General features: G+C 35.0%; 8 protein-coding genes, 1 non-coding gene and 1 pseudogene across 12 annotated transcripts; 2 read left to right on the plus strand and 8 right to left on the minus strand.

The window, feature by feature from the left end:
* Nucleotides 1–10,681: 10,681 nt before the first annotated feature.
* Nucleotides 10,682–12,909, minus strand: LOC112715118 (uncharacterized). Its single transcript, XM_025766873.3, has 2 exons — nucleotides 11,992–12,909; nucleotides 10,682–11,153 (listed from the first exon to the last, which is right to left on the minus strand). Exons 1-2 carry the CDS (start codon nucleotides 12,764–12,766, stop codon nucleotides 11,071–11,073), a joined length of 858 nt encoding a protein of 285 aa, XP_025622658.1. The 5' UTR covers nucleotides 12,767–12,909; the 3' UTR covers nucleotides 10,682–11,070.
* Nucleotides 12,910–36,240: 23,331 nt separating this feature from the next.
* LOC112715120 (uncharacterized) lies at nucleotides 36,241–40,495 on the minus strand. 3 transcript variants are annotated; one of them, XR_003159472.3, is made up of 4 exons: nucleotides 39,400–40,494; nucleotides 38,399–38,563; nucleotides 36,775–36,833; nucleotides 36,241–36,582 (listed from the first exon to the last, which is right to left on the minus strand). XR_003159472.3 is itself a non-coding variant. In XM_025766876.3 (4 exons), exons 1-2 carry the CDS (start codon nucleotides 40,172–40,174, stop codon nucleotides 38,400–38,402), a joined length of 939 nt encoding a protein of 312 aa, XP_025622661.1. In that variant the 5' UTR covers nucleotides 40,175–40,494; the 3' UTR covers nucleotides 36,470–36,582; nucleotides 36,808–36,833; nucleotide 38,399. The 3 variants fall into 3 exon arrangements, 2 of the variants coding, with proteins under 2 accessions (XP_025622659.1, XP_025622661.1); XM_025766876.3 differs by having other exon boundaries at nucleotides 36,470–36,582; nucleotides 36,808–36,833; XM_025766874.3 differs by lacking the exon at nucleotides 36,775–36,833 and having other exon boundaries at nucleotides 39,400–40,495.
* A 2,161-nt stretch (nucleotides 40,496–42,656) lies between these two features.
* Nucleotides 42,657–45,356, plus strand: LOC140175573 (uncharacterized). Its single transcript, XM_072204087.1, has 5 exons — nucleotides 42,657–42,755; nucleotides 43,250–43,764; nucleotides 43,898–44,300; nucleotides 44,553–45,140; nucleotides 45,237–45,356. Exons 1-5 carry the CDS (start codon nucleotides 42,657–42,659, stop codon nucleotides 45,354–45,356), a joined length of 1,725 nt encoding a protein of 574 aa, XP_072060188.1.
* A 10,511-nt stretch (nucleotides 45,357–55,867) lies between these two features.
* On the minus strand, nucleotides 55,868–62,371 carry LOC112715121 (uncharacterized). Of its 2 annotated transcripts, none has more exons than XM_025766877.3 (5): nucleotides 61,946–62,371; nucleotides 59,897–60,012; nucleotides 56,927–59,785; nucleotides 56,566–56,683; nucleotides 55,868–56,145 (listed from the first exon to the last, which is right to left on the minus strand). In XM_025766877.3, the coding sequence occupies exons 2-3, from the start codon at nucleotides 59,919–59,921 to the stop codon at nucleotides 57,108–57,110; spliced, it is 2,703 nt and encodes a 900-aa protein (XP_025622662.1). In that variant the 5' UTR covers nucleotides 59,922–60,012; nucleotides 61,946–62,371; the 3' UTR covers nucleotides 55,868–56,145; nucleotides 56,566–56,683; nucleotides 56,927–57,107. The 2 variants fall into 2 exon arrangements, with proteins under 2 accessions (XP_025622662.1, XP_072060693.1); XM_072204592.1 differs by having other exon boundaries at nucleotides 59,897–60,757; nucleotides 61,946–62,337.
* A 1,650-nt stretch (nucleotides 62,372–64,021) lies between these two features.
* LOC112717299 (mediator of RNA polymerase II transcription subunit 4-like) lies at nucleotides 64,022–65,124 on the plus strand (annotated as a pseudogene).
* Nucleotides 65,125–75,790: 10,666 nt separating this feature from the next.
* Nucleotides 75,791–78,830, minus strand: LOC112715122 (prohibitin-1, mitochondrial). The gene is made up of 6 exons (XM_025766878.2): nucleotides 78,737–78,830; nucleotides 78,222–78,458; nucleotides 77,803–77,919; nucleotides 77,174–77,344; nucleotides 76,537–76,749; nucleotides 75,791–76,202 (listed from the first exon to the last, which is right to left on the minus strand). The coding sequence occupies exons 2-6, from the start codon at nucleotides 78,405–78,407 to the stop codon at nucleotides 76,011–76,013; spliced, it is 879 nt and encodes a 292-aa protein (XP_025622663.1). The 5' UTR covers nucleotides 78,408–78,458; nucleotides 78,737–78,830; the 3' UTR covers nucleotides 75,791–76,010.
* An 18,065-nt stretch (nucleotides 78,831–96,895) lies between these two features.
* Nucleotides 96,896–96,976, minus strand: TRNAL-CAA (transfer RNA leucine (anticodon CAA)). The gene has a single exon. It is a non-coding gene; the product is annotated as a tRNA-Leu (tRNA).
* Nucleotides 96,977–103,524: 6,548 nt separating this feature from the next.
* On the minus strand, nucleotides 103,525–108,151 carry LOC112715123 (glycosyl hydrolase 5 family protein). Its single transcript, XM_025766879.3, has 4 exons — nucleotides 107,632–108,151; nucleotides 106,802–107,049; nucleotides 104,749–105,269; nucleotides 103,525–104,147 (listed from the first exon to the last, which is right to left on the minus strand). The coding sequence occupies exons 1-4, from the start codon at nucleotides 108,049–108,051 to the stop codon at nucleotides 103,651–103,653; spliced, it is 1,686 nt and encodes a 561-aa protein (XP_025622664.1). The 5' UTR covers nucleotides 108,052–108,151; the 3' UTR covers nucleotides 103,525–103,650.
* Nucleotides 108,152–118,811: 10,660 nt separating this feature from the next.
* On the minus strand, nucleotides 118,812–119,711 carry LOC140175574 (uncharacterized). Its single transcript, XM_072204088.1, has 2 exons — nucleotides 119,200–119,711; nucleotides 118,812–119,115 (listed from the first exon to the last, which is right to left on the minus strand). Exons 1-2 carry the CDS (start codon nucleotides 119,709–119,711, stop codon nucleotides 118,812–118,814), a joined length of 816 nt encoding a protein of 271 aa, XP_072060189.1.
* A 600-nt stretch (nucleotides 119,712–120,311) lies between these two features.
* LOC140175575 (uncharacterized) lies at nucleotides 120,312–127,668 on the minus strand. The gene is made up of 10 exons (XM_072204089.1): nucleotides 127,598–127,668; nucleotides 126,309–126,384; nucleotides 125,681–125,767; nucleotides 125,374–125,483; nucleotides 124,608–125,114; nucleotides 124,114–124,267; nucleotides 121,990–122,653; nucleotides 121,101–121,877; nucleotides 120,721–120,861; nucleotides 120,312–120,490 (listed from the first exon to the last, which is right to left on the minus strand). The coding sequence occupies exons 1-10, from the start codon at nucleotides 127,666–127,668 to the stop codon at nucleotides 120,312–120,314; spliced, it is 2,766 nt and encodes a 921-aa protein (XP_072060190.1).
* Between the last annotated feature and the right edge of the window lie 16,511 nt (nucleotides 127,669–144,179).

The raw sequence follows: 144,179 nt of genomic DNA on the forward strand, positions 1-144,179 counted from the left end.
AGCGTATCACTAAAAGTGTTGCTTAAAGAGAAAGTGTTACCCTTAATCGTTAACTTGGCTCTGATACCAAATTTTTAATTTGGATTTTTCTTTTAATTTCTTTTTCGAAATTTCTATTTGTATAGGTGCTTTATAAAAAGTATTGACCATAATTTTTCAATCTTGTTTTAGTTTATAATATTCTTTTTTGCATGGATTATTGTATATAAAATCTTTTATCTGTTTGTCTTTTTCTTTAATATAATTTCTCAAATCCTCAATAACTTCTTTTATTTCTTTACTTTCTCCTGTTTCTAAGTATCTGTTTAATTTTTCAATTTCCTTCTCCATTTTTTCTTTTAACAGCTTTAATTCTTTTAAATCATAATATGGTGTTCCAGACATTTATAAATTTTTTAAATTTAGCTCCAGCTTGTTTATATTTGTTCTTATTTCTATCCTTTTTATTATAAGGTCATTAATTTCGAATTGAAGATTATTTAATTCTCTTTTATATTCCTTTATTTTACTTTTAAATTTTTTCGCCCTTTTTCTTTTTATTTTATTTTCTGGTCTTTCAATCTTTGTATACTTCATTAGTTATCTTAGAATTTCTGCAGATTCTATCATCGATTCATCATTATTTTCTAGAGATTCTATTAATTTTTCTAACACTTCAACTTCTCCTTTCAATTTGTCATAGATTATTTTTAGAGTTTCAAATGCTCTTTGATTTATTTCAGAAAACTGTAAATAATTCAACCGATTTTTTCTTTCAAAGAGCTCTTGTTTCTTGTATTGATAGGTTACATATATTTTCTCTTTATTTATTGTCATAACTTAGTGTTTAGGATTTCATTTAATTTTTCGACCTTTTTTGTTAATTCTTTTATTTCAGAATTTTCTTCTTTAATCTTTAACTTAGATAAACTTAAAGGGCTATTAATTTTGAATTCTCTTATTTGAAAATTCGATGAAACTAATTTTCCTGATGGTTCTTTTAGTAAAAGAACTGGGTTTTCAATAGCTTTATATTTTGGTATTTCTGTTTTTACAATTTTCTGAAATAATTCATCGACATAAATTCTTTCTCTGTTTTTAAATATTATACTATGATGGCTATTTGTTAAAGCATAATTTATTGCATATGTAATTGAAAATGGTTCATCGTCTTGTTTCATTAGATTCTTTCTGTGAAATTTATAAGCCAAACTTATAGATCTTCCAAGATTTTCAGTTGATAAAGGTATAGCATATCCAAGATGGGCATTGAATTTAACATTTACGTTTGCCAAGTTTCCATGAACAATTCCAATTATTTGATCTATTGGGTCATCAGTAATTCTTTTGTCACAGATTGCTAAGCTTATTGGTGAATTAATTCCTTTCATGTATGTAGATTTGATTAAGACTTGTATAGTACTAATATGAATCCATCCAATTTTAGATCTTTTTTGTTGATCCTTAATTTTCTCAATCTGTTTACTCAATTCTTCATCATTTATCAGAGCTATTTCAAGTTCTCCATTAGCAGATTTTATCTTTATAGGGGCTTCAAGTTGAATTTTTCCATAGTATATTATATTTTTTCTATTAAAAACTTCTTTTAAAAGATTTTGTTTATTAAAATTTTCATTTGATTTGAGATTTAATTCTGTTTTTAGAACAGCTTGTTTTTCATTATCTAATAAGGCAGATAGTCTATAATAATCAGATTCTTCCGTTAATTCTAGACTTTCTAAATAATTCATAACTATGAGATTAAGATAAAGGCGTACCTTTCTGGAAAAAAACTTCCTTTATTTAGAATATTTTACATAAGATGTTTTTATCTCCAGAGGGGAGATTGTAGATACTAACTCCAGAGGGGAGTTTAGAATTGGTTTTTCCTAAGGGAATTCTTCTTCAAACTATAGAATCGCCTCGGCCGCTTCCTCCTTGCTCTCCTAGCATATGAGTACTCTTAGCCTTCTGCTTTCTATTGTTTGATGCCTTCTACAATTGCCTAAGCAACCTATTTATAATGGTTGGGTCTGATGGACAATTCCCATCCTTACCCTTCTTATGACGTCATTGCTTACGTCATTGTTTATTATCTTGCACCAGCTACATTGTTGGTGCTCTATGACCTAAGCGCTTACGTCACTATGCAATAATGTTGAGAGATGCTTCAGATGTGCTGTCCTCCTCTTTCATCATGTGACCTTCAGATGCGTTGTCTTCTTCCTTTATCATGTGGGTTGATTCCGTTTTATTATTGCTTTCTTCAGATAACTCTGAGACACATATCTGGCACTTGTGGTCTTCTCTGTCTTTTATCAAATAGCAGAGATTCCTCTTTATCCCTTCGGGGAGCTTTTCTAAGAGTCCAGATAAGTTGTAGAATGCTGATTCAAATTCCACTAAGAGTCTCATCTCTCTTTCTTCAATTTCATTCCTTTTACTGGACACAAGCAAAGTATTTCTGCTTTTATAATTGATTCTTGTGTGAGATTCCCTTGTTATCTTTTGAGTTCTTTCGAAGACCCTTGCTAGTGTGTTGGCTAGTTTTCCTTCATGACTATAGATTGTTAAATCTTGAACTTGATCAATTGGTTGAAAATTTCCTGGGAAGACGGACATGAAGATCACTTGATGTGCTGGAACCAAGCATTCTTCTTCTTCATTAAAAATAGGTTGACTATTCGTAAATTTTAGGGATATATCCCTTGGATTTACGTTGTCAATCATATTTTTAAATCTTTTTACTGCATCAATAAATCCTGCAGGAAACTCACTAATAATTTTCAAATCATTAAAAATTAAGATTGTATCAATTAATCCATACTGGAAAAACTGATAGGTGTCAGATGGGGAAGCTTCTGGAAATATAACCAGCTTTGTTAGCTGTTCTTTGGCAATAGGATAATATCCCAAGATCCCCCTCTTTTCTGCAGTCCAATTCAAGACTATGTTAAGGGTTTCTCTGAGATTTGATCTACAAACCCTTTTCTTTTCCTTGATTTCAGCCCTTGTAGGAATGTTTCTTATTATCCCTGTTCTCTGGGTTTGAATTGGAACTTTATCTGCTCTTTTTAGGGTTTGCTCTGGATGAAGAGCTTCATATTCTCTAAAAGATTCCTTTGCCTCTTCCAGTGTTAAAAACCCTCCTTTATGAATTATCCTTAATTGCTGTGTAAATGGTGCTGCTTTTTCCCAGGCATCATATACTCCTTTCATGGGGCCATTATAAATTACATAATATTTTTTATCTTGGGTGGATTTTTTGATAATTTCAGCAATTGTTTTATTTTCTGGAATTTTTTTCTCACCTGATTTGTCCACCACGCTTAGCTGGCTGAACTCTGATGGTTTTGGTTGTTGTGTTAATTTCATTGCTTCGATGGCCTTCTTGAGAGATTGGATCTGTGTCCTTATTTGCTGACAATGCTTGCATTTTTCGAGTTCTTGTTCGTATTTTTGAATTTTTTGATTTAATGCGTTGTAGACGAACTCCATTCTCTTGTTAATGTATCTGCAATAACATTTTTGTCACCTTTAATATATTCAATTTTTATTGGATATTGTAACAAAAATAATTGCCATCTTACCAATCGTCCATGATTATAATCAACTTTCAAATTATATCGTATGAAACCTGTTAAATAACTTGAATCTGTCCTTAATGTAAATTCTTTGGGTAGTAAATCAATTTTTCATTTCTTAAGAGATTTAATTGCTGCTAGAGTTTCCCTTTCATGAGTAGTATATCTCTGTTCTGTTGGAGTAAAAGTCCCTGAAATATACCTGCAAAGTAATTCCTTTGGGGGATATTTAGAATCTAGTGATTCTTTTTCTTGTTCCAAACTTTTTATAGCTTTCTTAGCTTTTAGACATCCTGACCAGGTTATGTCTGAAGCATCTGTTTCTACTATTAAGTAGTCATTTTCTTCTGGAATATAAAGTTCTGGAAGTTTTTCACATAATTCTTTAATTCTTTGAATTTGTATGCTATCTTTTTCATCCAATTTCCATACTTTTTTAGTACTTATTTTTGAAAATAAGCTTTTAGTGTATTCTGTTATATTCTTTAAAAATCCCTTATCAGAAATATAATTTATACACCCTAAAAATCTTTGTAATTGTTTTCTATCTTCTATTTTATTAGGAAATAAATTTACCTTTTCTAGAACATTTGGTTGAAGTTTTAGCTTTTCTTGAGTAGATAGAATTAATCCAAGGAACTCTATTTCTTGTTTTGCTATTCTTGCTTTCTTTTTACTAAGAACTAATCCTTTTTCCTTGCATCTTTCTAAAACTATTAATAATTTTTGAAGATGATCTTCTTTATCCTGTTTTGTAAAAATTAGTATATCATCAATGTATACTAAAACAAATTCATTTAACTCTTTTAGATTTTCTTCCATAAATCTTTGATAAATACCTGGGGCTTGCTTTAATCCGAATGGTAATACATTCCATTCATAAAGCAACACACTTGTTGATTCCTTTGTTGGGCAAGTAAAAGCAGTTAATTTCTTTGTTTCTTCGTCTAAACGAAGTTGCCAATATCCTGATTTTACATCAAGAGATGAAAACCAAGTTGCTCCTTTGATTTTTTCTAAAATAGAATCTTTTCTTGGAAGTTTATGAGCATTACCAATAGTTGCTTCATTCATTTTCTTATAGTTTATTACCATTCTTCGTTTTCCCCTTTTAATTTCATTATTGTTTTCAACGTAAAAAGATGGAGCCGCATGAGGACTTTTACTTAATCTTATAATTCCTTTTTCCAAAAGGTCTTTACACTCTAATGAGAACTCTTCTCTATCTCTTGCGAAATAAGGAATTTTATTTGGAACATTTATCTCTTTTGTGGGATCTTTTAATTTAATGCTTACTAATTCGTTATTTGTATTTTTAATATCTAAAGGATTTTCAGCACAAATTTCATCCAAGAGTTCTTCTATCTTTATTTCAAGATTATTTTTTGGAATATTTATCTGAAAGTATAGATTTAAATAACATGTTTCTAATATAGAAAATATTTTAAACTTTAAGATCTTATCTATAGTAGTAGTTGGTATTTTTATACGTTTTAATTTTTGATTTATTAAAGAATCGTGTGGAGCTTTTAAAACTATATATGTTAATTCTTGAATGAATGGATGATATAGCTTTAAAAAGTTATTTCCTATGATAAAATCCATTCCAGAATCTAACATATATATAGATGGAACAATGAACCTATAATTTTGAATAAAAATTTCAACCATCTCTGCTTTTTGGTCAATTTTATGTATTGATTTGTCAGCTATTCTAACTTTTAATGGTTTCTTTAATTTTTTCCAATCAAGTTTTATACTTGAACTAGCAAAGCATTGTGTTGCCCCAGAATCTATGAAAGCATTTATAAACTTTTCTGTTATTTTTATAGTAATAAATGTAGCATTATTACTCAGTCTCTGAGTCTGTTTCCGAGACATATTCAAAAATATAGTCTAAGTTATCATCAGATTCTTCTAATGGTTCCATAAAACAAGACTTAGCAATTTCGATTTGTTTAGTAAGATCCTTTTTATCCTTCTTTTTCGGGCATTCATTTGCGTAGTGTCCTTCTTCTTGGCAATACCAACATTTACAATTTTCTTTTTTATTCGGGCAATAGTTATTTCTTTGTCTTTTGTTTTTATTGTTATTTTCTTTTCTAAAATATCTCTTTTTTCTTCAGTTTGGGTAGTATTTTCTTCTTCTAAATTGATATTTTCTTTTTCTTTGTAGATTTTTATTAAGACCATATTTTTTAGGTATCTCCTCATTATCCTGACAGCAAATTCTGATTATATTTGCAAATCTTTTTTGAGTTGCTTCTTGCATATAACGTTCTTTTATTTCCTCTCTTATAGCAGAGGTTGCTCCACCAAAATTATTTTCAATTGTTCCTCTATTTATTTCTCTTATAAATCTTCCCATTATAAATTCATTAGCAGGATATGGAAGTTTTGTTATGTACATACTAAGATAATGATTTTTGTCTTCTTCTTTTAATTTGTAATAATGTATTCTATATTCACATATATAGGACTCCACATTACATAAATCATATATCTGAATATTAGCTAAATGGTTTTTTGCTTCTTGATATTCTTTATTATAGACTTCTTGTCTATGATCTATAATATTTTTTCCAAAAAATTCTTTATATAGAATCATCGTTATATATAATATCTTATCATAAGCTGTTGTTTTTGTTTCTAATTCTTCTATTATTTGGTTTTCTATTGATATCATATAATCTCTTATAGTTCCTTTAGTATGAAACCCTATGTAATTCCAAATGTCCCTTCCAGACAATTCACCAAGTTTTGGATTAGTAAAGGCTTCTAATAAGAAGGAATTCAACCAGTTTTCGAAAATTTCTTTTTCGTTCTTTTTGCAGTCTAAATCGAGCATTCTTTCTCCTTCCATTTCCTGGATTTTAGGAACGTATTTTGATGGTATTTTTGCATATTTTGAATCTTTATTTATAAACCCTTTTTTAAAAGCATAATTATCAAAACCTGTTTCCCATTTAAATTGAGATTGATTATCCTTAGATGTTCCAGCTTCATTCTTTACTTGTATTGGAATAGCTGGTTCTTCGTCACTTGAATAATCTAGAATGTGTTCTTCATTTTCTATATTTTCAGAATTTACTAATTCTTCCTCTATTTGAAAACCATGTTCCATAATATTATTTTCTTGAGCCATTTTTAATTGTTTAAAAAGCATTGTAACTTCTTCTAATTTTTCTTCAATATTCATAATTTTAGTGGTGGTTTTACTTTTAAATCTGTTATGTTAATTATGTTTTGAAATTTTTCTTCCTTGGGATTCTCTTTTTCCTTATTTCTTTGAAATTTTATGGATGTTAATATTTCTTCAAGCATATCTACTATAGAATTTAATTGTGGGTTAAAAGTATGATATAGATGTGGGGAATCATTTCCATGGTAACATTTTTTAGAAATTCCGTGTGAAAAATAAGTTTTTTCAGGATTTTGAAGTCCTTCAATAAAACTTATAGTAAAATAAAGATTTTGAGAAAAATCATTTTGTATTGATTTTAAGAATTCGGTGTCATTACAGTTGACATTAGTTAAAATCATTAATTTTTGATCTATTAATTTTGATAACTTAATTATTTCTTCTCTTAAATCTTCTAATTTACTTTTTTCCAATAGGTGACACTTTTCTTTGTGAAAGGTTACACTTTTAAATTAAAAGTGTAACCTTAGCCACCACTAGTTACCATAGACATAGCCACCAGAGACTTGGCTTAATAATAAACCACATGGCTGCGTAGGTGTTATAACTTATATAAAAAATATTATTTATATACTAAAATCAACTATTAAAATCAGTTATTAATATATTTATGTATAAATATATATATATAGTTTAATTTATTTTTATTTTATATTTATATTCTAACATGTATTTTATATTAGTAATTAATTTTATTAGTAGCTGATTCTCATGTAAACCCAGTATAGTCCAACTTATATATTGCTTGTATAGATGTCTTTGATTGACTTAGAACCTTTGTCATACCATATTTTTCATGTTTCTTCAATATAAAATATTTATACTATGCGTGTGTATATATGATATTAGATAGGTGCCTTCTGCTGTGCTCCCAAATCAAGGGGGCAGGATCCCATAATAACGAGTGAAATAGGTAAATATTATTAGGTATCCTAAATGCACATGTTAACTTCGGTGACAATTGTTAATTGGTCAACAACAACTTACTTGAATTTTGTTTAAGTGTTGGATATTTTAATTTTATTCGTAAATTTTTCAATGAAATTTTAATTTGTGAAAAATTAGTTATTAACTTGTTAAATTGAAAATTAAATGTGTCACCAAAATTTATTCTGTTATTAGCACTAAATTCCAATAAATTCACTTTCGTTTTTCTTTTTTATTTTTTTGTTTTTGGTCTTACACTCTCTCACACACTCATTAGTCATTACTATGGGTTCTTATATTTTACTGTCATGGTTAGGCCCATGTTCCAAACCCGGTTAATTAGTTCAATGGATTTTCGCTAGGGAGCTGGGCTTCTATATAAATTTCAGCCCAAATCATTCAACCTAACAAAATTAAGCACGAATTTTTATGCAAATGAGGCTTAATTGAAATGACACATTAGCATGCTTTTTAATATGCTATTGGATTTAAACTTTGGCAATGCCAAATGGTAGATAAAAACCCTTAAAAATGTTGGATGTGTGAGTGGATAGTTTGTGTGTGAGAGTTTTATGCTTAAGTCGTAAAATAAAGATAATGTGGTATTACGACCTCTAAAATAAAAATTTATACAGATAGTAATTGAAAGGATATAATATATATAAGGAGCCTTGAAAAATACGTAAAACAAAATCACGAAATTAAAAAGTGCAACGTTCAGGAAATAACGTAACTTGCGTACCAAGAAAGTTATAGTTCACTAACATATATACACAGAAGACAAGAGTGGAGGGTCAAGAGTACAAAATAATAAGCTCCTAACTCAACCTGTGAAACTAAGGTTGGCTGGAAAATATTTTCATACATATATACATAATTCGAAGTCCAAAATACATATATAAAATCCTAGTTCTCCTTAAACTTCTAAGAGGTACAAAATAAAACAAGTTATTTCAAGAGTTATACATATGACCATATATATGCTATATATCAAAATAAAGTCCCAAAATACACTTTACTGCAGAACTCCAGACGCCTAGCGAGATGCCTCTCGACCTACATCTGAAAAACAACAATATTGTATGAAATGAGAATTGGGGTTCTCAGCATGGTAAAGATGTCACGTACATAAGATATAAGGTTCTGAAAATACCAGAGGCAATCCTAAAATGTCAACATTCAGATTATAAAACTTAAAGGACTAAAACAAAAACCATAAACGGGTGGTCTTCTAAGATTCTAACTTAACCAAACCTTAAATTTGACTAAACTCCCTAACTTTCCCGCCTTTCCTTTCCTCCGATCCTCCAACACCAGTGATACTGCACAAACAAACAAGCAAGCAAAGGCAAACACAGCTGGTATACAAGTACTACAATTAGCGAATATAACAATTAACATAGTAGATTCACTTAGACATTCTCAATTAATGCACAAACAAACAAAGCAAATAATATGCACATGATGTATGCCTATCTTATGGCTGATGAGTCTCATCTGTTGGTTATCAAGCCAATCCGACAAGTCCGGCTGCTAAACCCTAAACTGTCCCCCGTCGTGCAACCCCATGAGTCTATGCATAGTTTTTTCTCTCTCATTCATAAATCATATATATATATATATATATATATATATATATATATATATATATATATATATATAAAACTTTACTCAATGGGGGTTAACCTTCCCGGGAATTTATAAGTACCCGGTCACCCTTACGACGTAGGGTCAACAAAATATCGAGTCTCAACCTGGAACACGTGGTGGCAAGTCACGGTACTTTACCCAGAGAAACTCATATCTCAGATAATTGAGTGCATAAGCCAGAAAAACATTCATAGTCATTTGTAATCATTACATAATCATATCATTAAAGTCATAACACCATATGCACTCCAAGTATTCACATTTCCATATATAATTCATCAACTTTCCAACTTTGTTTCACCCCCAAGTTACCACCATTTCCTAACTCCATTTTGTTACTAGGCTTACTAATAATATTTAGGGTTAAAAGAATGAAAATAGAGGTTTAGAAGTTCAAAATTTAGCTTTAAAACACAAAACTTAGGTTTGTTGAAACAGGGACCACGCGTACGCGTGGGCGTGCGTTTTGCCATGCTCGCGTACGCAAAATTCCCAACCCAGAAAGGTTAGTCGCGTTGCGTGTAGGTGGTCGCGTACGTACTCCTTCATAAATCACAGCTCGCGTACGCAAGATGCCAAACTCAAAAGAGTTTGGTCGCGTCGCGTACGCAAGTTATGCAGAACAGCTAAAATATTGAATGATACAAAATTTTTAGTTTTGTCCTCCAAAATTCTGACGCGCATAATTTTTTCGTTTTAAAAAATTTTTCACCCATTTTTCAAACGGTGTAAACTTTACGAATCCAATTTTCATATGAAATAAATTTGAAACAATTTGGAGGTCCAGGAGTCGAGTTATGGCTTGCTGAAATTCGGTCAAAATTTAATTTTTCACAAAATTCTAAAACCTCAATTTTCATTAAAACTCAACCTCAAATCCAACCTCCTATACACATATTCAGCTCAACAACATATCATAAGATACCAACACAGCACTAAAATTCCCACATCACACCACATTAAATCAAGGCCTAGGGTTGGAATCCTTCTCTTCTCTCCCCTTAGCTTGTTTCAGCGTTCCTTTGCTTAATGGGAAAGAGGAGGACTCTCTTTATTAAGTTATTGAGCCAATGGGTTGCGCTTTGGACCCATTTTGGATCCGGTTCAATCGGTTTGGTCTGTTCAGCCCAATCTTGGGTCAAATTCTTTGAAATTAGCGTCAAAATTTTTGTTTTAATTAGCTCTGTCTTATTTTATTATAAAATTCACATTTCTAATTTCCTTTATTAAAATTTAATTTATTAGTTAATTATTCGCTAATTTTACGGAATTTACGGTGTGAGTTTGTGATATAATGCTGAGGATTAGAAACGTTTCAATCCATCTCAACAAACAAACAAAAAAAAGCACAAATTTGTATATATATCACTGTCTAAAATTCAGAAAATGAAAGAGAAATAACATACAAAACATTACCATATCAACCAACACTATATACATTATACAATGAGTGCTAATGTTTTCAAGACTAAGAACTAACAGAAACTTCCATGTATTATACTAAAGAGAGCAATCTGCACATTATTGTTTTCAATCCATGAAAGGATAAGTTAGAAGTTTAGAACCATATTTGACTTGAATGTGTATAGGAACAATTATACCTTACAAGGGAGTCTAACAATGCAGGACCTATGTACCTGAGTTAACCAAAACTACCACTCCTATTGCTAGAACAAGATTGTGAAAATGGGAGGTTTCTTTTGCGTGATTCGGTAGCTTTTTCTTGCATTACTCGTGAATAGGGATATCATCATCGTCATGGTCGCTGTCACTGATCTCAATAATATTTTGAAATTTGGATCCTCCCTCAGCTGCATCAAAGACATGGAAATTGAAGAATGCTAGATTGGATAACTCGAATGAAATATATATCCATAATTATTGCAACATTTTTTTAGGTAAAGTCAATCTCAAGCATTTCATGTAATTGAAAGTCTATTGTATAAGAATAATGCATTCATCAAGTTTGAATAACATAACAATAGGAAACTCTGTGATCTTGCTTGGATAAATTGATCAATTTACTTATCTACTCAACAAAGATAAAGAAAATTTCAACAATGATATTTTAGAATTTTCTTATACCCACAAGCCTCATGTAACTAAGCTTTTCCAATCAAGCCAAGAAGTAAACTTCAAACAGAGTAAATTGGAACAATATTCTATTTACATTGCACAAATAATCACATAATTTTATTTGGTAAACTTGGCAGTTATGAACTTAATACTTGTGGAAGCACCAACCTGATGAACTTCACAAAGCACTATGACATTTTGATTTCAAAGTAAATTGAATTCTGTATTGAATTTATGTTGTCAATTTGTGTCATTTAGTAAAATCACTAGAAGAAATTTCCCCTCACATTCTTTCAAAGTTATTTAAGATATATATAAAAGGGAACATTTTCTGTTAATGCAGGCATGCAGCTTCCAAAATACTAGTTCAATGAGTTAATGAGATTAATATATTGCTCTTAGACTCAATCAAACATAATCATGACCCGCACACCTAAAAACCTGACAAAATTATATAATAAATCCAAAGATCACTACAACGTTTAATATTTTCAAAGAGTACTACCAATAAAAAAAATGGACATTACTAATTGATTTAGTAATAAGAGAATAATTTGAGTAGAATTTCAATACCAGCTGCAGCACCATGAGATTGATGAAAATCTTTATTTCTTTGCAAAGGTAGAGAACCATCATTGATTTCATCATTGAACTCCTTCACTTCTTCTTTGACTTTAGAAGGAAAACCAGGATCATCAGCTTTATTAATATCATGCTTTCCATCAAAAGAAGCATCACTCATCCAAACCTTTATAGTTTCCTCACATGTCACAACCCTGTCAAGCAATTCCAAAAACTTAGCCTTCAATTTCTCATCCACCAACTTCCCATTCTTATCATTCAACTCAGTAATAGTATCCAAATTATTCTTCTTTTCAGCCTCTAACTCAGCCACTTTCTTCCTTAATTCATCAACAGCATTGCCATCAACCTCATATTTCTTTTTCAACTCCAACAACTTAAGATTCTCGCACTCTAACTTTTTGTTCTTCTTCCTCAAACTCTCAATGGTTTCCTTGTCCAACCCACTTTCCTTCACTCCCTTAAACAACGTCTCATAAAGCCTCTGTACCTTCTCACACTCTTGCTCTTTCTTCTTCAATTTATCCTCAGCATCAATCCTTGCTAGACTCTGAAGCTGAAACTGCTCTTCAAGTTCACCAGCCTTGGTTTTAAGTTTTTTCTCTCTTTCTACGAAAACCTCTTCAACTCTGTCATAATCCTCTTTTTCCCACTTAACTCGAAGAATTTGAATGAGCTCAGGAACGCTCATCGTCTCCAAGCTTTTGTTACTGGTTGATGAGAGAATGGGGGGTGACCCAGGTTCAGTTTTTGGTTGAATTGACATGACAAGGGCAAAAGATTCGAACTTTGAAGAAAAAGGGATGTGGGGTTCGAAAAGTTATTGCCTTTTCTTTGTCTAAGCTGAAAAAATCGGAGCAATGTCACTGTGAACGAAGAGCAGAGGAAGATGAAGAGTGCTTTTCTTCTTTTGTAACAGTGAATAGCGAAGTTGTTACTGGTTCTGCACTTTGAAACTTGAAAGGGCAGTGTATGAAAATTGATGGTTGATTGTTCGGGAACTCAGAAGACATTTTAGTAATTAAATGCAAGGAGGGTAGAGTTGGAACTACAATGCAAAATGAAATATAGTATAAGAAAATTAAGAAAATTTTTTGTTTCTGTTAATTTATTATCATAAAATGATAGAAATTTATGGATTTGGATCCTCTAAAGTTTGAATTTCACTTTAGAGAATAAAATGTGATCTTCTACTCTTGAATAACTTTTCTTAATCTCTTTTATATTTATTCTTGGCCCCACCTATAAAATTAATGGTAAGAGATCACACTTTATTCTCTAAAGTAAAATTCAAACTTTAGAGGATCTAAATCCAAAATTTATAGTATGCTACTTATAAATAGACCAAATTATTCCGCTCTTATATGTGCATGCACGGAGAGTGTATATATAGTATAGGAAAATTATCAGGTATTCCAAGTACTTTCGGAATATGGCTGTTCCAAGAAGCAAAAGGTTTTCATGTTAATTTTGTCGTTTAGTAACCTTTTGAAAGACCCAAACAGAAAAGCTCTGCATACAAGTGCTAACCACTTGTATGCTTTACAAGTTACTTAACACCCTAAAACCTAAAACGCGCTCCAATGGCTACGTCATATACACGCGCTATATACAACTACCAAATTTAAAAGATTTGTTTCCTTCTTCGTTTTCCTTATTTGCAGATTTGCTCGTTCTTCGTCTCGCGAAGCTTCCCCTAGTTTCTTCGATCGTTCTTTTCCCCTCCTTTCTCACTCGTTTCTTCTTCGTCATTTACGTTAGTTCCTCTCTCTGTAACTCCAGCTTCGTTTTCTATTTGATTTTTTGTTTTCTGAAATCAAAGTTTGAACTCGTTTTGAAGATAATGGATGATTCAACCTCAGATTGTCAGCTGAATCTAGGCGAAGTGGACTATGAATTTGAATCTAACGAAGTTCCTGCGGTTTGATTTACATAGGATTACTATGAATTTTGTTGTAGTAATTTGTATAGCATTGTGTAGGTGAATAATTTGTGAACATTGATTGTCAAAATAATGCATGAAGATAAATCTGTGTATTGAATGTAATGTATTAGTTTTGATTAATTATCTGGAATTTATAGCAGACGCTCGGGTGCAGATCAGATCTTTTTTGGGTGTATTTTTGCTAGAAGTGTGGGTGTATTTACAGTTTACTGCTTTTTCTGTTATTTTAACTGAGTTGTTGTTGTTCGGGTGTATTATATCAGACATGATTGGATGTGTTTTTAGTTTTTGACATGGTGTATTCTGTAGCCTGTGTATTTACAGTTTATGGCTTTTATTGTCATTTTAGTTGAGTTGTTGCGGTTCGGGTGTATCATATCAGACATGATTGGGTGTATTTATAGTTTTTGACATGGTGTATTCTGCAGCCTCTCTCGGTTGTTGATGACCAGTTTGTTCCGAAGGTTGGAATGACCTTTACCACCCTTGAAGATGCTGAAAAATTTTACAGGAACTACGCCAAGGCTGCAGGTTTTTCTACAAGAGTTCGGAGCACAAATAGGAAGGGAAACGAGATTAAGAATCAATTGATTACATGTAGCAGAGAGAAAAAATGGAAATCTAAAATATCTCCGACCGAGAAGACTAATCCAACAGCCGGTATAAACTGTCCTGCAAGAATTTATATACACACATTGAAGGATATCGGTGCTTGGATCATTTCAAAGGTTGTGCTGGATCATTCACACCCCTGCTGTCCAAGTAAAGCAGATATGCTCAAACAGCACAGGGAACTAAGCATGTCTATTCGTCGTACAATCGAGAATAACGAGGAGGCCGGTATCAGACCAAGCAAAATCTACCAATCATTTGTTGCGGCTGCCGGGGGTCACCGCGAGTTAAATTTTATCGAAAAGGACGTGAGGAATTACATTACCAGGGAAGTGCGGAATGTTTCCGAACAAGAAGATGCAAAGGAATTTGGGAAATATTTGTTAAGAATGAAAGAGAAGAATCATAATTTCTTTTTTGAGCTTGAACTCGAGGAGGATCAATCGATTAAGCTGGCTTTTTGGGCCGATGCAAGAAGTAGAGCTGCCTTTGAGTATTTCGGAGATGTCATTTCATTTGACACCACCTACAATACAAACAGGTAATAAACTGCCCCTGTTTATGATGCTAAATTAATGTATTTTTATGAATGCGCAACAGAGGTGTATATTGGCTGTTTTTTTAGTGTATACGAAGCATTTGTTGGGGTGTACCTAATGATTTTGCATTCTGCACTATGGTAATTTGTTTCAGGTATAATTTGGTCTGTGGTTCTTTTGTCAGGGTGAATCACCACGGTCAGTCAACACTTCTCGGATGCTCTTTGATGAAAAACGAAGAAATTGAATCATTCAAATGGTTATTTCAATGTTGGCTTCGTTGCATGGGAGGAAACGCTCCGAAAGGGTTTCTCACCGATCAATGCGCATCAATGAAAAGGGCTTTAGAGGCCTGTATGCCAACAACAATTCACTGTTGGTGTATTTGGCACATCATGAAGAAGATTCCAAGCAAATCAAACGGGTACAAGGGACATGCAGATATTGAACAAGAAATGAGCCAAGTTGTTTGGAACTCTCATAGCAAAGACTCATTCGATAGGAATTGGAATGATTTTCTGCTGAATTTTGGTCTTGTGGACAACAAGTGGCTTTCAGGTAATGTTTGTTTAAAATTTGCAGCAGAGGTGTATTTATAGTCTGTGTTTGGGTGTATTTATTGTCTGTGTTTGGGTGTATTCTGCAGATCTGTATGAAAACCGTCATATATGGGTTCCTATCTATCTAGATCACCACTTCTGGGCAGGGATGAGAAGCACACAAAGGAGCGAGAGCATTCATTCATTTTTTAACAAGTTTATCACCCGGAACAGCTCACTTATTCAGTTCATCAAACAATATGATAATTGCCTCGGAAGCAGGGAGCAAGCAGAGAGAGAATCAGATGCTGCAGATTTTCATACGGTCATACCGTGTGCAACCAAATCCTCCATTGAAGCTCAGTTTCAAGATGTGTACACTCATCAAAAGTTTAGGGAAGTCCAAGCGCAATTCAGAGGAAAAGCGAATTGCATCACCAGATTAACGAATTCCGCTCTAGGCTATTCAGTATACGAAGTTGGAGAACAAGTTTCCAGTTCAATATTCAACAAGTTTGTGGTTACTTACGACTCAGTTGCAGCCGAGGTAAAATGTCAATACTTATTATTCGAGTCGAGGGGGATACTGTGTCGTCACGCACTAAGCGTGTTAAGCTTTGAACAAGTAAGCCAAGTGTCACCTAGATATATACTGGAACGATGGAGCAAGAAGGTAAAGAGGAGACACACACACATCAAGAGCAGCCACGAAGAGCCACTGATGGAGCCAAGAAGCAAGAGGTTTGACCAATTGGTTTTTTGTTCGCAAAATATTTGCGAATTTGCATCCGAATCGGAGGAGCTGATTGCAATTCTGCACCGTGCGTACGATAACGTCATGGCTGAGATGGAATCATTAAAAACCAAAAGGAAGGAGACATCTTCTTTATCCCACGAAGACGCCAACTTGGAATCCGTTAACGAGCTTCAAAGCCCGCCAAGGATTCGAACAAGAGGACGTCCAAAAAATAGGCTAGGTTCAAAGTTGGACAAACAGATTGCAAATGCCACAAAGAAGAAGAAAACGAAAGTTTTAAGCGAGGTAAAAGTAATGTTCTTTAAATTTGTGGTGATTGAGTTTATTTTTCTTGTTAATAGTTTAGCTAATATGTGAGTGTTATATTCAGATAAACCGTTTGATGCTGCATCAGTGGTGCATTCAAATTCCAGCCAATATCAAGGACATGTTATGAATTATCAGTTTAGGGTACCAGCAGCAGGGGATAACTCTTTGGGTGTATAGTTTTACAGAATATGGGTGTAAAAGCACTGTTCTTTTGGGTGTATTTTTTGTGAATTCACATTTTACATATAGATACATATATATAATATTAGATTTAGGGTTTTAGGGTTTACAGGTTAGGGGTAAGGGTTTAGGTTTTAAGTGTTTAGGGTTCAGGGTTTTAGTCTCAAAGCATCAGGTGGGGGGGATAGATTTCAGGGTGTATATTCAACTTTATTTGGGTGTAAAAAATCACAGGTTATGGGTTTATATTTGATTTGATGTTTTTCTTCATATTTTAGTACCTGTAATTCATACATTTTGAATACAGCACAGACAGTTTAACAGCACAGACAGTTTGGGTGTATATTTTAAGCAATCTTGGGTGTATATTAAACTCCCGTTGGGTGTAAAAGTTTATAATTTGTGTTTATATCTGCCTTGATATTTTCCTTCATATTTTACCACCTGTAATACAGCTTTTGAATACAGCACAGACAGTTTAACAGCACATATAGTTTAACTATGGAAAAAAATTTCATTGAATAGAAGTTGTTTATAAATGGCAATTTTTTACAGCATTTATTCAATTTACAAATTAGCTACCAGTTGGATTACTCAGTTTCTATATCAGTAGAATTTATCTGACAAAACAGACTCAATAATACGGAGGATGGCTTCGACAGTCTTATTGCATTACTCGCTCTAATTGCTTGATCTCTCTCTTTATTCATTTCACTGAATAGTATCCGCGAAGCATACTCCACTCTATAGTGGTCCACCTCGTCCTACAATTAAAAAGTATATTCTGTTTAAACATCAATATTAATTCGGTAAAGTAATACAGAGTTATATAGTTCTAAAGACAGTTACCTGTTTCCAATTATCCTATTCATACTTCCCCCTTTTAATGTTTTCCGGCTCAATTAACTCAAGCCACTTCATAACGTAGATAGCGCAGTAATAGCTGAAAATGAAGAAAATAAATTACAAATCTCATTTAGGAAAGTTTAATGTTCAGAGTCACAAATTTATACCTTGATTTTTGGCCTGATATATTAACGTATGATGCTTTAATTTCCTTCTCCTTCTCGTCTTTCTTCAGAGGTTCCCCGCCGGCATATGCTCTCATTCTTGAAATTACATATCCCTTAAATACCAAAACAAATCAGTAATACACCCAAATGAATGCAAACAATCATTATTTAGAACATACTAAAGATATAAAATACACCCAAATGAATGCACAAGATACAACCAACTGAATGGACAATATACACCCAACACAACAAACGAAATACACCCAACTTAATAAACAACATACACCCAACTTGATAAACAAAATACACCCAAATGGTTCCACAAAATGCACCCAACTCAACAAAGAAATTACACCCAAAGCAAAACATACATACACCTTATATTGAATTGAAATACACCTATCTATTAAAGTAAAGAACACAGAGCCAACTTACAGTGAATTTATTAAGCTGCTTTCTCTGATCGCTTGGAGCTTTCTTGTGTAGCGGGTCAAGTATATGAAATCTCCGCTTTGTTGTATCAATCACCCATAACCACCAATGGCCCGAGCAGCAAACAGGTGCAAAAATCTGAAGGATTGCCACATTTCAACAGTGTGTTATTTTATTTAGCATATAAGTAAAGAACGGTACTAACAAATTTTACAAATGAAAACTTACATATGGATGCGAAGTTAATTTTTTTGCATCTATAAAGGGAATAAAACTTGGGTAGTCTTCCACCCTGAATTCTTTATTGGTTTTAGGTGATATGAATTCCCCGTTTGGGTGCTTCGAAATGGCCATGTTCTGCAACAATTGTGAAACAACAAATGAAATACTGAAAATACACCCAAGCGAATACTTTAAATACACCCAAATGACTACACAACTTACACCCAATTGAACGTAAAAAATACATCCAAATGAATACAGAAAATACACACAAAATTTGTAGAAGTAACACTTACCACAATATCGGGGGGAGACAGTATACTTGTTCTTGAAACCTTTTATCATTTTTCTGGTTGAGGATGAGGCACATGGCAGATACAATCTAGAAATATATGCCAAAATCAATTTACATTAATAAACATTGCAGTAAACTTTGGTGTAAAAACATTAATGTTATTTTAATATTACCTCAGCTTCTATATAACTTCCCGCCTGGAGTGATGCAAGGTGCATTCTTGTCAAAATGTATTTATCTTGGGCAATCAGAGTGCACATGTTGTCATACTCGTTAGTGCTGCCATCTGCGTATGTCTTCACTACGTCCCCCAGATGTAGCACTTCTCTTTCATATCATTTGTATTCTGATTTTTTCCCGCAGGAGTTTCAAACTTCCCAGAACTTTCTCCCCCAGTCTCCCTTTGAATTTGTGGACTTTTACTTTCTTCTTTCGCTGCACTGCTTGCTATTTTTTGTACCAAATTCTCTAATTCTTCTATCAAATTTGCAGTTTCTGGAGATTTTGTCCTTTCTGCCTCCTGCGTTGACGCTCCCTCCTGCGTTGCTGTTTCTTCTTGGCTTGAATCAGTGAGGGCAAGGCTGAATGATGGCAACGGATCTGTTCTAGGAACATACGATGCTGTCCGTGCCATCATCATCAGGACAGCAGCGTCTTCTGCGGCTGGATAACTGCGTCATCATGTATAACGTATTATAAGAATAAGAATATACGGATGATAAGTAAAGATTGATTTTAGTCTGATGAACTTACATTTTAGTTGGAGCTGGGGGAAGCGTGGGTGTGCTTTCTTCAAGTTGTTGGGGGGGTTCAGGAGTGCTGCATAGTTACACAAAATTAATCATGGCGTAAAAAAAACTATTCAGGAACAATATACACCCAAACTGTTACCAAATATACACCCGAACTGTAACCCAATATACACCCAATACTATTTCTTACGTTTTTGTAGTTCCTTCAATTTGTAGCAGAGGGGTTGGTTCAAAATCTGTCTCAGGTATTTCTTCAAATTCCAGCACAGTGGTTGTTTGGGACACTGGCACAAAAACTTGAATCGGAACTCTAAACAAGAAGAAAAATGAAAGGTTAACAACGCCTTTGAAAATAATAAGGTTATAAGGTTGAAATATTCTTGAAAAACTCACATTGCAAGTGCTTCCGACGGTGTTTGTTCCCTCATAACCATCATATTCGAATCAGTCGGCTCACTGGCTGACTATTGAACCGGACTCAACCTAAAATACACCCAAAGAAAGTCAAAAAATACACCCGAACAATTCAAAAAGAAGACAGGCTTTGTTTTTTGAGAACTTACATACTTGCAGTTTTTGCTTTTTTTCCTACCTTTTTTTCTTGAATAAAATAATAAAGGGCTTTTTTTTCTAAAAAAAATATATACAGAATTAGAAGTAGAAGGTAATAGAAGAATAAAAGTAACGGTTATTTGAAAGAGAAATTACATGCTCTCTGCCGGCTTGTTTACACTACTTTGTTCTGTGCGTCCTTGAGAGGAAGGATCATCACTTCCCAAGTTCACATCCGGTATTCTAAACAGATTTCATATTATTCAGACAAAATATGATACAGGTATAAAATAGACCCAAATGAATGCACAAGATACAACCAACTGAATGGACAATATACACCCAACACAACAAACAAAATACACCCAACTTAATAAACAACATACACCCAACTTGATCAACAAAATACACCTAAATGGTTCCACAAAATATACCCAAATCATGATAACAAGATTTTATTAAATAAAGCTTCTTACGTTTCAGAGGAGACATAGTGACCTTCTGTCGATTGCAGGTCAGCTTCGTTCTTCCTGCGAAACAAGAAATAATTATTAGCAAAGAAAACACACTAAAATCTGAAATATACACCCCAACAAGACATACCCCTCTGCAGCAGATTTTTCATCATTTCCCCTTAACAATTCATCTAGATCTTCACTTCCTATTTCAGATCTGTCAGTACATTCATAAAAGAAGATGTTAACAAAAATAATTATGATGATAGACGGTAATATAGCTTACGAGGTACTGTACCCATCATAGTATTGATCTTCTTCAGGAAATGAATGCTCAACAACAACCTTTTTCTTTTTGGATTGTGTTCTGGGTGGAAAAAACAAGTATGAATCAGAAATAAAAAATTAATTTTATCACAGAATATTATCCAAAGAAGTGCTTACTTTATAAGTATTTTTTGTGTCTTTTTCTTTTTCTTTTGCTTCTCCACCGGTGATGATTCTTCGCTTCTATAAGTTAATAAGAGACACTTCAGTTAATACACAAAATCTTTATAATGAAGCCAAAAGAAAGGAGTAATAATTTCAGAACATTACTCATCAGTTGATTCAGATTCTGAATCAGAATCTAAATCCTCTTGACTCTTCTTTCTTTTTTTGGAGTCCATTCTGGAAGGCAAACAATCATTATTTAGAACATACTAAAGATATAAAATACACCCAAATGAATGCACAAGATACAACCAACTGAATGGACAATATACACCCAACACAACAAACGAAATACACCCAACTTAATAAACAACATACACCCAACTTGATAAACATAATACACCCAAATGGTTCCACAAAATACACCCAACTCGACAAAGAAATTACACCCAAGTATGGTACTTACTTTTTTCCTTTTTTGCTGGGTTGTTTTCTTGGTGAATCCTCTGAGTCTTCTTGAGTTTCAGACTCAGAGGTAGAACTGTCACTGTCAGTTGTTTCTGTCTCCGAAGACAATGTTGAACTCGCCTTCCTTTTTTTGTTTTTTTTTTTATTTCTTATTTTTTTCTTTTTTCTCTATTTTTTTTCATTTTCTCTCTTATTTCCGCCATCTTTACAATCCCCTGAAACATTAGATATTTTAGTTAGCAGCATTTAGGTAAATAAAATACACCCAACATATTATGTTCACTTACCAAAATTTCCTTTGTTTCTGCACTCACTCTTTCGACCAACTGCTCCTTACTCTAGTTGGCAATCCAGGGTTTTGGCGGTCTTTCAACCCTCTTCTTGCCTTTATTTTTATAAAGATGAAAGTAAATTATCATCAGGGCAAAGAGGCAGCCATCAATTGCCTTCTTCTTTTTCTCCTTGTAGTCGGTTATGCCCTTGACGATAAAGGTCAAAACATGCCCCCCCAGTTTCGCTCCGTTATGCTGTCCATCTCAAAAATTGGGGCCAGGTGCACAGGCGAGATTTTGTTTATTGTTGTTGGTAAAAGGAACGCCATCTGTATATAGAGGATGAAAATCCTCTTGAACATTAGGCGTTCCTCTTCGTTACCAACGCCAATATCCATCATCTCATCTGTAAGACTTTTGAGGGTCTTACCCTGGAATCTTCTAAAAATTACTTTGTCATCCTCAGAAAGTTTCTTATAATCGACTTTCTGAGGAAATAGATCTCCTACAAAAAGGAAAACAACAAAGTATCAAAGTCGGTTCAAATACACCCAAGCATCAACTTAAATACACCCAAGCATCAGTTAATATACACCTATAATTTTTAGCGAGTTACCTATTACATTGATGCCAAGTGCATGACCTATTTTTCTTGGTGTTATTTTAAAAGAACCGTATCCGGTTTCCAGTCTGTTCTCTCCTAGTTTGAAGTTGTTAGCCAGCTCCCTTAACACTTGGTGATGCACCCTTAGTGGTGGGATGTGCATCAAGCCACCGAATCCCAAATCCCTCATAAATGTTTTCTTCTCCTCACTTATGTTTCTGAATTTATCACTTAAGAGATGTGTTACACACTTAAGGTCTTTGGTTTGCTGTAAACAAAAATAAAATTATAGTCAGATATATTTCTATTATATAAAACTGATTTCATGTAAGACATATATTTGTTCTTACATTTCTTTTAGGTTGGTTTCTCGCTGCCATTTTCTCTGAAATGAAAAATACACCCAAAGATATTAGTAAGATACACCCATATATATGAGTTAGATACACCCATTGATAACAGTAAGATACACCCATAGATATGATTCAGATACACCTATATATATCAGTCAGATACACCCATAGATATGATTCAGATACACCCATATATATCAGTCAGGTATCACTCAAACATGCATCAATATCAAGCAACAATACAAGGTCAAGCAATATACACCCATGGACAAGCAAATATAAGCAAGTGCTGACTATTACAGTATATCAGTTCAGAAATATACACTCAACATTTTATGCCATATACACCCAACAAATTACTCCATATACACCCACCAAACTACGAAATATACCCCCAAAAATCAGTTACCAGAAGAATTAGAACAACAAGAACAGTAACACCTACAAGAACGAAAAAGAACAGTGTAACATAGAAGCAAGAATAACAGTAAAATCTAGAACATTATAAACTGTAAAATGAGACATAGAGCAAGAAGAACAGTAAAACGTACAACAACGTAGAAGAACAGTAAAATCTAGTTCGAAATCTGGAAAATATACAGGAATGGTAATGTAACGTACCTTGAGATTCTTGATCGAGAGTTTTATGATGTGTTGATGGAGTTTTCGAATGTTAGCGACGAGTTGTATATCTTTAGTTTCGAATGTTGCTCGAAAATGGAAGGATTGCGTTTTCTCTAAATGGCTTTGAGAAGTGGAAGAAGTGGAAGAGTCTGCCATTAATGGGCGGTTTACGCGAATAGAAGCGTAACCGTTTGAGTAGGAGCGCGTGAATGTTACGCTCCATTCAATATAATTAGTGAGCGTGTGGAATGTTTGTGGGCTGGGGGCTTGTAACACTTGTAAGGCCTTATTGCTTGTATGACAGTAAATGACATAAATGGGCAGCTATAAATGGTCCGCTACACTAGGGTTGTTGGCTTTCAATGTGAACTGACTTAGTTGTTTACCCTCTAAAATGTACTTTGTGTGCTTCCATTTTAACGTTGGAGCTTTCCTCGGTGGGGAAAGATTATCTGGACTTTGAAAGGACCAGGTTATAAACTCAAATAATAAAAAATACATAGGTTGGTTCACAAATAAAACAAAGTAATGGTTGGGAAGAATTTGAAAACGGTTTAGAATTTCTTATTACAAAAAAGCACCAAAATCCATTATTAAGTACTAGGTAGGCTTAAGTTGGATTGGAGTCACTGGCAAGCTTCGTTTGGAACCCATAGAAGGAGACGACGCACCATGATGGAGGAGATCGAGTGATTGAACTCCAAAACCCTAATCAGAATTTTCGATTCCAATGGAGGAGAAACACCGCGATGCCGCATCTCCAACTCCTTCCACCACCACTGACTCACCCGCATCTAAGCCTACCTCAACGTGCCACCGTGCCGAAGCTCTGAAGAGCAAGGCCAGCTCCCTCTCACTATAGCACGTCAAATCCACGCGGTGGCATTGCTGCGTCGTCTTCCCCAGCAAGTTCTGCTTTTGCTCCGGCGGATGTGAAGCACTCAGAGCACAGTTTGGGCGTGGACTCAGTGCCGCTGGCTGAGGAGATCTGAGAGAAGAGCAAAACAGAGAGATTCAGAAAGGAGAGAGAGCTCGCCTTGCCGTCGTCGTTGCTGTCGCCACCACAGTTCATCGCCTCTCCAGATCTGGTCACAACACCCAAGCCTCTGAGGATGTTCCATTACGATCTCCTCAACGAGACACAGAACAAGCTCGATTACATTCTCTCTCTCTCACTGTCGAGAACTTCCTCGGGCGCCGCCTCCATATTCTTGTCTTCAAGTCCGTCATGGCCAAGTCCATCCATCAGTGCATATTAGGTCTTTTTACATCTTTTCACATTTTTTTCTCAATTTAGGGTTTTAAATTCCAAAATTTCTATCACTCATGTTTCTCTGTTTTTTTGTGCTTATTTTAAAGTTTAGAATCTAATTTCTTAAACATTCAAGTAGCTCAAAATTATAGTCTGATCTCTTCGTTGGTTTAAAATTATTTGGTTCCATTGGTAATTGCACTGTCTTTAATTTTGCGATCAAGAATGGCTTTAAAAACTTGATATCCTCATACGCATTTTGGAAGAAAGCAATGAGATTCTCTGTTGAAGTTTTACTACCTTGAAAGCTTTTTTATTGTTATTTGCATCACTTTGAAGTGTTGAAATGGACCCTTTGTTGAAGGTACTATATATATATACTTCACTTGCAAACCTACCCATGTAAATTTGATTGAGACAAATTTCCAACTCCATTATCTATTTCCAAATTTGATTGAGACAAATTTTGCAAACAGGGCATAGAAGAAGCTCTCAACTGTTGGATTGTGGGAGAGTAAAAAGAAAGCCTCAGTGGAGGCACAACTCAAGATAATTGAGGTCATCAACGTTTCTAACTATACATAGATTATTATTTGCAAAGAGAATGTTTTTTAAATTTCACTAAGGATTTGTATGTGTTCAACTAACACATGACCTTACCAAAAAAATTGTTTTAACAGGAAAACTTGAAAAGAAAGAAAGCAGAATATGCAGAAAATATGAAGAATAAGATAGCTGATATTCATAGGTCAGCAGAAGAGAAAAAGGCAATGATTGAAGCTCAAAAGAAGGAAGAGTTTATCGAGTTAGAGAAAACAGCTGCAAAATTTTGTAGTAGTGGTCCTACACCAGCCAAATTCTTTGCATGTTTTGAAGCATAAGTTTTTTTATTTGAAAAAACTACTAAAAGTACCCATGAAGTTTACGAACGCTGACAAAAGTACCCATAAACTAAGGAAATTAACGCTGTACCATGAAAGATGAATTCTGTATGACAAAGGTATCCAAATCCTAAATTTTTGTTGATTTTTTAATAAAATTCCTAAACTACCCTACACTCAACCTCAACTCACTTTTTCAACCTTTCATAATCCAATCTGCACCAACCCTTGCCATGGAGTCCGAAACTACTCCTATAACAAACCAGACCGAAATCAATGGTGGTGGTGGTGGTGGTGGTGGAGGATCGGACCTCAACCGATTCACTCATAAGTTTACAATCCATACCCAAACCAAATCAATCAAACACCAAAAAATACTCAACATATAAAAATTTTCAAATTCATTCATCCAATTTCAATTCACTTTAGCAAAACTAGAAGTAGAAACAGCCATCAACCATAAAAAACCAACAAATCCATTCATCAAATTTGAAATTTATTTCAGCAAAAATCAGAAGTAGAAGTAGCCATAAACTTGATCTTCTGTAAATCAATCTCAGCCTTCATAAAAAATAGAAGCAGATTTAAAAAAAATAGAAAAATATCATTTTAGTAGTAACCAAATCAATTTCTGAAAAGAAGAAAAATGAAATAAAAAAATGTTTGAAAAAAAAGAAATACCTTTTCTTTGCCGGTTGTAACATCGTCAATGGCAGAACCTCCATCCACAGCACCACCTCCCTTTTTTTATTTCTCTTTACCGAACCCTCTTCCTGCATGCAAGAGCACCACGACCCCTCTCTCTTCTCAGGCGTGCAACGATGGTATTCTCCTCTGCTGCGTCAGGCGCGCCACGATGACGTTCTCCTCGGCTGCAACAGGTGCGCCACGGCGATATTCTCCTCAGGTTGGATCACATGCGCGCGATGAAGGTGTTGTAGTCACCTTAAGATTGAAAGGGAAAAGACTCTGCGAGGGTTTTTGAGAGAGGGATAAGTGAGGAAAGAGGAAGAAGTGAGAAGAGATGGAGTGACGGTAGAATTAGGGGTGTTTGCGGTGCGGTTTGGATCGGTTTTAAGTAAAAAACTCATCCGATCCGAACACTAATTTTACTTGCGGTGCGGTTTGGATTTGATGCTTTTTTTAAAAAAATCTGATCCGATCCGATCCAATTTCAAGCGGTTTGGATTGGATTGGATTTGCGGTTTTATAAATTAAAAAAATTAAATACATATAACAAGTTTCAACATCAAATTTTAAATAATCAACAATGACATAATAAGTCTCAACAATATCTTAAAAAGTCAACAATAACATAACAATAGAAATAAATTTATAGGTTAGTTAAAATAAACAAATAACTAACATTTTGAACATAAAATATTTATTAAATAATAATAATATATGAATAATATAAAAATATATAAAAAAAATTAAACATGTTATAAGTATAATTGTAAATATAATAATAAAATAATAATATTATAGTTCATTGTGCGGTTTGGATTAGATTGGATCGGTTATGAAAATTAGATCTAAAATCCGATCCGATCCAGCGGTTTGCAAAAAATATAATCCAATCAAATCCGAATTAGTGCGGTTTTAATCGGTTTTCGATTTGGATTGGATTAGATGAGCGGTTTAATTTGGATTGGTTTGGATTTGAACATCCCTAGGTAGAATGGGGTAAGAGTTGGGTAATTTGGAAATTTTATTAAAAAATCAACAAAAATTTAGGATTTTGATACTTTTGTCATACGGAATCCATCTTTCATGGATACAGCTTTAGTTTATGGATACTTTTGTCAACGTTCGTAAACTTCATAGATACTTTTGGTAGTTTTTCCTTTCTATTTAGCTAACTACAAAAAGATCAGAATATGATTGGTGTAGTTATTACTTGTTAATATTTATTTAAAAATTTGCTTTGGAGTGTTGTATTTTTCTCTTGGTGTATATACTATATCATTGATATGAACAAGGAGATAAGTGAAGCAATTGTCTTCACTATGTATGCTTTGTTTTATATATATATATAAATAAGTGAAGCAATTGGCTTCATCATGGTCGGAAGATAAAAGTAATTTTAACAATTAGATATGAGATAACTCCTAACCAAAAATTTAATCTTGATTTAAATTGCATCAATTTGAGTATCATGATAAATTCATAAGCTATTGTCTATCTCTGCATTAGTTTATTTTAATTGTGCAACTAGATGATTTCCATTAAAATAGTATTTGTTAATTAATGTTAATGTGATTATTGTCTTATATAATAATTGCTTCATAAGATACTGATGTTTGTGTAATTCTAATGAGTGGTCAATGGGTTGATAATGAGATACATCCCCTGTATTATGATTGAGGGGTGATGTAATGAGATACATTTCCTGTGTTATGATTGAGGGGTTATGATTCAGTTCTAATTTGTTATTTAATTTGTAACTTTACTAGTTAGTATAGTCACTAACTGTTATTCAATCTGTAATTTTATTAGTGAGAGGTACACACTTATTTTGTAGATATAATTTTGTATCCTAAAAGTGTAATGCGTTTATTGAAAGTAAAAAATTGTAACTTTTATGTTCACTTACCTGTATTTAGGTTTGTTGTTGGTTATTATTAGTTTTAATAATTTTTTCTAAATTTTTTTTATTATTTTAATACTTTTTTTATATTTTGATTTTCTATTTTTTTAATTAAAATTTTTATTGTAATTTTATTATAATATAAATTATTAATTTTATTAAAAATGACAAAATAAATAAAAAACTCATTATACATAATAATAGAGTCATAAGTAATAAAATTTTATCGTCCAAAATAATACTAAATAAAAAATACTTAAAGTACTAAAAAAAATTATAGAATATTTTTTTATTTGATATTGTAAAATTTATTATTATAATTATTGTTCACTCTTTATTATTCTAATTTTTTATAATATGTATTATTGTTCCTATTAGAAATGATAAATTAAATAAAAAATTAATCATAAATAATAATAAAAATATAATTAGTAAAAAATTAAAATTCAAAACAGTAAACAAAATAAGATTATTAAAAATACTTATAAAGAATACTAAAATATGTTATTTTATATGTTATCTTTATTTTAATAAATAAATATTAATTTTTATTATAAAAAATACTTAAAAAATTGTCTATTTTTATATGTTATTTTTAATTTAATAAATAAATATAATTTTATTATAATAGTAAAAAATTATAACATACTAAAATAGAATATTATAAAAAATATTATATAAAAAATATATTAAAAGAAGTATAAAAAGATTAAATATATTAAAAAAATAACATTATAATTTAATATTATGTTTTTTTAGTAATTAACTAATTATCTATCTAGAAGTGATTTTAATTTATATTATCTAAATAATATTTATTTTATAAAAATCAATTTTAGTATAGAATTGCCAAATCTAAATCATGTTGTCACCGACTCACTTCTATCCAAAATTAATTCTACAAAATCACCTTCGTTCAAACTCCATTTTAAGAAACGCTAATTCAAATACACACTAAATTATCATCTAACGGCTTTCAATTATTAATTTTTTTCTAAAATTAAGTGTACATAAATTTCTACTATATATAATTATTTAAATATAAAAACATAATTTTAAATCATGGATATATTTTAATCATATGCCAAAAAAAATTGATTAATTAATCCGTTATTAATTTATCTTTCAGTTATATACCGTGACTAATAAAAAATCAGTCAACATCAATTAATAATAAAAATTTAATACCCATTTATATTTTTTTTAATTCCTTTTTACCATTTTTTTTCTTTCTTTCAAAATTTCAATTTTAACTACTATTATAAGTCATAATCTACAATCACCACCATCAAACACTGTCGTCGGTATTAACTATCGCCTCAGGCAATTACCATTGTCGCTGATTACCGATCACTGATCATCTTAAATTTTAAATTCCAAATTCTAAATCTTAAATTCTAAATCCTGAATTCTAAATCATAAATAGTAAATTCTAAATCCTAAATCCTAAAATACTAAATTCTAAACTCTCAATTCTAAATCATAAATTCTAAATTTTAAAAACTAATCCTATTTTTTATTTGAATTTTAGATTTTTTATTATTTCTAATTTTAGACATTTTTTATCTTGAATCGTTTGCTATTTTGTTGGCTAAAAATCATTGGTTACTAATATTTTTCCTTTATCTTCAGTTAAAATACATTAATTAATAATTTGACTTCACTTAGCTTGAGCGAAGATAATATAAAATTTTAAAAGTTAAATAAAATATAGAAAGGTAAAATATATTTTTTATTTTTGAAATTTGACAAAAATTTTAAAAATATCTCTAAATTTTATTTTGTTTTGATTTTGTCCTAAAAATTTTTTATTTGCAACAACTATATCCCAAGCCGCTAATTTTCCAAACAATTTAAGACCAATTGAACAACAATTTCATAAGAACAACTTTTAACACAAATAAATAAAATATATTTTTTATGCATTTTTGTTGGATTGATCTTAAATTTTTTTAAAAATTTAGCTACCGAAAAAATAAATAAGACAATAATAAACACTCAAAACGTAGACCATGTTGATTTTAAAATTCAAATATTAGATAAGACATAATTGTATTGAGTTAGAAAAGAATTATTACCACAGGTTAACACAAGCTAATTTAGAGTAATATTTTTAATTGGTTCTCAAAAAAATTTTAGTTGGATAATTTAATTTTTAATAAATTTTAATTATTAAATTAGTTTCTAACTTTAATTTTGTTAGATATATTAATCCTCACGTTAAATTTTGTTAAAAAATTAGACAAATCAACTGATGTCGTTATTTAATAAAAAATATATTAAAATTCTAATATCAATTCTTTTGTATAGACAAAATTTGATGTAAGGACTAATTTGTCTAATATAAGAAAATAAAAATTTAAAAACTGATTTGATAATTAAAATTTGTTAAAGACTAAAATGTTAGACTAAAAATTTCTTAAAAATTGATTTGAGATATTACTTGTTAGTTTAACTATAGTAAAATTGTACGATTCACTAGAAGTTAAATTAACTATACTATATAGTATAAATTTAAAAATATTATAATTTTTAAAAATCGATTAGATAATATATAAATTAATGTAAAAATTATAAAGTTTATTTGTAAAAAAATATTATACAAAACATTCATTTGACGATTTATATATAATTTAATATAATTATTTCACAGAAAAAACACATGAAAAATTATACAACAATAACAACAACAAAGTTTTATGAAGTTGACATTTTTTTTAAATATTAACTTTTGTGTGTTTTCTAGTGTTTTTATGTAATAAAAAATATTATCATCTAATATACTCAATTCTAATAAGTAAATAGATTTATTTTTTGTTTATTGACGTAAATATATTTTTAAGATGATGCTCAATAGTGTAATTTGAGATTTAGTTATAGCTTTCTTTAGTTTATATTTAGAGATAATTAAAGAAAAAAGAGTTAAAAAAATGATTGGGAATAAAAATACAAAATAAAATATAGTATAATGTTATAAATAATGAATTTTTTTAATCATCATATATTAGAATATATATCAAATAAGTATTTATTATTATTATGACAAAGTTAAATGTGTTTAGAAATATTTCAAAAAAATTCGTTTGATTGGAAGAATATGAGATGGAATAATAGTGGTAACATCATATATTCTAAATATTTATAACTAAAAATTTGTATTATAGCAGTTTAATATGTAGATGTTAATTATATTTAATCATTATTTTAATTCAATTGAATAATGATAAGTATAAAATTTAATTAGTTAGTGGCATATCAAAATTAATTTAAATTTTGAAACTATTGATGAGTAATGATACCCATAAATAGAGACAAATGTTTTTAAATATTACAATTTATATTCTTTGAATCATTACTATGTAGAAATTCATTTATTTATTATATTGAGAAATTGTAGAATTATTATTTGTGGGAAATTGTTGATATAATGATATGATACAATTAAAAAAAACAATGACATAAATTATCTTATAATAAATTAGTATTAAATTATATATGATGAAAATAGATTTTAATTACAAACAAAATAGAATACTTGCATGTGATTATATGCCCAGCTGTTATGATCATATAAGATATAACCTGAAAAGGAATACATGTATGTCATTACTAATACTTGTGAAAAAAATTCGAAGACCCATTTAAGTTTTGGCGCAAGCTTTAGAAAGCCTTTCCACAAGTGTCAATTTTACTAGAGACAAATTGGATAAGGGAAATAGCAGTTAAAGACCATCTATAAATCATCTAAATTGCATACTCACAATATATTTTCTATCTCAATCTTAACCGTTAACATTTTTTATTTAAATCTGAATGATTAAATACATTAGAACAAAAAAATTCCAAAATCATACGATGGAACAGGTGATAAGCTTTCTATAGTATACGTGAGGAAAAACTTTTAAAGTGTACTATTGTATCTATCTTTTAACAAATTTTAATGGTTAATTTTAATTATAAAAAATATATATATAATTAAAATCAACTATTTAAAGTTATTAAAATATCAATGTATTGGTATGTTTTAAAAAATTTTCTTATAATGATCATGTCACAAATTATCCTAATTTCCAATATAAGAATAAAAAATATGAAAATATCACGAACAAAATATGAAAAACAAAATATACACTTACAAAAATAATAGCTTTGACATTGTATAGCCACAAGGGCAGAGCTTAGTTCAGATAAAGGGTCTATGACCTCTCCAAATTTTTTATAAAAAATTAGTAGTATTTTTTCAAAAGATAAAAAATAGTTCAATTGGTTTAAATACTTTACTTTGACTTAAAGTACTCAATAAATTCAATAAACAATACTCTCTTTATCTTTAAATTCAAATATAAAAAATTAGATATTTTTATTTATTTATTTAATATTATTTTATATTTTACTGTTTATTTAATTTAATTTTTTATATGATAAGTATTAATATTATTGTATTTATATAAATTGATAAAAAAATTCAATAAATATTATAAATTTTAATATTTGTCCTTCTAACTTCTTCTTTATATATTTTACAGGATATATATTCAAATTTTTATATAAAATAATAATAAAAAATAAAAAATTGATATATTTTTTAAGAGAAATGCTAATATTTAAAAAGGAAAACATATAACTTTTAGTCTTTTACAATATCAACACCTGTAGATAGTTCTTCTACTTTAATGAATCACGAAAAAAATAAGATACAACCTTCAAAAGTTCAAAAAGTTACGTCTGATGAGTTTGACCTTAATTTTTTAGAATGAGATTCTGAAAAACGACTTTAAATTTGACAATATTACCCAAATCAGAGAGATGATGTTAGACGAACTTATGTTAAATAAAATTTATATAAAAAATATCTTGACAATTATTCTCTGTCTCCCCAAATTTTGTTTCAAGTTTTTCGTAGACTCCATGATCTTCAACAATATTTAGGAGAATAGAAAGAAGATCTTATGTTTCAGATCCATCATCACTATTTTTCATCCTTTTTATTTTATTTCTTATAATACTTTCAATAATCACATCAAATTCTTTAGGCACTTTCTCTGCCTCACGTTTGGCTCCATTTATAAAATGAAGCCACGTATAAAATAGAAAAAGACCAAATATAACGAATACACGTTTTACCATCTTTCTAAGATTTTCAACAATGAAATGAATTGTTCTTGGTCCTTACACTTTTTTCCGAAAATTGCCCTAGCAGTGATGGCACTTGTCAAAGAAGCAAACTTTCTTACTAAGATTAACACAAGATCCAATATTATCAGAAATCCATGTTATCAAATTCATTACCTCTTCTTCCCTTGTTGATTTGAATAAACTCACACGCTTAGGGCTAAGAAGTTCCATTGAGCATATTCTTCTTAATTAGTTGCTTCCAAGTTTCAATAGCCACCATAACGCGCGGTGGCTATGTTGGTGGAACCATAAGTCAAGATATCTGCACCTAAATGTCTAAGTCTTTTGACAAAGTTGATGTCATGAATTTTAAACACTTCTTTGGCATTATTTTTTTTTTATTGAATTATAACCTCGATCTAAAAAAGGGAAAAACGTACAAAGACTGATCTTTAATTAATTAAAATCTCCTTTCACATTGCCATCAAAAATAAATAATTAATCAAAAATTAATCAAGTCAAAGTCAAACATAAAGAACTTTACAGCAACAGAAAATTCAGATCTTAAATATTACAAAAACACACAAAAAATATCAACTAAATATTTTACTCTTGAAATACCAACATAACTAGACTTTTACCTTCCAAAAAGTTCATAGATTTTTAATAATAAGTGCCAAACCAAAAATTCATGCTTCACCTTCCTGCAGAAATTAACACTCATAATAATTGAGACTATTCACATCAAATGTATTATCTCCTCTTAATACCTTCTTTGCGGAGAAGAAACCACCATGATTGAGGCTTCACCGAGCTTAAGGTGCATGAGAGGACCATATTTTTTAGCTAACAATTTGAGAAGTTGTGATATGAAAAGGATGAAGATTATTAACGAAAATAGAAAGAAGGGTAAGGATGATGAGGAGTAGTGATGATTCTCCATGAGGAAATCAAATGTGTAGAGAAAGAGAGAGGTAAGTGATTATAAAGTTAAGCTAGTGCTTTTATATATATTTGAAAAATGCTATTTGTATACTAAAATTAGTTATCAATGTATTTATGTATAAATATATGTGTATAATTTAATTTATTTTTAATGTGTATTTATATTACAATGTGTATTTTATATTAGTGGCTGACTTTGGTAATTGATTTTGATATACACGTAGCATAACCCTATATATTTATAGAATATGAAACGCATGCATGTATATATAAATATATGATTTGTAAAAGGAATTATTATTTTTTTATTAAATAAAAAATATTTTGTGTATTTAATTTTTTTTCATACATAATGTAACATGTATTTTTATACTACATGTTGTGCACTTTATTCAGTTTATTGTATAGAATAGAATGAATTAAAGGTTAATTTATAGGAAAATTTTACACGTGTTAGTTTTTGGCAAAATTTATTTATTTAAATTAAATATTTTCAATTGAAGAAATAGACCCACAATAACATCTTTAAAACTTGGAAGTTAACTACTAACTAATAATAATGATTAAAAAAAAAAGCTGTATACAACAACAATAATAATAAACCACATGGCTGCGTAGGTGTTATAACTTATATTAAAATTACTATTCGTACACTAAAATTAGTTATTAAAATCAGTTACTAATATATTTATATATAAATATATATGTAATTTAATTTATTTTTATTGTATATTCATATTCTAATATATATTTTATATTAATGATTAATTTTAATAACTGAACCTAGTATAATCCAACTTATATATTGCTTATATAGATGCAGGATTCTTTGATTGACTTAGAACCTTTGTCATACCATATTTTTCATGTTTCTTCAATATAAAATATTTATACTATGCGTGTGTATATATGATATAGATAGGTGCCTTCTGATGTGCTCCCAAATCAAGGGACAGGATCCCATAATAACGAGTGAAATAGGTAAATATTATTAGGTATCCTAAATGCACCTGTTAACTTCGGTGACAATTGTTAATTGATCAACAACAACTTACTTGAATTTTGTTTTAAGTGTTAAAAACCCGTCCTCAATTCAGATTGTAGGTTGTAATTCGTCTGCATGAAGTCGGAATCGCTAGTAATCGCCGGTCAACCATATGGCAGTGAATTTGTTTCCGGGCTTTGTACACACTGCCCGTCACACTATGGGAGTTGGCCATGTTCAAAGTCGTTACCTTAATCGTAAGGAGGGGGATGTCGAAGGCAGGGCTAGTGACTGGAGTGAAGTCGTTACAAGGTAACTGTACTGGAAAGTGCGGCTGGATCACCTCTTTTTTAGAAAGAGCTAATGCTTGGTGGGTAGTTTGGTTTGATACGACTTCACACCCCAAAAGAAGCGAACTACGTCTGAATTAAATTTAGAGATAAAAATTTTCTTCCGTTGGATATTTGAATTTTATTCGTAAATTTTTCAATGAAATTTTAATTTGTAAAAAATTAGTTATTAACTTATCAAATTGAAAATTAAATGTGGACCAAAATTTATCTGTTACTAGCACTAAATTCCAATAAATTCACTTCCGTTTTTCTTTTTATTTTTTTGTTTTTGTTTTTGGACTTACACTCTCTCACACATTCATTAGTCATTACTATGGGTTCTTATATTTTACTGCCATTGTTACGCCCATGTTCCAAACCCAGTTAATTAGTTGAATGGATTTTCCTTAAGAAGTTGGGCTTCTAAATAAATTTCAGCCCAAATCATTCAACCTAACAAAATTAAGCACAAATTTGTATGCAAATCAGGCTCAATTGAAATGACACATTAGCATGCTTTTTAATATCCTGCACCTGAATTTAAATCTTGGTAATGTCAAATGGTGGATACAAACTCTTTAAAATGTTGGATGTGTGAGTGGATAGTTTGTCTGTGTAACACTCTAAAACAGAATTTTACGTTTAAGCCATAAAATAGAGGTGTAATATTACGACATCTAAAATAAAAATTTATATAAATAGTAATTAAAAGGATATAATATATAAAGGACCCTTAAAAAATAGGTAAAACAAAATCGCGAAATTAAAAAACACAACACTCAAAAAATAACGTAACTTGCGTATTAAGAAAGCTATGATTCACTAACATATATACACAGAAAACAAGAGTAGAGGGACAAGAATACAAAATAACAAGCTCCTAACTTAGCCTGCAGAACTAAGGCTGACTGGAGGATATTTACATACATATATACATAACCTAAAGTCCAAAATACATATATAAAACCCTAGTTCTCCTTAAACTTCTAAGAGGTACAAAATAAAACAAGTTATTTGGAGAGTTATACATATGAACATATATATGATATATATCAAAATAAAATCCCAAAATACACTTCGCTGCAGAACTCCAAACGCCTAGCGAGGTGCCTCTCTACCTGCATCTGAAAAACAACAATATTGTATAGAATGAGAATCGAGAGTTCTCAGCATGGTAATGTGTCACGTAGATAAGATATAAGGTCCTGAGAATGCCAGAGGCAATCCTAGAATGCTGACATTCAAATTATAAAACTTAAAAGACTAAAACAAAAACCATAAACGGGTGGTCTTCTAAAATTCTAACTTAACCAAACCTTAAATTTGACTAAACTCCCTAACTTCCCCACCTTCCTTTTCTCCGATCCTCCAACACCTGTGATACCGCAAAAACAAATAAGCAAGCAAAGGCAAACACAACTAGTATACAAGTACTGCAATTAGCGAATATAACAACTAACATAGTAAATTCACTTAGGCATTCCCAATCAATGCACAAACAAGCCAAGCAAACAATATGCACATGATGTATGTCTGTCCTATGGCTAATGAGTTTCATCTATCGGTTATCAAGCCAACCCGACAAGTCCGGCTGCTAAATCATGGACTGTCCCCCGCCGCGCATCCCCATGAGTTCATGCATAACTTTTTCTCTTCTCATATATATATATATATATATATATATATATATATATATATATATATATATAAAACTTTACTCAATAGGAGTTAACCTTCCTGGAAATTAATAAGTGTCTAGTCACCCTTACGACGTAGGGTCAATAGAGTATCGAGTCTCAACTTAGAACACGTGGTGACAAGCCACTGTACTTTACCCAGGAAAACTCATATCTCAGATAATTGAGTGCATAAGCCAAAAAACATTCATAGTCATTTGTAATCATTGCATAATCATATCATTAAAGTCATAGCACCATATGCACTCCAAGTATTCATATTTCCATATATAATTCATCAATTTTCTAACTTTGCTTCACCCCCAAGTTACATCTATTTCCTAACTCCATCTTATTTCTAGACTTACTAATAAGATCTAAGGTTAAAAGAATGAAAATACAGGTTTAGAAGTTCGAAATTTAGCTTTAAAACACAAAACTTAGGTTTGTAACATACCAACACAGCACTAAAATCCCCACATCACACCACATTCAATCAAGGCCTAGGGTTGGAACCCTTTTCTTTTCTCCCCTTAGCTTGTTTTAGTGTTTCTTTGCTTAATGGGGAAGAAGAGGACTCTCTTTATTAAGTTATTAAGCCAATGGGTTGGGCTTTGGGCCTATTTTGGGCCCAGCTTTATCCGTTCGACCGAATCTTAGGCCAAATCCTTTGAAATTAGTGTCAAAATTTTTGTTTTAATTAGCTCTATCTTATTTTATTATAAAATTTACATTTCTAATTTTTTTATTAAAATTTAATTTATTGGTTAATTATTCGCTAATTTTACGGGGTTTACAATGTGAGTTTGTGATATAAGTTTCAATCCATCTCAACAAACAAACAAAAAATCACAAATTTGTATATATATCACTGTCTAAAATTCAGAAAATGAAAGAGAAATAACATACAAAACATTACATATCAACCAACACTATATACATACGGAAACATTTCAAGTGCACCGGGAGTACCGGTACTCCAGTTGTTTTAACCGTTGATCTGAATTATAAAAAATATATATAATATATATTAATTAAAATCAATGGTTAAAACAACTAGTGCACCGATACTCCCCGATGCACTTGAAATGTTTCCTATACATTATATAATGAGTGCTAATGTTTTCAAGACTAAGAACTAACAGAAACTTCCATGTATTAGACTAAAGAGAGCAATCTGCACATCATTGTTTTCAATCCATGAAAGGATAAGTTAGAAGTTTAGAACCATATTTGACTTGAATGTGTATAGGAACAATTATACCTTAAAAGGGACCACTCCTATTGCAAGAACAAGATTGTGAGAATGGGAGCTTTCTTTTGCGTGATTCGGTAGCTTTTGCTAGCATTACTCGTGAAATAGGGATATCATCATCGTCATGGTCACCACTGATCTCAATAATATTTTGAAATTTGGATCCTCCCTCAGCTGCATCAAAGGCATGGAAATTGAAGAATGCTAGATTGGATAACTCGAATGAAATATATATCCATAATTATTGCAACATTTTTTTAGGTAAAGTCAATCTCAAGCATTTCATGTAATTGAAAGTCTATTGCATAAGAATAATGCATTCATCAAGTTTGAATAACATAAAAATAGGAAACTCAGTGATCTTACTTGTATAAATTGATCAATTTACTTATCTACTCAACAATGGTAAAGAAAATTTCAACAATGATATTTTAGAATTTTCTGATACCCACAAATCTCATGTAACTAAGATTTTCCCAGTCAAGCCAAGAAGTGAACATCAAGGAGAGTAAATAGGAACAATATTCTATTTCCATAGCACAAATAATCACATAATTTTATTTGGTAAACTTGGCAGTTGTGAACTTAATACTTGTAGAAGCACCAACCTGATGAACTTCACTAAGCACTATGACATTTTGATTTCAAAGTAAATTGAATTCTGTATAGAATTTATGTTGTCAATTTGTGTCATATAGTAAAATCACTAGAAGAAATTTCCCCTCACATTCTTCTAAAGTTATTTAAAATATATATAAAAGGGAACATTTTCTGTTAATGCAGGCATGCAGCTTCCAAAATCCTAGTTCAATGTGTTAATGACACTAATATATTGCTCTTAGACTCAATCAAACATAATCATGACCCACACACCTAAAAACCTGACAAAATTATATAATAAATCCAAAGATCACTACAAAGTTTAATATTTTCAAAGAGTACTACCAATAAAAAAAAAGACATTACTAATTGATTTAGTAATAAGAGAATTTGAAGTAGAATTTCAATACCAGCTGCAGCACCATGAGATTGATGAAAATCTTTGTTTCTTTGCAAAGGTAGAGAACCATCATTGATTTCATCATTGAACTCCTTCACTTCTCCTTTGACTTTAGAAGGAAAACCAGGATCATCAGCTTTATTAATATCATGCTCTCCATCAAAAGAAGCATCACTCATCCAACCCTTTATCCAACATCTCGAAACACGGTCAAGAATTTCCAGAAACGGAAACTCAGCCTTCAATTTCACATCCACCAACTTCCCATTCTTATCATTCAACTCAGTAGTGGTATCCAAATTATTCTTCTTTTCAGCCTCTAACTCAGCCACTTTCTTCCTTAATTCATCAACAGCGTTGCCATCAACCTCATATTTCTTCTTCAACTCCAACAACTTAAGATTCTCGCACTCTAACACTTTGTTCTTCTTCCTCAAATTCTCAATGGTTTCCTTGTCTAACCCACTTTCCTTCACTCCCTTAAACAACGTCTCATAAAGCATCTGTACCTTCTCACACTCTTGCTCTTTCTTCTTCAATTTATCCTCAGCATCAATCCTTGCTAGACTCTGAAGCTGAAACTTCTCTTCAAGTTGACCAGCCTTGGTTTTAAGTTTTTTCTCTCTTTCTACCAAAACCTCTTCAACTCTGTCATAATCCACTTTTTGCCACTTAACTCGAAGAATTTCAATGAGCTCAGGAACGCTCATCGTCTCCAAGCTTTTGTTACTGGTTGATGAGAGAATGGGGGGTGACCCAGGTTCAGTTTTTAGTTGAATTGACATGGAAAGGGCAAAAGATTCGAACTTTGAAGAAAAAGGGAGGCGGGGTTCGAAAAGTTATTGCCTTTTCTTTGTCTGAAGCTGAAAAAATCGGAGCAATGTCACTGCGAACGAGGAGCAGATAGTGAAGTTGTTAGGGTTCTGCACTTCGAAACTTAAAAAAAAAATTGAAAAAATGGGATGGTCAATGATAATACTAAAAAAATTTATACTCTCTATACCGTGTCGTCCCTTTTCTCCTCTAGATATGTTCAATATTTGTAACTAACTACGATTAGATTAAGCTCCTAACTTAATACATAGTTATAGAAATAGGTTATCACTATAATAAAATGAAATGAGATATGAATATATATGCTCTAGTAAAATTTACATTCAAAATTTTGATTCTACTTAATCAATTTTAAATACCGAAAGCGTTTCAAATAATATTATTTTTTTTACTAGTTATCAATATAGTCGGTTACAGACTTACAGCATATCTATCCTTATTCCATTCTAATAATTCGGCAACAGATAACAATTTAGAAGACAACAGGTTAATCTAGAAGACAACAGGTTATTATAATGATGTATTTTCTTTTAACTACTTGAATTTTATCCCATATTAAATTTTACTGGAAGAGATTTTAAATAGACACCTCTGGCACCTTCAATTCTAAAGGTTTTTTATTAAATAATATTTTTTATTTTTTTATATTTTTTTGTTATTGTTATTGATCCGGCCATTACAAATCCAACATCATAAATCGACTTTATCATTCATAACTCGACATTATTCACATTATTACCTAGAAACCTGGCGTTATAATTCGGCATTGCAGTCATTAATCGGCATTCAACGTCATTAATCGGTCACTTACGTTACAACTCAGTCTAACGAACTGATTTATAAAAATGAAACGTCCAACCTAACGTTTCACTTTATTATTGCTCTTTAATACATGCAATAAAGCAGAATCATAACGGACTAATACATCTTCGCCTACAAAAGGTATGATCTCCTATCCTAAAGACACATTGAATTCTCAATACTGACTTAAGCTTCAGAGTGCCTTTGCATGTACACTCCCCCCCCCCCGGTTTCTTGCTCAAAGCTCTACACGATTGGACACCCTCTTGGAGAAAAGCTTGGATTACCACAAAGCGTAAAGGTCGACACCGAAAGTAACAACTCGGCGTCGACTCCCCGAGACGGAGCTCTCCCTCCAGGTATCCATACAAGAACAATTGGCGTCCACCGTGGGGTCGAGAATATAATCCCTTCCATATATCATCGGCCTCAAGGTCTTCATTTGAAGTCATGGTTGAACAACTTCCACCCACATCATCTGAACTACTTCAAATGGTGACCGAGTTGCGGCAAGCCATGGCCGAGGAGAACCAAAGAATGGCAAATCAAATTGCCAACTTGAATAACATCCGAATCGAAAACAACGATGACCGACAAGAAAAAACCGAGCATCAGTCAGGGCCGACACACGTCTCTGACACTGCTCGGCACGAAGAGGAGCAACCCGAGCATAATGAAAAAGCTCGGCCAGAGAATGATGACGACAATCAGGAGAGTTCCCCTGGACATTCACGGCAGAGGTGATGAACTTCGTGCTACCCCGAAGGTTCACCCTGCCGACTACCCTAACTCCCTACGATGGGTTAGGTGATCCGAAGAAATACATCAAGAAATTCACCTCCATAATGATAGTAAACGGTGCATCTGATAAAGTTTTATGTCGTTGCTTTCCATCTTACTTAGACGGTCCTGCACTTGATTGATTTTGTTCTTTGCCTGCAGGTTCTATTTCTCGGTTTCGAGACATATCAAAGCCCTTTGAGGAGCACTTTGCTGGATCGACCATCTACCTGCATGACTCCGATTACCTGAACACAATCAAGCAAGGCCAACACGAAAACCTCAAGGACTACATGACGCACTTCACAAAGATAGCCATAAGTATACCCGACCTCCACCCCGAGGTGGAACTGCATGCCATAAAGAGTGGATTGCGACCAGGAAAATTCCAGGAAACTATTGCTGTGGCCAAACCTAAAACTATGGCCGAATTCCGCGAAAAGGCAAAAGGTCAAATCGACATCGAGGAACTCCGACAAGCTCAAAAAACAGAAAGACCTCATTACAGAGATGACGACAGAACTTGAGACAAAAAGAAGAACTTCAAACCGACTTCGCGGTATGAGTCCTACACTCAGTTCAACACCAAGCGCGACGATATCATCAAGGAAATCTTGAATTCGAAGCTGATCAAACCGCCAAGAAAAGCCGGCAGTTACCCAGATTCAAGAGGCGCGTACAGATCAAAATACTGCTTCTTCCACCAAAAGCACGGACATACTACAAACGAGTGTATCATCGCCAAAGACCTCCTAGAGCGATTAGCTCGGCAAGGCCACCTGGACAAATACATCGTCGGCCACGTGCAGCGACGAACAACCACTCCTGGCGAACAACACCCACCAATACAGCATGGCCGAGATAAAGATCGGCCAGACACCAGCCATCCCAACCAACCAAGGCGTATTATTAACTGTATTTTCGGAGGTTTTTCAGGTGGAGGAACAACAAGTTCGGCAAGAAAGCGATCTTACCGAGCTATGCTCTCCATCAGCGCTGATCAAACTCAACAACAGACAATACCACAATCTCCACAGATAACATTCTAGAAATCTGATTATAACAAAGGTATACCAAACTTAGATGACCCGGTCGTCATCTCCCTACAGCTTGGAGATCTCCTGGTAAAAAAGGTCTTGTTGGATCCTGGGAGCAGTGCCGATGTCCTATTTTTCTCCACATTCCAGAAGATGAAATTGAGCAGCAACATCCTCCAACCTTCTACTGGAGCCTTGGTAGGTTTCTCAGGTGAGAGAGTCCCGGTTATGGGCTCCGTGTGGTTACAAACCACACTTGGTGAGTTTCCCTCGTCAAAAACTTCAGATATTCAATACTTTGTAGTTGACTGTTTTAGTCCCTACAATTTAATACTTGGCCGACCTTTCTTAAATAAGTTTGGCGCTATAGTATCTACAATTCATCTTTGCGTTAAGTTTCCTTTGCAGGATAACACAATTGCAACCATTCATAGTGATGCCCGGGAAGTCAGAGAATGCTACAACAATAGTCTCAAAAGACCTAGCCGAAACGCAAAAGCCCATGTTCACAACATCGGCAACATGAACGACCAACAAATGCTGGCCGACCTTGACCCCAGAGCGGGAACACTGGAAAGGCCAACCCCAACAGAAGACCTGCATAAAATCTATTTCACAGAAAGCACGGACAAATTCACATACGTCGGTTCAACATTATCCTCAGGAGAAAAATTCTCATTCCGAGCATTTTTACAACAAAATGCCGACCTGTTTGCTTGGACCCCAGCTGATATGCCAGGCATTGATCCATCCATCATATCACACAAATTGGCATTAGACCCATCTGCCCGACCAGTAACACAGAAAATGAGAAATCTTGGCCATGACCGAAAACAAGCCTCCCTGGAAGAAATTAAGAAGCTCATCAACGCGGGCTTCACCGAGAAATTAGATTCACAACATGGCTGGCGAATGTCGTCATGGTTAAAAAACATAACGGTAAATGACGCATGTGTGTTGATTTCACTGATCTCAACAAAGCATGCCCCAAAGATTCCTACTCTTTGCCTTCTATTGATTGCTTAGTTGATAATGCATCTGGTTTTAAAAACTCAGCTTTATGGATGCATATTCTGGTTATAACCAAATCCAAATGCATCCATCCGACCAAAATAAGACAGCCTTTATTACTGAATATGAAAACTATTGTTATAAACTCATGCCATTTGGCCTTAAGAATGCAGGTGCGACATATCAACGTCTCATGGACAAAGTCTTCGCCAAACAAATCAGCAGAAACATTGAGGTCTACGTTGACGATATGGTCGCCAAGACAAAGATCGGCAACAATCACCTTCACGACCTCGCGGAAATCTTCGGACAACTAAGAAAATACAACATGCGGCTAAACCCCGAGAAGTGCGCATTTGGGGTCCACAGTGGCAAATTTCTCGGCTTCCTGCTCACTAGCCGAGGCATTGAGGCAAATCCAGAAAAATGCCGAGCTATTCTAGACATGGCAAGTCCACACACCATCAAGGAAGTCCAACGGTTAACAGGGAGACTTGCTGCACTCTCTAGATTCTTACCTTGCTTAGCTTCTAAAACTTTATGTTTTTTCCAAACTTTAAAAAAGAAAAAATCTTTCCAATGGACTGATGACTGTGAACAAGCATTCACAACCATCGAAGAAACTCTTTCAAAACCACCAATTTTACAAACCCCCTTACATGGGGAACCATTATACTTATATCTATCTATCACTAATTAGGCTGTAAGCTCCGCTCTTGTTGCAGAAAGGGAAAAGCAGCAGTTTCCTATCTATTTTACCAGCAAAACATTACAGAATGCCGAGCTTCAATATCCGACCATTGAGAAGCTGGCCCTAGCCATTGTCTTCTCGGCCAGAAGACTCCGACCATATTTTCAGAGCCATGAAATCCATGTTCGAATAGATCATCCTTTACGCCAAGTCCTTCAAAAGCCTGAGTTGGCTGGCCGACTAGTAAAATGGTCGGTAGAGTTATTAGAATTTAATATCAGGTACGAAGGCCGAGCATCCATCAAATCTCAGTTTTTGGCCGACTTTATTGCCAAATTCTCAGTACCGAGTACAACTGAAGACTACATCGAATGGTCTTTATACGTCGATGGGTCCTCCAACCCACAAGGGTGTGGAGTAGGTATCATACTTGACGATAGCCACGGTAACGTCATCGAACATTCTCTCAACTTTTCATTTAAAGCAAGCAACAATCAAAGTGAGTATGAAGCACTAATTGCTGGCCTTAAACTCGCTGCTGACCTAAACATCACCGAACTTAAGGTATATTGCGACTCCTTGCTTATCGTCCAACAGGTAAACAACTTATACCAAGTAAAGGACCCTTTGCTTTCTAAATACCTGGATGTCGTACAAAATTTACTTTCAGAATTTTCTAAATATGAAATACAGCACATACCAAGGGAGAGTAATGACCGAGTTGACATTCTGTCTAAACTCGCCAGCACTCAACCAAATGGGTCATCACTTTATCAGTCAACACTACTCAAGCCAAGCATTGAGCTAACATAAGTCTTAAGTGTAACACAGGTATCAAATTGGAGATCTCCATACATACAGTATCTCTAGACAGAGATCTTGCCAGGCAACGTCGAAAATGCTCGACACTTCCGCCACAAGCCTCCTTTTTTACAATTATAATAATTGCCTATATAGACGGGGATTCTCCCGTCCGTTACTTGAATGTCTTTGCAGAACAGAAGCCGAGCTTGCACTCGCTGAGGCACATAAAGGGATCTATGGTACACACTTCGGAGCCCGAAGTCTGTCTTCAAAAATCCTCAGAGCTGGATTATATTGACAGGATTGTCAAGCAAAAGTTAAAAGCTGTAACAATTGCCAAAAACACAGTCCGATTACACATCTCCCGGCCGAACTCCTACACTGTTCCGATGTTAGTTGGCCGTTCAACCAATGGGGCATAGATATCCTCGGTCCTTTCCCCACAACAGCAGGTCAGGTAAAATTCCTTGTGGTAGCAATTGATTATTTTTCCAAATGGATAGAGGCACAACATCTACCTAAGATTACATAACAACAAATGCTTTCCTTTGTTTGGAAATATATTATTTGTCAATTCGCCATTTCTCGGCACATTATCACAGATAATGGTCACCAGTTTGCCGATCAAAAATTCACATCTTTCTTGCAGAACTTGAAAATCAAACAACACTTCTCATCAGTAGAGCACCCACAAACAAATGTGTTAGCTGAAGCCGTAAATAAAGTAATACTACATGCTCTAAGAAAGAATCTGGATGATGCAAAAGGCCTCTGGGCCGAACTTATTCCAGAGATCATATGGGGATACAATACAATAATTCACTCAACCACAAAGGAGACACCTTTCCGGTTAGCCTACGGTTCAGACGCAATGATACCAGTGGAGATCTCCCAATCCTCACTACGCACTGAATTGGCCGACCAAACTACACAAGACATAGCTCGGCAATCCGAGCTCGATCTCACTGAAGAACTCAGATCGTCCACAACCGTCAAACATTTAGCCATGCAACAGCACATTTCCAGAAGATATAATCAAAGGCTTCATCCAAGATCTTTCCGTGTAAATGACCTTGTGCTTAGAAAAACAGAACAAGCTAGGAAACCATCATCACATGGCAAACTAGCAGCTAATTGGGACGGCCCTTACCGAGTCACCGAAGTAATCGGCAATGGAGCCTACAGACTACAAACCCTAGAGGGTAAAAATCTCCCTAACACTTGGAATGTATCTTCCTTAAAGTTATATTACAGTTAACACCAGGGACAGGCCAGTACTCTTTTTCCTACTACCAAGATTTTTTCCCACGAGGGTTTTGCTTGGAAAGGTTTTAACGAGGCTAGCCTACCTGGGCCTTTAAATTCAAAGGTTTTACATTAATAAAATCCCTTATCCAGTCAATATTATGTGCATTTTATACTCCTCATTTGTCAAAATTTAAACAACCGACCTTAAAACGAAATCCGAACACTCGGATGCAATCAGTCATTCCGACTGCCGACCTTAAAACGGGATCCGATAAATCGAATACAATCAGTCAATCCAACTACCGATCTTAAAACAGAATCTGAGTATTCGGATACAATCACTCATTCAGACTGCCGACCTTTAAACGAGATCCAGTAACTTGGATAATATGATTCAATCCAATAAACGATCTAAGTCGGAAAACCGTTCATCACTCAATACACCAAATAACTGATGTTAATCCGACCACAATCAGTAAATCAAATTACCGATTACAATCTGAATCTGATCATTCGGCACATTTCAAATCTCAAACCACAACATACCACTTGAAATAAATCACTCAGATACCAGAACAATACTCAAAAAACAACTTTTCAAAATTTAACACAAATCACTGCCAACCACTCAACAAAGTCCAGATATTATCAAACAAAACCTAGGCCTATCTCAATATGCTCGGCCTACTCAGCCTTTTTATGCTTCTCCATCAAATAACGGCATCTCACCATTAACACATTTTTACCTAATAAAGATACCTGCCTCAAAACTACATTCAAAAACCAATACCCATTCAAGCAATAATATTATCTCATAAACATAACATGCATAAAAAGCATGTAACCTGAAATACCAAGAGTTTGTTCTCCACGAAAACAGCAGCATACATAATATCACAAAATTAAGATTAACTCAGGAGCAAAACAAGTATACAAACAGCAGCAAAACAACACACAAACTAAACATTTTCATCTCCTTGCTCAGCAGCACCATCATCTTCAACCATAACGCCATCCTGCACTATTTTGCCTGGATCCATTGCCGAGAAATCCATCTCGGGAGCCAAAAATCTCGCCTAAAGAACAGTCCTCTCAAATCCTTCAAGGAAGGAATCAAGAATTTCTCCTTGCTTGTTCTTCTCCACCTCCTTCAACTGGGCAGTAACCTCAATCATACAGGTACTCAAAGCAGATAAGTCAGCTTCTTTCTTCTTTAAATCTTCAACATCTTTGGCATAGCTCTCCTTCACCTCTTTCAAATGCTTCTCAACCTCAACTAACTTGACCTCCAGCTCGAAAACCTTAGCAACCTTTATAGCAAACTCTTCCCTCAAACTCGAATCCTCTTTTTTCTCAACCACCTTTCGATGAATTTTTTCACGGCTCCGTCCTAAACTCGCCAGCCGCAGACCAACCACCTGAGGATCAGACATTAACACATTAATTTTCCACAAAACAAAAACACAAATTCAAAACTTTTTACCTCAAAAACAGAATCACTTGCATATATTGATCAATCGCCACATCCCCCACCTCTTCCGCCAAACTAACATCGAACGGGGTCTGGCATACATCATCAGCAGTGATCATGAATGGATAGTCTTTCCCCCAGAGCGACTACTCCTCACTCCGCTCAACAAAACCATCCAACTTCTTCTAGTTATCACAAAACCTATGAACCTCCTCCATCGGAACATCATCTTTCTCATCATCAGAAACGTCGGACAAATCCACCACGTCACCCTTTCTTTTCTTAGCAATAACTTTTCTCCTCCCCGGCCTTGGCTGATCAACCTCGCCTACACCGATCTTATCCGCCTTCGATGAAGATACTTCCTTATCCAAACCTTTGCTCTTCACCCGAGACCTCAAACTCGCTGCAGATACACCCGTGTACTTACCACCTGAAAAGCAAGAAAAACAAAAAACTGTTCAAAAAACCTCAGATATGATACAACATCCACAATTCAAAATCTTACCCAAATAATCTATAACAGCAGCCTTATTTTTCTCCCACTGCAGTAGAGCATAAACAGAAATCAACTCCTTTCGATCAACAACCTCGGTCAAAAACTCAATTATGCACTCATCTTTTGGACTTATAGTTTCAGGACCTAAAATGTTTTGAGGCTCTGAACACCACCAAGAGAGGAAATTTTTTCCCCAAATGCTCGTCCACATAGAACGGAAAGTCATCCTCGCAGCTACTCACCTTAAGGTACATTTCCTTAAAGTTCCTAAAAGACGATTTGTATAACTTGAACACACCAAACCCTGGAGAGCTGTTCAGGTTTACCCAACCACCCTTCCAAACACCCTTTGCCTAAAACAATGAGAAAAACAGCTCCATTGATGGATTTTCTTCCAAAAAATCCATAAGAATCTCAAACGCCCAAAGGAAAGCCCAACCATTGGGGTGAAGTTGTGAGGACGCACAGTTCAACTGCTTCAGAACTTTACACTCAAAATCACTGAATGGAATTCTCACCCTTAGTTCCTCCAAAACACAGCTATACATAAAAAAATGCTCAAAACCCTCCCCTCTATGAAAAACCCTATCATCAACCGCACATGGGAGCAGCTCCAATCGAAACCCCAGAATTAGCCCTAACAACCTTAGACTTATCTATCTCATTCACAGCACCAACATCCAAAAACAGAGAAACACGATCCCTTACATCATCATTCACCCAGTCGTAAGACCAGTCTACCTCCCCTTTCGTTTCTTTCTCATAACCCATTGAAAAAATAAAAGCAAAGAAGGAGAAGAGGAGAACACGATTAAGTAGAAAAAGCAAAAAAAACTAAGAGACACTCACCTCTTTTACTCATGTTTTGGTTGAAAATGCTTCAGAAAAAATAAAACAGCAAGCATGCAAACCTTCAGAATTCTTAAACTTTAATTCACACACTTTAACCCAAAATCTCGCTTCCACTTCCCATCAAATCAGTCACGTCAACCCCAATAAACCCACCTTGGAAACACACAAACTCATTAATACCTTCATTTAATTATTTCTCTATCCTAATCATGAATGCCTATAGTCTTAGTAACTGTTCAATAAAGCACCTTGACCTGGGGGCTACAAGGCAGAACCACACGCCGAACTATTCAGCAGCCGACTCATACATTATTTAAAGCTCAACCTGCTTCATTAAACATTTCCTCAGGCTAAGCTTGGGGGCTGTGATCCGGCCATTACAAATCCAACATCATAAATCGGCTTTATCATTCATAACTCGGCATTATTCACATTATTACCCAGAAACCTGGCGTTATAGTTCGACATTGCAGTCATTAATCGGTATTCAACGTCATTAATCGGCCACTTACGTTACAACTCAGCCTAACGGGCTAATTTATAAAAATGAAACGTCCAACCTAACGTTTCACTTTATTATTGCTCTTTAATACATGCAATAAAGCAGAATCATAACGGACTAATACATCTTCGCGTACAAAAGGTATGATCTCCTATCCTAAAGACACATTGAATTCTCAATACTGACTTAAGCTTCGAAGTGCCTTTGCAGGTACACTCCCCCCCCCCCCCGGTTTCTTGCTCAAAGCTCTACGCAATTGGACACCCTCTTGGAGAAAAGCTCGGATTACCACAAAGCGCAAAGGTCGACACCAAAAGTAACAACTCGACGTCGACTCCCCGAGACGGAGCTTTTCCTCCAGGTATCCATACAAGAACATTTATATTTTATTTTCTTATCTCTTTAATGTTAGAAACACAAACTGATCTATATGCCAAACCAAAACCCCATGCTAATCGATATTATATACGCTATTTCCATAACCAAGTTTTAAACCGACCAATTATATTGGTCATCTAATAATTCCTATAAAATAATTTTGCTCCTGCAAATTAGTCAAACAACTTAGTGACAATCAAAGCTATCTATGTGACCTATTAAAATTACTCCTCATTAATTATTATTAAATATAAAAAAATCTAGGGCCAGCAATTTTATCAAATTCTGGCCAGCATGTAACCAACAAAAAAAAGTAAGTCATTAGATGAAATCATATACCAATCTTACACCATTAAAAGCCTCATTGATGACTATTTGATGGTTATAAATTTCAAAAGTTGCTGGCCCCTAGCATTTCTCATTAATTATAAAGGAGACTTGCTACACATACAAGCATTTTAGTTTACAAGCTATACAAGTTGCAAGTCTAAAAAAAAAAATACGGGCACCACTCCTTTAGAATCGAGCGTCCAACGCACGCGCCTTAATCACCCGTTGCATTTTTCCATAACACGTTCATTATGTCGCACTCTTCCTCTTCTTCCTCAATCAAAACGCAAACTGTCAATATTCAAACGACATTCGAAACAAACTACGATTCTAAAGAAACGATTCCAACTCCTTGCGAAGAGTAGAAGAAATCAAGAAGAAAAGATACAAATCTCCATAAAAATCACAGAAAAAATGAAGAAACGTTATTCAAGATACTGTTTTACTGTTCTTCTAGGTTTTTTTTCTATATTGTCTCTGCCATGTGCCTCATCCTTAACAAGAAAAATATTAAAAGATTTCAAGAAGAAATATACTGTCTTCCCCCTGATATTGTGGTAAGGTGTACTTCAACGAATTTTGAGTGTATTTTTTTAATCCTTTTGGTGTATTTCTGTAATCATTTGGATGTATTTCTGCAACCGTTTGGGTATATTTCTGTAATCGTTTTGGTTTATTTCTAAAGTTCCATTATCTTCAAGACGATTTCAAAGCTTGATTTCAGAAACCATGAAAATTGAAAAAAAAACGAAGCAAAAATATAGAGAGAGAAACGCACGTAAATGACGAAGAAGAAATCAGTGATAAACACAGGTAAAACAACGAATGAAAAGGTAAAGATAGAACGCACGAAAGAGATCGAACAAATTTGGCAAGAAACTCGAAAAAAGAAACGAAATCTTTTGAAAAATAAAAGTTATATATTTGCGCGTTAATTAATTTAAATTGATTTAAAAGTCTATTAAAAAGACACGTAACATAAACAGTGTGTTTAGAAGTTTGGTTCTATTCAGGCTTATAAAGTTTATAAGCACAAAAATACTTATATATAAAAATTAATCCTTATACTTATTCAATTTTGCAATTTTAAGAACAACACATATAAGTTATTTTATCTTTTATAATATTTATATTTATCTATAGATATTTGTACGAACAAACCACCATTTACTTCTCCACATTTTTTTAATTATTATTTCTATATATCTTCTAATTAAGCAAAATTCATACCGACGACCTATAAGTCGAAACATCAACTTTTTTTCCACAACATATTTTAGAATAGCAAAACAATTACCATGCAAACAATTAAAACATGAAACATACTTCAATTATGTTTATTCAAAATACTTCAAATATTAAAAACTGTTCCCAAAATAATAAACATACTATATTTGACCAAGTTAAACTCAGGTCACAAATCTACCAAAATATTATCATCAAAATTCATCTAATATCATCTATTTAAATAGAAACAAAAAAACATATTCTCTTACATAAAACAAAAGTAACAAACATCAGGGGGGACGGTCACATTTTTACTTCCACCCTCTTGATCCTGAGCATCATCAATCAGTTGACCATTAATGACCTCGTGCTCTCTATCAAATCCAATGATAAACATTTCTAATCCATGGTTATCCCTCTCAGTCTCAAACATCTTTTCTATTATCAACTCCAGTATCTTTGTCTACAAATCCACTTTTTCTTCATTCAATTTTTTTCTTTTTTCTCTAATAGTAACATCTTTTCTGACAAGCTTTTCATTTTTTTCATCTTTCGAGTCTATCTGCTCTAAAACGACCCGGAGTTTCTTCTTTTATTCTAGATTCTCCTGCATAAGTTTCTTCATATTTTTATTGTCAAGCATGTCTCAATTTTTGAGATAGATAGCAACCCATCTTTTATAACCTATAAAGTATTGACACTTCGCTGAGTTGTGTGTCTGTGTGTTGGACACGACACTCGTCCAACACGCGTATTTGTTATGTCTAATTATATCTTAATAAAAAAACAAAAAAAATTTCTCTAGACACACTTTGACACACCTAAATATCATTATGTGTCTGCGTATCCCGTCTTATTCTTAACATATATTCTTAAAATAAATTTAGATATAATATATATTATTATTTATTAAAACAAAAAATATTTTAAATATTTGATATAATTAAAATAAAATATTAAAAATAATCAAAAAAATTAATTTATATTTTAATATCAATAAAATATTAAAATATCATTACGATCTATCTAAAAAAACTTTATATTTTATATGTATGCATGTCCCAGTGTCCTATAAAATTTTAAAATTCGCGTGTCGACGTGTCTTGTATCGTATCGTATCCTGTGTATAATATTGAGCTATACTTAATGAATTACTTTTGTAGTCTCGTTACTAACATAATAAATAACTTAATACATTATAACAAAAACTTACCTGTAAATGTTGAGCTATACCAATATCACTCACATCATGAACCAATTTCACGTCAGGATAACATTGTCCATACTCATCAGCTATTAACATAAATAGAAGGTGCTCACTCCATATAGATAAAGGAACATCATTTTTCTTATATCCATGAAATTCTTTTTGATTTTTGATAAAATTTTCTCTCTCTCCCAAACCAATCTTTTTTTTCCGCAATTTTAAAGTTGATCAGATCTACCATTTTATTCTTCTGAGTATCAATCTCCACTCTTTTTCTTTTCAAGCTAAAATTTTTCTTGCGAGCTATAGGCTGATCCTCTATTTTCTCATCTTCCAACTTCTCATTCTCATCATTCAACTATTCAAATTATTCTTCTTTTCAGCCTCTAACTCAGCCACTTTCTTCCTTAATTCATCAACAGCATTGCCATCAACCTCACATTTGTTCTTCAACTCCAACAACTTAAGATTCTCGCACTCTACCTCCTTGTTCTTCTTCCTCAAATTCTTAATGGTTTCCTTGTCCAACCCACTTTCCTTCACTTCCTTAAACAACGTCTCATAAAGCCCTTGTACCTTCTCAGCATCAATCCTAGCTAGACTCTGAATCTGAAACTTCTCTTCAAGTTGACCAACCTTGGTTTTAAGTTTTTCCTCTCTTGCTATCAAAGCCTTTTCAACTCTGTCATAATCCTCTTTTTGCCGCTTAACTCGAAGAATTTGAATGAGCTCAGGAATGCTCATCGTCTCCAAGCTTTTGTTACCGGTTGTTTGATGAGAGAATGGGGAGTGACCCAGGTTCGGTTTTTGGTTGAATTGACATGACAAGGGCAAAAGATTCGAACTTTGAAGAAAAAGGGAAGTGGGATTCGCAAAAATTATTGCCTTTTCTTTGCCTGAAGCTGAAAATATGGGAGAAATGTTAATCTGAATGAGGAACAGAGGAAGATGAAGAGAAGAAGCATTTCTTTTGTAATAGTGAATATACATTTCCGTAATTAAATGCAAGGAGGGCAGAGTTGGAACTACAATGCAAAATGAAGTAGTATAAGAAAATTGAGAAAAATTCTTAAAATAATTAGAGGAGAAGAGATTTTTAAAAAATGAATGAATTGTTGTTAAATAATAGATAATAGAACCTCTCAAAAATTGAATGAGTTTCTTTTGTTTAGAATTTAGAGTGAAGAAAAAAAAAAAGAAAAAATGGGATGGTTAATGATGATACTAAAAAAATTTATATTAAATATCTTGTTTTATTAAAATTTGTAGTTTATCACTATGTTTAACGTATAGTAATTTTTTTCTCTAGATATGTTCAATATTTGTAACTAATTTAGATTAAGCTCCTAAAATAATACATAGTTATAGAAATAGGTTATCACTATAATAAAAGGAAATGAGAGATATGAATATATAGTCTAGTGAAATTTACATTCAAAACTTTTATTCTACTTAACTTGAGAACTTGTGCTAATAAAATTACATTTTATTCTGCTGAGTGATAAGTGATAGGAATCAACTCCAAATCATATTTTCTTCTTACAGATAATCCAAAGGATTCAGCCATGTCAAGTTCTTCAGGTTTGCTATAAACTTGTATTAATCATCTGATGAGTTATTATAATCATCAATGAACCTTTCTGGATAAAACGAGTTCATCAGTTTATCAATCTTCATTATCAAGTATATAAATGAAAATACTAAAAAAGGAGTGATCTTAAGGGAACTCTATTATATGCAAGGTTTCATATTCAAAAGAATACTAATCAATGATTACTTTGACAAAACTGTAAAAGCTTGAAGAAAAAGAATCATATCAGTGTCATGACATCAATTTAATTTTTGCATGGTTTTTGAACTGAAACATACTAACCAAAATGATTGCTTTGACAACACTGTCTGATAAGGGATATTGGAGATCATTTTGCTTTTGAAGCCTTAAAAGAATATCAACAAGATCTTCCCCTCCTCCTCCTCCACCAACTGTAATTTTGTCCCTATGATCTGTCACAGTGTTCTCGAGTATCCTATCCAAATGGAGGATACAGATCAACAACAGAGAACCCTAAACTGCCTCCATGACATCCTTCATGAGTGATCATGACATCCTCCAAAAGATGGTGAGCAACATAAACAAGAAGATGAAGAAAGGGAGGATCATCGAAACGAAAACCTGAAGCTCCAACCCCATGCTAGTGATCATGATTATCAGAAGATGCAAAAGATTAGATGAAGAGTGGTTGTGTGGAACTCACACTCTATCTAATAATATGGTATATATCAACTTGGTACGCCAAATAAATAACTACAAATAACCCGAACACGAGATTCGAACCTCTGCCATTTGTTTAAGCAAATTAGTGAGTTAATCACTAAACCAATTCGACTGATTAAAATTTAGTTGGTTGTCGTCAAGTATGGAATAATATTCAAACACGAGTTGGTTTTCCTTTGACTAATTATATAATGTGAGAACATATTACTTCGTTTTCCAACTAAAATGTAAGCGCTACTTGTCAGATTAAGATAGAACTGCATGACTTTGTGTTTTCGTGTCGTGATCATGGTATATTTCCTGTTTTTGCTATTATAAAATTTCTTTATGATGCTTTTCCAATTTTAAGTTTCTAACTTGTTTTAAACCAAAGTTGAATCAAGTCTAGAAATGACATAAGTGTAAAGCATCTTGTGCACTTAAAAAAAATGCTGGTAAATCTGTAAAAGATAATCAATTCCGAATTTGACATGGTGAATTATTGAAATTACAACAAAAGAGATAAAGTAAACACCTAATTGGTTTTAAGAATTTTAGATTAAATACTTTTAAATAAATTTTTATTATTCTCCATCAGATAAATTGGACATCTATCACTTCAAAAAAAATTAAAAAAGTAATATACATATTGAATAAATAAATTCAATTCCAATTACATGCGTTTGCATTGTGTTGCAACAATAAAGTTAAGAATGTACATAACATTGTGCCAAAAACATTGATCCTCCTCCATTTACGCTCATCATTGGAGGCCAGTGATGGAACCTAGGTGACATTGTTGAAAATTGGTCCATTGTTCATCCTTCCAACTAAGTAATGGAGTTCAACATTTGATTATAAGTGTACATATAAAATTAAGTTTGGATTCCATGTATTAAATCGTGAAGGATATATATTATCTATCTATAGAATAAGGAAAATGTTCTGCTCAAATTTCAGTATTGAGTTGAGCATTTTCTGCAAAGCGCTGCTTAAAATCATATAATAAGGAAATGATAGTACAAAGACAGAAAGCTATTAACACTTGTAACCAAAGCACTTCAAATATTTGATATTTCCTTTGCTTATTAACAACAGGATGCCAATAAATCATTAAATTACAATACCATGTAAATGTTATAACTCTTATACTTTCAATTATTTTTCAAAGAAATTAGGAGTGTACAAAAATGAATGATGTTATAACTCTTGCCAAATAAGAAACAAAATTGGCATTTACTTAGAATTACCTGAGTATAGAAAGAACTCGAAGAATGAAGACACTGCATTGACAGTAAATCTTGTGTACATATTCTTCAAGAATGGAAAAAGTACAACGAAGGTGTAACTTGATTGGGTACTTGTTCCCTGCAATAAGTTTACAAACACATTATCACATTAACAATACCTTTTGAATCAATCACTTCAAAATAAAACATTATTATGGATAAAGCAACAACAACAAAAATATATTGCACACAGGACAAAACATAATAGAAAAAAAAATCCAGTGTATTCCTTCTCAGAAAATAACCATCAGGCATAACAATAAATTATAGCACAATACTTCAAAAAATAGTATGCATAACTACTTTAATTTGTAAGGATTACCTTAGGGCTAAGACCATTAAGCCATTAACATTATCCAGAGAAGTGGTGACATTAGAAGTCTTTAAATATCTCACAAATTGCCTGAGCAGTCAATGTGAAGGGCGATAAAGTGCAAACAATCTTTATATGGAAAACGGCTTTCAATACCAATACCAGTACAACACACATATATAACTTAATCTCAAGAGAATCTTGTGGCATGTTGGGACTTTGCCATTTCCCTTAAGACAGCTCCAACGATTGCGGCTTGCTCAAGGCAGTCAGCCTTATGCAGTGCATCTAAAAGGATAACGCATGTTTTGCTATAAATACGACAACCTTTCGTGCGAGTTTCCTCGAAAAGTGTATATGCATCCATTGCTTTATTGACACTGCTTAATCCTTCAATCATAGAATTATAACAAGCTGAATCAGGCCTACCCCCGCTTGCCTTAAATCTCTCAAAGAGACCTTTTGCTTCTTGAACATTTCCAACCCTTGCAAGTCCCGTAATCATGGTTGTGTATGTGATAGTATTAGGTTTTAGCCCTTTCTTCTGCATCTCTTGCCAGAACACAAAAGCCTTGTTAAATTTTCTAACCTTGCAAAGACCATTTATCATAATGCTATAAGTTATTTCATTTGGAGGACATTTCAAACTTTTCATATTCTGGAAGCAGACAAGAGCTTCATCGATTTCCTCAGCTTTCACCAATGCATCAAGTAAGCAATTCCATGTGAATGTGTTTGCAGTTAGACCCTTCTGCATCAACTCCTCCAAAATTAAATATGCCTCATCAATCCTTCCCACCTTCCCAAACCCATCAATGAGACTACTATAGATCACTACATTCAAGTCAACACCTTTGGATTTTACTTCTTCAAATAACATATATGCTTCATCGAGCCTGTCGATTTTAGAAAGTCCATCAATGACAGATCCATAAGTGACAACAGTAGGTTGCAGGCCCTTTGTCTTCATTTCGTCCAGAAGTTGGTAAGCCTTATTGACCTTACCAGACTTGCAAAACCCATCAATAACAGCATTGTAAGCACGGGTGTCCAAATGTAGTCCTTGCTCCTTCATCTCATAAAACAACTTGTATGTTTCTTTTGCAAAGCCTGCTTTCACAAGACCATGAATTAAAATTGAGTAGCTCCGAACATCAGGAATTAACCCTTGAGCCTTTATTTCTTCAAACAAATCCCTTCCTCTATCAATTTCACCTGCTTTAAAAACACAATCCATGTAAATATTAAGGAGCGTTAGATCAGGAGAACAACCCCTATGCATCATCTCCTTGTAAATTTTGTGACCATCCTCCTTCCTACCACACTTGAAGAAATTCCTAATAAGAGATGTATACACTACTGCATTTGGACTTTGATCGGAATCTAACATCTTCTCATAAAGCATGTAGGCATCATCTACCCTGCCATGTCTACCCAAACCCTCAATAAGAGAACAAAATGTAACTGCATCAGGGGTGCAAAGTTTATGATCCAATCCTAAAAATATGGAGCAAGCATCATCAAGTCTTTGAGCTTTACATAGTCTATCAATCATTATATTTACAGTCATGATATTAGGGAACAAACCAGCCTCTTTCATGGCTTCCTGAACCTTCAGTGCGGGTTCGAGCTGTCCTGCCTTACAAAGCATGTCAATCAAGATATTGTAGGTTGCAAGATTTGGTGCCGCATCTTTTTTCATTTCTTCATAGATCCTCAATGCTTCAGCTACTTTACCCTTTTTACCCAGGCAAGTCAGAAGGCAATTATAAGCAACTACACTAGGTATGCATCCCTTTCTTTTTTGTCTCTCGAGTAAATCATATGCTTCATCAAATTTTCCAACTGAACCATAACCCATAATCATGGTATTATAAGCATAAACACACGGGACACTTCTGTTTTGATCCAATTCTTCAAACAACTCAACAGCTTCATCCAGCCTCTCAGCCTTGCAAAGAACACCTATCATGCTAGTATAGGTCACATCATCAGGAACCAACCCTTGTGCTTTCAATTCATGAAAGAATTTCCAGGCCATATCCACTGTGCCGACTTTGCCAAAACTATCTATGCAAACATTGTAGAGAACAAGGTCAGCATGAAACGAATTACTCTTCATTTCGTCCAGCAAGGAAAGGGCAGCATCAACACGACCCTCCCTTGCAAACGCACGAACAAGCGTAGTAAACAAGTGTATATTTACTTCATAGCCTAGTTCCTGCATTTGATGAAAGAGAGTAAGCATGGAATCACATTCATGAACTGAAGAGAGCGCACCAATCAATGTAGTATAAGCTGAAAAAGCAGGGCGAAACATGTACTTCCTCATACTCTCAATAATCCCAAAAGCTTCCCTCAACTTATTTGACTTGACAAAACTACCAACCAATTCAATACAAGTATTGTTATCTGGTCCAAACCCTGCCACACACATTTCTTCAAGAACCTGCTCCAAGTACACCAAGTTTCTAGTCCTAGCCATAACCACTAGAAGTGCATTGTAGGCCTCACGACCATGAGCTTCTTCAGTTTTCCGCTCCACCCATCGAAAAAAATGCAACGCCTTATTCACATCCTTCAACCTCCTTATCACTCCAACAACAAGTTCTGGTTGAAGCATTTCATCATACATCTTGAGGGCATCCTCAACGGCAGGTCCCCACATGCTAGTTTCCAATACCCCACACACATCAAACACTGCCTTATGGATACCTTCCACTTTTGTTGCATTCTCTTCCACAAAGGGAACAGCTTTACCGTTCATCTCAGGAGAAGGAGGAAATCCATTTGACCACTGTGAAGAGAACCTCTTAGATAAGGGCTCAATCTTTTTTCGGCATCTCAGAAAAAATCGAAGTTTTAGAACTGCAACCCCACAAAAAAGGGAAAGAAAACATCAAACTAGAAGACTTCAATTTAACTATGAAACTGTAAAAAGCATATTTATGATGATAAGGACAATGAAAAAAAAAGGACCTTGGCTTCTTGAGAGAATTTTCATTCGTGCAGCCTTCGTTAGTGAATGGTTCAAGTAATGAAGAACTCGACGATCACCGAGAAGATGAAAAGAAAGAGTAAAGAGAAGTGCAACTCTGCAAAGAGAAGCTCAGAATAAGAAAAAACAAATTTAGCTAGAAATTTCAAATGGCTTCCCAACTGAAAGCATTTTTGTTTTTTCCTTCTAGGAGTACACTTTATGGTTAATTAATTTAATGTGTTTCTAATAATTGTGAGTAGCCTTTTGAAATATTCATATATTAACATTTAAAATAAGTTGTTAATATAGAATTATTGGTAACCGTGGAAACTGATAATTAATTAATAAATCATAAAATGATATTATTTTAAATTCAACTTTTTTTAGCTGGATTAAGTTTAAGTTTTATCATTTTGTTATTTTACTATTGTAATTATCTTTAGTTAGAACTGTAATTGATATATCCATCGTTGTCAGAATCAATCTGGTAATTGAACCGTTCAGACTATTGGATCATTAAGTCTCTGGTTCAACCGGTGAGTCATCGATTGAACTTGTTGATCCGGTCTTATTTAAATAAAAATATAAAATAGTCAAAATTTAAAATTAAAATTTGAAATACATGCCTTCACTAACATTTGAACAACAATCAAGTCTCAAATTCTAAAAATAACTAATACGAAAATAGACATAAAATTAATCAGAACTGCTACAATAATATCTTAATTTGACACAATGAGAATAATATTCTATGAACTATGTCCAAGGATTAATTTCAAAGTCTAAGTATTTATCTTCATCTGATGTTCTTGGGATGATGGGGTTTTTCTACGTTAACTTCCTCATGGCTTCATAGCCATCTGAAACATACATCCACAAAAATCACTTACATAAACAGTTTAAAACCTGGATTCAACACAACACAACCTTCCAAACACACACAAGTCAGCACACAAATACGTAACCACAATGCAGGAAATCATGACAATCATCACACATCTCTTTAACCATACTGAAGCAACCTAACCACCATATTACCCACCACTTCCTAAACACAAACAACCTTAACCAAGCCCACCACCATAATCAACAAACATGAAGAACAAATTCAACAATAATCAGCAAATCAGAAAGACAGAAACCTTATAATAAAACATGAAGAACAAAACAATAATCAACTAAACAGTAAAATAAACAGAACAATAATCAACTAAACAAATTAGTAAAAAACCAAGTAATAATTTAGATCAAATCAGTAAACACATCAACTGAACAAATCAGAAAAAAAACTGATTAGTCCATTTATGTTGCACCAACTGCACAACCCCTCCAGTTCCTTTTCCAACCACTTTGATTGTGTCTATATCTGCCAAACTTAGCTGGTAGTCTATCGGCATGATCGGGTTTAGAGGTGGCTGATAATATGACATATTACGGCCATATATTAACAGAGTGGGAGAAATCAGCCAGCATATGTATTGTGCCAAAAATATGAAAAGACAACAAAAGTGCAGGAATCCAATCTTTAAACCATGCCCTCATTATATTAAAAAGCATAATTTTGGGAGTTAGATTTCATTATAACTACATATGTGGAGTTTAACATGAACAAGTTTGAACTGAGACACTCAAAAAGTTTAAATGGAATTGAAATGAAGGTCAAGAACAAGTTTATTTCGTGCTCGTGAATTGAGTGACTTCAGCTGAGCAAAACGCATAATTTTATTTTAATAAGCTTGCAGCTTGAGTCTCCATTTAAAGACAAAGCAATCATGAGGAGAAATTATAACAGAAATTAAATTATGTAACAATATCTGCTTCAGTTCAAAACAGTAGCAAAAGCTAAGAAATATGCTCCATTTGGGTTTGGAAGCATCAACACCCACACCTAATCAGAGTTCTAATAATAAAAAATCAACACCCACACCCTTAATCAGAATTTTAATAACCAAAATCAACACCCACATCCCTAAATTCACAAATTCTGATAATCAAAATCCCTATTCCCTAATCAGAATATTAATTAAACAATAAAATTAATTATTTACCTGAGAAGAAGACCGGAGAAGAGAGCGGAGCAGAGGGAGCGGGACTAGCAGAGCAGAGCAGTGGCGGGGCAGTAATAGAGAAGAAGAAGACGACCGGGCCAAGCAGAGAACCGTCAGTGGTCACCGAGAAGCAGGGCAGCACCGTAGGTCGTCAGTCGAACGACGAGCTTCGCCGGTGACTGGTGTGAGACACGGATGGCTGAGAAGACGAGGAGGGGAGGAGGGTGCGACTGCGTGGTGCGTGCTGGGAGTGCGTCGTGCGTGCTGGGAGTGGGAGAGAAGACGAGGTCAGGGGGTCAGCGTGGGGAGTGGGGACTGCCGGTCTAGGGAGTGGGGACTGGGGGAGTGAAGCTGAATGGCTGAGGGAGGCAGGAACTTGAGTGACTGATTTGGTGCTATTAAATTTTAATAAAAAATAAAAGTATTGGAAAAAATATATATTTTTTATATAATAAATTAATAAAAAAATATTTTATTTTATTTTATCCAAATATAATTAATAAACAAAAGAATTTTTTTTATATAAGATATCCAAACATAAAATTATTTTTATTTTTGTAAAAGATCTTTTTCAAAAATAGTGCCCAAACAAATTCTGAGGTCTGCATTGTATAATTCGTGTAGCTATAACCGCAATTTTAAAAGAGATGTCACTCAAAAAATGCAATATAATTATTTATTGGGTAATTCTGGAACATTTAAGTGCTTCACAAAAAGCCAATGTTAAATATGAAACAAAAGTATGCAAAGCAATTTATCTTTGTACCCGAAATTCAAATTCAAGAACTTATTACATATACTAAAATAGAAGTTTCTGAATTCCGACTTCAATTTGAAAATTAGTTTTCGATGAAGCAAACTTTATGCATATACTTTTTTTATTATAAACAATTTTGAAAAAAGAATGAGAAAATTTAAGAAATAGTTATAGTCGAATTCTAGAGTAGAATCGTTACTGTAGAGTTGAGTATGTTAATATAAGTAGTAAAGTTTGTAAATATCTATATGTAATATAAAAAAGTAGTTGTACTCTTTATAATGTATTAAACTAAACTTACGACTAAGTAGATGTTTTTTTTTATGATATCGTAGATCTGACCTCTATTTAAGGATTTGTTGCTGGCCAATGAGTTACTGCATACACAAGACAGGTTTTGAATTTCCAATACTTACTTAAGCAAACGAGTAAACTAACCACTCAACAAATCCAAGTTGTTTATGAACAAATACATGTTATTAATATGCTTTTCTATATTTATATGCTACATATTTTGATTGCCTAACTTATATCTATTCCTTTATATCTAGTTAATACACGATTTCAATAAGCGATACAGGCTCATATCTGTATGCTTATTATATCTAGCCTAGAGTCCCTAAGTTAAGCCAAATAGTAGCACCTGACTACTAATATTGATCATGACATGCTAGGAGTTGGATCGTTATATTTTTTACCGCCACCATATAATCTCGTTCTGAAATCTAGATTTGCCATTGCCACCCCGGCATTCTGGATCTGTCTCTGTTGTGCCAACATTCTGGATCTGCTAGTTGTCACCGTCGTCGCTTTCCGATTTGCTCCATTTTTTAAAGAAGCGACGAGTGAGGAGGAGGGAGATTTACATAGCGTATGGAAGGGAGACAAAAACTGAAAGAAGAAACTGGAGACAAAAAATGAAAGACAGAGACTAAATTAAGTTTTTGTATTGTGTTTCGTGTAAAGTGTATAAAATTGAGTTATATCTTAGTATCTTGTTTGGATTAACATAAAAGATATCATTTAAAAAAATATCATTTAGAAAAAGATTTTTTTCGAGAATGGCACCTAAACAAACCTTGAGGGTTGCGTTATTGCGTGTACACCCTTGTCCTAGCCCTAATTGTGTAATGTATATAATGATCGGGTTAGGTTCGGGTGACACGAGTTATGGCCCAGTCCCGGTTTCACTCTCTTTCCAGATTTCATTTTTTTCTCCCTAGGTCAACTCCGGGTCATTTCGAGTTCGAGTCTTCATCGTCTGAAATGCTTCGAGCCTGGGCCAAATCAGCCATGTGAACCCCTAATTTTTGTACAAAATGCTTCAGCACCAAATTGTGCAATCCCCTGCTAGGCTAGGCCTCACAAACCCGAATTCCCCATCCATTCCGAATCATACTCCTCCAAAGCTCCCTCCCTCACATGGTCATTATCACCAGCCCCACCTAGACTGCCATGTAGCTGGCCCTTCTGTAGCTCTGCTCTCTCTTCTCCCACCTCTCCCTCGAGCACAAGCACTTCTTCAACAAATGGCTTTCTTAGCTTCTAAGCTCTTTGAAGTTTCACCCAACAGGTCACTTTATCCATCCCCACCTTCCTTTCTACCCAAGGCCAAGCTCGTTCATCTACCCCCACATGATTCTTCTTCCACAACCAAAGAATTTATTTCACAATTCACTATTCTTCAAACTCAGAGCTTTAAAGCTGTCGCTGAACTCCAAGAGATTCTTAATCTACAAGATGCTAAGCAGAAGATTGATTAGGAAATTCGCTCAAAAGATTCAGCACTTCTTACATTTGCTAACAAACTCAAAGATGCTGAGCGGTGTCTCGACATTCTTGTTAATGATTACTTTGATTATTGATGCAGCACCAAGAGGTTGAAATCAGGAGATGACAGTAAAGATGATTCTTTGACATCCTCAACTGTCTCATCCCAGCTGAAGCTATTAGATATATTATCATATGCTCACCGGATGAGTTATACAACCTTTGCGTCGCCATAATTTGGAGCTGGGCAAGCTCCTTTGCGTGGTCCACTGCCACCTGTGCCACAAGAGGAGCAAATGAGGGCTTCATAGTTATATAAATTTGCTGACCTTGATGTTGGATTACCTAAAGTTGTTGAAACAAAAGAGAAAACAATTGAGGCCATTATTGAGCCTCCACCTCCATAGCAAGTGGATGCCAATTTGTCTGCAATTCAAGTGTTGCTTCCACCAAATTTTATATTTCCACCTGGCTGGAAGCCTGGAATGCCTATGCAATTGCCTATTGATCTTCCACTTCCCCAACTTGGGTGAAAACCTGGGGATCCTGTGCCATTCCACCCATGGACTCACTTCTTGCACCAAGGTTTGAGCAGCAACAAGTACCCCATCACATTTCTCAGCCTAAGCAACCTGAAGTCATTCAAGTATAGCGATTACAACAGTGATGAAGCCAGCTCTGATGATGAAGATTGAGACAACGATGAAACTCATTAGCTCAAAGTGACAATTGTACAGGTAAAAATCTGTTATTTTTTGTAGGGTTAGTGCCTTATATTTGTCCTTGAATTATAGTCTTTACTAAAATAAGCCCCAAAACTTGCACCCTAGTATATTTTAGTCTTGTGCTCTTTAAAATGTGTCTTATAATATTGATATAATATAGAATAACAGTTTAGCCAACTAGGCTTCAAAGTTTGGCCATACTTTCCTCCATCACCTTTCCCGGCTTCCATTTCTAGCCTTCCTCTGCACATCAAGAGTAAGACCATCCCCAATTAGTTTGCATGTTCGCCATGGTTTAACTGATTGTCACGGTTGCAAAACAAGCGTTAATTTAACCAGCACCTATTTTAAAGAGGTGGCCATTGCTACAGCAACCCCATCTTCTGTTTAAACATTTCTAGCATTTGAAAGTGCTATTCCCATTTCGTTCCTTTTAGGTCTTTGTAGTCACTTTCTTCGTTTCTTCCTCTTTCCCTGATCTTTGTCTAGTAATGTAGAAGCATGGACAACTAATCATTTAGAGAAGGATATAAACCCAGATTGGAAAGTTAAATATTGGTTGGTTGATATTATAACATTCACTTTAAAACTGATTAGTGTAAGTTGTCATTATACCTCATACAGCCATAGTTTAAAGCCATGGCAAAAGAAATGCTGCTTCCATCTTTTACACCATGCAATAACGGGTTTGGTTTTTTTTTTATATATAAAAAGATATATTACAAAACAGACACCACTAAATTACAAAATGCAAATTTTATTTTCTGTCATTTCCTTTTTTTTCTTCGTTTGGTGTTCTGTATTTTGGTTCAGATGACTCATGGTACTGTTTCTGCTGCAAGCTTTATAAAGTAGAAAGCATCTTAGTATATGCTTCTTTTGAGGTTTTTCATGAATATCACGAGTACTATGAAAAATGTAAGGAATATAACAACGGGTGCCCATGGTTGATTCGGATCAATTTCTGCCAGTGCAGAGGTATTTGGGAGGTAAAATGGTACAATAGACCTCATAGTTGTCTGGCCACCTCGATATCGAGCGATCACAAGAGGCTTGATTACCAGGTAATCTCAGTGTTCATACTATCTATGATTAGAGCGGATGCTTCCATGTCGATCAAGGTACTGATGAATGCGACAAAGGCACATTTCGGTTTCAGACCGACTTACAGGAGGGTTTGGTTGGCTAAGTAGAAGGTCGTCGCTCAGATTTACAGAGATCATGAGTCATATAATAAGTTACCGCGGTGGATTCTAGGTGCGTAGATGATGATGCCTGGTACTGTTGCAGTATTTAGGACCAGTCCTGTGCGAATGGAGGGGTAGTCCGATGATTTGCATGCTTATTTTCACCGTCTATTTTGGACATTCCTACCGTGCACGAGGCATCTTCCCCAACCACCACCACCTCCATCCTCCATCTCAATGTTCAATGCAGCTCGTGGTCTGTAACACCCTATTATCCTAAACCTTACCTCTAGCCATAAAGCAAAAGATAACAAGATGTCACGATAGTTCTAAAGCTCATACAATAGTAAATATAGAAAGGAATATTAATACTAGAAGAGCGATGAAAAAATATAGCTCAAAGACATAGAAAACAGATATATAGAATTGCAAATCATCACACACGATAACTAAAACGTAAGGTACAAGAACGAACATAATACGACTAGGAGTCAAGACATATATATATATATATATATATATATATATATATATATATATATATATATATATATATATATATATATATATATATATATATATATATATATATATATAGACTAGTCACAACATTTGGAGTCTAGGCCAGCTAGTTAATACAGAATATAACAAAGTGTTTGATATAAAACAACAACATACTAACTCTCATATTAAGCCTTTAAGGCATCAAAGTTTTAAATATACAAAAGTAAGAGTAGCTACAATATATAAACCAAAATACATGGATCACAAAATCTCCTCCACTCTGTTATCATCCTGCAACTAACCGAAGTGGGTTACGACCTGTATCTAAAAAATAACATATGATATGAGAACGGGATGTTCTCAGCATGGTAACAGTTCCCAATATGTAAGATATAAGGTTCCGGAACGCCAAAGACAATCCTAGAACTTCAAATCAAACTTAATATCCAAACTTAAAGCAATGCTAAATTTAAAATCATAACTTAAAACCATAATGAACCAGGGGTAATCTAACTTAGAAAATTTATAACTAAACCAACACGGCTATCCTACAGCCTTCACCAGTCTAACCTCTACGCGATCTTATCGTTACTGCCTACCGAACCTCCTCAACCCCAGTGCCAAACACAAATAGATACAAACAAGTAATACGCAGGTAATATGACATATACAGCAAGGAATACAGGAAGCATATATAAACATGTTATACAATTAGGCAAATTAATGCAAGTAGGCAAAACAAGCAATCATATAAAAAATGCACATGATGAATGTCTGTCCTATTGGCTGTTATATCAGATTGTCGGTTAAACTGTCAACCCGACACATTCCCATGAAAATGTCACTTTCGCTTACGTTTATAAATGGGAACCCCTAGGAATATAGTGCCCGGCTCAATTTCCCAGAGATATAATGCTCGGCCACTCTTATGAACGAAAGTATGTGAGCGAGACATCTACCACAGCCCTCACATCTCAGCGTAAGAAGAACCACCCACTCCTTACGCCTACAACTCAGCATAAACGAAACAAACCACTGCCCTTAAGCCTATATCTCAACATAAGCGGGACGAACGACTGCCCTTAAGCCTACATCTTAGCAAAAGCGGGACGAACCCTGCCCTTATACCTACAACTCATCAATATTATTCAAAAGAAATTATCATTTTAAAAAATAGTTTAATGATTCATGCTAAAATCTCTCAGCTCATTCTAAGTCTCATCGTACTCGGCATTCATGCCTCAATATTCTCAATCTTAAAATAAGATCATCATCACATCATGTGTCCTCCATTCAGTCTCAAAGAACTCTCCACCAGCTTACTCAGAATAATTCATCTATAATTCATACCACACCTAAGTCTCCATCTTATAAGATTTAACTAACTTTATCTAATTTAAGCCCTCTAACTCTTTTTCATTCGTCTCAAGTGTCAATTACTAGTTAGGAGTCTAAAATAGAAGTTAAAGAAGGTTGGAAAGTTAGAGAATCCTTTAAAAATAAAGAAAAACAAGTTTTCAACAAAATAGGAAGCTTGCGTACACAAGCCCCTATTCCGCGTACGCATGTGTGTAAAAATGGTGCTAGCGTACGTGACACCTCCTTCGCGTACACAAGAGTCCCAAACCTCATGGAATGCTTGCGTCGCGTGTCAAAAACTCGCGTATACATGGCTGAAAATCACAGGCTCACGTACGCATGCCAGTGCCCGCGTACACTAGATCACAAGACAGTGAAAAATGCTCGCGTTGCGTGCATAGGTCTGCCTACGCAGCTTTTATCAGACTTGGAAAAATTCAAAAACTGCATAATTTAGATTTTTGTATGGAATTTCCGACGTTCATAACTTCCTCTACAAAATTATGTTTTTCTCAAACTTTATATTATTTTAAAGCTCTTTAAATAATCTTCAATTTAAAATAAAATTCAATCAATTTCAAAAATTGAGGCTCCAGTTATGATCCACAGAAATTCACTAAAAACAGATTTTTACCAAAAGTGACAATTCTCTAGTTTTTTCAAAACTCCTAAAACCAAACCAGCTCAAAACATACTCAAGCATCATACCAAGCATTTCTCAACTATCCCTCATTTATTCACTATCAAAACTATTAATTTCACAATTTTCTTTATATTTCCTATCAACATCATCACCATGAAACATCATCACTACTAATCAAATTCATCAAAATCATTATTTTCCAATTCAATCATCATCGAACTCACCACCACCTCCAATCTTTATCAACATCAACCACACAATCAATAATCATCATCGTTATCAACATTCATCATCATAATTCATCAAAGTAATCACAAACATTAATAATCATCATACATCATCAACAATTTGACTAGATTCCAGAAATGATCCCTGAGATTGATGTTGTACACTAAAATCGTCTCTGAGATTTTAATTGCACCAATTACATCCCTGAGATTGAAAGAATTGCACCATATTAGTCACTGACCCGTATTCCGTTAACGACGCACTGACGTGGCTTGACGACGCGGACCTTTGGTGACACGTGTCACCTCATGTTTTAGCCACGTGCAACAGTAAGATGACCTGTCGGTCAGTTACATGTGGCATGGTGATGTGAATTATTATGCCACGAGTCACAATGCTATTTGTCCACGTGTCATTCACTTATCATCATTACATATGCACTAAATTGGTCCCCCTTACTTTGTATTAAATGAATTATTTTAGTCCCTAAAATTAAATGTTGAGCACCAAATTAGTCCCTTCATCAGTTTATTCTCTTTTTTTTATAAATTCAAAATTTTTAATATCTTTGAATACACTAATTTTAATTTTATCTTTTCACAAGTTATTCAAATACAAGTGTTTTTATAAAATATTTTAAAAATTTTAGTTTTAATTATACAATTTTTTCTACAATATTTTATTAAAAAATTAAATGAAATATTAAAATTAATTTAGTAAAGAGTGAAAGTTAAGAGTATAATAATATTTTTAATACAATTTTTTTAATATTTAATACCTTAATAAATGTTTTAAAAATATTTGATAAGGCACTTGTTAACTAATATAAATTCATTATTCTCATCCATTTTAAAAATGTTTGATTCCCCATATAATATTGATTTCTCACTAAATTAATAAGATAGATTTATACTGTTGATTATAATAATTCATTTTATCTATAACTTAGCTAGGCAGCCTTTTCATATATTACACTATTAATTAATAAGGTTAAGTACGTTTTTCGTCCTTAAGGTATAAGGCCAAAATCAAAATCGTCTCTGACCTTTTTTTTCGTATTAAATCATCTTCAACATTACAAAACGTTATAAAATCATCATTTTGTCCATAAACGATATTTTTCGAACAATTTTGTCCTTAAACAAAAATAAAAAACCCTCATTATCCTCACCACTAACTTCTGCATAATCATCATCATCGCTACGCATCTCTCTCCCTCTTCCTCTCCTTTTCCTCACCGCCATCACCACTGCCATTATCAAACTTTTTTTCTCTGTATTATCTATTTATCATCCTAAATCACCATCATCCACCCATAAACTAAATTCAGCAACAGCAACAACCAAATTCAACAGCAGCAACACACTTTCAACAACACCAAAATAAAAATGAATCAACAACAACAACAACATCTACAAAATAAATTAACAGAAATTTTAGATTTAACAACAATTCAATAATCATCACCGCAACTTCAGATCCAAAATCAGCAACAATAGAAATTTAAAAAAAATTTAAAAAAGATGTTCATATTATTCAAAAATAAAAAAAAAATAAAAAATTAAAGAACAGAAAGAAAAGGAAGTGATGGTGCAGGAACCTATTGCCATCAACCTCTGACCGCCGTCGCCCTCAGTACTCCCCTCATTCTTCTTCCCATTCTTTTCTTCTTTATCTTTCTTCCAACTGCCACCCATCGTCGCTGTCTGTCGAAAGCCAACAGCCACTACAAGCGCCGCCTCTCCCTTTCCAGAACACGTCACAACACCGCCATGTCGGGGATTCGAAGCTAAAGACAACGAACTCGAAGACGCTTCTATCGATCCAACCACTCTCCGCTCTCCACCTTCCCAACCTCTCATAACTGACCTCACTCCTTCTAACCCCATCGATCCCCAACATGATCCCAAACCCGCACCCTCCAATCTCTCGAAACTACCGCCCACCACCTTCGATTTCTGGACGAGGATGAGTTCGAAGGCCTCCCCATCGAACACCCCTCCTCCGATCTCAATGCTTTCTAGTTCCCACTCCAATTCCACTTTTCCTTTCACCCCTTTAAATGCTCTCTGCATCTTTTATTTTTTATTTTTATTTTATAATTTTTTTTAGTCAAAAGTAATTTGATGAGGAAGAGTAGAAGTTTGAAAAAAAAAAGAAAGAGAGAAAGAGGCTCGGTGATGATGATGATTGATGAAGGGGGTTGGGTTAGTGGGGGGTTGGGGGGAGAGGGATCTTTTTAAGGGTAAAATCATGATAAAAATATTGTTTATGGACAAAAGAACGATTTTATAATGTTTTGTAACGTTGAAGATAATTTTAATATGAAAAAAGGTCGGAGACGATTTTGATTTTGGCCTCATACCTTAATGACGAAAAAAGTACTTAACCCTAATTAATATAAGTACTTATTGTAACCATGACTTGAACAGTATTAAAACAGATACAAATAAACATAAGAGGCAATAACAGAATTTTGGATTTAACTAACATGTGATCTAACGATACAAGTTAAAATTATTAATTAAAAAATTCATTTTAAAAAATTGTATAATAAAAAATATAATTAAAATTAGTGTAAAAATATTGAGAATTTTAAATTTACAAAAAAAGTGAGAACAAACTGATGAAGGGACTAATTTGGTACACGACATTCAATTTTTGGGACTGAAATGAGTCATTTGATGCAAAGTAAGGGACCAATGTGGTGCATATATAATAATACATTGTGGATGACACATGGATAAATAACATTTGACACGTGGCATAATCTGACACGCGACAAAAAGACTTGTGACACGTGGCATAACCATCCACGTCAGCATGCCACGTGTCGCTGACCAACACGTCATCATACCGTTACACGTGGCCAAACTATGAGGTGACACGTGTCACCAAAGGTCCACGCCATCAAGCCACGTCAGCGCATCGTTAACAGAAAATGGGCCAGGGACTAACATGGTGCAATTTTTCTAATCTCAGGGACGTAATTGGTGCAATTGGAATCTCATAGATGATTTTGGTGCACGACGTTAATTTCAGGGACCACTTTGGGGATTTAGTCTCAACAATTCACACTTATCCTAAGGTCCACTAGTCTATGTTTCACAAAACATTACATATCACATAAAGAAAACCGAAATCATACCTTGATCAATTCCCAATTTGCACAAAAATTACCAATTGATCACAACCAAGCTCAATCAAGCCACTAATTCAACTCCAATTGCTTCCAATTACTACACCCTTGGTAACTGAAACTTCAAATTCAATTCAATTTAATTTGTATTGATGGCTTCCATTGAAAGTTTCTCTCTTCTCTCTCCTCTCTCTCTTTCGGTCATGTCTATCATCTTCTAAGAAAGAAAGAAAGAAAATAGAATGCCCAGAGAGTGGGTTATGATCAAAGGCCACAAGCTCCATACAAAAGCTATTCTCTCTTTTTTCTCCTTCGGTCACATCTATCCATCAGAGAAGAAGATTGAAAAAAAGTGAAGCCTCTGAAGAAAATCCTATGAAGAAAGGTTAAGAAAGATTGTTGCTATAGAAGAAAAAATTTGGAGAAAGGTTTCAAAATTTTGTTACCAAGAAAGGAAGAGATCGACCTCGTTCAGGAAGCAGATCTACCTTGGTAAAAAGTTTATTTCCATTTTTGTTCCACCAAAAAGAAGATAGCCTCTGAGTCTCAAGCTGGAAGAAGCAAAAAAGGAAAGCTTGAAGCTAGTATGGGTCAGATGCTCATCAATGATCAAAATCAAGACTTGGGGCCAAAGCAAAGTTCAACAGCTCAGATTCAAGATACACGAAGAAAAAGGTTGAAAGAGAATATTAAAGGTATTAGTCACTGCTTCTACCCTCTCTCTCCTCTGTCACACCGCTGCTGCATGTGTATTGGGAGAACAGAACCAATATGTGTTGAAGAGGTTTCAAGCTCAGGAAGTTTCACTCCTTTATAATAGGGGTGAACGGCCAAGGATTGAAGCAAGGAGTGAGAGCACACGTTTCGGTTCCTATAGCTCTTTGAGCTGTTCATTCTTCTCCTTCATGGCTTTCATTGAATATTTCTTTTTCTCAGTTTAGTCTGTCTGTGTTTCATTGGTAAAAGACAAAATGTGAGGTTTTGTAAGAAAAATCCAATAAAGGCAAAGAGTTAAAGAAAAAGCCATAGTTATCACAGAAATTCTTTGTATGTATTTTTGTTTTGTTGTCATGATCCTGAGGAGATTTTCTTGCAAGTTGGGTTAGCACTTTGTGGTTAAAAGTTAGGTTTGAATCCTAGTCAAGTTCAGGTTAGGTTAGAATCTGGACTTGTTCTCTTACAAGTTGGGTGAGCACTTTGCTGTTGAAAGTTAGGGTGAGACCTAGTCAAGTTCAGATTGGGTTAGAATATGGACTTGTCCCAAATAGGATTTGGTAGATCCTAGGGAGAATTGGTGAATGTAATTTTGTTGAAAGATAGTGAAATTTTGTCACTGTTGTGATAGAAACTAGATGTAGGCTGCATTGCACTTAGCAGCTGAACCAGGATATATCTGGTGTTACTTCTTCTTCTCTACTCCTTTCTCTGTTTCTATTTATCAAGAGACAAAAACAAAAGTGTCTCCCAACTCGGCACGAGACAACAAAAGTGTCGCTCAACTCAGCACGAGACAAAAGCAAAAAAATCTCCTGAAATTCTTTTGAAAAATTAGAAATTAATATTCAGCAAAAGGGGCTAAGATTCAACCCCCTTCTCTTAGCCACTGATTATCACCAATTGGTATCAAAGCTTGGTCTCAAAGAGATCAAGCTTCACAACTTGGAGGAAAGATCCCGATGGCAAACTACATGGGTTCAAACACAGTGGCTTATATTCTGACAGAAGGATAGTCCAACAACAGATCTCCATTCTTCAAAAAAAAAATAACTTCAACTATTGGAAAGAAAGAATGAAGATCTTTTCTCAGTTAGTGGATTACATCATGTGGAAGATAACCATAAATGGTCCTCAAGTCCCTACAAAGGATGGCGCTGGTGGTGTTGTCTCTCCCAAAGTCAAAGCAGAATGGAATGAAGATGACAAAAGGAAAAGAAAACTAAATGCTAATGGTGTCAATATGCTGAACTGTGCAATCAGCTTCGAGGAATACCTGAAGGTTTCAAGATGTAAAACAGCAAAGAAAATCTGGAATAATCTTCAAGCCACACGTGAGGGTACCACACAAGTAAGAGAAACCAGAATTGACATGCTGAGCAAAGAGTATAAGATGTTCTCTATGAAGGAAGGAGAATCAATTGATGACATGTTCGAGATATTCTTTATCATCAGTAATAGATTGGAAGTTATGAGGATTACTCATTCCGAATAGATGCTAGTGAGGAAAATCTTGAGAAGCTTGACAAGAGAGTGGAAAGTGAAATAACCTGTAATGAGTTAAATGAAAAGTTACTAGCATATGAAATCACTCACAAAAAAAAAATGATACAAAAAAAAAAAAAAAAAGGAGAGTGGCTCTTAAACCTTGCACTGAATCATTGGATGATTTATCCAGTGACTGTTTACCAGATGACAAGTTTGTATTTTTTGCTAAGAAACTTAGAAGGATGAATGAGACTCAAAGGAAGAAGTAGAGGTGGTAACTCTGTTGGTCCCTATAGTTTCGTGAAATTTTCAATTAGGTCCCTATACTTTTTTTCTTTTTAATTGAGTCCTGCACTAAATTTTTTTTTTCAATTAAGTTTTTCTTAGTAGTAATTGGTTTAATTTTATAGGGACCCAACAAAAAAAAAATTAGTATAGGGACCTAAATAAAAGGAAAAAAAAGTGTAGGGACCCAATTAAAAAAAATTTGGTGCAAAGACTCAATTAAAAAGAAAAAAAGTATAGGGACCTAATTGAAAATTTCGCGAAACTATAAAGACTAATAGAGTAATTAAACCTAATTAAATATATGTATAAAATATTTAATCTGATATTATATTAAGATTAAATTAAAAAATATATAAAAAATTAATTATTTTAAGAAAAAATAAAAAAAATTAATTGTAATGATGGGAAGACGTAGTTAATACATATAGTTCGTTTAGGTGACTAGAGTTTTAAAAATTATGCAAGAAGAGGGAGGATTTGACATGTGTAGTGTGGAGGCTTAGAATAGATATTAATTTTCTCTATTCTTTTTTTGCTACAAAATACTATTTACAAATCGGTCTCTCTTTTTTAAGCAAATTTAATTTTTTTACTTGGTCTTTCAAGATCCATATTATACTTTCACCACAGAAGAACTCTCCTTAATACATTACAAAAACATGTATACATGATTGTCATTTTTATTTATTTATTTATTTTTTGTTTTGTTTTTTTTTTCTTTCTTTGGTTTGGAACTATAATTTAGATGGGAGTGAGCAGTTTCTAAGTACAAACTAGAATTTGTAATTGAATTTATAAACTTCTCAAAGTGCTAAATATCCAATTAGTTGACTTTGTTTTACACCAAGTAGTATTCAATATTAGACACTTCTTTTTCTTTATTTTGGCTAGCAATTCCTCTTGCAAAAATAACAGCTAATGATCCAAAACAAAATATTCACAAGAAAATTATTCTTAATGTTATTTTTATTCCTTGGATTCTTAGTTTCTTACTATTTCATAGCAAAGGCCATGCTGCTGGCTGTTTAAAGTTTTGGAAGTTATTTCAGATTTAAATCCCTCGGGGAATAATCATAATCAATTAATCATCATTTTATGTAATCCGGATCATTTGGATCTCAAATAATCCTTTGGCTAAAGTTTGAAAAAGGTTACTATTCAACTATGTAAAGACTACTCTCAACATATACATCATGAAATTGAATAGGTTTCGTACTTTCTAATGAGAGAATGAAAACGATCATCACAAACAAGTTCAGCAGATCACTTCTTGCTTGGCTCCAACTTCATCTCCTGAAGATTCAGCAACAGATCATCTGAGTTCAGGTAAACCTTGTTTGCTGCGTTGGATACAGTATTCGCAATCTCTCTTGCGGCTTCGATCTTCCTCAGTGTGATAAAAGCTGGATTGTTGGCAATAGCTTGTCCAATAAGTTGGGCACTTTTTGCTTCTCCCTGTTGAGTAAAGGAGGTGTAACGAAGATCAGGGGAAACTAAATATTACGAAAGCAAGATTAATTAGCAGTGGTTTAATGAAATAACCCAACATATTCACCCAAAATAAAAAACAGAACTCGGCATCCAGACCAATGTTTTTCAGTGAGTTTTTCAGGTTGGATTTCCAGAACAAGAACTAATGAAAATGAAATTGTAATAGTCTAACCAGCAAGTAACACCACTAGCATGTACATAAGGCCGTGCATTGTAAAAGGAAACAAGAAATAAATGCAGCAATTTGTACTATGCAATAGTTCGTAATGATAAATATGAATTCATAATTTATTCTCACCTGTGCTCTAATTACGGCACTTCTCTTGTCTTGTTCAGCTTTCTCCACAACAAATTTAGCCCTCTCAGCTTCTTGTGCAGCCACCTGTTTGGCTTCAATTGCAGCAGTAAACTCCTTGCCAAATGTTAGAGTGGTAATTGACACATCATCAAGGGCGATATTGAAGTTAACAGCCCTCTCAGTCAGAACCTTCCGGATTTCCCTACTAACAGCCTACAAATAATAAGTCAATTAAAATTAAAACATACTTCCTTCATGTTAGAACTGGACCTTTCAACTTGACAAGGAAAACAATGCATGGAATGCAAGAAACTAGAAGGGATATGTACAAAACAACCAAAGCAATTCCCCTAGTTAACACAGTAAATCTCCTCATGTGGATAGTTACACAAAACGCACTTCGGTAGTGCGTAAATGGTAATGATAACTTAGTTCAGCAGAATTAATTCACTTGGATGTACCCATTGTGCTTACCATAACAATAATACAAACCAAAAAATTATTTTAACAATTTGAAACTGCAATTCTATAAAAGACATCTCAGCAACTGGAAACTTCGTTGAAATGGTTGAATTTTTTCATACACGTTCATACACAACCTTTCAGAAACATTATATACGCAAGGATTACTGATTACCTCGCGCTGAGTAATAAGCTGGCTGGCATTGTATTGGGCAACAACAGCTTTCAAAGTTTCATGTATAATTGAAGGTAAAACCCTTTCATTGAAGTTCTCACCAAGGGTCCGATAAATTGTAGGTAACTCACTTGGCAAAGGACGAGTAAGGACTCGAAGCCCAATTTTCACCTGTATGACATTTATGTGCAATTTTAATAAGGTAAACATTTCACAAGGTTGAATAATTAAAAATATGAACTGTTTCATGACAATTTTCTCAAAACACAATATCATTGAACAATCTAGATTGCTAAAAAAGACAGCAGGAAGAATACAAATAAAAACATCATGCAGATAGTTGAGTTGACAAGGAGAATTGAAGCTTTGAAAATTGAATACTAATGTGTCTGCCAAAAGATATTCAAACTTAAAGCGGCTCGCAAATTCAAAATGAAATCATTTTAAAACAAAATATGCAAGGTGATAGACTTGGTCTACATCATTCCAATATTGAAATGCATTTAAGGAACACCTGTTAGGCTCTAAAGTTGTTAAGGTTATATAGCATATCCAATTTATGCAGAGCATTATTAAATAGAATCATCATGAAAAAAATAAAAACAACTGTTAGCAAAAAGTATATTTACCATCTGGAGATCACGACTTCCTGAGGTACTCTCAACTAGATGCGGTCGTGCACGAACATCATATATGACAGGCCTCTCAAACCATGGAACAACGAAGTGTGTCCCTTCTGGATAGACCTACAGATTACAGATGACATCATATTTTTAAAACATAAAGGGAACACAATTGTTTTGCAATTGCTATTGATAACACTTCCAAACAACCCTGACAAATAACTAGATCCCTTGAAAGATAACAACCTATGATCAAAGAAGAGCAAAAATCTTATACGAGCAATCACAACAACATCAAAAGCACTGCAAAGATAATTAAATGATATGGATATTCATGAAAATTTTCTCATCCATGAAGATTTCCTCCCCATTTTTTCTTCCCAACAATCATACCACAAACACGAAAACAATTTACTAAAAGAGACCTTGTCTTTGACACCAATTAAACGGTTGAAAACAATAGCTCGGTGTCCTCCCTCAACATTGTAGAGACTGTTGGCAGCAGCATACAAACCAATCCCACCGATCACACTCAGCTTCAACAGCGCCGACGCTGCGCCACCACCAGCACCTCCGGGAACGTTCGGAACCTTCATGTTCTTCAGATTCATTTTCCCTCACACAACAGAAAACAAAGCTCAGTCACCAGCGGAATTTCACCCCTGAAATATGCGATTATTCAAATGGTATCATATCAAAACACACGCAGAGAAATAATTCAAAGGCAAGATATTGTAATGATCAAATGCAATCAATCAAGTTAATGATGAAACCAATGTATAGAGATTGAAAGGGAGAAATGCTTGTTTCTTTTTGCGAAATTTCTGACTATAGTAGAAATGAAAAAAAAATGTCGGTGATTGAGAAAGAAAGCGAGCAAATCTGCATTTCAAGATCGAATAATTTTTGTAAGAAAAACTAGGAGAAGATGAGGAACTACCTTCCGAATTGTGATCGAGGACGATGGGGAGAAGGGTTTTGTGGGGTTTAGGGTTTTAAAACAGACTGTGCCATGCATGGAAATATTTAAATTCAATCAACTGAATTATGTAATTTATATATAAAATGAAATTAAATAAAAATTTGAAAAATATTTCAATATAAAAAATATTAACATATTATTATAATTAATCAAAAAATTAAAATTAATATTTTCTATGTGTTATCTTAAATTTATATTTTTTTTATCAAAAATAGAGAATTTTATTAAGGGATAAATATCAAATTGATACCTAAAAAGTTCTGATACTAATAAAATAGTACTTAATTTTTATTTTTGACAAAATAGTTCAGAATGATTTTAAAATGTCTTTAAGAAAGACTAGTTAGAGACAAAATAATTTTCCACTATGACAAAGCTCATCTGTGTTCAATTCCTTGGCTTCTTCAAGTTGCAATAGCTTCTTCGAAGAGCATCAAATGTCATAAGTACAAAATTAACTGTCTCACGGTCAGCGTCACTCCTTTTTTCTAGAGTAAGACTGATCGACGAAGACAATACAAAATCTGAATCTTGATTTACCCTGCTCCTCTTTTGGGATGATTTGTGAAAGAGCCTAGTAGCGGAAACGACACAAATGTCCAACACAAGAACAATATGGAAGCACTCACAACACAATATGACAGCAACTATAACAAGCAAATATAACAAGTAAAGTAATAACAAGAACACACCAAGATTTTAACGTGGAAAACCCTCTCAATGTGAGAGGTAAAAACCACGGGTCGTCCAAACCAATGAAATAGCTCCACTATAATCAAATGAGGTACAAGAGAGTCTTAAACAAAGCACAAAAACGTGCATATAACCAGCCAAACCATTCAAAGCACCAAAGCTCACAACTAAGAAGCAAGAAGATGAAATATACCCAAAAAATAGAGCTGCTGTCGAAGCCAATTTCTTCCTCTGAAGACCTTCAATTAAAATCTCCACCGTTCAGAATGAAGAACAAGATGTGAAAAATCTACAGCCCAAATTTCACGTCGATCCAACGGTGAAATAATGAGAAACTTCCGTTCCAAAATTGCTGCTCTGTGTAAAAATGGGAAACCTAATTTCTCTCTTGCGAAACCAATTTCTCCTACTGCAAATCTCTAATCAACATCTCCACCGATCAGAATGAAGAACAAGATGATAAGAACATGCAGTTTAAATTTCAAGCTGATCCAACGATGAACAACTGAGAAACTGTCATTTGAAATTTAATGCTTTGGGCAAAAACGGAAATTCTGTTTTTCCCTCTTCTCTCTCACTTGGTGGCTATTCTCTCTCACTCAAAAAACCTCAAAAAACTGAATTAGGGTTATGATACTAGGGTGCAAGAATACACCCCCAAAATGTTAGGCTTGGGCCTCACAAAGGAGAGAAAAAAACCCAACAAATCTCCCCCTTCTCGACTAGGTGGAGGCCCTCGCCATTCCGGCGATCAAACAACATGTTTCAAACTTTTCTCTTGACAATGCTTTTGTCATCATATCAGCACCATTGTCATCAGTGTGAACTTTCTCAAGTTCCAACAACTTGGAATCTAACACATCCCGTATCCAGTGATACCTAACATCGATATGTTTAGATCTTGGATGAAAAGTAGAATTCTTGGCAAGATGAATAGCACTTTGGCTATCACACAACAAGACATAACGGTCTTGCTTAAAACCAAGTGCTGCAAGAAACTTCTTCATCCACAACAACTCTTTACATGCTTCAGTTGCTGCAATAAACTCTGCCTCTGTAGTAGAAAGTGCAACACACTTCTGTAACCTTGACTGCCATGAAATAGCTCCCCCTGCAAACTTGACCAAATAACCTGAAGTAGACTTTCGAGAATCAATATCTCCTGCCATGTCTGCATCAGTAAAGCTAACTAGCAAAGGTTTCTCACCACCAAAACTCAAACTCAAGTTAGTTGTACCTTTGAGATATCTCATAATCCATTTAACAGCATTCCAATGTTCTTTACCTGGATTAGAGAGAAAACGACTCACTGTACCAACCGCATGAGCAATGTCTGGTCTAGTACACACCATAGCATACATCAAGCTTCCAACAGCTGAGGCATAAGGAATTTCATTCATTGCTTATTTCTCCTCATCAGTGGTTGGACACTGCTTGGTACTTAACTTAAAATGAGGAGCAAAAGAACTAGTAACACATTTGGCATCATTCATGCCAAACCTTTGAAGCACCTTCTTTATGTACTTCTCCTGTGACAAATAAAGCTTCTTGGAATCTCTATAACGAGTAATAGTCATGCCCAAAATCTGTTTGGCAGGACCCAAGTCCTTCATAGCAAAGAACCTGCTCAACTGTTTCTTCAACTCATTAATCCTCAAAGTATTCTTACCCACAATCAAAATATCATCCACATAAAGCAAAAGAATGATAAAATCATCATCAGAAAATGTTTGCACAAATACACAATGATCTGAAGTTGTCTTACGGTAACCATGCTCCCACATAACAGATTCAAACTTCTTGTACCACTGTCTTGGAGCTTGCTTCAACCCATAAAGACTCTTCTTAAGCTTGCTGGTGGACGAAATTGTGATCACTTGTTCTTTTATTTATAAAGGATGTATACTCTGAGGGCATTGTTTATTTCCTTCACAATCTCGTTCAACTAACCAGCAAGTGTACTGGGTCGTCCAAGTAATAAACCTTACGTGAGTAAGGGTCGAATCCACAGAGATTGTTGGTATGAAGCAAGCTATGGTCACCTTGCAAATCTCAGTCAGGCAGATTAAACATGATACTTGATTAGATTCAAAATAAATAAAAAGGAATAATAAAAGGGATAGAACACTTATGCAGATTCATTGGTAGGAACTTCAGATAAGCGGATGGAGATGCTGTAGAGCTCTTGGACGCCTGGTCTCCTACTGCTCCTATTCAATCCTTCTTACTCCTTTCCATGGCAAGCTTTGTATAGGGGTTCACCATCAACTGTGGCTACTTTCATTCCTCACGGGGAAATAACCTGTGCGGCTGTCACTCGCACAGCTAACCAGTCTGGAGGCATCACCCATGGCTGATGGCTACATCCCATCCTCGCAGTGAAAACTATGCTAACGCACTCTGTCACAGTACGGCTAATCACCGGTTGGTTCCCGCTCCTACTGGAATAGAATCCCTCTTTTGCGTCTGTCACTGACGCCCAGCAGGTTAAAGTTTGAAGCACGTCACGGTCATTCATTACCGGAATCCTACTCGGAACACCACAGACAAGGTTGGACTTTCCGGACCCTCATGAATGCCGCCAACTATCTAACTTATACCACGAAGATTCTGTTGGGGAATCTAAGAGATACACATTCAAGCTCTGTTGCATGTAGAACGGAAGTGGTTGTCAATCACGTGCGTTCATAATTGAGAATGATAATGAGGGTAATCTGGCTCATCACATTCATCATGTTCTTGGGTACGAATGAATATCTTGGAATAAGAATAAAAGAGAATTGAATAAAAGAAGATAGAATTTCATTAATACTTGAGGTACAGCAGAGCTCCACACCCTTAATCTATGGTGTGCAGAAACTCCACCGTTGAAAATACATAAGCAAAGAGTTCAGGCATGGCCGAATGGCCAGCCCTCTCTAACGTGATCACAGGATTCAATTTACAATCCAGGATGTCTAATACAATAGATAAATGTCCTATTTATACTAGACTAGCTATTAGGGTTTACATGAGTAAGTAATTGATGCATAAATCCACTTCCGGGGCCCACTTGGTGTGTGCTTGGGCTGAGCTTGATGAATTCACGTGTAGAGGCATTTCTTGGCGTCAAACTTCAGGTTATGACGTGTTTTGGGCGTTTGACTCCGGATCATGACGTTTTTCTGGCGTTTAACTCCAGACAGCAGCGTGTACTTGGCGTTCAACGCCAAGTTACGTCGTCATTCTTCGAATAAAGTATGGACTATTATATATTGCTGGAAAGCCCTGGATGTCTACTTTCCAACGCCGTTGAGAACGCGCCAATTGGAGTTCTGTAGCTCCAGAAAATCCATTTCGAGTGCAGGGAGGTCAGAATCCAACAGCATCAGCAGTCCTTTTGTCAGCCTTCTTCAGAGTTTAGCTCAAATCCCTCAATTTCAGTCAGAATTTACCTGAAATCACAGAAAAACACACAAACTCATAGTAAAGTCTAGAAATGTGAATTTAACATAAAAACTAATGAAAACATCCCTAAAAGTAGCTTAAACTTACTAAAAACTATATAAAAACAATGCCAAAAAGCGTATAAATTATCCGCTCATCACAACACCAAACTTAAATTGTTGCTTGTCCCCAAGCAACTGAAAATCAAGTAGGATAAAAAGAAGAGAATATACTATAAAGTCCAAAATATCAATGAATATTAATTTAATTAGATGAGCGGGACTTGTAGCTTTTTGCTTCTGAACAGTTTTGGCATCTCACTTTTTCCTTTGAAGTTTAGAGTGATTGGCTTCTCTAGGAACTTAGAATTTCAGATAGTGTTATTGACTTTCCTAGTTAGGCATGTTGATTCTTGAACACAGCTACTTATGAGTCTTGGCTGTGGCCCTAAGCACTTTGTCTTCCAGTATTACCACCGGATACACAAATGCCACAGACACATGACTGGGTGAACCTTTTCAGATTGTGACTCAGCTTTGCTAGAGTCCCCAGTTAGTGGTGTCCAGAGCTCTTAAGCACACTCTTTTGGATCACGACTTTAACCACTCAGTCTCAAGCTTTTCACTTGGACCTTCATGACACAAGCACATGGTTAGGGACAGCTTGATTGAGCCGCTTAGGCCTGGATTTAACTTCCTTGGGCCCTCCTATCCATTGATGCTCAAAGCCTTGGATCCTTGCTACCCTTGCCTTTTGGTTTTAAGGGCTATTGACTTTTTCTGCTTGCTTTTTCTTTCTATTATATATATTTTTTTTTCGCAAGCTTTTGCTTTTTCACTGCTTTTTCTTGCTTCAAGAATCAATTTCATGATGTTTTTCAGATCATCAATAACATTTCTCTTTGTTCATCATTCTTTCAAGAACCAACAATTTCAACACTCATAAACAACAAGATCAAAAATATGCACTGTTCATTCATTCATTCAGAAAACAAAAATTATTGCCACCACATCAATATAATTAAATCAAATTCACTAATAATTTCGAAAATTATGTACTTCTTGTTCTTTTGAATTAAAACATTTTTCTTTTAAGAGAGGTGAAGGACTAATGGATTTTATTCATAGCTTTAAGGCATGGTTACACACTAATAATCATGAAGTAGAAACACAAAAACATAGACAAACATAATACTTAAAAACAGAAAACAGAAAGAAAATAAAGAACAAGGAATGAATCCACCTCTAGTGGCGTCTTCTTCTTGAAGGACCAATGATGTTCTTCAACTCTTCTATGTCCCTTCCTTGCCTTTGTTGCTCCTCCCTCATAGCTCTTTGATCTTCTCTTATTTCTTGGAGAGTGAGGGCGTGTTCATGGTGTTCCACCCTTAGTTGTTCCACGTTTTGGCTCAAGTCTTCTAAGGAGGTACTGAGTTGCTCCCAATAGTTGTTGGGAGGAAAGTGCATTCCATGAGGCATTTGTTGATGAACTTCCTCATGTTCTCCTTGGGGGCCGTGAGGAACTTCCCTTGTTTGCTCCATCCTTTTCTTGGTGATGGGCTTGTCTTCTTCAATGGAGACATCTCCATCTATGATAACTCCAGCTGAGTAGCATAAATGGCATATGAGGTGGGGGGAGGCTAGCCGTGCCATGTATGAAGGCTTGTCAGCTATTTTGTAGAGTTCATTGGCTATGACTTCATGAACCTCTACTTCCTCTCCAATCATGATGCTATGGATCATGATTGCCCGATCCACAGTAACTTCAGATCGGTTGCTTGTAGGGATGATGGATCTTTGGATGAACTCCAACCATCCTCTAGCTACAGGCTTGAGGTCCAGTCTTCTTAGTTGGACCGGTTTGCCTTTGGAGTCTACTCTCCATTGGGCGCCTTCCACACAAATGTCCATTAGGACTTGGTCCAACCTTTGGTTGAAGTTGACCCTCCTTGTGTAGGGGCGTTCATCACCTTGCATCATGGGTAGATGAAACGCCAACCTCACATTTTCCGGACTGAAATCTAAGTATTTCCCCCGAACCATTGTGAGATAGTTCTTTGGATTCGGGTTCATACTTTGATCATGGTTCCTAGTGATCCATGCATTAGCATAGAACTCTTGAACCATCAATAATCCGACTTATTGCATGGGGTTGGTGATGACTTCCCACCCTCTTCTTTGGATCTCATGTCGGATTTCCGGATACTCATTCTTTTTGAGCTTGAAGGGGACCTCAGGGATCACCCTCTTCTTTGCCACAACATCATAGAAGTGGTCTTGGTGGCTCTTGGAGATGAATCTCTCCTTCTCCCATGATTCGAAGTGGAAGCTTTTGCCTTCCCTTTTCCTTTTCTTGAGGAAACTCCGGTCTTGGGTGCCATTGATGGTGAATGAAAAATAAAAAGCTAGGCTTTTTACCACACCAAACTTAAAATTTGCTCGTCCTCGAGCAAAAAGAAAAGAAGAGTAGAAGAAGAAGAAGAAGAGAAATTGGAAGAGAGGGAGAGAAGTGGGTTCGGCTATATGAGAGAAGAATGGGTAGTGTTGTGTGAAAATGAAGAAGAAAAGAGAGGTATTTATAGGGAGGGGGGAGGGTTAGGTTTCGGCCATTTTGGGTGGGAAAGGGTGGGAAATTGAATTTGAATGTAGTGGGGGTAGGTGGGGTTTATGGGGAAGAGGAGGTTGATGTGAATGGTGCATGGGGTAATTGGGAAGAGGAATTGATGTGATTGGTGAAGGTTTTTGGGAAGGGTGACATTGAAGATGAGATTTGGATTAGGAGAGTGTGAATAGGATTAAAAGAAAAGGTAGGTGGGGATCCTGTGGGGTCCACAGATCCTGAGGTGGGGATCCTGTGGGGTCCACAGGTCCTGAGGTGAAAAGAAATACCATTCCTTCACCCTATAGGCGTGTAAATTGCCTTCATGCACCATTCTGGCGTTCAAACGCCCATTGGTGCATGTTCTGGGCGTTAAACGCCCATGTGATGCTTGTTTCTGGCGTTGAACGCCAGTTTCAAGCTTGTTTCTGGCGTTCAGCGCCAGATTGTCCTCTGTGTGCGCATCCTGGCGTTAAACGCCAGGATGTTGCTTGTTTTGGGCGTTCAGCGCCAGGAAGATGCTCTGTTCTGGCGCTGAACGCTGGCCAGATGCATCTTCTGGGCGCTGAACGCCGGCCCGTGCGTCCTCCAGGGTGAAAAATTTTTTCTTCTGTTTTTGACTCTGTTTTTAATTTTTTGATTTTTTTTCGTGACTCCTCATGATCATGTACCTAATTAAACACAAAAATAACAAAGAAACAAAATAAAATAAAATTAGATAAATAAAATTGGGTTGCCTCCCAACAAGCGCTTCTTTAATGTCAGTAGCTTGACAGTGGCTCTCATGGAGCCACAGAGCAATCAAGTCAATGTTGTCTAGTCCCAACACCAAACTTAGAGTTTGGATATGGGGTTTGAACACCAAACTTAGAGTTTGGTTGTGGCTTCACAACACCAAACTTAGAGTTTGACTGTGTGGGCTCTTCTTGACCTTGAACTGAGAGAAGCTCTTCATGCTTACTCTCTTTTGTCACAGAGGGTTTGCCATGTGCTTGAAACACAAGGTATTCTCCATTCAATTGAAGGACTAACTCTCCTCTGTTGACATCTATCACAGCTTCTGCTGTGGCTAGGAAAGGTCTTCCTAGGATGATGCATTCATCATTTTCCTTCCTAGTATCTAGGATTAGGAAATCAGCAGGGATGTAAAAGTCTTCAACTTTTATAAGCACGTCCTCTACTATCCCATGAGCTTCTCTCATGGATTTATCTGCCAATTGCAGTGAGAACAAAGCAGGTTGCACCTCAATGATCCCTAGCTTCTCCATTACAGAGAGTGGCATAAGGTTTATTCCTGACCCAAGATCACACAGAGCTTTCTCAAAGCTCATGGTGCCAATGGTGCAAGGTATTAAGAACTTGCCAGGGTCTTGTCTCTTTTGAGGTAGAGTTTCTTGAATCCAAGTTTCCAATTCACTAATGAGCAGGGGAGGTTCACTTTCCCCAGTCTCATTACCAAATAGCTTGGCATTCAGTTTCATGATAGCTCCTAGATATTGAGCAACTTGCTCACCAGTCACATCTTCATCCTCTTCAGAGGATGAATAATAGTCAGAGCTCATGAATGGCAGAAGGAGATTTAATGGAATCTCTATGGTCTCTGTATGAGCCTCAGATTCCTCAGGATCCTTAATAGGAAGCTCCTTCTTGCTTGAAGGACGTCCCAGGAGGTCTTCCTCACTGGGATTTTCGTCCTTCTCCTCCTTGATGCATTCGGCCATGTTGACTAAGTCAATGGCTTTGCACTCTCCTTTTGGATTCTCTTCTGTATTACTTGGGAGAATACTGGGAGGAGTTTCAATAACTTTCTTACTCAGCTGGCCTACTTGTGCCTCCAAATTTCTAATGGAGGATCTGGTTTCATTCATGAAACTGAAAGTGGCCTTTGACAGATCAGAGACTATATTAGCTAAATTAGAATTATTTTGTTCAGCATTCTCTGTCTGTTGCTGAGAAGATGATGGATATGGCTTACTATTATTTAGCCTATTGCGTCCACCATTGTTAAAACCTTGTTGAGGTTTTTGTTGATCCTTCCAGGAGAAATTTGGATGATTTCTCCATGATGGGTTATAGGTATTTCCATATGGTTCACCCAGATAATTAACCTCTGCCATGGCAGGGTTCTCAGGATCATAAGCTTCTTCAGAAGCTGTCTCTCTAGTACTGTTGGCTGCATGTTGCAATCCATTCAGATTTTGAGAGATTATGTTGACCTGTTGAGTCAACATTTTGTTCTGAGCCAATATGGCATTCAGAGCATCAATTTCAAGAACTCCTTTCTTCTGAGGTACCCCATTATTCACGGAATTCCTCTCAGAGGTGTACATGAACTGGTTGTTTGCAACCATGTCAATGAGTTCTTGAGCCTCTTCAGGCGTTTTCTTCAGGTGAATAGATCCACCTGCAGAATGGTCCAATGACATTTTCGAAAATTCAGAGAGACCATAATAGAATATATCTAATAGGGTCCATTCTGAAAACATGTCAGATGGACATCTCTTGGTCAGCTGCTTGTATCTTTCCCAAGCTTCATAGAGGGATTCACCATCTTTTTGTTTGAAGGTTTGAACATCCACTCTCAGCTTGCTCAGCTTTTGAGGAGGAAAGAATTTATCCAAGAAGGCAGTGACCAGCTTATCCCAGAAGTCCAGACTATCCTTAGGTTGTGAATCCAACCATATTCTAGCTCTGTCTCTTACAGCAAAAGGGAAAAGCATGAGTCTGTAGACTTCAGGATTAACTCCATTTGTCTTTACAGTATCACAGACCTGTAAGAACTCAGTTAAGAACTGATAAGGATCTTCAGATGGAAGTCCATAAAACTTGCAGTTTTGTTGCATTAAAGCAACTAGTTGAGGCTTAAGCTCAAAGTTATTGGCTCCAATGGCAGGAATGGAGATGCTTCTTCCATCAAACTTGGATGTTGGCTTTGTGAAGTCACCAAGCATTCTCCTTGCATTATTATTATTATTATTTTCGGCTGCCATGTCCTTCTCCTGTTCGAAAATTTCTGAAAGGTTATTTCTGGATTGTTGTAATTTAGCTTCTCTTAATTTTCTCTTCAGAGTCCTTTCAGGTTCTGGATCAGCTTCAACAAGAGTGCCTTTATCCTTGTTCCTGCTCATAAGAAAGAGAAGAAAACAAGAAAAGAAAGAGGAATACTCTATGTCACAGTATAGAGATTCCTTTATGTTAGTAGAAGAAGAAAGGGGTAGAAGAAGAGAAGAGGGAGATTCGGATTTGTGGATGAAGAGAGGTGAAGAGAAGTGTTAGTAATTAATTAATTAAATAGAAGAAGAGAAGAGAAGAGAATTTTCGAAAATAAATTTTGAAAAAGAGGTTAGTAATTTCGAAAATTAAAAATAAAACAAGTTTAAAATTAAAATGTAAAACAATTAAAAAGAATTTTTGAAAAAGAGAGGGAGAATTTTCGAAAATTAGAGAGAGATAGGTAGTTAGTTGATTTTGAAAAAGATAAGAGATAAACAAAAAGTTAGTTAGTTGACTGAAAAAGATTTGAAATCAAATTTTGAAAAGATAAGAAGATAAGAAGTTAGATAAGATATTTTGAAATCAAATTTTGAAAAAGATAAAATTTTTGAAAAAGATAAGATAAAAGTTAAAAAGATTTATTTTGAAAAAGATATTTTTGAAAAAGATTTTATTTTAAAAATTACTTAACTAACAAGAAACTACAAGATAAGACTCTAGAACTTAAAGATTGAACCTTTCTTAACAAGAAAGTAACAAACTTCAAATTTTTGAACCAATCACATTACTTGTTAGTTAATTTTCGAAAATTTGATAAAAAGATAAGAAAAAGATTTTTGAAAATATTTTGAAAAATAATTTTTGAAATTTTCAAAAATTATAAAAAAAAATGAAAAAGATATGATTTTTGAAAAGATAAGATTTTTTAAAATTGAAATTTTGACTTGACTTGTAAGAAACAACTAATTTTGAAAATTTTTGACCAAGTCAATCCCAAAATTTCGAAATTTTGGAGGGAAATAAGGAAAAGATATTTTTGATTTTTAAATTTTTAAAGAAAAACACAAAAATGACCCAAAACATGAAAATTTTGGATCAAGACACAAGATGCATGCAAGAATGCTATGAATGTCAAGATGAACACCAAGAACACTCTAAAGATCATGATGAACATCAAGAACATTATTTTGAAAAATTTTTGATGCAAAGAAAACATGCAAGACACCAAACTTAGAAATCTTTAATGCATGAAAAATATGAATGCAAGAGTGCACAAGAAAAACAACAAACAACACAAAACAAGAAATTATCAAGATCAAACAAGAGGATTTATCAAGAACAACTTGAAGATCATGAAGAACACTATGAATGCATGGATTTTCGAAAACAATGCAGGAAAAATTTTGAAAGCATGCAATTGACACCAAACTTTAAAATTGACACAAGATTCAAACAAGAAACACAAAGTATTTTTGATTTTTATGATTTTCTAATTTTTTTTTTGTATTTTTATTTTAAATTTTTCGAAAAATATTTTTGGAAAAACGAAAAAGAAAAGAAAAATTTTGGAAAAAGTTTTTGAAAAGAAAATTACCTAATCTGAGCAACAAGATGAACCGTCAGTTGTCCATACTCGAACAATCCCCGGCAACGGCGCCAAAAACTTGGTGGACGAAATTGTGATCACTTGTTCTTTTATTTATAAAGGATGTATACTCTGAGGGCATTGTTTATTTCCTTCACAATCTCGTTCAACTAACCAGCAAGTGTACTGGGTCGTCCAAGTAATAAACCTTACGTGAGTAAGGGTCGAATCCACAGAGATTGTTGGTATGAAGCAAGCTATGGTCACCTTGCAAATCTCAGTCAGGCAGATTAAACATGATACTTGATTAGATTCAAAATAAATAAAAAGGAATAATAAAAGGGATAGAACACTTATGCAGATTCATTGGTAGGAACTTCAGATAAGCGGATGGAGATGCTGTAGAGCTCTTGGACGCCTGGTCTCCTACTGCTCCTATTCAATCCTTCTTACTCCTTTCCATGGCAAGCTTTGTATAGGGGTTCACCATCAACTGTGGCTACTTTCATTCCTCACGGGGAAATAACCTGTGCGGCTGTCACTCGCACAGCTAACCAGTCTGGAGGCATCACCCATGGCTGATGGCTACATCCCATCCTCGCAGTGAAAACTATGCTAACGCACTCTGTCACAGTACGGCTAATCACCGGTTGGTTCCCGCTCCTACTGGAATAGAATCCCTCTTTTGCGTCTGTCACTGACGCCCAGCAGGTTAAAGTTTGAAGCACGTCACGGTCATTCATTACCGGAATCCTACTCGGAACACCACAGACAAGGTTGGACTTTCCGGACCCTCATGAATGCCGCCAACTATCTAACTTATACCACGAAGATTCTGTTGGGGAATCTAAGAGATACACATTCAAGCTCTGTTGCATGTAGAACGGAAGTGGTTGTCAATCACGTGCGTTCATAATTGAGAATGATAATGAGGGTAATCTGGCTCATCACATTCATCATGTTCTTGGGTACGAATGAATATCTTGGAATAAGAATAAAAGAGAATTGAATAAAAGAAGATAGAATTTCATTAATACTTGAGGTACAGCAGAGCTCCACACCCTTAATCTATGGTGTGCAGAAACTCCACCGTTGAAAATACATAAGCAAAGAGTTCAGGCATGGCCGAATGGCCAGCCCTCTCTAACGTGATCACAGGATTCAATTTACAATCCAGGATGTCTAATACAATAGATAAATGTCCTATTTATACTAGACTAGCTATTAGGGTTTACATGAGTAAGTAATTGATGCATAAATCCACTTCCGGGGCCCACTTGGTGTGTGCTTGGGCTGAGCTTGATGAATTCACGTGTAGAGGCATTTCTTGGTGTCAAACTTCAGGTTATGACGTGTTTTGGGCGTTTGACTCTGGATCATGACGTTTTTCTGGCGTTTAACTCCAGACAGCAGCGTGTACTTGGCGTTCAACGCCAAGTTACGTCGTCATTCTTCGAATAAAGTATGGACTATTATATATTGCTGGAAAGCCCTGGATGTCTACTTTCCAACGCCGTTGAGAGCGCGCCAATTGGAGTTCTGTAGCTCCAGAAAATCCATTTCGAGTGCAGGGAGGTCAGAATCCAACAGCATCAGCAGTCCTTTTGTCAACCTTCTTCAGAGTTTAGCTCAAATCCCTCAATTTCAGTCAGAATTTACCTGAAATCACAGAAAAGCACACAAACTCATAGTAAAGTCCAGAAATGTGAATTTAACATAAAAACTAATGAAAACATCCCTAAAAGTAGCTTAAACTTACTAAAAACTATATAAAAACAATGCCAAAAAGCGTATAAATTATCCGCTCATCACTTGCACACAAAATCTTCCTTTCCTTTAACAACAAAGCCCTCCGGTTGCTCCATGTAGATCTCCTTATCTAAATCACCATGAAGAAAAGCCGTCTTCGCATCCATTTGCTCAATCTCCAAATCAAGAGATGCTGCTAATCCAAGCACAGCACGAATGGATGACATCCTCACAACAGGAGAAAAGATCTCCTCATAATCAACACTTTTTCTCTGGCTAAAACCTCTAACAACCAATCTAGCCTTATACCGAGGCTTAGAATTGTGTTCTTCATTCTTGATTATGAATACCCATTTGTTCTTCAAAACTCGCATACCCTTCAGTAGCTTCACCAATTCATAGGTATCATTTTCAAGTAAGGACTTCGTTTCTTCTTGCATAGCTTCAAGCCATTGAGCTTTGCTTTCATCTTCAATAGCCTCTCCAAAGCATTCAGGTTCTCCCCCATCAGTCAACAAAACAAACTCAGCTAATTGATATGCATAGAATATTAATTCTTTAATAACCAAAATAATGAATATACTCCTCCTCAACCTGGGGTGCAGATTGTGATAATGAAATTTCTTTACTCTGAACTTGGACTGCTATTTTAGGTCTTGTAGACAACTTAAGACTTTTTTTAGCTTTTTTTTGCCTTGGTCTGTATCAAAATAACGAGTTACAAACAGCAATCAACACAGCTACCTTTAAAAAATGATCTTACAGGTTAAACTCACCACAAAATTTGAGACTGTCCCACCACATGTTGGGTTATCATTGACTTGAGTGTTGCTGTCACCTTTTTAGATCTACTTATCAATATGAAAAAAATGTGCAATTAAACCCTCATACAAACATAATAAGGACATATAAATTTTTAAATAGTACCTAATCAGTGTTTGTTGCTTGAGTGGTGGATGAGTTTTAGTTTGTTGTGCCCTTTTATGCTCTTCTTTTTTTTTATCATTGGCTTTTAGTTAGTGCTTTGGAGTGCATTTGTGTATGTTTTGTAGTAATGATCTTTCTGTCCACATTTAGAGCAAGTAACAATAAATGTTTTCTTCACTTTGGTTGTGCTCAACTCTCTCTCGACTGGGTCAGTTCTTTTCTTTAGCTTTGGCCTGTGAGTAGCTCTCTTGATTGTGGGAGGCAGTAGTCTTGGAGCTTCAGTAGGTATTCAATACCTTTTACTATTAACAGGCTTAATGTAGTTTGCATATGTTGTCCTGATGATAGCTATAGTTAGCCATTTATGGATAAAGTCCTCAGCTTTAAGGCCTATTTTAGCCATTGCAGCAACTGCATGTCTACAAAGCATGCCTGTACACAATATAAAACAGAAAAAAATTATTTAGAATCTCACAATAAATATAAAGAAAATATTTTAGCAAATTTTATTATCAAATAGATTGAAAATGTTATTAAAAAATCAGATAAATGTGCTTAAAAAACTCTTACCAGTTAGCTGCCAAATATTGTATGTGAATATCCTCTCCTGTAAATTAATAGCCACTTTATGATTTTGGCAATGAACTTCAAACAGAACTCTTTGTGAATCACCAACTCAAATAGTTCTCCATTTATGGCTTTTAGGCTTGATGAAGTCATTTAATCTTTTATGTTGTACTGGAGCAATGGATTCAATGTGAAACTCTAACTTCTTTTTATACATTGCGATCTTTCTTATTATGTAGCACCGTAATTTTTCACACATAATCAGAATTGACTTTTTTCTATATTGCACTATTTTAACATTCTACACTTCACACATGCTGTTAGTTATATTGTTCACCTTAAAAATATGGCTAAAATGTGCCTTACACCAAATAGTTGGCTCAAATTTTTGGAGATATTTCCATGCTAAAATGCATACTTGCCTCAATTTTTCCATTGCAGCATTCAGTTCATTGTGAGTGGTACATTTTACATACTTTTACACTAATTATTTTGTCTCTTCATCTTTAAAATATTTAATAAAATTTTTTCACATGTGTAACACAGTTTCTGTAGTAAGCTCTCAAATATACATCCTTTAAAATTAATGACAATCCTTACAAAACATTTAACACAAGAGAAAGTAATTTATTAATTAATTATCATCCACTAAGTTACTTTAGACCCTGATGTATTTGAAAAAAAAAGCAAAAACAGAAAATAATTTTTATATATATATATATATATATATATATATATATATATATATATATATATGGAGCGGCCTTCTTCCAATCTCCCTTTTTTTTAGTCATATCAGACAAAACTAAAATAAATAATAATGAAAATTGTAAACACATCATACAATACAGAACACCTGCATTACTACTTTATAAGGTTCTGACATTTTGAATTTCTATATATACATACATATTTCATGTATTAATTTAATAATAATATTATTATTGTTACTCCTCACCTTCCTCCGGCTTATCACCGGCAGTCTGCTCAGGGTTCTAAACTTCATGTTGGCAACTAAGCACGAGGGTTGCGCTCGTTGCGGGACTTAACCCAACACCTTACGGCACGAGCTGACGACAGCCATGCACCACCTGTGTCCGCGTTCCCGAAGGCACCCCTCTCTTTCAAGAGGATTCGCGGCATGTCAAGCCCTGGTAAGGTTCTTCGCTTTGCATCGAATTAAACCACATGCTCCACCGCTTGTGCGGGCCCCCGTCAATTCCTTTGAGTTTCATTCTTGCGAACGTACTCCCCAGGCGGGATACTTAACGCGTTAGCTACAGCATTGCACGGGTCGATACGCGCAGCGCCTAGTATCCATCGTTTACGGCTAGGACTACTGGGGTATCTAATCCCATTCGCTCCCCTAGCCATCCTAAGGTGCTGCTAGATGGAAGGATCTTATCAACGTCCATGAATAATAAATCATAGCATAGATCAAACTGCCGAATCGGAAAAATTGGGTGCTATCATATAGCATAGCTTTGTATCGGCTAAGTTCACGAGTTGGAGATAAGCGGACTCGAACCGCTGACATCCGCCACAGGGTAAACCACCGCCTCTCAGGCCCCGACTGATTCTACCATAGAGGCCAACGATAGACAATAACTCCCCCCCGAACACAGCTTACAACTTTCATCGTACTGTGCTCTCCAAAGAGCAACTCTTCTCAAAATCTCAAAAGGTGCTGAGTTGGAATCCCATTCTAACTAAGGATTCTTGTGGAAGGAATTTACTCACCTATTCCGACCGCGGAGAACAGGCCATTCGACAGGGAGATTCCGAAATTGCTGAGGCTTGGTTTGATCAAGCCGCTGAATATTGGAAACAAGCTATAGCCCTTACCCCCGGTAATTATATTGAAGCACATAATTGGTTGAAGATCACAGGGCGTTCTTAATTTAATAAAAACACTCTTTTTTTTTTAGTTCTATTTATATTATTCTATATACCCTTATATCTTAATATATATTATTTCCATATTTATTTTTATATTTCTTACTATATTTATCTTACTAAATAATCTTATTTATATATTATTATATTTAATATTTAGTTTAGAATATTTAATGCATATTTCATTTAAATGTATATTTAATGTATTTAAATGTATATTTAATGTAATTAAATGTTTGTTGTCTACATCAGTCCATCCAATAAAACTGAAAATTTAGAATAATATTCTATATATCTATTATATAAATATATTAGGCTATAGTAATAGTCAATCCAAAAATTCCATTATATCCCTTCTAAAAAAATCGTTCTTTTTCGTCTCGTATTTTGTAGAGATAAATGGTATGTGGATACAGCAGAGAATTTGCCTTTTTTCTGTTATTCAAACTAAAAGTGAAACTCAAAAAAGAGAACTCAAAAAAACTAAAAAGAAATAGCAGTATGGCCTCTAGCAATGCTTTCCGAAGATTTGATAATTGCTAAAAGCCTATTTTTTCGAATTTATAATTCTTAAATTTAAATAAAGGCGTTTGATTACATTTTTGAAAGAGAATAAAGAAAAAAGTAAAAAAAATTGAATGGCCTGACCATGTATCAAGAGCCAATATCGATCTATTATGCGCCTTTGCATCTAGCATTGGGTAGACCTCATATAATAATTGTCATACCTCTACCCTATCTTTTATTTCATTTCTTCGGCAATAATAAAAAAAACTTTTTGAATTATGGGGACAAGAAAAAAAATTCAATACGTAAATTTAGCATTCAAAGAATATTCTTTACTAATCTTATTTTTCAGTTATTTAACCCCCTTGTCTTACCAAGTTCCATATTAGTCAGATTAGTAAACATCTATATGTTTAGATGCAACAATAAATTGTTGTTTTTAACAAGTGGTTTTGGAGGTTGGTTAATTGGTCACATTTTTTTCATAAAATGGATTGAATTTGTCTGGATACAACAAAATAATGTTATTAAATCTAATGAACGCATTCGCTCTAAGAAGTCCATTTTATCAGAATTTCGAACTTCTATGGCTCAACTCTTTAGTGTTCTTAACGCCTTCTTTTTTCTTCTCATCGGAATTTTTTTACAAAGATTTGCCATGGTAAGGAAGAAGGGGGAACAAGCACACTTGGAGAGCGCAGTACAGCGGATAGTTGTATGCTGCGTTCGGGAAGGATGAATCGCTCCCGAAAAGGAATCTATTGATTCTCTCCCAATTGGTTGGATTGGACCGTAGGTGCGATGATTTACTTCACGGGCGAGGTCTCTGGTTCAAGTCCAGGATGGCCCAGCTGCGCCAAGGAAAAGAATAGAAGACTGACTCCTTCATGCATGCTCCACTTGGCTCGGGGGGATATAGCTCAGTTGGTAGAGCTCCGCTCTTGCAATTGGGTCGTTGCGATTACGGGTTGGATGTCTAATTGTCCAGACGGTAATGATAGTTTCTTGTACCTGAACCGGTGGCTCACTTTTTCTAAGTAATGGGAAAGAGGACCGGGGGGGTGCAGGGCAGACGATTTCAAAACGGACTCCCCATTCATTAGATAGAGAAGATCACCAAGATTTCGTGATGCGCTGCCGAACTTATTCCAATTCAATAAGAGATCTCAATATTATGCCTTGAAGAGGACTCGAACCTCCACGCTCTTTAGCACGAGATTTTGAGTCTCGCGTGTCTACCATTTCACCACCAAGGCATCTTGAAAGTGAATCGTATTCCATGAATATGATATCTAGCTAGTGTTATGTATGGAATATATGACAAAGGTGGAGTGTTAGAGTATTTTTATAAACAGGAAATCTAAGTGAAACAATAAAAGGGTCGTATAAAAATATTATTAAATCACCCTTTCACTTTAATCTATGACAACAATAAAGATATTTTATGATTTACAAATTCAACCCAACAGAATATACAAATTCAATTATAATTTTAGTCTTTATCTTATCTTATAGTTATTTTTATCTTTATCTCTATCTTATCTTTATCTTATCTTTATTTACTTTTATCTTTCATAGGTCAATGCTCTATATATACTTAGTTTTACCTTTATAGTGAACAATTCAATCAATCAACAATCAATAAAATTTCTTCATCTTTTCTTTTCTTTCATTATTATTCTTTCACAATTTTATTATCTTTGCATACTCTTTCCGTTTTATTATGGTATCAAAGCTTCTCTTGAGCTCTGCTGACATCCATGGATCAAGAAAAAAGGACACACCAGCAACTTCATTCGGAGCCTCTTTTGAACCTTTCATCAGCCCAACACTTTTCTTTCATGGCACTTCCTTTCAATGAAGAAGCTCGTCTTTCAAACCAACTTGAGCTTTTGCCAAGTCTAACTACTCATTATCTTTGTTCTTTCAATATTTTTTCTACTGTTAACAATTCTTCAAATCGAGATTCATTCTTGAATATTTGGATCATTGATTCTGGTGCCACAGATCACATTGCATCAAATTTGTCTTGGTTTATTTCTTACACACAAATTTCTCCTATTATTGTTTATTTACCAAATGGTTCTCAAACTACTGTTTCTTATAAAGGCATCGTTCAATTTTCACCATCCTTGGTTCTTCATGATGTTCTTTACTTACCTCATTTCAACTTTAATATTATCTCTGTTTCAAAAATTACTTCAGCACTCATATGTGAACTCACTTTTTCATCTTCTTCTTGCACTTCACAGAGCAACAATTTGGGGATGATTGATCTGGCCAGAATGAGAGAGGGATTATATGTCTTTGAACCAAATTTCGGTAAAAATTCATCCACTACACACTCCATAAATTCTATCCAATCTCCACCCATTACACCTTCCAATATATGGCATTTTCGTTTAGGACACCTTTCTGGGCAAAGACTTAATCATTTACATAAACAATTTTCTTTTACCTCTATGCATCATGATGAGGCTTGTGACATTTGTCATCTTTCTAAGTAAAAGAAACTTTCATTTTCTCAAAGTTTTAACAAAGCCAATGCAAGTTTTGATTTATTATATTTTGATATTTGGGGTCTATTTCGACAAAATTCTATTCATAATCATAAATATTTTTTTACTATTGTTGATGATTTTTGCCGCTTTACATGGATTACTTTATTAAAATAAAAAAGAGAAGTGCAAAATCAAATAAAAATTTTATTACTTTAATTGAAACACAATTCAACTCCAAAGTCAAAACTATTCGTTCCGATAATGGACCAGAATTTATTTTACCTGATTTTTATGCTTCAAAGGGCATTATTCATCAACGTAGTTATGTTGAAACTCTTCAACAAAATGGAAGGGTAGAACGCAAGCATCAACATATTTTGAATATAGCTCGTGCTTTTATGTTTCAATCTAATTTACCATCATCTTTTTGGTCTTATGTTGTTAGACATGCTGTTTATTTACTTAACAGAGTTCCATCATTCGCAATTAATTTTAAAACACCATTTGAAATTTTATTCAATCATCCACCAAATTATCATGACCTTAAAGTTTTTGGATGCTTATATTTTATTTCTACCCTAATGGCAAATAGATCAAAATTTGATTCAAGAGTCAAAAAGGCTGTATTTATTAGCTTTCAAAGTGGTTTTAAAGGATATATTGTTTATGTTTTAGAAGATAAAAGAATTGAGATTTCTAGAAACGTGATTTTTTATGAAATGATCTTGCCCTTAGTCACAAAAAATGCCCAATTCCATACACTCAGCCCAACATTGCCAAACACACCTTCTCAAAAACAAGATTCAGTTAGTCTTCCAATTGAACCCTCACCTATACCCATTGACCCAACTCCACCTAGTTCTTTATTTTCTCCAACAACCTCTCCTTCTTCCTCACTATCGTTACCTAGCTAAGTTGAACCCATGACAACCGAATCACTTTCAACACAGACACCCATCTCTCCTTCCGCATTAGACACCAGTCCACCATCACCTTCTCATCCCCCGTCACCTTCTTCACCACTTGAACAACCCCATCCTCGTCATTCCGACCGGCCTCACCGACCTCCAGTATATTTCTCTGATTAGTTGTGTAATTCTTCTCTCATCTCTACAAATCAATCTCCCTCAAAGTGCAAGTATCCTTTATCTTCAGTCATGTCTTTTTCTTCTCTTTCATCTTCACATAAAAAGTTTCTTTTATCTCTACATTCTGATGTTGAGACAAAGTCTTTTAAGGACGCCAATCAACACTCTAATTGGTGTAGTGCTATGAAAGATGAGTTGGATGCTCTTGAGCTGAACAAAACTTGGCGTCTTGTTGATTGCCCTGTAGGGGTTAAGCCGGTTGGCTGTAAATAGGTCTATCGCATCAAACGCAAGCCTGATGGTTCAGTTGATCGATATAAAACACGTCTTGTGGCTAAAGGGTTCACTCAAACTGAAGGTGTTGATTTCTTGGAAACTTTCTCTCCTGTTGTCAAGCCTGCCACCATCAAATTAGTTTTGGCATTGGCTTCTATGAAGCGTTGGCCCATACATCAGTTGGATGTCAATAATGCTTTCTTACATCGGGATCTTTCTGAGGATGTTTATATGACTCTGCCACCCGGATTTACATCTCCTCAACCGAATCAATGCTATAAGCTACTAAAGTCATTGTATGGTTTACGACAATCTAGTCGTATATGGTATGACAAACTTTCTCATCTTTTGCTATCTCATGGATATCAGCAGACCTCATCTGATTATAGCTTATTTGTTAAATTCATTGGTGATCAAATTTCTATCATTTTAGTCTATGTTGACGACATTGTTCTCACTGGTAATTCCATTTCTGAACTTGATGCCATTAAGTCTATTTTGCACCAACACTTCCGAATTAAAAACTTGGGCCAATTAAAATATTTTTTGGGTATTAAAGTTGCTCAATCAAAGAAGGAAATTTGCTTATCTCAAAGAAAATATTGTCTTGATCTTTTGGAGGATTCTGGTTTGTTAGGTGCTAAACCTGCCTCTGTTCCAATGGATAGTACCACAAGACTATATCAAGACAAAAGTCCCCTGCTATCCGACTCTTTTGTATATCGCCGTTTGGTTGGCCGTCTTATCTATCTCACCACTATTCGACCGGACATCATGTATGCCACTCAACAATTAAGTCAATTCATGGCATCTTCGACTGAATCTCATCTTCAAGCTGCCAAGCATGTGTTACGATATCTGAAAACTAGTTCCGGCAAAGGACTTTTCTTTCCAAGGGAATCAGAAATTCAGCTTCTTAGCTTTAGTGACTCTGATTGGGCCGGATGTCCTGATACTCGACGATCTTTAACAGGTTATTGTTTTTTCTTAGGCAGTTCTTTAGTCTATTGGAAGACCAAGAAACAAACCACCGTTGCCCGCTCATCCACAGAAGCAGAATATCGTGCACTTGCCAACACAACTTGTGAACTTCAATGGATACTAAATGTGTTACAATTTTTACGTATCTTTCTTATCCGCCCACCAGTTTTATATTGTGATAATCAGAGTGCTCTTCATATTGCTGCTAACCCGGTTTTTCATGAACGGACCAAACATTTAGAGGTTGATTGTCACTTGGTTCGACAAAAAGCTCAAGCTGGAGTGATGAAACTTCTCCCCATTCCCTCTTCTGGGCAACTAGCCGACATCTTCACCAAGCCTTTGTCTCCTCAACCCTTCCATCTTAATTTGAACAAGCTTAGTATTCTTGACATCTTTCATCCTCCAACTTGCGGGGGCGTATTAAATCACCCTTCCACCTTAACTCATGACAACAATAAAGACGTCTCACGGCCTACAAATTCAGCCCAACCACAAATTCAATTATAATTTTAGTCTTTATCTTATCTTATAGTTATCTTTATCTTTATCTCTATCTTATCTTTATCTTATCTTTATTTACTTTTATCTTTCATAGGTCAATGCTCTATATACACTTAGTTTTACCTTCATAGTGAACAATTCAATCAATCAACAATCAATAAAATTTCTTCATCTTTTCTTTCTTTCATTATTATTCTTTTACAATTTTATTATCTTTGCATACTCTTTCCGTTTTATTAAATATCAAAACCAATATCAAAGCAGAATAAAAATTAAGCAAATATGACAATAACAAAAAATCAGCAACCAAACTGCTTGCTTCAGTGTATAGGATCTCAAATAATTTAAATTAGCTTACATGATGTTAAAGAATTTAACATTAGATTGCATGACAATGACATCAAACAATATAAGATTCATAGCAATAGCAAAAAATTAGATTATATCAATTGAACTCAACAACTTATATCAATTGAACTCAACAACTCAGATTACATAACAATAACAAAACATCAGCATATCAGTAGCCACTTATATCAATTGAATGCAACCACGTGCCTATTAGCCATACGGCATAAGCACTTGTATAACCACAATAGAGCGGCAGATCCCTAGCTATAATTGCCCATGTTCTATAACCTCACAATGTACGGCAGCCACCTAATGTGCATGCATGTGCCGGACTTGTTACCGAAGAGTTGCGTCGACAGTAGCATCATAATATACGCTCTCGCGTACCTCCAAACAGTCTCCTCATAGGCCCCATTGGGAAGGTGACTGAATGTCTCCTACATCTAAGTGCACTTCACTGTGAACTTGTCGACGTAGTCCACCGGTGGCAACACACCCAATAACTCCTAGAACCATGTCCATGCCGGACGACCACCATCAATGTATCGCTCAAAATCCATTAGACATCCGCTGACGTACTGGCCGTTGATCGGGAGTCCTAGCTGGTACACTACAGCACTCCCGAATGGCATGTGGAATGTATGCGTCTCTGAACACCATCGCTCAACAAATGTGCTCACAAGAAGCTCATCCAACCTAAACTAATAATCGTTGAACCTTGCAAGATAGGCAAGGTCAGCCATCTGTAGGTAAAGCATGATCCTTTCGTCTAACGGCATTTCATGCTGCCTCTGCATACTCGAGATACATCGTCGGGGCTACATGACAATAAAATAATTGTCTTAGAACCATAACACTTTAGGAAGAAAAATAAACCTAAAGCAGAAAATTCTAATAAAAAACATAGATTAACCAATATCAAATTAATATATATATCAAAACATAGTCAATCTAGTGTATTTTTTACGGAAAGTTTTTTTTTTTATTTTGCCAAAGATATGGAAATTCGAACCTGCGACCTCTTAGATGAATATGGGAGATTATGCCATTTGAGATATAACTCATTGGCATGGGAAAAAGTTACGAGCTTATATATCCATCTCTAAAATAAATTAAATCATTGTACATTCTCACTAACCTTCTACTGCCAAGTTAATCCTTTACTTGAAATCCAATTCAATTTAAATTAAATTAATTTTAACTAAAATAACCAATATATCACCAAAATTTCCGTTCACCATAGATTTCTAACAATAAAAGCTTACAAACTCTGATCAAACACCTTAAATCTACAATTGTCCAACATGCATTTCTGAATACAATTGTCTAACATACTAAATCCTAACTCTAACTACTTTTTTAAATTTAAGGAATCTTCTAATTCTCATATTAATAATGAAGATCTATGTAAGACATTTAATATCACTAACATGTATTTATTTTCTAAAAAATAAATTAAATAATTGAATATCAGTCACTAATCTCTTCGTGCGCGTTGCTAACAATATGGACGACTCTGTCCAACCGATAAATGCGATTTGGGTCGTCTTCCACTTTTATAGTATCAAAAATCTATTTGTACAATGCCTTAATTTCTTTTGATTTTTGGTGTGGTAAGATACGTAGGTTGAAAAATATAATTCGAATTGAGGGAGTTCCAATTATATATATTAGAGGGAATGAGAATAAATCGATATGTACAATGGCTTAATTTCTTTTGATTTTTGGTGTGGCAAGATACGTGGGTTGAAAAATGTAATTCGAATTGAGGGAATTCCAATTGTATATATAGAGGGAATGAGAATAAATCGAATTGGGTGTTGTAGATTTAGTATGGATGGAGACTTTTATATAAATCGAATTACTCACATTTGATTAACTACGGGCCATGCAAACCATATACTAAATCGTTACAGCTTGTAGTTGTATCGATTTACTATGGGCACGTTCGAAACTATGGATAATTTGAACCACCCTTATTCAATTTACACTCCACCTTACTAAATCTATTGTCTTTGATTCGATTTACTATTATTTCTTGTACATCGATATAGTGTTTCGATTTATATAGAAACAAACGGGACTAACGATTTTACATTTGGATGATTGGAAAATTTTTTTGTTTGGGTTGGTTTATTAAAGTGAATTATCTACAAATTTGACTAGTCTAAAATGGGGAATCCCACTTTCACACCCAAAAAATGAAATAAATTGAAATAATGTTTGAGTTCAATAATTCCTAGAAATGTCAATTTCTGATAAACTCAGCATTGAGTCAATCGATAATCTTGTAGTTGACCTCCTTGAGCTATCAATAAGTTTGAACCATTGACTTACAGGATCACATTGAGTATCTTGACTCAAACATTTGCAAGCATTTGTAACAATGATGTTGTTGGTGTCCACATCCAAACAAACACTACCATTGTTGTTGTTGTTTACTCTTGATGAGAGATGCATCTTTGAATCAGAGATCATTTCCCATATTGATGAGTTTGAACCTAAACATGTTCCAAGTTTTGCTGCCATCCTTTCTCTCTCTGCTTGTAAACACAAATTTGTGCCCTTTATGGATAGTGTTTTATCTTCTGGTGTGTAGTCCCACCCATCAGAATTAGAGCAAGGTCCCAAAGTCAACGGGTCAACCGTTGAATTCCTTATGATACATAGACCTGTCAGTGGATGAAAGATCACTTTGTGTGGTTTAATTTCTAGTAATGTTGGCCCTGCATGTCAAGAAAGCAATAATTATGTGTTATTTGTCACTTCACTTCAAATTGATGGAATCACATTTATAAGAAGAGAAAGTATAAAGGAACAACGCTTTTTTTGAACAACCTAGACAATAGGTTAATTTTAAAAATCAAATTTTGAATTAATTAGATATGATTCTTGTTAGTGGACCTGAAATACGGTCCGTTGTTCACGTGTTCGCATCTCTCATTGTTAAAGGTAGCTCAAAATCTTGAAGAATATTTATCTACCAATGATATCTCATCTCAATTCAAGTGAAATTCGAAAATATCAATATTTTAAAATGAAATAATAAATATGGTAAATTATACGTATCTCTCGCAATTAGAAAACATTATACTCTGATTAATATCATATTGAGAGAGAAAATCATATTATATTTATAAAAGAAGTAAGTGTTACATTCTGGGATATCAAGTGTTAGTTTAAAACTATAAATTAAATCTTAGAAGATGTTAAATTATACTTTGTACAAATATTAAAGTGTCATGTATATAATTGTCTAATGCACCCTAAACAATGTTCATAGAAAAGCATAATTACCATGATTTGTTTTTAATTAGGTCTTCTTACCTTGAAAAGGTTGTTGAATGGATGAGACCCTTTGCAAGAAACTTGAATTGCTAACTTGGCTCCAATCTGAATTAAGAACACCATAATCCTCACTTGCTCCAACCACCCCTTCTCTAAGGTAGTAACTCCCAACAAGTGTCCATAAGGCCCAATCCAAATCAAGCTCAGCTAACAAACCCATAAAGCAATTAAAGTACCTATTGTCATTAACACTTGTTCCTCTCATGTTTACACCAAACTCACTCAAAAATAATGGCATCCCTTGGTCCAACAAAAACCCACAATTTCTCATAAAATCTAAAGTGACTTGTCCACACACTTGGTTTGGATTCCCCAACTCCCATGCTTGACCATTACTGAAGCTATATCTATGCACCTCAAATACTAGCTTCCCGTTAAAAGTGAGTTTCACTGACTGATTTTGAAGTAATGATAAATCTGTGTCAAAATTTAGGCCAGAGAAAATTACTAGAACATCTGGATTCGCAGCATGTACTGCTTCTGCTCCTTTAGGCATGTACCTTGTATCCGACCACAATATATGTGTCATTTAATTTGAATGTTAATGGTGTGAACAATTAACAATTCCATTAATAATGTAGTGATTATCGTTTAGTAGTTAAATTGGAAAACAAGACTAAATCTTCATTTTGGTCCCTAAGATTCATGTGATTACTCATTTTGGTTCTCGAAATTCAAAATTATCTGTACTGGTCTTCCAGATTCAAGTCTAGGCATCAATGTGATCCTTTGACTCTTTTCGGCGATGACTAGACAAACAGAATGTTGAGATGACACCCTTCCTACCACGCTGGATAATGAGTAAACGACATCGTTTACCCTTAGCACCCAAACAAGTAAAAAATGTCGTCATTTTGTATATAAAGAGAGAAGAAACAATGAAGACGCAAAATAACGTATTTTTCTTCTTCTCTGCCTTTGCTATTCTTCGTTTTTGACTTGTTTGGCTGTCAAGAGTAAAGGACGTCGTTTACTCATCATCTAACGAGACAGGGAGAGTGTCATACCAACATTCCGTTTGTCTAGTCATCACCATAAAGAGTCAAGGGACTATATTAGTGCCCAAATTTGAATATGGAGAACTAGTATAGGTAATTTTAAATTTTGAAAACTAAATTGAATAATTACGTGAATCTCAGGAACTAAAATGGATATTTAGTCTGGAAAACAAATAATGTGAAAATATACATGAATGAAGATGCCGAAAGTTGTCATCGCATAAAGATATTAATAAGTTTAAATATTGATGTGTCAATGTGTCATGTAGTTGATTCACAAAAGAAAAAAAAACTAGTTATATTAAATTAAGATTAAAAAAAAGATTGGTTAGATTGGTTCAATACCAACTGATTTTTTTCTTCCTTCATCTTAGTTTAACCCAACCAAGTATTTTTTTTTTTTTATGTTAACTACTAAACAATAATATCTTGTACAATGAAACTATTGTTAGCATTAAACATGGGAGCACCATATTTTTCTTGGTCTGCTAGAATAATAAAATTTCCAAAATACAAGAAATTATTAAATGCTCACAAATCTAACGACTCATATTATGGAAACTTATAAAAGTTGATGGAAAACATATATTTTTATCTTGACTCATATTAAGGATAAAGTATTGATTTACTCCTTAATGTTTAGACGAAGTCTTAATCGTCCTTTTAAAACGTGATATTTTTATCACAAATTTTTTATTTCATTTTATTTATTTTAGTCTTCTGGTCAAAATTAAATTTTTTTTTCTAAAAATATCCTTTTTGTATTATGATTTTTTCTAAGTACTTGCGAAAATCGTAATTGTAATAGATATAGTGGTAGTTCTAATGATTTGAAAATAAAAGTAGCAAAAAAATAAAAAAAATAATAATAATAAATAAAAAATTACATTTTTAAAAATAAAAAATTTTAATTTCGATTAAAAGACTAAAATAAAAAATTAAATTATTTAAGACAAAAATAAAACGTTTAAGGACTAAAATAATTCTTTACCAAAAATTTTTCAAGAAAATGAGAAAGACTCATAGCAAGTTACCTATACCAATCATTGACATTCTGTTTGGGGCCTCTTAGCTCATTTCTTAAACTGAATCCAACAACATTAGTCACTCCATTGAAAAGGGTAGCCATCTTAGTAAGGCCCATAATCCATAGGTCTGGATCAAGAAACGTGTCACCAAAGAAGCCGTTGCCGTCCATGGCACTGCAGCACCAACTGGGTTGGGTCACGTGATTGTCCAAAATCACCATCACATCGTTCTCTCCCAAGCTTTTCACCACCGCCTAATTGGAATTCTATTAGACCGAAAAAGTAAAAATACTTATGCTAACTAAAAATATTTGTCATGGTATAACTTGTGATGAAGGAAATTTAATTCCAGAAACAAGGTAGATTCTCATAGTTAAACAACTTTATAATAGTTTTATTTTAAGATTTACAATAAAATTGATAGGTTAAGAAATCAGAATTTATTTTGATAAAAGAAATAAGATCATCTAATTTATAAATATATTTTTAAATTTAAAATTAAATTGCAATTTTAAAATTAAACAACTATAATATCTACTTAATTTTTGAAAGGAAAAGTATAAAAAGATAATAAAAATACTAACAATAAAAACAATAAATATATCAATGTTCAATTTACTAACTATACGAATAATTATCCTAATATTAATATTTAAAAAATAATTTAAAATAAAATATTTTTTTATTTTATTAAACTAATTTTAGATGATTGTTTAAAAAAAAAATTAGTTACCTACCATAACCCTGTTCAAAAAGCCTCTCGAGAATCGTCTACGGAGGGATTATAATTTTAATTTCATATTTTAGATAAACATTATTAATGAACATAAATATACCTGGAAACATTCGATGAGGGGAAGGTCAATGAAGTTGGGATTATTGGATTGCACACCGGCGATGGAATCAAGAAGGCCAAGATTATTGAGGGACTGTCTAACAGAGAGTGAAGAAAGGGAAGCATTGGTGACCAATTGAAGTGGCCAAGTGAGCCTAACGCAGTTAAAACCCAATGACTTGATTCTCTTTGAGATTTCATCAAGGGGCTGTTTGTTTAGTCCCTCAGGAACTGATGCTTCCAAATGGGAGACCCAGTTGAGACATGCAAGCTTCACTCTTTGCTCTCCTTCTTCTTCGTCTACTATCCACCTTCCGTTGGTGTGAAGAGGCACTGCTTTTGTGTTCTGGAGTGTGGAAGAACAAGAGAGAAGGAAGAGGGTAGTATAGACAATACCAATATTGTTGGTGATGAGACTCATATTTCAGCAGGATTCTTTGATGCTTTATCGTTTGTGACTATGTCTAAATTCTCGTGAGTTTTGCAGACTCACTAGCCTTACAAGGAACCATAGAAGCATATTTATAGGAGAAAGTGTAAGAACTAGTATTTTTATTAAAATTTAGTAATATTTAATTAATATAAAAAAATAAATAATTTTATATTATTAAATATAATTATATATTATTAAAAATATTAATAATAATTAATTAATAATTATAAATTACAAAATCTGAAAACTTTTAACACTCTTCTATTTATATTATTGGGATTATTGGGACGGAGTAAACACCCATGACCCAACCGCCCATGCTCATTTGAGATTTACACACGGCACACTCACGAGTCACGAGCCATATTAATCACCGGAAGTATATTTATTTTTTGAGTAAAGCTAGGAACCAAAAGCATATCGGCCAAAACCCAGCCAAATACTTTTAGATGAATTCAAAATTTTTACGAGTTAATATATATGGATGTTTTTTCTACTAAGTATTAGAATGTTTCTTTTTCATATTAAATGGATGTTTTTTTATATATTTTTCGAATTTATGATTGTTAGAAGTGGATAGATTAATGTGAGAAAAAAGAGGAAGATTTTTATAGGTTTTAATTAAGTTTACTTAATCAATTTAAAATTTTTTAAATTTTGAATTTAAAAAATTTAAATTAATTAATTATTGATATAAATTAATATAGTTTTATTTAATTTTTGGCTGATAAACTTTTGGTTTCTTATACTTTTCCTTATTTTTTTTCGGTAAACTCCGGAAGCATATTTATAATTTAATAAAATTATTATTTAGATACTAAAATCAATCGTCATATAATTTTATATAGATATATATAATAAATTTAATAATTAATTTTAATATATATTTAATATACTTGTTAAGTTAAATTAATATTATCTAATATTTAAATTAATATTTTATTTTTATGTTATTAATTATTAAAATTTTAATTTTTAATATTTAACATTGATCATATATTAATCAAAAATAATTTTTTTTCATGCAGCATATATTATTTTTTATAATTTATGTCATGTGTCCATTAATTTATTTTTTTATAAATTAAATATATATAATAATAAATATGAAATTAGTTAGAATTATGTTATAATTAAAATGAGTTCTCGGGTTCATATTTCTAAAATTATATACAATAAATAGTATTTAAAAAAAATGGTATATCGTCAAACCACTTTCTAATTTCATTATATATAGCAACTATAATATTGTGAAGAAGAGGGGGAGGGGTTTGTTTTGTACTATCACACAAAGAAAAGACGAACTCCAAAATACTTGGACGATGTTTAGGGTTATGTTTAGGCTTAATTAATTCCGACTGTCTTTAAAATTTAATCAAATTTATAATTAAATTTATATATTTTAAAAGTTTTTAGTTGAATTTTTGTATTTTTTTTACTTTGTAATAAAATTATTTTCATAAAAAATGATAAAAATTAATAAAATATAAATACTTAATTATAAATTTAATAAAATGATAGAGACTGACAAAATAACTAAATTTTATGTTTACATATTATTTTTAAGACATAGATAAAAAATTTTAAATATAGAAATTTATTTAGTTATGAAAATAGAAATAATGATACACAAACTTTCACAAAGTAAAAGAAAATTTATATAATGTAATTATGTAAACATATAATAATTTCTTTTAACTCATGTCTCTAGATATTATTTTCCTGGTTTGCAACACTAACTAGTTTCTCTATTTAATCCGATCTAATTCGTTTATATAGGTATTTCGATGGTTATTTGAAATTGGATTGTTTTTGAATTTGAATGTGAGATCTAAACTCCTTTTGAAATAGCATCTGACTTCTTTTGGTATCGATATACCGTCGTCTGCATTCTTCGTGAAGAGGTGGGGATGGTACCTGCATGGGAGTCTGATACTTAAGTTAACAAGGATTTTAAACAGTTTTTTAGTAGATTGAATCCTAAATATATTTGAGTGTATCAATGCATTTATAGTAGAATAAATAATCACCTTTTAGAGTATTTTCACCTTTGATGGTGGATGACCATTTCTTTTTTCTTGGGAAGTTGTTGAGATCTCCCTTCTAGATAAATGTGAGATATCTTAGGAGTTAGTTGCGTCTTTAGATAAATAAGGTTGGACCGTCGTCGTCGAGCCCGACCACTTTGAGGTTGGGTAGGCGTAAAAGAGGCATGATCTCTTGTGTGGGTCTCTATTCTTGTTGGACCTGACTATGTCTTTGTGCTAAGGTATGAACAGTGCCCCTTGCTTAAGTTTGATCCTTCCAAGATTGGACTCAAGCATTTCGTGGCCAAACTGATTCCTTTGTAGATTAGTTCATTAGGTCGGACAGCCCGCTTTTTCGAGATCACGTCGAGTATTCGACGTGTTTTTAAATTAAAAGATGGTACGTCTTTTCGTAGCTCTGTGCATGTTATTTTGCAGTTACGTTGGTAACTGTGCACGCCATAAATGAGAGAATGCCAAATTACTCTATTGCTCCTAAATACCCAAATTCCTTTCACTTTCTCTTTTTTTGCTTCTTTCTGAAAGCGTTTTTTCTTTATCATTCTCCTTTCTTCAAGCTTTTCATCTTCTTTGTTGCAATCCTATAAGATTCCTCAGGGGGTTTGGAATGTACGTGTATTTGCTGTTTTTCGCGCATTCTTCCACGTCATGTTTCTTTAAGGTTAGTTCTTTACTTTTGAATTTTATCTTTTGTAACTGTGTTCTTTGATCATATGCTTCTAGTACCCTCCTTTTATTGTAAATGATAACAATTTTTTGTGGGTATGCCATTTGTTACTGCTTTTCCCTGTTCTATAGTATTTTATTTTACTGTTTATCTGAGCGTGGGAGTTTTGCTTTATGGTGCCCTAAATGGTGCTGTTTCTTGCTTTTAGAGATGGTGCCATCTCAATATTGGAGTGTAATTATTTTCTGTGTGCATAAGAGGTTATGAGAACGATAATGTTCTTTGGTGTTTGTTGAGGATGACCTGACCTTTTACAGCTTTGTACGTTTACATTGTTTTGCCTAGCCTTCTGACTGATAATAATGATTTTCCTTTTGTTATATTGTAGGTATAGCTTTTGTGTCACGTTTGATAATTCTCGAGATGTCGTCTAAAGTCCCTCCGACCTAACCTGGGTATATATTCGTACGTTCTATCATTCCTGTTATTGATAATAAGTATGTTGAGACCTTTCGTATATATCATAGGTTGTGTGTAAATTGGGAGGATGAGAGAAAGTACGAAATTGTAGTTTCTGATCTTGAAGAGATGATTTGCTTTCTTCGACTTGAGAAGTTGGAGCGTCACTTCATGGATGTGTATGAGTATTTTTTCACTAAATTGGTAGTTAGCCTATCTTTCACTGACTTTGAAGTCAAGATTCTCAAACTCTGTAATGTTGATCCTTCCCAATTTCACCCTAACTCTTGGGATTTTTTTAAAATTTACCAACTTCTTTATTGTGAACTTGACGTCCCTCCTTCTTCGAAGGTTTTCTTTTATCCTTTTTTCTTACCAAACCTTTTAGCTCGAAAAAGCAAGGTTGGGTCTCTTTTCGAGCTGTGCAAGAAAGAAAAGTCTTTATCATTTTTTATGACTCTTTTCATGATTTTAAAAACTACTTTTTTAAAATAAGAGTTGTTGATGATGTCCATCCTTTCTTTCTTGATGAGAGGGATGAGCCCTTCTTCAGCTCATACTGGAAAGAACACCATGTAATTATTAAGTATGATTTGGATGACTTAGATGAGGTTGAGGAGCGTGTATTCACCTTATTCCACGAGTACTAGGGTCGAGCTCTTTATATGGTTACCAAGAAATTTGTAGAAAATCTGAGCCAAATCCGACCCGAGCTAGGTAGCATTCTTTTCATTTGTAGATATTATTTTTGTTTGATTCCTTTGTTAGCTAACGTAGTCCAACTTTTAAGTCATGCAAAAAAGATACTCCTAAGTCGGCTGCTATGAAAACCCTCCGTTCTTCTAAAAAAAAATGTCGTGGCCCGAACTATCCAATTAAAACAAAACCGGCTAATCAGGCAATATCCCTTCTCCCTCCAAATCATTCTGCTTCTCTTAATATTACTCCATATCCAACTCTTCCTCCCCCTACTCTTCTTGTCAATAAAAAATTCCCCTGGCACGTCCTCCTCCCAAGCCCAAGTCAAAACAACATAAGACTTCGAAGTTTACCAGTGTCTATGATCCAGGTTTGATGGTGTAGAATTTTGTGAAAAACACATCCTTTCGCATAGTTTTATTAGTATGGATGATGTCTTTTTAAAGAACCATCTACAAATTCTTGCCCGAGGTGGAATTCAAATTGCTGGGGTGGCTTTTGCTTTGTTGAGAGAGTTGGAGAATACTCCTGTTGGTGCCACTCGACGCACTCTGGCGGGCCTTCAAGCTGAAGTGGCATCCTTGAGGGATTCTAAAAAGGAGTTTGAGAGTGAAAAGGAGGCTCTTGTGTCCGACCTTGCCAAGGCTTGGGAGAGGATAAAACAGTTTGAAGCTACTTGTGCCATGGTGGAGGGTATAAAGAAGAAGGATGAGGAGAGCTATACTAGAGTCTTCGGGGAGAGGCTGGATTTGGTGGATGACTAGATGAGGTTACCAAGTCAAAGAAGTGGTATGCAAAATTGGAGGAGACTATAGCTCAAGGAATGGACGAGCTTGTTGAAAATTTGAAGTCCTAGTTCCGAGTTGTAGTCCCCAAGGTGGACCTTTCCTTAATTAGTCCTAACAACATTGTGGTGAATGAAAAAGTTGTTAATGTGTCAGAGGATGAGGAGGACACTCTTATGCTCGACCCAAAGGCTTCCGAAGCCCGAGCTGAGGGAGCTTCTCAAGTGGACGATGAGCCTACTTCTTCTTGGCCAGAAAGTCTCCCAACCAACTCTGATCATCTCGAAGATGTGAACATGACCTCCGACGAACTCAACTTTCCTTCTTACCCTCCTTCTTAGCTTTTTAATTTCAAAGTATTTAGATGGCCCGACTTGTGGATCTTTATGAACAAATTGGATTTTTGTAATAGTTTGAAATAATTTTCCTTTTTATTTTTGTTGCTCTTAAAAACCTTCTCCCTACTTTTCTCGTACGGGGCAGTTTGGTATGCATGTCATTTTGAACATTGCTTGGCGTAACTATTGTTTTAGCTTTTAGTGACTAAAGATCTAAGTCACTTGGTAGCTTTTGATAATAATTTTGTTAAGTTGCAAAAGATGTCGGTCAAAGTAAGTCAGTGCTTATTCGATATTTTCATAAGATCGGGGTTACATACTTCCCTAAGGTTTATTCCAACTTTAAGTAGTCGGTTTTGGCAAGTTACTTTTGCTATTAGTTTTAGATCCAACTCCCTTTTCTTTAAGTTTCTAACGAGGTCGGACCACAATCTGCTTACATAACCTTACACTAATTTGTACCTCGTCACTTCATCTTGCCGACCATCTAGGTCGGACAATAATTTTTACAATTTTTTGAGCTTAAATTAGTACGTTTGAAATGAAAAATTTTATGATAAAAATGAATTATCATTAATGAGAAAAATGATTTACATAAGCTTTGTTACTAAGAGTTCTTTTATTAACCTTTAGCTCTTGCTATGGTGCCTCATTAAAACCCCCTTCAAAAAAATCCTTCTCAGAATAAAACCATAAAATCGGAAAAAAGAGTACACCAAGGAGCAAGGTGAACTTTTTAATTGTAGTAGCGTTTTAAGTTACATGCGTGCGATGATCTTGGAAGCTCGTTTCCCTTTAGGTCGGACACATTATAGTAACCCTTTCCTAGAACCTCAATGATCTTATAAGGTCCTTTCTAGTTCGCATCCAGCTTTTCTTCATCCGACTTCTATGTTCTGATGTTATTTCGGATCAATATGAGGTCATTCGTGAAGAAGCTTCTTTTGACAACCTTCTTGTTGTATCTTAAGGCCATTCTTCGGTTCAAGGCTTCTTTCTTTATCCGAGCTTGTTCTAGAACTTCTGGAAGGAGGTAAAGTTCTTCTTTTTGAGCTTGAATGTTTCTTACCTCATTGTAGAATCTAACTCTTGGAGATTCTTCATTGACTTCTATAGGTATCATGACCTTTATGACGTAAGCAAGTCGGAAAAGAGATTCCCCTGTTGTTGAGTGTGAGGTCGTCCGATATGCCCACAAAACTTGAGAAAGCTTGTCTGCCCATGCTCCATTTGCATCTTGTAGTTAGTGCTTTAACTCGGCCAACACAACTTTATTCGCAGATTCTGCTTGTCCATTGGCTTGGGGGTATTCTACCAACGTGAATTGGTGCTTAATCTTGAGACTTGCCACCAAGCTTCTGAAGGTTGAGTTGGTGAACTGAGTTCCATTGTCCTTAGTAATGGAGTGTGGAACTCCGAATCGGGTGATAATGTTCTTGTAATGAAACTTCTGACTTCTTTGAGCAGTGATGGTTGCCAAAGGTTCTGTCTCGATCCACTTAGTGAAATAGTCAATTCTCACTATGAGGTACTTTACTTATCCAGGGGCCTGTGGGAACGGCCCAAGGAGGTCTATGCCCCATTTTGCAAATGGCCAAGGCGAAGTGATATTGACGAACTCTTCTGGCAGTGCCATGTGAAAGTTAGCATACTTTGTCAGGGCGGACACCTTTTAATGAAGTCGGCTGCCTCCTTTTGTAAGGTCGGCCAAAAGAAGCCATCTCGGATAACTTTTTTAGCTAGTGACTGCGCTCCTACGTGGTTTCCACATATGCCGTTGTGGACCTCCTCTAAAACTTCATTACTCTTGGAGGTCGGGATGCATTTTAGTAGAGGCATGGATATGCCTCTTCTATAGATAATATTGTAAACTAAGGTGTAGTTTTGTGCTTCTCTTATGACCCTCCTTGCTTTCCTTTCTTCTTTAGGAATGATATCGAGCCTGAGATATTCGATGATGGGAGTCATTCAACCTATACTTATATTGGATATAGCCATTGTGCCTGACTTGTCGACTTTCTTGGTTACTGATGGTGTGTGGAAAGCCTTTTGGATCAAGTTTCTATTGTTGCTCCCTGACTTGGTGCTGGCCAACTTGGAGAGAGCATCGTCTCATATATTGGATTTTCGAGCTATATATCAGATTTCTATTTCCACAAATTGAGCTAATTGTTTCTATGTTTCTTCTAAGTACTTCTTCATGTAGGGATCTTTAGCTTGATAAGTCCCATTATCTTGAGAGGTTATTACTTGAGAATCACTAAACACAATTAACTTTACTTCCTCGACTTTTTTGGCTATCTTCAAGCCAACAAGTAAGGCTCGTACTCGGCTTGATTATTGGAGGATGGAAACTCAAATTTCAATGAAGTTATGGACTAAGTTCCTTAACCTCTTTATTAGATGAACCATCTACGTATAAGTTCTAGATTGCAAGACTTTCCCGAGTTTTAGTATATTCGGCCACAAAATCGGCTAGATATTGGGATTTAATTACTGTCCGACTTTCATACCTTAAGTCGAACTTGGATAGCTTTATTGCTTATTGTAGCATCCAATCTGCAGTGTCTATTTTTTGTAAGATGTGCTTTGTAGGCTGATTAGTTCAGACCTCTATAGTGTGATTTTGAAAATAAGGTCAGAGCCTTCTCGAGTGATAACAATGCATATGCAAAATTTTTCTATCTTTTGATAGTTTAGCTTTGCCCCCTGTAGAGCCTTGCTAACAAAATAGATTAGTTGTCGTCCATTCTCATCTTCTCGGACTAGGATTGAGCCTATGACTCTGTTTGCAATTGCTAAGTATAAACTAGTTCTTCTCCTGAGATAGGTCGGATGAGGATTGGTGGTTGATTCAGGAAATTTTTGAAGTCTTGAAAGGCTTGTCCACATCTATGAGTCCACTCAAATCGGCTCCCTTTCTTGAGTATTGAGAACAGGGATAGAGACTTTAGAGCTGATCTTGCCAAGAATATGGATAAGGCTGCCAACCTTCCATTTAACTATTAGACTTCTTTAAGACAGGTCGGGCTCTTTATCTCCAATATTGATTTGCATTTGTCCGTGTTGGCTTCAATATCCCTTTTGGATGAGTATAAAGCCTAAGAACTTCTTGGCTTCCACTGCGAAGGTACATTTTGAGGGATTTAGTCTCATCCGTACTTCATGATTGTGTTAAATACTTCAGTTAAATCAGACAAGAGATTGACATCTTCTTTGATCTTGACAGGCATGTCATCCAAATACACTTCCATTAATTTTCCAAGGTGAGGTGAGAACACCTTGTTCATTAATCGTTGGTATGTGACTCCAGTATTTTCAATCCAAAAGGCATTATTACTACATAACAATAGTTAGCTTTTGGAGTGATGAAAGAGGTCTTCTCTTGGTACGGCTTGTACCTTAGGATTTGGTTATAAACCCGAGTATACATCCATACACAAAATAGGTACCTATATCCGAAGCTGAGTCTGCTAAGGCATCAATGCTGGAAAAAGGGTATAGATCTTTGGGACAAGTTTTATTGGGTATAATTAACACACATTATCTATTTTTTGTTCTATGTCTTCACCAGGACCACATTAGCTAGCCACAAAAGATACTTTACTTGTCTTGAGTTATGTACCTGAGAAGTATTCCTTGCTAAGTTGGGTAAGCACTTAGTGTGGTGAGTCTAGGTGTTAGCATAGCCAAGTTTAAGTTTATGTTGAAACTTGTGTGCCTAGATAGGATTACATTGAGTCCTAGAAAATTGGTGTATGTAATACTTAGATTATAGTGAAAATTTCACTGACGTTGTGGTGGGGACTGGATGTAGATTGCATTGCACAAGGTAACTGAACCAGAATATATAGCTATGTCATCATCTTCTTCTCTGCTTTAGTTCTCTTTTCTGATTTTTATGAGACAAAACAAAATTATCTCCTAAATTATTCACAGCGCAGACCAAACAAAAATCAAGTTTAAAGTTCTGAGTTTAAAGCTTAATTAATTAAAGTTAAAGAAGGCCATAGATTCAACTCCCTTCTCTAAGCCTTCTAGAACTTTCACTAGCTTTGTTGGCTCAACCACTAATTGGATTTCCAAAACCTTAGATAATTCTACCACCACCTTTGGTTTATTAGTTATGTTATTAAAAATTATTATTAAACAAGGACTTGATAATGAATTTATAATTATGTTGTATATGATTTTACAATAGAATTGATTATGATTTTTGTACCTTTAATTTTAACCAAATTTAATATCTTATTTTTTGTTTTACTAATATATTTATGAATATGTATAATAATTTTAATATTATAATTTAATGACTTATATTGAAGTTGAAAAAATAGCCAAAAATAGAGTATATATTACTTTATGATAAAGTAATATAATTTGCCCATGAGACAATAATAGTTTAATTGAATTTACTTATTCAAAAACAACATACTCCCTATTATTTTACAATTTATGGTCATACATAAAAATATTATGTCATATATTATTAGTAACCACATCCTAAAATTATTGGATTTTTTTTTGAAATAAAATAAAAAAATTATTATTCTCGAAAACAAATTATTATTTGGTGGAGTCAAGTTTGTCTCACCCTCCGACGAACTCTATAAAATTTATAAAGTTGGTCGCATCCTCCCTTTTCTTCTAATTTAGAAAAAAATATATACTCTTTAATTATTTCTATGCTTCTAATTTGAAAAAATATATATACTATGATTAAAACTATTAATTTTGAAAAAACCTTATTTGGTTTATTTTGTGTGAAAAGAAAAGTTGGGAAATTAAAGGTTGAACAGACAACAAGCATGTCTTTTTGAATATTGTAAATAACCATTATCATCCAAATTAAACCAAACTAGATTTTTTAAAAAATTAAAAGCTTGGGGAGCACCCTTTTTACTACGCCATTGTTAAATACAGATTATTCCCGTGTACTCTTAGATACTCTTGGAGATGATGATAATAGTTGTCATTGTTATTTTTTTAACTTTTCTTCTCACCCAATCTGATATTTATGAAGATGCATAATGAAATTCGTCGGAAGATATGGCAAACTCTATAAAAATATAGAAGTTCGCCGACGGTGCGACGAACCTTACAAAAATAATAAGGTTCATCCAGGATGCAGCTGAAATTTCAAAAGAAAAACGTATTTTGGGATTTAAAGGTTGAATAATTTGTTTCGAAAAATAAAATTTTTTTTATTTGATCATAGAGAAAAATCCCAAAGCTAAGATATCTAAATAAAAAAAATGAATGGTTGAAAATACATTTTTACCCTTAATGGAAAGGTGAAATTACGAATTATACCTTTTTTTTACCGTTGGCAGGTCAGTGGAGACGTGTTTGGCTAGCAATGATAAGTTGGGGATTTTTTTTGAAATAAAAAAATAAAATCATTATTTTCAAGAATAAATTATTCCAACTTTAAATTCTGAAATATGTCTTTTTTAGGTCAAGTTCGCTGTATTTTTTCAACAAACTCTGTTTCAATTTTTTTGTTTACTAAACTTGGTATTTATGGAGATGCCGGATGCGTAGTCAAGTTCATAAAAAAATATGGCGAACTCCATAAAAATATAGAAGTTCGTCGGAGTGCCAAGAACCTTGCAAAAATAATAAGGTTCACTGGGATGCGGCGTACTTGAATTTAAAAGATAACTAGTTTTAAGACCCGTGCCAAGCACGGAAAAATAAAAGAACTATTTATCGAGAAGATGACGAAAGGACTACATGACATACATACCGCTCAAGGCAGAATGTTAGGTAGCAAGCCAGCAAAAACTTCTTTATAGGCAACATTAATAATATGATCTGAAATTGTGCCGTTAGAACCAACAGATAATATCTTCAGTCCAGAATGCATGCTGACCCGAGAGAGCACAACATAAAGCTGACCATGAGTAAAAAAAGGCCTTGGAAGATACACGCCAACGGTTGATAGCGTTTGACCTTGGGACTTGTTTATGGTCATCACAAAGCAAAGCGCAACCGGAAACTGTCGTCGAGTAAACCTAATCGGTAATATATCATTATTAGGTGACATGTTCATCCTGGGAATAAAGACAACCTCACCAGTATTACGGCTTGCTAATATGATGCACTCAATGATGTGGCCGCCAAGATGTCTTACCTACATTCGCGTACCGTTGCATAGTCCATTGGATTGGTCAATATTGCGAAAAAGCATCACAGGAACACCAATTTTAAGTACTAACTGGTGTTGGGTAATTTTTGAACAATTCAACGTATTCAATGACTCCATGCTCATTGTGTATAATTCAGATTCCATGTGACCATCTTCATTAATTAGTGTATCAGAGCTCAAGTAAACCCTCTCGTTGCCAGGGATCAAAGACATCACATGATTGTTTATTTCAATTACAACATCAAGTGTTGGTGCTAATATACTCCTACCCTTAAAATAATTCACACTGGAAGAATGGAGTAAAACGTTAGGATAAATGAACACCACCAAATCATGTAGACATGGATACTCAATATCCAGTAGCAAGTTGTTGGGTATTCTAATTACTGATTCGCCATCGGTGTTGTCTCCAAGTAACCTGTCACCAATTTGAAGCAGCCATTTAGCAAATTCCTCTAATTGTACACCGTGGATATCTTGCAAACCACAACACAGCCTCATGTTTTCAGTTAACTACAATACTTGGCAAGATTGCCACAGGTTCGAAGCATTAATACACGAATAAACGATCTCTTCCTGGGAACCACAAGGAATCACAGGCAATATCTGACGAAAATCACCTCATAGAACAACAATTTTCCCACCAAATGGAGCATCAGGATTATATCCACGATTAAAACGAAGAACATCCTTAAGGCACTTGTTGAGCGCTTCGAAGCAAAATTTATTTAACATAGGTGCCTCATCCCATATAATTAATTTTGCAGATGAAATAAGACGCGCGAGGGGTGTGCCTTGCCTTATATTACAAATAAAGTCCTGGTTAACACTGAGTGGAACCTTAAAGCGTGAATGAGCAGTTCGCCCATTAGGCAACAACAGTGCTGCAATGCCACTGGATGCCACGTTGAGAACAATATCACCCTTCGACTTTATTGAACCAGACAGTGCATTTCATAAAAAAGTCTTACCAGTTCCACCGTATCCACAGACAAAGAAAAAACCACCAGCGCCACGACTAACTGCATTCGCTATTGTGTTGAACGCAACGTGCTGGTCTCAATTCAACTGGGAAACCAAATCAACGGGAATACTTGCCAACTATGTCCTGTCAAAATTGAGCTCATCAAAAAAGACTGTGTCGGAAGGTTCAGTCGAATCAACAGAATCAGGAAACAGCATGTCAGTAAATTCTTTTAGGCTCCTACCATTCGGCTGCAAAGGTTTTTCAATTTTGGCAAGCGTGATGGACTTGATCTCATGAACGGAACGGTGGAAACCTAAAATCAAAATGCAAGATAGTTACATCAGAAACAAATTCGACATGATGATGAAGGGAAAACAAAATAAATGCATAACAAACTGCAAGAGGTGGAGAAGAAGGGAAGTTTTTAAACAGATTGGTCTGAATTTTTGGCAAAACAGTAACACGATAGCAAAAATAATGTAGAAAGTTTACCCAATTTATGTCTTCCAGAAAGCATCGAGTTGTCTACACAATGTTGCCAACATTGCTCCCACACCATGTCAGGGCGTACAATGTTGTTTAACATCAAAAGCATTGCAAACAATCTCTTGATATAATTCGGTGATGCCCACACACTGGCTTCATTAAGTACATCGATAAATTCCCCATCGTCCTGCAATATCCCTAGCGAATAACAGGCCTCTTTGAATGTATCGTACACAATGCCACCAACAGAACGACATCAGCAAATGTCTGGTACCCTTTTTGATAATTCAATAGCAAACGAAGGTAGTATTCCTCTCCATGCGAGTGAGGAATATGTGTGAGATGACCAATCACATTCCCTTGCTTCCGTTGCCTCCACATATGCCCTTGCTTATCCTAAACAAAAAATGATGGCATCTCCGCGTAAGTTAGTGTACGGGCTAGATCAAAATCCTTGTTAGCCTTAAACCAGCCAATAAACATACTATCCTTTGAGACCGCGGCCTCGATAACATTCTTAATAAGCTTATGATTTTCGTACAAAACATTCGGTTCATTTGGCAGATGGAATGGAAGGTGGATGACGTTAGGCTCTTTGAACTGAATCTCAAACTCGAATAGCTGCCAAGATGCCTGACAAGTAGATATATACCGGCAATCATGGTAGTTTTGGATTTCATCCACAGTGACAACAGAATCAGCTGAATCATGTAATCGGAAGAATGAAGCTGTGACGCATTCATTACCTTTGTGGACGTACTTGAACAAATACTTAATAGCAGACGTCTGGCAAGTATACTCGACATTTATGTGGCACCCATACTTAAGGAGCAATGTTGCATTGTACGGGACAATAAACCGATTGTCGAGGTTCACATTCCTCTTGCTTATTGAACGACCATTATCTGACCGTTTATACTTGGGAAAACTTGCACTGTCTATGGATGTTTTCTCACAAAAAGGCATTGGATAAAACTTGGAACACCTCCCATTAACCATACACGGGCTACTCGTGTTCAAAACCCCACAGGGTCCATGAACCATGAATTTCTGGACTAAGCTGTACAGCTTAGGTTGGGTGTGTTCGTCAGGTATCTCGGCCGATATATGATGGTCAATATCATCGAATGATCTAGGCTTCTCGGTTGGCTGAACAAATAATAAAATGTGACAGTGGGGAAGACCACGGTTCTGGAATTCAACTGTGTACACAACTTAAACAAAAAAAAATGGTAAAAAGAAAAAAATATGTTAAGGGACAAATAACCATTGATGAAAAAAAAATGTGTTAGCGTGACCTTGAAGACACTGAATGAAAAAACTTACTTCCTTTGAGCTTTTTGAATATGGACCCATCCTTTAAGTCTTTTAGCAAGGCATCTAACTTGATCTTGAAAACCCTTGATATGATATCAGGCTTGTCACTTGGCTTTAATGAATAGTTCGCAACACAATCTTTAATCTCATTCCAATCTGGGTTACATGTGATAGTAATGAAATAACTAGGGTAACCGGCATACCTGCAAATAGCAAATGCATCTTTGCAATTGTTGTACATATATCGGGGACCGCCGACAAATGAAGACGGCATGATAACTCGTTTTCCAGTTCTTGCAGCCTGTGTCTCACCCTGAATTAGGCACTCGTGTAGGCCTTGCAGTTGATGGGAGCGAAACTTGCTTTGGTGAAACCTGTGGTATTGTAATCTTTCAGCTTCTACCATAGTATAACTGTCAACCAAAAATTGTTGGAACAAACGTCTTGATTTGAGAAGAACTTGCGACTCATGCGATCTCATTTGGATTCGAAAAGACAGAAACTCCCTCATGCTAATTGTTTCTCGCTTATGTAACTGTTGCTTAGATCTTTCATCGGATATTAAGATATCACTCTGAAAACCATCTTCTCCAAATGGAAAAAGCAAGGGAAACTGTAGTGCAAGGTACTGGGGATGATTAACATCAGTGCGTTTCAACTGATTTGAATGCGTCTGATAAACCCATATTTTATGATATATATTGTGCTCAATTTAAGTGATTTATTCAACCCTTCACCTACTTATTCATATGAATTTGCATGGTTTTACAATTTCTTCCTTATGATATGACACGTGAGAAAACATGATTCTTATGTTTTAAAATAATCAAATTTAATTATCCTTTATTACCATTCGATGCCGTGATTTGTGTGTTGAGTACTTTCAGGTTTTATAGGGTAGGAATGACTTAAAGGATGGAAAGGAAACATACAAAAATGGAAGGAAAGCACAAAATTGGAGTTTTGGAGAAACTGGCAGCGACGCGTCCGCATGGACAACGCGAACGCGTGCTTTGCATAAATTAGCATCGACGCGAGCGCATGGACGACATGAACGCGTGGCGTGCGAAACACAATTGACGCGGACGCATGACTGACGCAACCGCGTGGAAGAGCTAAACTCCAAATGACGCGACCGTGTGACCCACGCAGACGCATGACGTGCGCGATCTGCAGAATTTGCAGAAGTTGTCTTCAGCGATTTCTGGGCCCCTTTTGGCCCAGATCTAAGCCCAAAGAACATAGATTGAAGGATTATAAATGGAGGAATCCATCCATTCATGAGAGAGGGAGATTAGAGACTGAATATTGGATTCATACACACTTTTTAGGATTTAGATGTAGTTTTTAGTGAGAGAGGTTCTCTTCTCTCTCTTAGGATTAGGACTCCTCTTAAATGACTTAGGAATATTTTCATCTTCTTCAATTACAGGTTCAATTTCCTTTTTATTTGTCTTTCCAATTTGATTTATGAACTTGTCCATGTTAGAATTGACATCTTTATTTAAATATAATTTGAGGTATTTCAGACTCATGATTGCTTTTCCTTATTTTTAATTTAGATTATTTACTATTGGCTTTGGTTGATTAATTGGTGACTCTTGAGTTATCAAACTCATCGTGATTGATAATTATTATTCTTGCTGATTAATTTAGATTCATATAACTCTAGTCTTTCCTTAAGGAGTTGACTAGGACTTTAGGTATTAAATTAATTTGTCCACTTAACTGACCTTCATAGTTAGAGGTTGACTTAGTGGGAGCAACATTATAATTCTCATCACCATTGATAAGGATAGCTAGGATATGACTTCCAATTTTCATACTTTGCCAAGAGTTTTATTAGTTATTAATTTATTAATTCCTGCAATTTATTTCTCTTGTTCAAAACCTTTTCAAACCCAAAAACACTGTTTTGCATAACCAATAATAATTCATACTTCCCTGTAATTCCTTGAGAAGACGACCCGAGGTTTGAATACTTCGGTTTATAAATTTTATTGGGTTTGTTACTTGTGACAACCAAAATGTTTGTAAGAAAGGTTGATTGCTTGGTTTAGAAACTATACTTGCAACGAGAATTTATTATAACTTCTAAACCATCAATCTTCAGTTCTTCAGCATCTGAAGTACAACGTCCCTCGAAAGGTTATCCATATCAAAATCACCTATAATAAGAGCAGCAACTTCAGATACTGATGGTAGATTATATCGTCTACCATCAATATTCCTCTTCTTAATAAAACGAAGCTGTAGCGGAGTGGTTGAATCTTCAGCGAACCTTTGCCTAGCATATCGGAAAGACTAAGCAAGAGAATTATGGGAATCAAGCATGCTGCTGAGGTCAGCCACAATGGTACAATCTATAGATTTGTGTTGATTAGGCAGGCTACATTAACCCAAAAATAAAATACATCAAGATAAATCTAGGTCACACAATAATCATATAATACACATATTAAAATATCAACAGCCCATCAGTACCACCAACTCATCCAATTGCATCAATCCTATTCTGGACTTCATTTTCCGTATCATAAAAATAGAGCTGAGCAAACTTGGGCTTGCTAGACTGCTGTGGCATCAGACTTCCAATTGAATGGTAATTTTGGCCACTAATAACAAACATGGGGGGAGCAGAACCCTTGTTTAGTGTGTACTGAATCTTTCCAGCCATAGATGTGAACAAAAATATATCATTAAAGGCCCTAATATGTTTCTGATAATGCAAAGCTCGTTCATCATCACCATCCAACAACACCCCCAACAATGGTGGCAGAACCGACAACAAAGGGAGAGTGACCTTTCCACTCATACAACAAATAGCAAATAATATAGTGTTATTGGCTCCACCTTTCGTAAGGCGCTCGTGCATCCACATGTTCCCCCACAAAAAACACATATTTACGTGGGTTGCCCAATAGACCAAACATCTAGTGAACATATGAAATAAAACAAAATCAAGTTTTCCAGGAGAGCGATAATAGGTCAAAATATCTATAAACTCATAATCATAGTTATTGAGAATAACACCTGGTTCAGTAGAAGATGCAATAAAAGCTTCAACTTGGATGTCGCTAGCCTGAGGCAGATAATAATGTGCTGACCGGGACAAAGGGGAATAGCCAACTGGACTGCATATTTGATGAAAACAAGTTATCAATTGTCGGAGATAAATTCGAAAATTTTAGACGATTGTGATTTAATGGGCGAAATATTCCAGTAAAGGACCCATGTTCAATCGTGGCTATGGGTGAGGCTCGGCAAAAGGTCCCATGCTAATGATGAAAAAACCGCACCAGCTTATACGGGGGAATTATTTAATTGTTTAATTCCAGCATAATTCCCAGCTCCAGAGTTTTAAGAGAAATGGCAATTTCATGAATTACTTACGTGGTACGTGTTACAGAACGCTTTTGTTTGTCACCAGACCTACGTACGTTGCATGGTGAGGAACTTGCAAGGGGAAAACGGGGGTTATCCGCGGAGGGAGAAGGCAATACCTTGGTGCGGTGCAGGATTTAGAAAAGGATCAGAATGTAAAAAATGAAATGAAGCAGCACAGGTGATCACAACATCTAACCAATATCAGTGATGAGTATCGCACATGGGGGAAATATCATTCCATTCCGCGGAGAGCCAATTAGCAAACAATAAATTAGAAAAAAGACCCAACTTAGATTGACAAATTAAAGCTAACCTTGGCGTGTGACAACAGTGGCGGGTGATTTTTGGAGCAGGCCGATATCGGGTTGGAATGACTCATACATATATCTATTAGGATCAACTACAACAATAGAAAAGCATAGATGAAAGTTTATAAATCATCCATAAACAAACCAGGAGAGCAGCAAGCTTAGGATCACGCAAGATTACCAGCAAAAATTGACATGTTCCCTCACAGGGGAAAGAATAGATTACGACGAAAAAGAAAAAGTATATGAAAAATTGACGCCGAGCATGGAGCGAACTATGCAGTGGACAACGACTAACAAACCATTCTCGGGGCCGTTGGACTCAGCAACATGTTGACCCGGCACCTCTTATGACCCAACAATTTTATATGTCGTTGCCGTGCGAGCTTAGCTTGGTGTTCCATAGAATCCAGGCAGCCAAACCGTTTGCCAAAGTGGTAGGTGTGTGGAATAATTTTATTACAAGCACCTAAACTGATTTCAGACAATTTCAAAATAGGACCCCGCTCGGCAAGATAGGAAAGGCAACACGTCATGACTAAAGTCCACAAAAAATGGGAAGAAGGAAGAAGACCGAAATATCTGCATCAGGAACGATGTCAAAGTTGGACTATGAAAGGCACATGTGCTCACCCGCTTGGTTAGTCTTTGACCATTAAGGAAAAGAGACCACTTCACAAAGGAAACGGAACAATCTGGCATCCCGCGACTGAATCAAATTGAAAATACGATGAACTCAAAACATAGTCAAGTGAGCACCTTAACATGACCAAAAGAAAGAGAAAAGGAAGTTAGCTGATAGGGAAAAATGGTAATTGCAGAATCATAGTTACACTTACTTGTGAGATAAAAAAGGAGTAGTAGAACATGGAAAGAATTATAGAGGTTTTTTTTAGAGAAAAGAAGTAACGCAACATGTTTTAACTTAATCTCTATAACGGGCCTTGCAACTTATTATGCAGGCTCAAAAGGAATAGCATGAAATGTGCATTGTTGCTATAAAATATGTGGTAAGAAAATTTTAGCCATATGTCAACATAAGGGAAAATCTGTTTGGTTAAAATAATCATATTTTAATTGATTAGGAATGATTGTTCGATATAAGACATTCATTTGTATCCAAACTAATTTTTTGTACCTCGTTTAATATGACAATCAACTGTTGGGCAATAATTTGGAGTGCTGATGCATGCAAAGATCCTTGATGCGTTTAGGTAAATGAAATTTTTCATTGATCTTTTGTGCCTAATTACAATTTATTAGCACGTTCATAAATTGGTAGTAATTTGACTTGAAAATCAAAATCATAGCAGAAGGTGGGACATAAATAAACAACAGCAGAATAAAACCCCAAAAGTTATAAGATAGCCTTGCTTATAAATAAGAGTTGTTTATCTTGGAATGAGTGAAAATTTAAAACCACTTGGTCTATTTGACCCACGAAAGTATGTAGAAAATGTTGACAATGCTCGTACGTGGAAGCATACAATGTACACAAACAATATAGGAAAAAATGGGGTTTCTATTCAAAGATAAATCCGCTGGCACTATTGGAAAAATGTAATTACTTATAAATATGGTGTGTCTTCACCAATTAAGGAGGATCGCGTAAATCATATTGCGAAGTATGTGTATGAATCACAAGAGGCTTATCCAGATAGAATAATTCAATTATTCAATTAAGGTGAATTTATTGGCGGATGGAAGTCTATTTAAGGAGATACATTTTTTTTATACAGTAGCAATTAAAGGCAAAGTACTTGGCAAACTCAACTCTATCATGTGTTATGCTCCTTCGTTATTGATTGCGTATGAATAATGTTAATGATGTTTTAAAGGATGGAAGAAGAAACCCATGCATCCAACCAATTTGCATTAAGCCCAGGGGAACGCATTGCAAGGAACCGGTCGGTGATAAATACATCATTATGAACATAACAGATACATCAAGCTGGGAAAGTGTGGGGCGCAACTGAAATGGCTTGTCGTTCATGATGTATTCAAGAAACTCCAACAAACCAAACAATATCAATAGTTATTAGAAATAATTAACAAAGAGTGTATGGTAATGAGCACATTGATTCAAACACAAGTCCCATGCCTAATACAGAGCTCCACTAACTAGGTAACTGAACGCGGTTACCGCATAACTATTTTTGAAATAAAAGAGCTTCACCTCCAATAGAACCCCAGTTGAAAGCCCCCCCAATGGCATAAGAAATCAACGTGAATAAGTATATCCAGCCCATCAAATTCCATGTTTAACGACATACAATCATCAGGTTGCATTGATAGGAGTAGACAGAAACAGTAGAGAAATAAAATGGAGCTCTAATATTTTAACCACACCAGTAACATTTTGATAACCAAGTGAAGTAGTGACATAAGACGTGAAGAACATTACAAAACCTCATGAAAGCATAAACACAAAAGCCTATAAACCAACGGTAGCATCAATACGTGGCATCTCAATCCAGACCAAGCGAGAAACCCAACCGAGATCGGCCATTAGATCTAACACTATGATCGAGCAAACTAAATAACAATGATGACAATGACACGATGGAGCAGCATGTCAACGTGTGTGAGACATTGCTAATGTGAACGTGTAAAAATAATTGCCAAATTTGAATGTAACATTAGGAATGTTAAGTAAGTCGATATCAAGTTGATAAAACGAAAGAGTCAGAGCGATTTATTTAATGCCAAGCAGTTGGGTTGGCTATATTTTTATTTGATGCTTTGGTACGGAGGGATGACGGGCTCACATATCCTCTGCATCAAGATCGGTGGCATTCCCTGGGATGCACCCCTCAAATGCAGACAGAAGACTCTTTGAGGCAGAGAGTGTGGCACGGGAGGAGAGGTCATCATCGGATCTAATGCACACCCACTTTACAGGAGTCTATGTAACCACGTGGTTAGCCCCAAGCTCAGAAACAATTGCGGCTTTGGTGCTCAGAGGGGTGGTGGAACCAGCAACCCCTATGCTCCCAGTCCCAATCAAATCACCGCTTCGAACACCCGTTACAGTGGTCAACTTCTGCAATGCATCCTGGAACAGATGATGGTCAGATTGTAAAATGTTAAGGAACACAAAATGCAGCAACAGCTGAATACGCAATGCTAATTGAACGGCCTTTGTGGAGTAATCAAAGACCCATACAAATTTAATGTTCTTTTTTAAAGCAAGTAAAGCTATAGTTTCTGGATCAGAACATATCCTAGAAATGGTGATCACACACGCCTGAAACTTATTTAGGCTATCATGCCTAATAGTAAGCTTGAATAGTAGTGTCTTCCCAATAAGTGCATTCAGCTCCTCTGGGAAACGGTCTCTTCCATAACCCTGTTTGTTGAAGACAAGAAGGCAGTAAGTCGGCAGCCAAAGAGTTCACAAAATCTCAGACCAAAAGGAAACAAACAACGAAAAATGAACCCTAGCAAGCAGGCTGGTGCGGATGTCAGCGACAAATAGGCCTAAGAACTTTGATGCAGAATTCTCAAAGAGAACAAAGGTTGCTGTATCCGAGTCATCAACAACACGAACTTGAATGCAAAACCTTCCTGCACAAATACAAAATGCATCAAAAAAATTGGGGGGGGGGGCATGTTAATGATGCAACAAATGCTCATACCGGATTCAACAACAAACACAGAAGTGCAACATGGCTGTTTGATGTTACCGATCCCAAATCTAGGGAAAGCATGAAATCGAAAAAAAATAAAACTAAATTTCTTGAGTATAATGAGACTACACAGGAACAAACTAACCACACACGAATGGATACCAACCTTGGGACAAAAATTGTAGAGTAAACATCGCATTTTGCACAATAAAACTGGTCAGTAAGTGCCTCCAGTCCCTGTGTGCATTGTCTGCAAGTTTTGTACCACCATGCATGATCTCTGTCAATGTTGATGACCATTCCACAGGTCACGTAGGTTGATTTCTGGAAGCCAAAATTAACCACAATGAAATGAACAAAATGCACGCAGGAGAATAATTTTAACGAATTTCTGCACAGAGCCGTGTATCGCATAGGGAAAAAATAACCACAATGAAATAAACAAAACACATGATGGACAACAATTTTAAAGAATTCATGCAAAGAGCAGTGTATCACATGAAAACATGAAACTCATGTATTCAATTGTTTGATGATGCTTTCCAGAAAGAATATATTTAAATGGGTGTTGGAAAATAGCCATAAAATTCGAAGCACCGAATGAACACACCTCAAGAGTTTGCTTTATCTGATGTATGGGTGCATAGGGTGTAAGGCTGAGAAAATCTTCAGAAGGAGAATGCCTCACTACCCGGCCTATAACATCAACGCTGGTGCTATGCTTGCTACCAAGTCCAATCAGCCTGGCATCAAACGAAGTAACAACATCACCATATCACAACCAATACAGGAATGCGTTAAGTTGCATGTTAAAGATTAGTGAACAAAAAATTAAAGCCTTTGTTAAAGAACCGGACTTTTGGTGGAGTTTTTTAACCACTTCAAGGTCAGCATTAACCATGAGCCTTGTGGTGTAGTTTGTGTTGGTGATAGTCATCACACCCGAAACAAAATTAAATTTGATTAGATAAATAGTTGGTTATAAGCAGGTTCCTTGATAATGGGGCAATGTTAAATATAACCGTTGTAGAACTTCATCTTGGCAAATTGGAGCACGATTATAAATTCAATGGCCTTGTTGGCATCAAGAAGAGTGACCAATTCAGATGTATTTTTCCTACAAGGTGCATGAAAGCTTCTCACTGCCACTTTTGGGTTCACACATATTTTTTATCGTGGTTTACATAGAACAGTTATAATCATTAAACAACACAATCAGAGGTTAGTATGGATTGCGGCATGAATGAGGTATTTAGCTGTTTATGGAAAGACTTACCTCAGATCATCAAGCTCGATTTTCATGTAATGTGACTTTCATTTTTTTTCGAACGGAATCAAGTCACTTTTTGCGGACAGAAGACCAACAAAATCTGTGCCAGATAACCACAAGATAAGCGGGCATTAACAAATAGTTGGCAGAGGCAAATAAATGATATTCTAGAGAAATGACCTAGATGTGGGTGGCACAATGAGGACATGAAAGAGCATACCAATAAGAAATAAGTCATCCCTAACCGAAGATAAGATTTCCTTGGTTGCCACGAAATCAAATGACTCAATTGGAATATCCATGTCATCGGCATTTGAGACCAATGAGTCCCTCTTAAATATGATCCACATATTATGCTTGGTGGGTCTGTATTTCTGTGTGTGTGAGTCCATTGTGAAGTTGGCCATAACAAGCACCTTGCCCACCTCAAGGATCGGTTCAAAAAGATGGTAATGGACGGACCGGATGAGACAATGGATTCGAGATCCCTGACAATGATGGAACAAAAAATAAAGAGATGGCTGATATCACAGAGGTGACAAACATCCAAAAGGAATAACATACATGATGTAACAAAAGGCGGAAACGTACCTCTTTGTCAAGTACAACCAACTCCATTGAAGGTTGGGAGTAACTCTTTTCATATGACGGAACCTTCTACATGCTCAAAATCCTTACTTTAATGCACCAGTTCTTTTCGGAAATAAGAGAAAGGTCTTTAACAGAATCAAATGTCTGATCCATCTGGGGGAGTGGATTTGGATCTCGGATATGCTTTAGAAAAAAATATGAGCTGGGTACCTGATTAACTGCAGAGAATTCTAGAAATCAATTAAAGAAAATCTACATGAAGAGACACAAATACACACGAACCAGCACTATCCACAACGAGGGAAGAACAAAAAGCAAAAATAAATATAACACCAATTATGCATATCATAAGAATGAAGCCATGCATGAACTTTCTTTTTGGTAATAACAACTATGAAGTAATTGTTAATTATTTGCCTCACAACAATATATCTATTACAATATTGGGAGAAAAATGAACACAAAACGATGATCGTGGTAATTAGAGGCATACGTATAAGCATATGTGCATAACTATATTAGTATTTAAGTATATAACCATATAACTATATTAGTATATTAAGTATATTAAGTATTACGTGTATAATATATAAGTATATTAAGTATATTAAGTATATAATATACACTATAAAGTTTTTAATGCTAATCAGTGAAGGGTTTACTCAAGACACCGATGAAAATATATTAAACACGTGTGGTGCGATAGTAAAAGAAATGCAGAAATCACAACACCAAGTCAACAAAGCAATAATAACAACAGTGTGCCACTTGTTTATACCTATCACATGCAAAAAATGAAATGGATGATGAATAATTTGTGAATAATAACACATAGCCGCTCAAGACATGTTACCGAGTGTGCATTATTCGCACACGTACAAAAGCTCAATTCGCAACCAATGTGCCACGAGGAAAAACAAAAAAATACTGAGCAATCTAATGAAAATGGCGACATAAGAGCATGGGAGACAAAAAATAGGCCGAAGTCAGAAGAATTAATGGTAAAATTATGTCATGCATGGTTATGATTACATCTAAGGAAGTTAAGGCAAAGCTTTAACACATGTGTCTATAGCAGTAGCAATAGCAATCACAATAAACATCAGTGACATGAGAGAACGATATCTTAAAACGCACCAGTATAAAAGATTCATAGCAAGTCAGTGTGCAAGCATGTTGAAAGGAAGAGAAGACTTTATAGGGCACCAGGTCCCAGCATTAACCAAGGGCAATTTGCCATACTGAAAACCAGACTGCGGTCCGGACTGTCTGACGCTACTGACAAAACTTACTTGAGATACAAGTTGAACGGTAGCCATTTAATTTGACCGAGCAATTACATTGTATTTTATTTTATTATTATCATATGTTATATATTGTAATATATTGTATATTTATTTATATTTGTATATTTTTATATATTATATATTATATTAATATTAGATTAATATTAAATATATTATTTATATTATATATATATATTAGATATTTATATATTTTAAAGATATTATAAATATTATTTAGTATATGTGAAATATTATATTATTATACTATGTGAAATATTAAATTATTATACTATATTTTATATTCTATTAGACGGTTGTTATTATAATATGGGTGTTATTAATACGCAAATACGCATATATACTAATATACTCTCCATCTCGATAACCATGCTTGAAGAGGCTTCAAGGCCAAAACAAATATATTCACATGCATGTGCAGAACTAGAACTATAACTAATATAACTAATTACTAATTAAATAACTAATAAAGAATTAATTAAATATTAAATTAAATAATAAATAATTAAATATTAAATTAAATGACTAATAATTAAATAACTAATTAAATTAAATATTAAATAAATAATTAAATAACTAATAAATAAGTTTGGGTCTGAAGACCTTGTGGGAAAGGGGTAACGCCAAGGAATAATCAAAGTTCGTGTTTGATGTTTTCGTTGGACTGAGGAAGGAGTCGGAAAGTAAGTGAAGCAGGTGAGGCTAGGGCAAACCTTGCAAAATTAGGAGATGACGGTCAAAACCCACCGATGTATACATTGAATGTAGGAATTAGCGACACAGCTACTGACTCAGAGCGATGAATGCAGACTAAGCTGAAAGACTTGGCATTGAGTTGGAATGGTCGCGAATGGGGATTTGTGTGAACGTCGTTAGACAGTAGCCTAAGGTTTTTCGCATAAGGTGTATTGTTTAACAAAATCCAACAAAAGGCTCCAAGATATTCTCGATTATAAGGCTGAGGTAATAGGCCAAAGATGAAAAGAATTAATCTAGAGAGAGCAAAGGTCACAACGAAAAAGCACTTCACTGTTCTAGGTGAAAGGGAGGATGGGATGAAAACTTAGTGAGTTAGTCAAAAATGGCTGACCCATGTGGCAACATGGGAATTAAATAGTATTGACAATAACAATGTGTGGATAGAATTATAAGAAAGAAATATTTGATAAATTGACATTTAGCCAAGTTGTGTGGAATTTCTTTTCGACCATTATACAACTCATTCAATGATATCGATAAACGTTATTATAACACTGAAATAAAATGATCTGACCTCTGTTAATGTATAAAAGAATTAATGTATAGATGCTGTTATGGGAAAAAATAATGGTGAAGGCTTTTTGATGTCATGTAACAATAATACATACAAACCACGAAAATAACCATTTTTGAAAAACAAAATTTTTCAAGATACTAAGTTAATAATTTACAAATTATTGAAGGGTTTTTAAGAACAAAATATAATAACTATTGAATGGTGTATAAAAATGGAATGTAATAAATAAAAAAAATAATTAGTTAAATGGTTTTTGAAGGCAATGTTTAATATAAAATGAATAAAACTTTGGTTAATGGGTGATTGATGAGGGACAAACAATTCCACACAAACTCACCGGCAAGTGTACCGGGTCGCATCAAGTAGTAATAACTCACAAGAGTGAGGTCGATCCCAAAGGGATTGATGGATTGAGCAACTTTAGTTAGGTGATGAATTTAGTTAAGCGAATATTTGATGATTTGAGTGAAACTTGATTAACAGATGTAAAATTGCAAGAAAATGAAAGGGAGAAGGTAAATTGACAAAATCTTAAAGTGCAGAAGAGGTAAATTGCAGAAACTTAAAGTGCAAGAAAGTAAACAAGCTGAAACTTAAACTGCAAGAAAGGTAAATGACTGAAACTTAAAGTGAAAGAAATGTAAATTGCTAAATCTAAATTGCTCGGAAACTTAAATTGCATGAAGAATAAAGGGATTTGGGTAATGGGATTCAAAACAAAGCTAGAAAATGCAAAGTGCAGTAAATTAAAGACTTGAATTCAGAGCAGGATCTCAGTAGCAAATCAGATATGGAAAATTGCAAAAGAATCAAATCAGCAAGGAAACTTAGATCCACTTTGAAATCCTAAAGAGAAATTGACAATTTCAGTAAAGTAACAAAATCAAAAAGAGAGTCTAGAGCTCAAATGTTTTCTTGTCGAAACAGAAAAGAAGAAATTGCAGAAGAAATGAAATGAAAACGGTAAAGAAAGTTCAGATCTAGATTCCAATTCTTAGAACTATAAAGAGGAAAAGTAGAAGATGATTCTCAGATGAAGAATTACAGTGGAGTTCTTCAATCTGAGTTAAAAACCCAAAACAGAAAATAGAAGTTGCAGAAGAAAGAAAATGAACAAAGAAAACAAGCTTCGATCTAATCCCAATTCCCAAATTCTCAAAAGGAAAATTAAAAGAAAACTAAAAGTGAGCTAAAGGTAAAAGTCCTAGGTTCTTTCTCAAATTAAAATTGCTCCTATTTATACACTTTCTATTTCCATCATTAAGCAATTGAAATGGGCTTTTTAATTTTGGCCTTGAATGAATGGGTCAGGAGTGGCTTGGTGACTGGTGCACGGAATTGTGAATCACACTTTTCACAACTCGTACAACTAACCAGCAAGTGCACTGGGTCATCCAAATAATACCTTACGTGAGTAAGGGTCGATCCCACGGAGATTGCCAGCTTGAAGCAAGCTATGGTTATCTTGTAACTCTTATTCAGGAGATTAATAATAAAAAGAGTTTTGTTTGCAATAAAATAAAAGAACATGAAATAAATGATAATTGTTATTCAGTGATGGATAACAGGTTGAGGTTTCGGAGATGCTCTGCCCTCTGAATTTCTGCGTTCCTACTGCTATCTTCTTCAAACACGCCTGGCTCCTCCTATGGCGAGCTTTGTGTTGGTGGATCATCGTTGTCAATCGCTACCATCCGTCCTCTTAGTGAAAAAGATCCGGCTACGGCTTTCACCGCAGAGCTAATCATCTGTCGGTTCTCACTTGTGTCAGAATAGGATACCTTCATCCTTTTGTACACTGTCACTGCGCCCAACATTCGTGAGTTTGAAGCTCGTCATAGTCATCCCTTCCCAGATCCTACTCGGAATACCACAAACAAGGTTTAGACTTTCTGGATCTCAGGAATGCCGTCAATTAATTCTAGCCTTTACCACGAAGATTCTGGTCTCACGGATTTGAATGCTCTGTTGTCAGGAGAGGCAATCAAACTCGTGAATCAAGAGTCCAAGAGATACACACTCAAGCTGTCTCCTAATGACTACGTTGAGCTCAGATAGAATGGAAGTGGTTGTCAGGCACGTGTTCAAAATTGTGAGAATGATGATGAGTGTCACGAATCATCACATTCATCATATTGAAGTACGAGTGAATATTTTAGAACAGAAACAAGCTTGATTGAATAGAAACAGTAGTAATTGCATTAATTCATCGAGACACAGCAGAGCTCCTCACCCCAACCATGGGGTTTAGAGACTCATGCCATCAAAGGTACAATAAGGAATGTAAAAATGTCATGAGGTGCAAATTGAATCTCCAAAAGTAGTTTTTATACTAGACTAGTAACCTAGGTTTACAGAAAATGAGTAACTAAGTGCAGATAGTGCAGAAATCCACCTCCGGGGCCCACTTGGTGAGTGTTTGGGCTGAGCTTTGAAGCTTTCACGTGCATAGGACGTTCTTGGAGTTAAACGCCAGCTTTGGTGCCAGTTTGGGCGTTTTACTCCAGAAAAGGGTCTCTGGTGGGCATTTAAATGCCAGTTTGAGCCATCAAATCTCGAGCAAAGTATGAACTATTATACATTGCTGGAAAGCCCAAGATATCTAATTTCCAACGCAATTGAGGGCGCTCCAATTGGTCTTCTATAGCTATAGAAAATCCATTTCTAGTGCAGGAGGGTCAGAATCCAACAGCATCTGCTGTCCTTTCTCAGCCTCTGAATAAGATTTTTGCTCAGGTCCCTCAATTTCAGCCAGAAAACACCTGAAATTACAAAGAAACATCCAAAATTATAGTGAAGTCCAGAAATGTGATTTTTGAATAAAAATAAAAAATATAACAAAAAGTGAATAAAACATGCTAAAAACTATATAAAAATGCTACCAAAAAGCATATAAAATATCTGCTCATCACAACACCAAACTTAAACTGTTGCTTGTCCTCAAGCAACTAGGCAAATAAAATAGCATAAAAAGAAAAGAATATACAATAAATTACAAAATATCAATGAAGCTTGGTTCTAATTAAATGAGCGGGACTAGTAGCTTTTTGCTTCTGAATAGTTTTGGCATCTCACTTTATCCTTTAAAGTTCAGAATGATTGGCATATATAGGCACTCAGAATTCAGATCGTGTCATTGATTCTCTTAGTTTAGTATGTTGATTCTTGAACACAGCTACTTATGAGTCTTGGCCGTGACCCTAAGCATCTTGTTTTCCAGTATTACCACCGGATACATAAATGCCACAGTCACATAACTGGGTGAACCTTTTCAGATTGTGACTTAGCTTTGCTAGAGTCCCCAGTTAGAGGTGCCCAGAGTTCTTAAGCATACTCTTTTTGCCTTGGATCACGACTTTAACCACTCAGTCTCAAGCTTTTCACTTGGACTTTCATGACACAAGCACATGTTTAGGGACAGCTTGGTTTAGCCGCTTAGGCCAGGATTTTATTCCTTTGGACCCTCCTATCCATTAATGCTCAAAGCCTTAGATCCTTTTTACCCTTGCCTTTTAGTTTAAAGGGCTATTGGCTTTTTCTGCTTGCTTTTTCTTTTTCTTTCTTTTTCTTTAATTTTTTTTCAAAATATTTTTTTCGCAAGCTTTATATTTTTTTCACTGCTTTTTCTTGCTTCAAGAATCAATTTTATGATTTTTCAGATTATCAATAACATTTCTCTTTTTTCATTATTCTTTCAAGAGCCAACAATTTTAACATTCATAAACTTCACTAAAGAAAATGCAATGTTCAAGCATTCATTCAGAAAACAAAAAGTATTGCCACCACATCAGAATAATTAAACTATTTTCAAGATAAAATTTGAAATTCATGTACTTCTTGTGCTTCTAAAAAAATCTACTATTTTATTCATGTTTGATGATGATAAGAGGATTAAATTATAGCCAATTTGATATAAGATAAAGTATTACTCATGCAATTTAAATTTTACAGCAGAAAATTAAAATGAAAATTAAAATGCTACTAATACTTATAAAAATAAACTATTCTAATACTAATGCTCATGTAACTATTAAAATAGGTCTCTAATAACAGAAGTTATCATAGAGTTAGAACTCAACAACCTTGATTTTGGGAGGTAAGTGCTCATTCAATCTGTGGGACGCCTGGTGCTTCAAGGGATAGCTTCTGGCGCTTCAGCTCCTGTAGCTCACGCCCTTGCTGCTCTTGATCCTTGAGCAATTTGCAAAGCATGCTGTTCTAATTCTGCTACTCTTCTTTGAGTTGATCCATAACTTATTGCAGCTAGCTGACAGATGCTTCTAAGCGGGCCCAATAGTCAAATTGGGGAAGTTCTGGAAGGAGTTCATGCGCTCTTTTCTTGATAGAGCTGTCTTGAATTTGAGGTCCATCCATTACCTTTTTGGTGATTGGGGATTCAACTGGGATGAACTCGTCCACCCCCATCCTTACCCCAGCATCTTTACATAGCAGACTAATCAAGCTTGGGTAAGCCAATCTAGCCTCAGTGGATTCCTTGTTTGCAAATGTGTAAATCTCACAAGGAATTAGCTGATGAACCTCCACCTCTTTTCCCAGCATAATACAATGAATCATCATTGCCCTTTTGACAGTGACTTCAGAGTGGTTACTAGTGGGAAGTATAGAATGCCCAATGAAATCCAGCCAGCCCCTAGCAACTGGTTTGAGGTCTCCTCTCATCAGTTGGTTTAGGACACCTTTTGTGTTGGTTATCCACTTAGATCCAGGGATGCATATATCCTCTAGAACTTGATCCAGCTTTTTATCTTTAGCCATTCTCTTATTAAAGGATTTTGGATCATCTTGCAGTTGAGGAAGTTAAAGGACTTCTCTTACTTTATCTAGGTAGAAGTAAATAATCTTCCCTCTGACCATAGTCCAAAAGGTGTGGAAGGTAGTTCTCTCCATTCTTTGCTTATCTGTCAGCCACAGATTTGCATAGAATTCCAGGACCATGTTTCTTCCCACGTTTATCTTAGAATTAGCTAGGACTTCCCAGCCTCTATTTCGAATCTGCTCTTGGATCTCCAGATATTCATCTTCTTTCAGATCGAATTTAACTTCCGGGATCACTGGTCTTCTGCACATAATTTTGAGGTAGTGATCTGCATGTTCTTTGGTGCAGAAGCTCTCATGCATCCATTGTGGTTTTGGATTGTTTTCTTTCTTGACTCTTAGAGTGGTTTATTTTCCTTTAGGGACCATGATCTTGGTCAGTGAGCACGAAAAATCACATCAAACTTAGAGGTTTGCTTGTCCCCAAGCAAAAGAAAAGAAAGAAGAGGAAGAGATAGAGAGAAGGATTCGAAAGGTGGCTCAAGGGTGGTGGCCGAACAAGCATTTAAAAGGGAGGGGGGATGGATCCGAAATTTTAGAAGAAAAAAAGATAGAAAGATATGATTGATAAAAGATAAACATGATATGAAAAAGATAGATTTTAAAAATTAAAAGATATAAGGAGTTGAAATCTGAATTTTTGTTGATGCATCTAAGAATTAAAAGATAATATGGATGATTTAAAAAGATTTGGAAAGAAATTGAAAAGATAAATGAGATTTAAAAACATTTTTGAAAAAGAATTGAAAAGAATTAAAAAAAATTAAGAAAAATTTATAGGATTAATAATTTTTGAAATCGGCAATCGAAAGATGAAGATTTGTAATGTGTTTATGTAGAAAATTATGAATTGAAACAAGAAAATTTGAAAAAAAAATTGAATTGGGAATGAAATTCCCCTCCCCTTACTGTTCTGGCGTTTAACACCCATCTGCTGGCCAATCTGGGCGTTTAACGCCCAGCCAGGTACCCTGGCTGGCGTTAAACGCCAGAAACCCTTTATCACTGGGCATTTTTCTGAACGCCCAGGACGTTGCTCATTTTGGCGTTTAACGCCCAGAATGCTACCATTACTGGCGTTAAACGCCCAGAATGATACCCATTCTGGTGTTTAACGCGCAAAATGCTTCTTTACTGGCGTTTTTACGCCAGTGAGCTCTTTTTTCATTGGCTTCTCTGTTTTCTGTTCCAAACTCTTTTGTTACTCTCTAAACCTCTGTAATTGACCATAAACCTAAAAAAATAAATTATATTAAACTCGTATAATTATTATTTAAATAACAAAACCTTTACTAATGGCTGGGTTGCCTCCCAGCAAGCGCTTCTTTATTGTCTTTAGCTGGACCTTACTGAGCTTTAATCTAGTCTTAGTTTTGAGCATTCTTGCTCAACATTGCCTTCAAGATAATGCTTGACTCTCTGTCCATTAACAATGAACTTTTTATCAGAGTGAATATCATGAAGCTCTACATATCCATAAGGTGACACACCTGTAATCACATATGGACCTTTCCACCGGGATTTTAATTTCCCAGGGAACAATCTGAGCCTAAAGTTGAACAGTAGGACCTTCTGTCCTGGCTCAAAGACTCTAGATGATAGCTTTCTGTCATGCCACCTTTTTGCTTTCTCCTTATAAATTTTAGCATTTTCGAAAGCATTGAGTCTGAACTCCTCTAGCTCATTCAGCTAGAGCAATCTTTTTTCTCCAGCTATCTTAGCATCAAGGTTTAAGAACCTGGTCGCCCAGTAAGCCTTGTGTTCCAGTTCCACTGGTAGATGACAGGCTTTTCCATATACAAGCTGGTATGGAGAGGTCCCTATAGGAGTCTTGAATGCAGTTCTGTATGCCCACAGAGTATCATCCAGACTTCTTGCCCAATCCCTTCTACGGGCACTTACAGTCCGTTCCAGGATTCTTTTTAGTTCTCTATTAGAGACTTCATCCTGCCCATTTGTCTGTGGATGATATGGAGTCGCTACCTTGTGGGTAATTCCATATCGGACCAGAGCAGAGTAAAGCTGTTTATTACAGAAATGAGTGCCCCCATTACTGATTAGTACTCTAGAGACACCAAACCTGCTAAAGATATGCTTCTGGAGGAACTTCAGAGCTGTCTTAGTATCATTAGTGGGTGTTGCAATTGCCTCTACCCAGTTAGATACATAATCTACTACCACCAAAATATAAGTGTTTGAGTATGATGGTGGGAAAGGCCCCATGAAGTTAATACCCCATACGTCAAACAACTCAATCTCTAAGATCCCTTGTTGAGGTATAGCGTAACCATGAGGCAGATTACTAGCTCTCTGGCAACTGTCACAGTTACGTACAAACTCTCGGGAGTCTTTATAGAGAGTAGGCCAGTAGAAGCCACAATGGAGAACCCTTGTGGTTGTTCGCCCGCTTCCAAAATGTCCTCCATATTGTGATCCATAGCAATGCCATAGGATCTTCTGTGCCTCCTCTCTAGGCACGCATCTACGGATTATTCCATCTGCATACCTTTTGAAGAGATATGGCTCATCCCACAAGTAGTACTTGGCATCAGAAACTAATTTTTTCATTTGCTACCTGCTATACTCTTTGGGTATGAATCTCACAACTTTATAGTTTGCAATATCTGCAAACCATGGTGCTTCCTGAATAGCAAATAATTGCTCATCTGAAAAGGATTCAGAGATTTCAGTAGGAGGGAGGGACGCTCCTGCTACTGGCTCTATCCAGGATAGGTGATCTGCTACTTGGTTCTATGTCCTTTTTTTGTCTCTAATTTCTATATCAAACTCTTGCAGAAGCAAAACTCATCTTATGAGTCTGGGTTTTAAATCCTGCTTTGTGAGGAGATATTTTAGAGCAGCATGGTCAATGTATACAATCACTTTTGATCCTACTAAATAAGATCTGAACTTGTCAATGGCATAAACCACTGCAAGCAATTCCTTTTCTGTGGTTGTGTAATTCTTCTGTGCATCATTTAAAACATGGCTAGCATAATAAATGACATGCAGAAGCTTGTCATGCCACTGTCCCAATATTGCACCAAGGGCATGGTCACTGATATCACACATCAGTTCGAATGGTAATGTCCAGTCTGGTGCAGAAATGACTCGTGCTGTGACCAACTTAGCTTTCAGAGTCTCAAATGCCTGCAGACACTCTGTGTCAAAGACAAATGGCATGTCAGTAGCTAGTAGGTTACTTAAAGGTTTTGCAATTTTTGAAAAATCCTTTATAAACCTCCTATAGAATCCTGCATGCCCCAGAAAGCTTCTGATTGCCTTAACATTGGCAGGTGGTGGTAATTTTTTAATTACTTCTACCTTAGCTTGATCCACCTCTATTCCCTTGTTCGAAATTTTGTGCCCAAGGACAATTCCTTCAATCACCATAAAGTGACATTTCTCCCAGTTTAAAACCAGGTTGGTCTCTTGGAACCTTTTCAGAATAAGTGCTAGATGGTCAAGACATGAGTTGAGTGAGTCTCCAAATACTGAGAAGTCATCCATGAAGACTTCTAGAAATTTTTCTACCATATCAGATAAGATAGAGAGCATGCACCTCTGAAAGGTTGCAGGTTTGGTGCACGAAATTGTGATCACTACTTTTCACAAATCAATTAATCCCCGGTGATGAACCCAAAAACTTGGTGTTCAATACCATGGCATAAACACAACTTCACACAACTAACCAGCAAGTGTACTGGGTCGTCCAAGTAATAAACCTTACGCGAGTAAGGGTCGATCCCACAGAGATTGTTGGTATGAAGCAAGCTATGGTCACCTAGTAAATCTTAGTCAGGCAAACTCAAATGGATATGGGTGATATACGAATAAAACATAAAGATAAAGATAGAGATACTTATGCAATTCATTGATGGGAATTTCAGATAAGCGTATGAAGATGCTAGTCCCTTCCGTCTCTCTGCTTTCCTACTGTCTTCATCCAATCCTTCTTACTCCTTTCCATGGCAAGCTGTATGCAAGGGTTTCACCGTTGTCAGTGGCTACCTCCCATCCTCTCAGTGGAAATGTTCAACGCACCCTGTCACGGCACGACTATCCATCTGTCGGTTCTCAATCAGGCCGGAATAGAATCCAGTGATTCTTTTGCGTCTGTCACTAACGCCCCGCCCTCAGGAGTTTGAAGCTCGTCACAGTCATTCAATCATTGAATCCTACTCATAATACCACAGACAAGGTTTAGACCTTCCGGATTCTCTTGAATGCCGCCATCAGTTCTAGCTTATACCACGAAGATTCCGGTTAAAGAATCCAAGAGATATCCACCCAATCTAAGGTAGAACGGAGGTGGTTGTCAGGCACACGTTCATAGGTGAGAATGATGATGAGTGTCACGGATCATCACATTCATCAAGTTGAAGAACAAGTGATATCTTGGAACAAGAACAAGCGGAATTGAATAGAAGAACAATAGTAATTGCATTAATACTCGAGGTACAGCAGAGCTCCACACCTTAATCTATGGTGTGTAGAAACTCCACCGTTGAAAATACATAAGAACAAGGTCTAGGCATGGCCGAATGGCCAGCCTCCCAAAGTGATCAAAAGATCTAAAGAACAAAAGATTCCAAAGATCCGAAGATTCCCAATACAATAGTAAAAGGTCCTACTTATAGAGAACTAGTAGCCTAGGGTTTACAGAGATGAGTAAAAGACATAAAAATCCACTTCCGGGCCCACTTGGTGTGTGCTTGGGCTGAGCATTGAAGCATTTTCGTGTAGAGACTCTTCTTGGAGTTAAACACCAGCTTTGGTGCCAGTTTGGGCGTTTAACTCCCATTCTTGTGCCAGTTCCGGCGTTTAACGCTGGGAATTCTGAGGGTGACTTTGAACGCCGGTTTGGGCCATCAAATCTTGGGCAAAGTATGGACTATCATATATTGCTGGAAAGCCCAGGATGTCTACTTTCCAACGCCGTTGAGAGCGCGCCAATTGGGCTTCTGTTGCTCCAGAAAATCCACTTCGAGTGCAGGGAGGTCAGAATCCAACAGCATCTGCAGTCCTTTTTAGTCTCTAAATCAGATTTTTGCTCAGGTCCCTCAATTTCAGTCAGAAAATACCTGAAATCACAGAAAAACACACAAACTCATAGTAAAGTCCAGAAAAGTGAATTTTAACTAAGAACTAATAAAAATATACTAAAAACTAATTAAACTATACTAAAAACATACTAAAAACAATGCCAAAAAGCATATAAATTATCCGCTCATCACAACACCAAACTTAAATTGTTGCTTGTCCTCAAGCAACTGAAAATCAAATAAGATAAAAAGAAGAGAATATGCAATGAATTCCAAAAACATCTATGAAGATCAGTATCAATTAGATGAGCGGGGCTTTTAGCTTTTTGCCTCTGAACAGTTTTGGCATCTCACTCTATCCTTTGAAATTCAGAATGATTGGCTTTCTTTAGGAACTCAGAATCCAGATAGTGTCATTGATTCTCCTAGTTAAGTATGATGATTCTTGAATACAGCTACTTATTGAGTCTTAGCCGTGGCCCAAAGCACTCTGTCTTCCAGTATTACCACCGGATACATACATGCCACAGACACATAATTGGGTGAACCTTTT

Source organism: Arachis hypogaea, chromosome 10, assembly GCF_003086295.3.
Source record: "Arachis hypogaea cultivar Tifrunner chromosome 10, arahy.Tifrunner.gnm2.J5K5, whole genome shotgun sequence".
NCBI lineage: Eukaryota > Viridiplantae > Streptophyta > Magnoliopsida > Fabales > Fabaceae > Arachis > Arachis hypogaea.

Bases quoted from the DNA above. Each gene is read 5' to 3' on its own strand.
- LOC112715123 (XM_025766879.3), bottom strand. From the start codon at position 108,051: ATGAGTCTCATCACCAACAATATTGGTATTGTCTATACTACCCTCTTC. The intron at 107,050-107,631 runs GTATATTTATGT...AATTCCAATTAG, and splicing joins CCCTCATCGAATGTTTCCAG to GCGGTGGTGAAAAGCTTGGG. The intron at 105,270-106,801 runs GTAACTTGCTAT...GTCGGATACAAG, and splicing joins AATGTCAATGATTGGTATAG to GTACATGCCTAAAGGAGCAG.
- LOC140175575 (XM_072204089.1), bottom strand. From the start codon at position 127,668: ATGAACGACAAGCCATTTCAGTTGCGCCCCACACTTTCCCAGCTTGAT. The intron at 121,878-121,989 runs GTAAGTTTTTTC...TTTTTGTTTAAG, and splicing joins ATTCAAAAAGCTCAAAGGAA to TTGTGTACACAGTTGAATTC. The intron at 120,491-120,720 runs GTTGGCAACATT...TTTTGATTTTAG, and splicing joins TGACATGGTGTGGGAGCAAT to GTTTCCACCGTTCCGTTCAT.
- LOC112715121 (XM_025766877.3), bottom strand. From the start codon at position 59,921: ATGAAAATTCTCTCAAGAAGCCAAG. The intron at 59,786-59,896 runs GTCCTTTTTTTT...GTGGGGTTGCAG, and splicing joins AATTCTCTCAAGAAGCCAAG to TTCTAAAACTTCGATTTTTT.
- LOC140175574 (XM_072204088.1), bottom strand. From the start codon at position 119,711: ATGAGGCTGTGTTGTGGTTTGCAAGATATCCACGGTGTACAATTAGAG. The intron at 119,116-119,199 runs GTAGGTAAGACA...CTTTATTCCCAG, and splicing joins CTATGCAACGGTACGCGAAT to GATGAACATGTCACCTAATA.
- LOC140175573 (XM_072204087.1), top strand. From the start codon at position 42,657: ATGGCCGAGATAAAGATCGGCCAGACACCAGCCATCCCAACCAACCAA. The intron at 42,756-43,249 runs GTTCGGCAAGAA...TTTCCTTTGCAG, and splicing joins TTCAGGTGGAGGAACAACAA to GATAACACAATTGCAACCAT. The intron at 44,301-44,552 runs GCAAGTCCACAC...ATCACTAATTAG, and splicing joins GCCGAGCTATTCTAGACATG to GCTGTAAGCTCCGCTCTTGT.
- LOC112715122 (XM_025766878.2), bottom strand. From the start codon at position 78,407: ATGAATCTGAAGAACATGAAGGTTCCGAACGTTCCCGGAGGTGCTGGT. The intron at 77,345-77,802 runs GTAAATATACTT...AATGTCATACAG, and splicing joins GAAGTCGTGATCTCCAGATG to GTGAAAATTGGGCTTCGAGT. The intron at 76,750-77,173 runs GTAATCAGTAAT...TATTATTTGTAG, and splicing joins AGCTTATTACTCAGCGCGAG to GCTGTTAGTAGGGAAATCCG.
- LOC112715118 (XM_025766873.3), bottom strand. From the start codon at position 12,766: ATGTCAATTCAACCAAAAACTGAACCTGGGTCACCCCCCATTCTCTCA. The intron at 11,154-11,991 runs GTATTGAAATTC...TCTTTGATGCAG, and splicing joins ATCTCATGGTGCTGCAGCTG to CTGAGGGAGGATCCAAATTT.
- LOC112715120 (XM_025766874.3), bottom strand. From the start codon at position 40,174: ATGTCAATTCAACTAAAAACTGAACCTGGGTCACCCCCCATTCTCTCA. The intron at 38,564-39,399 runs GTATTGAAATTC...CCTTTGATGCAG, and splicing joins ATCTCATGGTGCTGCAGCTG to CTGAGGGAGGATCCAAATTT.